The following is a 144,179-nucleotide window of genomic DNA, read 5'->3' as shown; positions in this document are numbered from 1 at the left end:
ACAGAGTTAATGTTTGGACAATCACCTGACTAATGTTACTGTATGGTCTGAGCCTGTATTGCTTCCACACCTGAAATTCCCATTGGGGGTCAGTGGGAGGCAGGATCAAACCCTTAATGAAACACCAAGTTTCTTATTTTCTTGATATTCTTGATGTGCTGAGTGAGGTGCTGGCTTGACAACCCTGGGGTATAGAAGCTTCTCCCACGAAGCCCAGCCAATGTGCCTGAGTCCTGCACCAGAGGGAAGAAGGTATTTCGGAGTCTGATCCCCATATTGAAGTAAATGGAAAAACTCCAGTTTAGCCAGGATTTAGCACTTACTCTTCAAGTCCCGGTCTCCAATTCCATCGCTGTGAAACAAAGATGCTAGTTAGTGTTAATGTGGGTAGTGGCTAAAAGTTATTTTTGTCTTTGAGATCCAGAGAGCTTGAAATGTAATTTACTACCAAGACGCCTTAGGAAAACATACCTGGATATGCTATAATCTGCATTACCATTCAGGGGAAGCAAAACTCAGCTGCATGACTTCAAGTCCTTACAGCTGGGAAGTCGGCACACAACAGTGAAAGCCCTTTATCTACCATCCCCCAGAATGACTGAGCTCATGAAGTGGGAGTTAGTTGTTACTTTAGAGAATTCTTATCATGAAAATTCTAGTCGCATCACGTATCAGTTACTTCCAACAAACAGTGTCATTCACACATGGCAATAATTTGGCTGAAGAATTGCTGACATTTATAAAGATGAGATGTGGGACTCTCCCATCATTAATTCTCTTACTGTGGCATTCCTCCCACCCAATCCCCTTTCTGTGTCATTGCTTCCCCCCAGAATGGTGCCAGTTTCTGCATAGCCATAGAGACTGGGCACCTTTAGCTACCCTAGATGTCCCAGAATCCTTTGCAGCTGCAGCACTGATGATTTAAAGGAACTGCTACAACAGTTAGTGCAAAGGACACTTGGATGCATCTTGTATATAAATAGGTCTACTACCCAAAAATAAGCAGAAAGAGAGAGACCCTTTTTGAGTAAGGAACTAGGTGAGCAGAAAATGCACAACTGATGATGAGTGATTTGGGACTGGAATATTAGTGAATGACCGCAGGGATCCAAGTACCTACCTGGCACATCTTTTGAAGTGATTCCTTAGACAGCTGCCTATCATGACATTTGAATTGCAGCCTGTCTTACACAGGAGGGGTATATTACTGAAGAAAACAACTACAAACCTCAAGCACAAACAGGCTTCCTCATAGCTTGTGTTCCAGCTTTGTCTCCTTTGTTTACCAGGGAACACTACATTGCAAATAGAGACATCTAGTTGCAAAATAATATACAGCCAATAAACATATTATAGTGCCCATTTAATCTTAAGGACAGTTCTGCTATTATGAGCTTTTTAGTACATATTTTAAAAGATTATGTGGAAACTCTGTGATATTTTTAACAGAATTGTTGCAAAATGTAGTATTAAAATGATCCATTTCTAGTTCTCACATACCCTGACACTGGAGATAAAAAAACAACACCACCTACCAATATATCTCCTAGAACTCCTTCAAGTTTGTAGCTGTGTATATTATGCCTGGTTCTGGTTATGCTTTTGGATATGCATGATGCTTCATAGATGCTATTGCTGTTGGGCTGATTGATGGGATGTTGTTATACAGCTCAGCACAGCATTTTTTCCATCTTTTCTTCACATATATGGTTTCTGTTAAGAGCTTTTCAGATTTGGCTTTGATGGCACTGAGTTTTTGTCTGCAAGACTCAAGTTACCTGTTATGCTGAACCTCTTTATGAAGCTTGTTCCATTTATTTCTATTCTTTACTGGATACAAACTAATTACTATTTGGCTTTGGCAGCTATTAAAAAGAATCTTCTTAAGAACTCAACAAAACAACTTCAAATCATAACCTTACCTTGAGCCAAGTTCTAATGCCAATTACACTGGGGTAAATCTGGAATATCTCCATTAGATTCTATGAGGGTGTCCTGGATTTATACCAGTGCTAGTGACAGCAAAATCTGGCCCTGGATGTTTAATGCTGCAAAACTAACAGTGCAACAGTTCATTCCACACCTACCCTCAGTAGAACTTTCCTATTATTACTGACAGGGCCCACCCAGCCAGCCTGGTGCTCGGGCTGTTGAGGGACACTCTGATGGGAGAGGGGGCGTGGCTTTGGGCAGAAGGGGTGGGGCCAGAGTCTAGCCTCCCCAAACAGACGGTTTATGAGCCGCCCATGCTGGAAGCTGAATAAGCTGGTTGATGTGGAATGCAGAAGTCACCTTGGGAGTGAACTTCAAGTGTGGTTTAAGCGTGACCTTGTCAGGGAAGAACACTGTGAAAGAGAGATGAGCCATTAGAATGGCTATTTCCCCTATTCTTCTCACCAAAAGTGATAGTGATGAGAAATGCAGTCTTCATGGAAAGGTGAGTTAATGAGCAAATGGCCATAGGCTCAAATGGCAGTCTACTTAGCCATTTTAATACTAAGTGGCGATTCCACCGAGGAGCGGAAAGAGGTTTGTTATGTCTTTGAGAAACCTCTTTGTAGTTGGATGGGAGAAGACTGAGTAACCTTCTACCTGTTGGTGGAAGGTTGCAATTGCTACTAAGTGAACCTTTAGCGAACTAATATAAAGTCCTGATTTTTTGAGAGCCAACATGTAGTCCAGCACTACTGGTAGTGTGGCTGTATTAGGGGTGATGCCTTTAGGTTGGCACCATATCTGAAAACTCTTCCATTTTTGTAGATGGTAGGAATGGAACTACTTGTCTTACCTATGTAACCACACTTCCTGTACCTCCTCAGAGCAAGACGTCTCTAGATGCTAGAACCACAAACGAGCCAGGCTTTGAGCTGAAGGATCCGTAGGTGGGGATGAAGAGCACATCTCTCGTTCTGCGACAGGAGATGAGGAGTGATTGGAAGAGTCATCAGTGGACATAATGCCTGTTATGACAGGTAAGGGTACCACATCTGTCTGGGTCACGTAGGAGCAATCGGTATAATGTTTGCTTTCTCTTTCTCCTTTCAACAGGACTTTCAGGAATAGAGGGAATGGGGGGAAGGCGTAAAGAAGGACCTTGTCCCATGGAAGGAGGAGAGCGTCTCCCATGAAATGTTGTCCGATCCTCCCTCTGGAACAATATTGTGGACATTTCTGGTCCACAGTGTTCTGGTAAGTAGTGACCAGGTCTATTACTGGTGTCCCCCATTGATGGAGTATGTCATGGAGTTACCATCGTGTTATCTCCCATTCGTGGTTGTGTGGGAATTTGCGGCTGAGACAGTCTGCCATCGGATTGTGTATTCCCAGTAGGTCGGCCACTGATATTAGGATATTATGGGAGAAGCACCAGTTCCATAGCTTTAGAGAATGAGACCTGGTGCCTCCCTGTCAGTTTATGTAATACACGCAGGCCATGTTGTCCATCATGACCCTTGTGTGTCTTTGACCATCGGGAAGAAGTGAGAGCACATGTTTCTGACCATTCTGAGCTTGAGCAGGTTGATTTGGAGGCATGTCTCTGCTGGAGACTGTTTGCCCTGCATTGTGCAACCACTGAGATGCACTCTCCATCCTATGAGGGATGCATCGGTGGTCAGGAATAGAGATGGGGAAGACTGAAAAATGGGATTCCTGTACAGATATTTTACTGGGTCCTTCCACCGGTCTAAGGATTGCTTGATCCTGGTGGGCAATCGATATAAATTGGCTTATGCTGTCTCTGTTTGTCCTGTAAACCAAACCGAACCATACTTGGAGGCATCTCAGGCATAGTCTGGCATGAACAATAACTGATGTGCCTGCAGCCATGTGCCCAGAAGCTGGAGACAATGTCTGGCCCAAATTTGGGGGCTGGATTGTACTGTCTCTATCAATGAGGCGAGACCGTGGAATCTGTCTGTGATGCGGGAGGAGTGCCTTTGCCTGAATGGAGATGAGGTCAGTTCCTATGAATTCTAGCCTCTGTACCAGTGTTAAAGTCGACTTTTGTTCGTTTATCCATAGGCCCAGGTTCAGAAACAGGTCCAATGTGGTCTAAGTGACTCACCGGGCCTCTGTGAAGGACCGTGCTCTGAGAAGATAATTGCCCAGCTAAAGATAAATCGTAAGAGTGTAAGTGGACCACCACTACTGAGTGGACCTTGAAGAATACCCTGGGGGCTGAAGAAAGACTGAAAGGGAGTACTCTGTATTGGTAGTGGTCCTGGCCCAGCATGAATCTGAGGTAATGTCCTTCACTCGGAATGAAGGAAATGTGGAAGTACACAGGTTGAAGATCAAGGGCCGAGAATCAGTCTCCTTTCTCTAATGCTGGAATGATCATTGACAGGGTGACCATCTTGAATTTTTGTGCTTTGACGTATTTGTTGAGTGCTCTGAGTCCAATATGGGTCTCCAACCTCCCTTTTTCTTTGATATCAGGAAGTAGCGAGAGTAGATGCCTTTGCCTCTGAGATGTATGGGCACAGGTTCTATGGCTCCTACACTGAGCAGATAGTTTACCTCTTGGCATTGTAGACTCTCATGAGAAGGGTCTCTGAAGAGAGAATGGGAAGGGTGTTTGGGAGAGAGGACGGAGGAGAAATGGATGGCATATCCATTCTGGATGATCTTCAGCACCCAGTTGTGCTCCCACTTATCCATTCCCAGGTGCTGCGGAATGGGGTAATGTGGTTTCCGAAGGATGAGTGAAGTTTTCCAGCATGAGCTGGTGAGGAGAGCATTCTACAGGTGCCTTGACCAACCCGCCAAAACTGCTGCTTCGTGGTGGAGGGCTGAGATGAACTCGGTTGGGGTCCTGATTGCTCTTGCCTGTGGAATCTCAGCTTCTTCCTCTGTGGCTCATAAGACCTTTACATGATGAGTACTGAGATGTGTATTATGATGATTGGCGCTTGAATGGTTGCTGAGGGCTATACTTTCTTTTAGAGACTGGGAGTATAGATCCCAGCAAGAGATCGAAAAGTCACCTGAGAATCCTTCAATGTGTAAAGAGACATGTCAATCTTCTCTGCGAATAATTTCATTCCCTAGAAAGAGAGCTCCTCCACTGTGGTTTGGAATTCTCTAGGGAAGCTGGCCAAATGAAGTCACAAAACCCATCACATCACAATGGCTGTTGAAATTGATCATGCTGCCGTGTCAGCCGCACCTAGGGTGGACTGGAGGGATGTCTTAGGCACCAGTTGGCCCTCGTTAAGTATGGTTTTGAATTAGTCCCTATGACAGTCCAGGCATTGCTCAATAAAGGAGCCGAGTTTTGTGTAGTTCTAGTAGTCATACTTTGCCAACAAGTCTTGGTAGAGATGCTTTCCTACGAAACTGGTCCAAATATTTCTAGTCCTGATCATAAGGAGTGGAATTAAACTGGCGCTGTCAGCCCTTCGCATTAACCACATCCACAATAATGGAATTGGGGAGGCAGATGAGAAAAAAGAAATGCCATGTCCCTTGCTGGCACATAATGCTTCTTGTCTGCCCTCCTGTATATTGGCGGGACAGATGCCGGGTTCTGCCATATGACTCGGGCAGAGTCTAGTATAGCCTCATTAATTGGGAAGACCACTCTGGAGGAGATGGAAGATTGTAAAATGTCCACCAGCCTGTGGTGGGACTTGGTCACTCCTTGTAATGGTATTTGTAGGGCTTCTGCCACACTCTGTGCCAGGTCCTAATAGCTTGAAGTCATCCGCCATCGAAAGTGCAGGGGGCATCACCGTCTCACCTGGTGATGATGATGAGAGATGGGCTTGGGGAGTGAATTCTTCCTCTACTTCTGCACCTCAATTTCCTCCCCTTTTTCTGGGTGGTTCAGAAGTCCTCAAAGCCACAGTTGAAAGAGAGTGTCTCCTTGCCTGTCTCTGAGCCTTCCAAAGGTCCCAATGGTCATTGTGGTGGGTAGGGGCCTAGTGGTTGGTACTACTGCTAGCCAAACCAGGGAAGCTGAGGATCCAGTGGACGACATGCCTGATGCCCATAGTCAAATTGGGCCCCATCTGGCATGTAAGAAGACCAGTGGTGGGAACCCACAGCCTCCTGTTCATTTTACAACTCTGATGATGAAAACAGTAGTGCGCGGCAAGGAGACAGCGGTGAACCCAGGGCTCTGAGTGAGCTCAGCACCGGGGTTCCAGTACTAAGAGGGAGTCCGGTGCATTGGATACTGAAAGATCCATTGCACACCGAAAACCCAGTGGTGCGGATGGTGTCGGTACTGGCGGTGGTTATCGGTGCCGAGAAACTGTACTGAGGCCCATACCGATAGAGCCTTCCCTGAAGTGGATCTTCTAGGTCTTTCATGCCACCATGGTCCAATGCTTCTTTGCCTGCACCGATTGGGTCTTTGGGCAGTCCAACTTGTTCTGTTGGCTCAGTACCACACGTGCCCTGGGTACCAGTTTTAGGCAGCTTCGGTGCCATCCTTACTGATGATACTGATGGAGCCAGGGATCATTTTTGGCTCAAACAAGGCTCACTACTGGGACTCACTGACCTTCTCCTAGTGGTCTCGGGTGAATGGCTCGTCTACCTCAACTCACCTCCCTTCAATGTAGAAGGTCATGGTGGAAGTTCCCGCTGGGATTTTGCGGGTTGAAGGGCTGACTCCACGAGCTGGAGTTTGAGCCCTAACTCTCTGTCTTTTCTGGACCTGGGCTTCGGTTATTGGTACAAGCCACACTTTTGTGGAATGTGCTTTTCCTCCAGGCAGCAAACACAGGGTGATTCCTGAGATAGATTCTTTGCAGCTGATATACCTTTCGAAGCCCAGGAGGCTGAGCACACCCTTGTCTGGAGGATCCCCACTCACCAAGGTTGGCGGGAGGTAAAACCTTTCTTTTTTGTTTTTCTTTCGTCTTCCTTTCTTTTCCTTTTAGCCATGGCCAAATAAAATGCAAACGAAGTAACAACAACAACAAAAAACTTCAAGGGAAGCTAAAATTAGCAAATCTAAAAGGAGTTAATGATCTGCCAATGGAAAGCTTCAGCTCTGTCACTAGCCAGGGGCAGTTGGGAAGGAACTGAGGAAGGTTCCCCAGGCACTCTGGCTAGCCTCATGGCAGGCACAAAGCAGTGCATGAGCAGGCGGGATGGACTGCTACTAAAGTTCTCCGATCAGCAGCACAGGGATGCAGACATACCTATAGTGGAGCACCCATAGGGACACTACTCGAAGAAGAATGAAATTTATTCATAGATTTTAAGATGGTCAGAAGGGGCCATTATGATAATCTATTCTGACCTCTTGTATGTCACAGGCCATGGAACAGTGGTTCCCAACCTTTTTGGCTTGAGATACCATTTTTACAATCCCGGGCCACAGGTTGGGAACCACTGCCATAGAATTTCACCCACTGATTCCTGCAGCTAGCTCTACAAATCGTGATTGACTGAGAGCACCTCTTTTCAGAAGACATCCAGTCTGGATTTGAAGGTTCCAAGTGATGAATAATCCACTGCACCCCTTGCTGATCTGTTCCAAAGATTAATTACCCTCACTGTTAAAAACGTTCAGCTTGAACTTCACTGACTTCAAACTTCCAGCCACTGGATCATGTTCTACATTTTCTCTGCTACACAGACCTCTAATATCAGGTATCTTCTCCCTGTGTAGGTAATTACACAAGAACAAGGGGACATTCAGTAAAACAAGCTCATTGCTACAGGATATCACTGAGGGCAAGAGCTAAGCAGGAGTCAAAAAAGATTAGATATGTATATGGATAACAAAATTATCCAGAGTTATTACAGTCAATATTAAATTCAGGAAAGGCTATAAATCCTCATGTTGCAAGACATGACCCAACCTATCACTACAGAGGATCAGAATGAAACATTCCATCCAGGCAGGTTATCTCGTACCTGCCTGCTACAGAGTTTTGTGAGGTTTCCTCTGAAGCACCTGGTGCTGTCCACTCTCTAAGGCAGAATACTGGGCACGGGTCTGATCTAGTGTGGTAATTCCTATGTTCTTCTCGTCTTAAATTGGATTGTAAGTGGTTGGTGGACAACTAAGGATATAATCTATTCATGCCTAGAAGAAAGATTATCTGAAGTTTTAAATATCTTGGGTTGAGGAAAATAGTCTAGAAAACTAAACATTTAGCTCACAGTGTGATACCGTATGCAAAAGTTTATATTTCTGTATGTAGCTGCTATGATTGTGTGCACAATTATTGCAAATGTATACACAAAGGGAAGCCAGCTCTTCTATTACTCATTTGTGCATGCAATTGTGCCCCCAAATGCAGACATGCAATTTCATTCTAGTAGACCTCTACCCACTAAAAATTTGTTCCTAAGTAATTTGCCCAAAGTCACATGACTCAATGCTGGAAGTTGGGAAAAGAAGCTAGGAGTGCTTTAAAAACTATTCAACATTATCTCCTTTAAAAAAATAAGTGTCAGTTGTCCAGTAAATTAATTATCTTAGAACCTGAAAATAGATTAGATCCAGGCCTGCTGATTAACAATTTTCCCGTACCTATTTTTGCTTTACAATGTCTTCATCACCCAAGCTTTCAATGACCAGCCTAGACAAGACATGTGACCTACACAGCAAAGCCTGGAATTTTACCAAAATGTACTTAACAGAGTATATTGGATGAAATTATGCTAAGAAATTATCAGGAAAGAACAAATAAATAACAGTACAAAGTGTGTTGCAAAGAATCAGGCTTGGTCTATACTTCTGGTGAAATTTGTCGGCAGTCGACAGGAGATACACAAGCTACATAGAGTAGCTTGCGTATCTCCCATCAACTTCCTAACTTCTACTTACTGCAGCGTCTCCAGTATGTTGCGCCAACAGGAAATGCCCTCCCATCGACGCAGTATTAATCTTTTTTGGAAGGTGGATTAATGCCGTCGATTTCCAGATCGATTGAGCCAACAGCCGACTTAAGGAACGCAGAGTCTACACTGACACTGCGTCAACCTAACTACACCGACATAAGCCGTACACCTCTCTTTCATTGAAGTGGTTTTATTATGTCAGCGTAGCAGGGGAGTTACATCAGTTCGAGGAGCATTTCAGTGTCTACACCTCCACTGTTTTGTTGACAAAAGCTAACTTTTGTTGACAAAACTCTGTGATGTAGACCAGCTCTAACTGACACCAGTCTGGAGAAAACAGGGTAGGTTATACAGTTTCAGGGCTGTTTTTGGATGATATGTGTTAAGGGCCTGATTTAGTGAGACACTGAGCATCCTCAGCACCCAGCAAATGCAATGCTTGTCATTAAAATCATAACTTCAACAGGAGTTGAGCGATCTCAATGCTCCACAGGATCAGGCCCTAAATAAAGGTCTTCTATGGACAGCCCCAGCCACTGTTTCCAGAACCCTCCTCCTCCCTGTTATTTCACATGTGCTTGTGGTGTAGATCCATGAGATGTTGGGAAACACTTGGCCAAAGTGTGGGAGCCTCCCAGGTTTACCAGGTTGGCTTTGAAGCTATTCTATCTTTCAAATGATTAGCATTATTTTTATAATAAAGTATGTCATTCTGAAAACTCAGTCAAGAAGCTAGACAGATGGCCCATTTTTGAGGTTCATCAAGTTCAAGTCCCATCTGGACTACTGTTCTGTAATAAACTCACGGATCCATCTAGGTTTCATGTTTAAAAAACAAAGTCACATGCCAGTAAACCACTCCTAATATATTGATTTTTAGGCCTGGACTTTCACACCTGAGTGCATAAAGTTGTGCATCTTAATCCATAGGCCTTTAAGTGCTCTGATTTTCTCAGCACCTCCAAAAAGCAGGTCACTTATTTAATTGCTTAAATATGAATTTAAGTGCATAACTTTAGGCACATCAATGTGAGGCAGGGTGTTTATCATTATTTTGTTTCTCTTTTTGTTTTTTTTAATTGACCTAAGGCACCTCACTATAAAAACTTCCAGGCACCTCTGGATAAGTGCATTCTTACTTTAGCGATATTTTCAAAAGTGACCAGTGATCTGAGTGCCCTACATTTTTGAGTGTCCAAAGTGAAACACTTCAAAGTTTGATGTTTCAGGAAGATCTAAGCACTCAACTGCTGAAAATCAGACTTCTTTCAGGAATCAAATAGAGCACTCAAAAAATGGAGGACCCATAATCACTAGTCACTTTTGAAAATCTTGGTGTTTAAACTGAGGCAAATTAATCTGTGATCAAAGCTTTGCTTCTTGATTTATGTAAGAGAAAAGAAACCTCATTTCTGTAATGTTTGAGATGAATTATATAAAGGAAAGGAAGAGTAATACATTTAGAGAGGGTTAACAACTTTATAAAGCTGGTTTACAGAGTACTTTCTTTTGTCACATCTGAGGCTGCCAAGCATGACATTACCATTGTCTGTTTTTTATAACTATGTTTCCATTTCTGCATTTATAGAAGCAGCATCGGTGACTTGGAAAGCACGGAACAAGGAAATGTTTTCTCCATGACATACTGTGTGGCTGGCTACACTCAATATTCTGCCTCAGCAGCTGGGGTTGATAAGCACCATCAGCACTCTGGGACTCTTTCTGGGCTGTTGTTGCCAAGGATGAATCTGAAGCAATCAGATAGAGACAAACACTCATATGCCGGAATAATTTCAATCACGCTGAAGAGAATCCTGCACAACTTGGTTGTACATCTACATCCGTTAGAATAGATGTACTAATTCAATTTGAGTTGAGTTGAGTTGTACACGTTTACTTATGTAGCTCCTACTAGGTTTTCCAAGGCCATTATGGTTATTATATTTAAAAATAATATCCATATAACTGTTTATATATATTTCTGTTTAATTATGTATTTGTGCAACAGAGTATTGTGGCCATAAAACTAAGTTGCAATGCAGAAACAGCATTAGATGCTTTGTATAATCATCAGACTGGTTCTCTATCTTCAGCTGCAATTTTTTCAATTCCCCTCTTTGTTGGAGTCGGGCACCTCAATGGCTTATGTTCTCCGATTTAGCAAGGAGGTGTACTATGCCACATTCTCATATCGCTCCCTTCTGGATATTTTCTTTTTTATGCTCTATAATTGGGTTTTGAAGCCTGCATTTCTGCTACGCCAAGACATTTGGAATGAACATTCCCATTAGCGCTCCTTTCAATGCATCCAGGCATTTTAAAATGGTAGTTATGAGTACCTCTGAAAATATCAAGCCTCTCTCAAGATTTCTGCAGCTACGTCCAAAGACCCATGTGAGGGAATACTTGCTCTCAACCTTTTTTACCAAGGCTTTAACAAGCGTTGTTTTGGCAGGTCTGAGGCAGGGTAGAAGTATGTTAGATCAAACTCAGTAAATCTGGCAAGCTATAAAGTGGTTTACTAATCTTTTTATTGTAGAGGACATTTGCTTTCTTACCAAACCACACTTCATCTAGCTGTGATTTGGGAAAGTTTTCACAGAAAAACCATTCCAGGTGTCATAGGTAGACTTACCTGCAGCTTTACCACAATGGATTTTCCACACCTGTGCTAACTTTATAGGCCGCTTGCATGCATGAATTATGGTATATAGAAGGGAAGTTTAATGACCACGGGCCAGACCCTCTGCCAGTGTAAACAGCAGTAGCTCCATTGAATTCAGTGGAACTATGCTTATTTACAGCAGCTGATGATCTAGCCCCATATCTCCTCCCTAGGTTTTTTCATAGAAAGGATAACAGGCAAACATGGGGGGAAGGGGAGCTTTAAAAGGTCCTAATGTCATTATTCTCTTTCCTCTCCTCCCTTCCTTGAATCCTGTGAAGGGCGGCTGACAAAACTACAGAGTTAGAACTCTGAAGTTTTTCGGTGTGAACTAGGTGGAGATCGGCAATAGCTATGACACACAACAACATCTCCTTCCACAGTAGCAAGGCTGGAATTCCCTGTGGCACTTAACATTTTTCCATGGCAATTAGCATTGCAATGAGAAACATTATACTTCTTCATGGACTAGGTGCATTGCCTGCCATCACCTTTGGGAAGGAAAAGGTGGAAGAATGGTGGAAGAGAAGTGGAGGTCTAAGGACCATGCTACCAGGACCAAGGGGATTCAGAGAACTAGAGAATCTTCTGTGGCAGTGCTTAGTAAATAATCAACTAGTTGTTTCCATTTCCATGCCTCCAGTAAGGAAGACTCTGTGTCCCCTTTGGAATAACCCTTAGTTTCTTTCCCTTCCATGTTTCCTGCTCTCTTCCACCTACTCAGACCCCTTTAGCAAACCTCTCTGTACTGAATTAGAACTGATTGTTAGAATCATAGAAATGGAGGGCTGGAAGGGACCTTGAGAGGTCATCTAGTCCAGACCCCTGTACTGAGGCAGGACCAAATAAACTTAGATCATCCCTGACAGATGTTGCTCTAACCTATTCTGAAAAACCTCCAATGATGGGGATTCCACAGCCTCCCCTGGAAGCATATTCTAGTGGTTAACTATGAAAGTTATTCTTAATATCTAACCTAAATCTCCCTTGCTGCAGATTAAGCCCATTACTTCTTGTCCTCCCTTCAGCGGATACATGGAGAACAATTTTACCAGTCTCTTTATAACAGCCTTAACATATTTGAAAACTTAACGGGACACCACTCAGTGTCTTTTTTAAAGGTTAAACATACCCAGTTTTTTAGCCAAACTTGATAGATCAGGTTTTCTAAACCTTTTATCATTTTTGTTGCTCCAGTCTGGACTCTCTCCAATTTGTCATCTTTCTTAAAGCATGGCTCCCAAAACTGGATACAATTCTCCAGCTGAGGCCTCACCGGTGCTGAGTGGAGCAGGGCAATTACCTCCCATACTTACCTCTCACATATGACATTCCTATTAATGCACCCCAAAATATTAGCCTTTTTCACAACTGCATCGCATTATTGGCTCCTCTCCAATTTGTAATCCACTCAAACCCACAGATCCTCTTCAGCAGCACTACTACCTAGCCAGTTATTCCACATTTTGTAGCTGTGCATTTGATGTTTCCTTCCTAAGTGTAGCTTGCACTTTATTGAATTTCATCTGGTTGATTTCAGAACAATTCTCTCATTTGCCAAGGAAGAATTGCTGTCCCCTTTGAAGCTTAGGAGTGTTGCCCCAAGTGCTGGACAGAGATGGGGCTCTCTTGAGAACAACATGAAGCACTTACCAGCCCTCCACTGGCCCAGGTAGTAAGAACCAATTTCTGCAGAGACTCACATCCCAGTAAATGCCTTGTCTACACTACTAATAAAGCTACAGTTTTTACCTGGGGATAAGTAATGTACATGACCTATGTCAAGGTAAAAACATAGTGAAGACAAGGCACTTGAATTTTACTGTGAAGTAAACTCACCAAAGTCAGTCCTAGTCCCCCACCTGGAATTAATCTTGGCAAGTTTACCTCATAAAACTAAAATGCCTTGTCTTCCCAGTGTTTTTATGTCAGGATAGCTCACACATTAGCTATGATTGGGTTCTGGGGCATTAGCTCATACATAACTGGAGATAGTTTATGCATAAAACAACAAAACCACAAGAAAATTAATCCAAAACCAAAAAAGATGTGTGCTTAACATAACGCTGGTCACTTTGCCTTTATGTTGACATATGTCTGTATAGTGCATGGCACATTTTGGACACTGATACAAAGTAAGGGGTAACACCCTTTAAACGTAATTAGTGATTTACTACTCTTGATCATTAGATTTTCTTTTCTAACACACTGAGGCTTTCATTTAAATAGCTGACCAACATCACATTAATTCAGACATGCAGTTAGCTAAATATGAGCTGAATAACATAACTGAAGTGAATTAGTAAATGATAATGAAGTAATCCAACAGATTAACATCAAATTTACATGTTATGAACAACTATAGTGAGCTGCTTTTCAACATTTGTTTGATGGCACCTTGGAAAATAAATTACTGATTGGTTTACAGAAGGCTGAAATTCCTTAATTAGGTCTGCTAAATTGCATTCTCTTCTTCAGATTCTTAAATATAGGATAACCTTACAGTACAGTTCCTCTGGGTTCAACTACAGCATCTGGAGAGTCCGTAACAGAATTAAGTGCACTCAGCAATGCCAGGAAATTTGCGCACACAGATCACCAGAACCTAATCCTCCAATTTATTTCAAGATCTTGCAAGATAAAGCTTCACCTGTGCTGGAAACAGAACTATCCACCTGCATTACATTACTGGTGAGAGGAATGCTGCTGCCACATTTATTTCTATGGGACTGATGCAGGCTCTTCCTCTGTTTAAAAGAAAGAAATTGGAAAGTCCATCATGATCCTTCCCCTGCTCCCCCACAAAGCTCGCTCCCCCACAGTTAAAAGGAACACTAAAAATTTCCTTCCACCTATTCCACCTGAACAACACACATTGTTGTAATCATTGTGTCAAGCAAATAAAAACCCTGGACTCAACAAAACTTACTTATGACACACAAACAACACTCTAATAAGATTTAAAAAAAAAGCTGAAGGAAGATTAGATTTGCTTTGGCATGCTAAGGAAACAGGCTAGATTTTGTTATCTTTGAGCAGCTGAACAATTCCCATGTTCTCTGCCAGAAAGCCTAGAATTGGCTACTCGCTGTTACTATATCACTACTTACGTTATAATAAAAATATCTTTAAAACATTTAGTAAGCTGCTTTTTAATGCTAGTTTCCTCACAGTTCCTTGACACACTGGCATAATCCATGTATCTCCTATGCAAAAGCTCTGAGCATAGCTAGAAAAATCCAAGACACATTTTTATCTGAGCTAAGACAATCCTTAAAAGTAATAAGATATTACCAGTTTGGTTTTAGGAATGTCTGTAAATTAAAATGCTAGTTATGCTTACCTCAGGGAAAATGTCATGATCCTGCAGGAAACACTGATTTGTTGAGAATTATGAAGTGACCATATTAATTTTTGTAACTGGATAAACATAGGAGGATGGGTTTTTGATTTAGTGGTCAAGATGTACCATAATATCCCAAATTAATGTTACCAACTTAAACTGTTTCCCAGCGATCCTGTTCCTGCCTCCTCACAGGCTCATTCATAGCTTTTGACTCACAGGCATCTATATTTTGCTGATGGTATCAAATGACAGCAGTGTCCTGGATGCAGCCAAACTTTCTTAAGAAAGACAGCCCTTCCTGCCTGTATAGCTAACATACCCATTGTGAGCTGCCAGCTTTTCAAATATGGAGATTCTTACTGCCTCTTCCACTCAATCCATTTCCTATTCTTGGTCCATGCTGGTGGCTTCACCATGTCTTGTAGCTGGAAGCCTTGGGACATGCTCAAGGAAAGAAGAAGCTAGTTGCTGATGAGATCGGAATAAATTAGATTGTTCTTCCGTGATTTAGTGGGGATGACCAGACCGAGCAACCAAACCTATGAATGTACTAGTGCAGTGGTTCTCAAAGGGTCCACGAACTAGATCTAAGAGGTTCACGAAAGACTTAGACGGAAAACTAACTGAACAGAATTCAACTATGTATACACAGACAATAGGTTTCCAATAGGTTAGTTAGTTAAACTGAACAGAACCCAGTAGCATCCTGGTGGAACTTTGAAATTACCCTAATAGATCACACCAGCTAAGCCAGTATCCTACATCCAGATGAGACAATACCAGATAATTCATGACATGCTCATAGAAGCGTCTAAATTGTTCGGCTAAAAACAGGAATCAGAGGAAGCACAGCCCAGCAAATCAGTTTCTTTCAGGAGAATTGCAAGGACAAAAATATACTGTTTTGAAAGGTTTGTAAACAGATCAACATCAGTGAAAGGGGACTGGCCAAGGTTAAATTAAAAGCAAGGGATAACAGTGAGGGCCAACTACTACAGAAAATGCCAAGCAAATCTGCCCTGGATCAATTTAGATCACTAGGGAGTACCCAGGAAATGTCATGTATTGTCTGAATTGTTTCAGCTTGAGAAGAGGTTTGGAACATTGGATACTGATGTAGCAGGCGCCATGGGAGTGGAGGGAACAGACTCTGGCATGTGTGGCAACCATACAATATGTCTGATTGTTGGGCTCTCTAACAGAAATCAGCATGCCATGCACAACTAATTTAAATAAGTATTATTTCACTTTTACAGCACCCAGAAGGGGGCCAAACTTTACATAACAAATAGGAAGATCAGGCTGCTGGCCAAAACGGCTTCCAGATATGACACAACGAGTGACAGCAAAAAGCATCTCTCCCCTCCTCCCCATACACACACACACCACAGGAGAGGGGATGGAGTAAAAAGGATGAGGGTTACAGAATGTGATTGTGCAGTTACTCAGCTTTTAGGCATGTGAACCCCTTGAACGTACACTGTTACAATCATCCTGCGAAGAGCAGACCGCCTCTTAATGGCATCAATCTGGACTCCGGTTTTATCAGTATTGGATATTAAATAATTATTGGGGGAAGGGGAACCACAGAAACCTGATATTTAAAACAACTGTATTGTTATAATAATAAGAATGGTCTAGTAGTTAAGGATTGGCCTGGGGCTAGAATTCAGTTCCCTGCTCCATCACAGATTTCCTGGGTCTGGGCAAGTTACTTTAAAGCCAGGTCCTCAAAGGATACTTAGGCTCCTAACTTCCATGGAAACCAGTGGAAGTTAGGCACCTAAATACCTTTGACAACCTGGGCCTTAGTCTCTTTGTGGCCCACTCTCCCATTTGCAACGCGGGGATAATACCACTGCCCTGCACCACAGGGGTGTTGTGAGAATAAATACATCCAAGATTGTGAGGCGCTCAGATACTAGCGTGATGTGGGACATACACAGATGGATACTAGATGACAAGGCTTATAAATGTATGCAGGGGCATAGGAAGTTAAAGAGTGCTGATAAAAATCAGCATTTTAAAAGGGGTGAATAGGAGATGCAGATCTCATTAATGAAGCATAAATTTGCATGTTAAAATACCTGACCAAGCCCCACACCAGTGTAATACTTTTCCCTGAACTCACGCTGCAGTTGATTGCATATATGACCTCAGTGGTTGATATTGTCCCATAATAATAATACCTCATATTGTGCACCACTGTGGAGATACAAAGTAAAAATTTAATTACTTTTCAGCCATTCATGATGGTTTTCCATGAATTTAATGTAAACAATAGGCAAGGCATTGCTATGGAAACAGGCCAGTCCACCAAGGAAAGCAACCTAAGAGGAAGGAAAAGAACTAGATGTTCCAACTTAATCCTAATGGTGTGGGTGCATACACTTGGTGAACAGTGTCCCTTGGGGACACTGCGTAGGATTGTTGAGTATTAGTACATAGCAGCATACTATGGACTGTTTCCCGTACTTGCAGCAGAGGATTTACTTAAAGGGACTATTCAGTGTCAAGTCTGGGACTTTTTTTATGGATTCGAATTTTTGTTCATTATTGCAAACACACTTTTTATCAGGAAAATGCTGATAAGGGGAGTTTTATGTTTTGTTGTGTGGGAGTACCCTCGAACAGAATATGCTTCATTCTGTAAGCATTAAAGTACTCGACAGTGAAAAGTTGCCTCTCCTCTGATGATAGTTCTTGAAGAAACTTTGGACAGTTTAGCCTATGGAGTATTCAATGCTCTTCCAGTTGCAGTTGCTAAAAGGACTGTTACAAAAAACATCCAGCTTAGACAGCAGGGGCAATTTATTTTGTTTTGAAGAGGCGTTAAGTCCGAGGACAAGGGTGAAAGTAAGCCACCATGCGCACCCACTGCAAATTTAAAAAGCAGGGGAAATTAATTCTGAAATGTAACAGTCTCTCCTCTGGGGAGGTTGCAATATTTTACAAAGCAAAGTTGAAAAGGACAAATACTGTGGAGTGAAACCTAGTACCACAAACGTGCATGACACTTGAGAAACAGAAGACATAATTTCCACCCTAAAGAATTCACATTCTATGTTAAGGCTTACGATGAAAAGCAAAGAACTGTTATGGGGAAAGAAACTATGAGGATTACAGTGATATGGTCTTGTTGCTTTCGTTAGCAACGAACACAGCTTGAAGGCCTTGCAGAGGTTTTTTTTTTTTCCTATATGTTATTCTTTGATGGGAGACCTAGGGGTTGTAGGCTTGTATGTCAATCTGTGGGGAGCGAGCTAGGCTAGGCTAGGCTAACGGTGAAGAGGGGCAGAGGCAAAACCAAGCCAAAAGGGATAATTCTAAATGTTTAGAACTTTATAAGGGAAAACCCAGAATTATACCAGGAGCATAAATAACACAGATCATTACTTAAAGACTTACTATTTATAATAAGAAACTATGTGTAGGTTACCAACTCGTTAATCTCTATGACCTTTTACATGCTGGTCAGTTAGTACAAAATGCACTGTTATTAACAAGAACAAAAGAGATTACTCTACAATACACAACGTCACTTCAAAGAACCAACTTTTCCTCTCCTTGGCTGTTAAGTCCAGCTTCACTCTTGCTGTCCTGTTCTTTGCTTCTCTTCAGCTTGAAGTGCTCCTTAGATTCAGTGTTCCTGGGGCTGTACCTCTTTTTCATTGAGATGATTATTTCTTGAGATTATCTATCATCTTCACGTATTGGGCTCTCACTTGTCCTTTGAGCTGTCTTCCATCAATAGATGTTGAGTAATTCTTTCTGTTCACGTACTTTAGGTACTTTGTGGGGAGGGAAAGTTCTCGTTATTGCTTCCAGGATGCTTGCATCTAACACAGCTTTTTGATCAATTATCTTTTCCACCAATTCTGCTTCCTTTCAGTTTTTCCCCCTTGATACTCACTCTCTGGTAAGTCTTAAGATTTTATTTCCCTCTACTTCCCCTCTCTAACAGTGTCTGCTCATGTACCCGGCTCTATTTTTTTCTGCTTATCCTGGCCTGAAACCGTTCCTATTTTCCTTCTTTCCTCCTTCTCACTTCCCAGTCCCCTATTTTTATCCTCCCGTTCTTCTTTTATTTTATCCCCTCACCACCTGTCCCGGCTCCAGTTCATCCGCTAGCTTAGCATCTCAATTCCTCACCGTCTCTAACAGCTTTTACCAGCTGCCCTTTGGGCAGATTCTGTGCCTCTGACCCCAGCTTGAGCTGCCCTCTCATTGGCCATCTCTCTCCCCACAACAGCATTCTGTGCTGCTGCATCCCTGCTGCAGCTAGGTGCGAGCACCAGGAGGTGGGTTACTACACCTCTCTTCCTGTTAGCCACTGACCCCGAGAGTTTTTTTAGGCTTAGGTAGCATCTGGTTTTAGCAGCCAGAAATATAATGACTGTTACCCTAAAAAAATAAAGGCCATCTCTACAGAAAGAATTATAATGGTATTATAGAATTCATGCCCTCGTCTACTTCCCACAGTTGCTCAATAGTGGTCACTGTCACTCAAACAGGTCAATCAAAATAGGAAAGCTTTAATGAAGGCGAACAGGAAGGATTAGAGTATTGTGAGAGAGGGAAGAGAAGGTATGGTTTTATATACAAAGAGATTAAAGGACTATTGGGACTGAGTTTGAGTAGAAAAGAAATTGGAAAGGGAAAAAAGGTATATATAATATTTAATAATATAATGAAACCCAGTTCAATTCTTTTATTCCCTCTGCACCAAGATAAGAATAAGAGAAGATATTTGACATACAAGGTGGCAAGATAAAAAAAAAGGTTTCTACATCAAAATACATGCTATAAACAACCTGTGCAATTCAAATAATACTCGAATATTTAAGCAAAATACAGCCCTGGTCTTGCAAAGATTTACACACGTTTAACTTTATTTACCATAGTAGTCCCATTTGTCAAAGTAAGGTTAGGCATATACATTGACCCTTGCAAGATTGGGTGCTAAAATATTAAACATTTTAAATGAGCAGGGAAAACAAACATTTACAGCAGCGCTAGCTGAATTAACAACTTAGGCCAAGAATTAAGAAAGTGACTAATGATTTCAGGAACTCTGATCTCGGATGGCCAGTTTGACACATATTTAAGGGACCGCGTTTTCAGAGGGAGGGTGCGCAGCACTTTCTGAAAGTCAGGCCCTTTCAAGGAGTCTCAAGTTAGGCACCACAAAATCATTATTAGTCACTGTCCAAACTCTTGACCTTGCAGGACATTACTGTAAGTGTAACATAAGTCAATGAGGGTCAGGAAAATTCCACCCAGCTCTACAAAAAGGGCCAGATACGCTGAGGAAACATGCTACCAAGCGAGGTGGAGCACTGGTCAGTTTTCAGGCACCATATGCCAGCTGAGGATCAACATCCAAACACCCCAACAGAGAGCTGGAGCTGGCTCCACAGGCTTTATTCCTGCTGAGAGTTCCCCACTGCTGGGGGAAACTCAGCCTGCCAGAATCTGGCTTCTTCTTGCTGGTAGGACTGTACTGGAGAATCTGATCCAACAGCTATTTTGTTAGTCTGAGATGTGAAATACTATGGAAAGACTAGAATACATGAAGTAAACCTGTACACATCAAGTACTTTCCAAACCAAGTTTTAACAGTAACAGGAAACGGCACTACCATATGCCAAGATCTGTACCCGGACCACAGATTTCTTAGGGCATGTCTACATTACAAAGTCAAGTTGACTTAATTTAAGTCGACATCCAGCCACCACAGTAATTCAGTCGGTCGGGTGTGTCCACACCACACTCATGTCGGTGGAGTGTGTCCTCCCTAGCTGCGCTTGCATCAATGCTCAGAGCAGTGCACCATGGGTAGCTATCCCACCGTGCAACCAGCCACAGAGGGTTTTGGGAAGGGTTTGCAAAGCCTCATGGGAACATGGCTTTGACCTCCCATGATGCAGTTTCCTCCCTCCCTCCTGATATCAATGGCCAACAACTCTTATTTTTTCACGCCTTTTTTCGAAAGTCTGGCTTAGCTGTGCATACACCATAGCCCGAGAAGCATGGACCCCGCTCAGCTGTGCATTCTTGTTGTGAGCATTACAAATACCTCACGCCTTATCTTGCAGTATTTCCAGAGCCGAGACAGGAGCCACCACATGGAACATTGCAATGTCATTTAAGCAGCCCTGCTGAAAGCCATAGAACGAAACAATTCCCAGTTGCTGCTGGCAGCCACGCAGCACCTGAACATGGCTGAAAACCATTTCTGGTTCCAAGAAACAAGCACTGACCCGTGGGATCACATCATTATGCAGCTATGGGATGATGAGCAGTGGCTGCAGAACTTTCAAATGTGAAGGCCACTTTCCAGGAACTTTGCACAGAGTTTTCCCCAGTCTTGAAGAGCAGCAACACTAAAATGAGACCTGCTTTGACAGAGGAGAAGCGAGTGGTGATTGCTCTGTGGAAGCATGCAATGCCAGACTGCTACCAGTCAGTGGGGAATCAATTTAGAGTTGGTAAATCCAACCCACATGATTGGAATAAAGAAAAAGTATTTCATTTATGAAACAAAGAATTTGAAATAACAGGAAAACAAACACCTTGGGCAAATGGTATGATAAAATTTGGAGGGGAGAAACAAATGCAGCTTGACTGTGAAAGCACAGATGTCTGGCCCCATCAAAAGATCTTTGAATGGCCACATTTTGTTCTCAGTACCCTCCCGTGATGTTGAGTGGAAGGGATACTGCAACTTCCCCCCACCTCCTGGAACGTTTGGGGGAGGAGCACTAGGAACAGGGCGATGCTTGCAGGTCATTTTGCAGGGGCTGCAGAGGGAGTCTAGCCTCATGATGTTTTTCTTGAAGCTCAACATGTCTGGCTGGTCCTTCATAATCCGCAGCATTTCATCATGCTCCTGCGATGATCTACTGCTCTCCCTATCCAGTTTTTCAGACAATGAAACCCTCCAGACACTTAGCTCTGTCTCAGCTGTCCAAGAAGCGTTCATTATCTCGTTGAATACGTCATCACACATTCTCTTTTTCCACCTTCTAATCTGTAAAAGCCTCTCCGCCGGTGTGGAGGATGCACTGAAGGTCAAGCTTTCCACTGTAAGGCATGCAGAGCACAAGGCGACCATTGTCCGCGCATACCCTGGGTCTAGTGCAAGGTTGCTATTTAAAAAAAACCCACTCCTCTTCTTACATTCAAGTGCAAGCCAGAACATAATCAGAATCCCTAGCTATTCAATTAACTGGTTTGCTTTTCCAGTCATGGTGATTACAGCCCAGAGGCATGGGCGAAGGGCCTCGTGCTGCAACTTGTGGGCAACCCGTGTTGGGAGCACAGGTGGACATTACCCCTGCCAGCAATATGGATGTTGTTTTGAGACCAGGAATCACCATTAAGCTTCCCAAATTGCGGTCTTTGTCAGAGGTGGCATCAGAGGGAGAGGGGAAAGGTTTGTGGTCACATGAAAAAACACAAGGAAGCCCGCTCCCACCCACTTCCCTTAAAGCTCTCGTAGTAGTCTCCATGGACTTGCAGATTCTGAGGTCAACATCGATCCCCACCAACCAAGTCACCACATGTTAGGGAAACTGTGGTTGAAGGACCCTGAAATCGCAATGGGTGTGAGAACACATGCTCTAGTGTTTGCGGTACAAGCACTTGTAATGAAAACTTCCACTGTATCCCCTAAATGACCCTATGAGATATTAGTCTCCTGAGGGTAATTGAGGCGGCAAGGGAGCAGCTGCTGCAAGCAACTGGGGACAGACCTGGTCCTTATGCTGCTATGCTGTGTACAAAAATGTACCAGCAGACTTAATACTGGAGTGGCATGGAAGTATCCTACCGAGATGGAAGAAATAAGGCAGCCCTTCCCAGAAACCTTCTGCAAAGGATTGCAGAGTACAATCATGAAAGTTTCCTGAAGATCTCCATGGAGGATTCCTGGGCCATCCCTGTGCATATAAAAACAGTCTTTTCTGGGGAGCACCCTCTCCGTACCTGGAGTGGCCACTGGGAAGCAGATATCCATTGCACCTCACTTTTTCTTCAAATTACACATAAAAGGTAAGAGCATGTAACCTCTACAATTTGACTGGAATTGCATACGCACCAGGAGGGCCTCCCCCGGCATCATGCTCGGCTGCCACGTGACCGGCTGGACTGCTCAGGGTTTAAAAATAACTCCTGACTCGGGAAGAATGGATTTCCCCACTTGCCTGTCCCCCCTTCACCCCCTCATCCACAATATCCTGCTTGTTGTTGCCTTAGGGACTCCTGGGAGGTACCTACGCTGCGTTTGGAGGTAATGGTGGGGTTGCCGCCGAGAATCGCATGCAGCTCTTTGTAGAGGTGGCATGCCTATGGTGCAGAATCAGAATGACTGTTCACCTCGTCTTCTGATAAACCTGCTAAAGTACTTTGATTGTCACATGGCATTGCTGTGTCTCTCTACTGTAGCCCTTCTCCACCATGCCCTGCACAATCTTTTCATAGCCGTCTGTTTCTTTGGCTGGTTCAGAGCTGTGCCGCAGACTCTTCTTCCCACAGACCAATAAGATCCACCACCTCCTGTGTACTCCAGGCTGGAGCCTGTTTAGAGCATTGAGTCACCCTGATCAGCTGCACTGGTGAATTCTGTATGCTGATCAAACAGGACATAGGAAGTCAAAATTTCCCAGGGTTTTAACATCGAAGGGGCTGTTTCCTGTTTACCTGGCTGCTATGAAGCAGAGTTGAAAGCCATCTCCAGAGAGGTCACAATGGAGCACTGTGGGACACCTTCTGGAGGCCAATTCAGTCGATTTATGCAACACTGTTTACACTGCCTCTCTGCCAACCCATCAACATCGATTTAAGTGCTACGCCTCTTGCAGAGGGGGAGTAATTAAGTCAACATTAAAGGCAAGTTAGGTGAGTGGAAGGGACCTGCTTGTATAGACACATACATTATTAGGTCAACGTAAGACGGCTTCCGTTGACCTAACTTTGTAGCGTAGACAAGGCCTATGTAAATACATCTTCTATAAAGCTGATATACTGATGGGATTAAAATTTATAACAGCTAAATGGGAAGAACTCGCTCACCTGCCAAGAAGTAATCCTTTTAAGCTTTCCACCATCATTTCTGACACTGACCAGGGTACCCTGTATTATGTATGACACTGATGTGAGAACTATAGTTTTGCATAATGTACTTGAAGAAAATCTTAAAAGCAATGCTCGACTGCATACTTACACTTAATCTGTCAGTAACATAAAGCTATAACAATCTATTAAATTCCATGTTTTTCTACTCATTTATTTTGCTAGGATTACAATCCTGATCTCAGGGCCTGCATAATGTGCTTTAATGTCTCAGGAACATGCTGTGTATATTCCACATAAACTTACCTCTTTTTAATTAAAGAGTCACTAACCAAAGTTGACATGTGCAAGACAAATATGTAACTTCTTTAAATCTGGTTATTTCAGATCATCTGAATATCTATTTACTGATAGCTCATTTACCAGCACTTATTACGCTGTGAGAGAAATACTTTAGGCTACAACACCTCTTTTCTCAACAAAATTCTTGGCTCTGATGACTTTCTATTAGTTTTATTATAAAATACGGAATTAAAACCTTATCTACTAGAAAGGGAGAAAGTATCTTTAAAACATCCAAAGTTACAAACAATTCCTACAACTCAGCCTACTTTTCCTAAAGGGAAAAATAATATAGGCCAGTCTGTGATACTCTTGCTCACACTGCAGTGTATCTTAGGGTATGTCTACATGGCAATTAAAACCCACGGTCAGCCCCATGCCAGCTGACTCGGGCTAAGAAGCTGTTTTTCTGTATAGAAGTTACAGATCAGGCAGCATCTCGGGCTCTGGGACCCTGCAAGGTGGGAGGGTCCCAGAGGCCGGGCTGCAGCCCAAGCCCAAACAGCTACACTACAATTAAACAGCTCTTTTGCCCAAGCCCTGCAAGTCTGAGTCAGCTGGCATAGGCAGGCACAGGAATCTAACTGTAGTGTAGACATTGCCTGTGTACTAAGGGTATCTCAATGAAGTCAGTGGGACTCATGGTGGGATAAAGTACTTATAATTTAAAGATATCACAACCTGGGCCACAGAATACTGTACCTTGTATAGGCCTCTTACATATCTAAAATTCTTGATAAATGAAAAATTAAGGCCCACATGCTATAAATCGATGTTTGTGTGTAGACATCTAAACCTACACCTGTGTGGGATTCTGTGTGGCTGTAAGGATTTGGCTGGCTGTAAGGATCAGCCTATGATGATCAGTTTGCAGGAACTTATCCTATGTTGTTTGATTTTTTTTGTTTGTTTGTTTTCTAGGAAGATGCTTTTCAGGGTATGGACTGTTCATGTTTGTACAGCTTCTAGCATGATGAGGCCCCACTCATAGCTGGGTGCTACTATAATAAAATTGTATTAATAAATAATATGCTTCATTAAACCACGAATATCTTCAATTGTCAAATCAATGAAAATTCTATTGAGTTGGCCTAAAATGATGTAAATTAGATAAAGGCTATATTAAGTTTGCCACTGTCTAATGTTATATTGAATCCAATGGGAAGTTTTTAAATTTATTAAGAGGGACTAGACAAGATGGTTCCTTTTTCACCCATACTGCTCTATCAATACAGCCATTTGTACAAGTCAGAAGAGGGGCCCATAAAAAACAGAGCTCAGTAAAATGGCATTATTTTACATTTGGAACAAATCCAGTACCAACCATTCTGATGATAGTTATGAAATAACTTCAGACACTTCTGATTGCAGAGTTAATTATGACAACTTCTGTCCCTTGTTCATTTGCCTTAACCCCTGTAGTTAAGGCTGTCTACGAATTTATCTTCTAGCTTCCTGTTCTCAGTCATTTCTAAATTTCTAAAGCTTTTCACCCACTGAGCTAAATTTTTCCAGGCTTGAGCCTCTGCCCCAAGGTGAATTTATATATAAAAATGAGGAGGAGTCTGAGCCATAATTGCTATACCATTTTTGAGTGCTAAGACAGTGCACAGAAGGGGGGAAAAACCCAACTTTTCCCGTTGATTTATTTTAAGGATTAATTTATTGGCCTACCTAGCTAAAATGGCTGGAGTGTGGAAGGTGAAATATAGCATGGGAGAAAATAGCCCTGACCCTTTACTAAGAAGCATTGCCTTTCATTGTTCTAAAAGAAACTGCCTTTAATTTGTCCAATGAATTTGTCTTAAAAAATCTCATACTGACTATAAAGTAGAATTTTTTCCCCCATAGCTCAAAAGTACCCCCAAAAAATTGCATACAACTGCACAGCAAAACGTAACAGGATGAGGCACGGGGCCCAGCGCTCCCTTCTGCTGCTGTGGCTGCTGCTAATACTGGGGACAGAAAAATTAGTCATCTCCAGGGCTTTTCTTCTCCGCAGTCTTACTAGAGGAGTTTTACAATTACCTGCCTCATCCCTTGAATTACATTTTAGGAAAGTTGTGTTGGTGGTTGAAGAAAAAGAAGAGACATGACAGTGACCTTAGAGAAGAGAACTTATCACAAGAGTCTAATTCAAAGATATGCCGGACCCTTATGGCAAGAAAATTAAGTAAAAAACCTAAATATTTCATTATGATTCTCTATCCATAAATATGCATGTATTATACAATTTTTTTAAATTTAATAAAATAATGTAATGTAATTTAAAAGACTGTTGTAATGGATATACACAACAAGACAACATTCAGGTTGCATTTATTGTACTAAATGTTTAACTACGCAATATTTATGGTTTTTTAAATACTGTAATAGAAGCTTTTTAAAAAAGCTGTATCTTATACTTTAAAATAATTTTTAACAATTATAGATACACCTACTACCTCTAATTCTTTCTGATGTGTTGCTACTTTTACAGGGAAAACATATGGAATTATAATGTGTATACTATATTCTGTAAGACCTTTTTTCCTTAGGGAAGGAGGGAGTACTAAAGGTCTGGAAATTATCTAATGTTAAGCCCACTTTGGGATCATGCTCATTGTTAGTAATAGCTTCTTGAAACAGATCCAGTAGAGAGATTTATTTTCATCTCTATTAAAGTAATTTGGCTGTTTCTGGCAACTATGGTCACAGCAACTTCTGAGTGTAATGACAAGGGGACAGCTGCATCCAGAATCATTATGTGGTTCTGGTTCTCTGTTCCTTTGCAGCTGTGCTCTGGCAGCCAAACAAGAAGTGAAAGGTTTTCTACAGTCCATGTCAGAAAGCGTGTTCCAGGAGACAAAAATCTCCATGTTTTTTTTTCAAAGAACCAACAGTGAATTGTAATGGGAGTTCTCTGTTGTGGTGCAGTCTTTGATATGGGTATGGGGAAAACGTAATAAAAGGAGCATATTCTTAAGACTAGCATTATTCTCATAAACAGAAGTCAACCAGCTAGGACTACCCAAGTTAGAGGAAATTCATCCCCTATATTTCAGTGAAAGCAGACTATCAAAGCAATTATATTTAAAGTGGTTTAAATGGGAAGGTCACCGATTATGCAGAAACCCCCCCAAAAAAACTCACATTCAGATTTACTAGGGAAATGCATGCTCCCCTCAAGTAGGAGAAGTCTGAAGAACTGCACACTGCATTGATCCCAACGATTCATGGGAACAGGAGGGCGCAAACCTTCGTCAATTACTTTTCCTTTCTGCTACTATCTGCCTTATGCTGGCAGTAAAGCTCTCTCCTTGAAGCTATATCACTGGTCAATCCCACTGCAGTTGCATCTTACCTCCCTTTCTCCAGAAGCCAGAGAGGGGAGTTGGAAGTTGTTCCAACTTCCATTAAGTCATGATGTAGATTTCCACTCAAGTCTTCCAAGTTAGGAGGCCTACCACAGCCATTTGCCATTCCTTCATTCCTCTACCTCTTGTCTTTTGCCATTACTGTATATAAACCTTTTCCGAGACTCAGAGGGAGCAGGCCACTTATTTCCCCCTTCTGCCCACTAACCCTCAAGTCTCAACTTGCCTGTTAAAATTCTTGTTTTAAGAGGCCTGTGAGTTGATGTCTCCAGCTCACTTTTGGTCATAAATGATATGGTATTGGCAGCCTTCTACTAATATGAATATAATACACCGGTGAATTAAAAATAGTCCATCAAAACAACTTTGTCTGAGGTTGTGCATCAGGGAATTAAATGTCACAAGAACTGCACTTCAGGTTTTTAGATATTTACTTTTCAAGGTCGAAGTTTTTCACTGGATCTTCAATCAAGTCTTTGTTTGGGACATAATAAGCAGCTCATGATTCAAGACTGTGAGTGTTAGCATCCTTTACATTGACCTACAGTGTGGACGCATGGAGCCAGAAAGGTTTTCTGGATTCAAGTTGGGAGAGTGGCAGTGAATTGAAGCCTTGGTGTATCAGCAGATCCAAAGCGGCTAGGATCTTCTTGTACTCCCAGACCACAGCAGCATCTCACCTAAGGTTGGCAGGTGTGATGCTTGCCAAAACTGAGAGCAATGGTAGTGGCATTGATTTGAAAGTGTTAAGATGCCTGTAACAATGATTAAGATGGGAAAATGTGACTTTTTCCACATTTTTTTACCTTGTATGTTTTACAACATGTATGTTGTGTCACACTTTCTCCTGTATAATCAGTTTTCCCTCTTTGCGGGAGTCTTTCCCACTACAAATAGGAAGAGAAACTTTTTTATTTTTTAAAGTCGTAAGTGTGACCATAAGTAAAAAAAAAAATACAAAAACTGGCAAGGGGAACTCAGATGTAGTAACTCAAGTTATATTTCAATCATTTTTTAAAAAGACTACCTGTCCCATTAAAATAAAGTTTTTTTTAATACTGAAGAATGTTACATTTAAATGTATCCTACAATAAATTTATAAAAACTTTTTACATAAAATGTAGTGTACCCGATGACAAAAGGTGATATTACATGCATCATTCCCAAACCAACTAGAGATTGAAATTTACTCCAATCTAACATCTTAATGCAATGCCAATGGCTGGAATTGTATGAACAGCATAAGACAAAAAACTTTTTTTTTTTTTTTTATTAAATAAACTCACTCTCCCCAGGAAGCTTTGCTTTACTAATAAATAAGCACTACTTAAAAAAAGCAAATTCACATTTTATTTTAGATTGAAATAAAACTATACAAAATTGTTTTCTTTGTGCCAAAAATAACAGCAATATTTTCCAAGTCACTTCTCCACAAACAACAAACTTTTTAATTTTTCCAGGGTATGTTTACAATAAAGATGGAGGCAATAGATACGCTATTTTGTGTAACTGTAAGGACAAAAACAAATAGGTTTAGTTGCTTATGTAATAACTTTTACAATCAGTATCTTTCAGGATTTTAATTTTAATATTCAATTCATAACCGTTAAAAGCTTAAAAAGAAAAAATAGTTGTGCGGCTCACACAAAGGAATGTAAACAATACAATCAAGTGATTGAGAAAGGCTAGCTCTTCCACTGAAACCTGAATGTACCTTTACACTCACTAATATTCACTTGATGTGGCGAACACAGTCCACAGTGTTATGACTGTGATAGCTGAATCCACTCTCCGCTAAATTATTCAAATATACCATTTTCATATTTTTAAACAGTTTCCAAATAAACTAGAAACACTTGTAATTGGTCAGAAATGGATTACATTCTACCTTTTAAAAAACTTGTTTTCCTGCACTTTTTATGCATACGTATGAAACAACCCCATAAGATCCACAGTGATCACAAATTATTTTTCCAAAATGACACAACAAAATAAACGAGCACCTAGTCATGTCAATCAGATGAAGAGTTTGAGTATTGTCTTTGTGAAGCACACTAGTTTATTTTCAAAGCTATTTTTGTTCCCATAATAGTACTTCAATGTGGATCAGCAGAACATAACTTGTGTCACTGGCCACTGCTTGTTTAGGCTGAGGCCTAAATTGGCAATATAATTGCAATGATTTAAATGGATTACATACATTTTATAGTTTTTCCTCTTGATGTTAAAGCCTGGATAGAAAAACTGTTTCAACAAACTGATTAGAGATTTTTTTTTCCTAAGCATCTTCAGTTACTTCTGAATTGTTGGAGGGAAGAAAGTCTTCTTGAAATTCTACTTTGTCTGGATACAGTTTGATGTATGTGTCCACCATTAAATCCAAGTCATGTTTTATATCAAAGTTTATGTTAAGCAAAGCTAAGTTGCTTGACCTCTGTTCTGTCAAGGTGTTCTTCAGGTATGCCTTCAAGCGCTTTCGTCCTACTTCATATTTCTCATTCTCCACTTTCATCACTGGAAGGATGCACAGGACTTTCAGCAGTGCATACACATTAGGGAAAAACTTTATGTCAGGCAAATGAAGCGCTTCATAAATGGTAGCTGGAAGCTCTATATCTTTTCCTCTATGCTTCCATTTGATTCGCCAACAATGAAGTTCTGCAGTGAGTGTATCTGGATTAGGCAAGTCATTTTTGTACATATCAGCATGATGTTCCTCAGATGTATTAAATTTTAGTTGTCCCATGACTGAGGGCACTAAAGATAAACATTTAAGAGCTCTTAGATGTTGTTCTGAAAATATATCTTTTAATTCCTGAATAATGTGCTCTACAGTTGGAACACTAAGTGCTTCTTTGTAGTAATTTTCTGATGTTACATCAGAGTCCAAATTACCTTGCTGTGCCCTGCGAAATTTCCCAGGGAGTTTAATTTGTATATCCAGCTTTGTAGCCAAATTTGTTGCTTCTTCAAACCAAAATTCATGATAAACTTCAATATTCTCCATCACTTCATTCAGTGAATGCAACACTGCTGTTAAGCTGCTGGCTGCAAAGAACACATCAGATGTTTGGCCTTGGAGATTTTTTCCAAAGGCTCTTGTAAAAGACAGAATGTTTTTCAGAACTACAACAGTGACGACGAAGTCAAAATCTGTTAACGCACTTGAAAGTACAAATGCTCGACCAACGACAGAGTTACTCCACCTGACAGATGTGTCACTGCTTATAGCATCCAAGCACAGTACCAGTGCTTGCATTAAGTCCACTAAAATCTCAAAAGTATCATGTCTACCTGTCCACTGAGAACGGCAAATCTCCTTCAATTCATTACCCTTTTCCTCATTGTTCTGAAAAAGAACAGAGATTATATTGTCCAGTTCTCCTAGCAACTGTGCTGACTGATTAAAAAACAAACAAACTTCTTCTATCATCCCTAAAGCAATAGAAATGCCAACAACAGGGACTGATTTTGCCAACCACACATTTAGAGCACAAGATGAGCAGAGTGTGTACACAGCTTGTGGATACTTTTCCAAGAGTCTTGTAGCTACAATTTTCATTTTTGAAGCAAATCCACTGGAGACAATATAGGCTTGACCTCGACAGTATTCCATGTTTAGACCCCATTTTTCAGTAATAGTTGTATGGAACTTAACAGCTAACATTTCAGCATCTGCCTCATAAGGCAAAAACCCTACAAATTCTTCTCTCAGATTGTGAGACTCATCAACAAACCTCACCAACACTGGTAAGTGTTCCTCACCTGCTATATCTACTACCTCATCAGTGACAATGGAAAAGAAGTGGGAGTCTCTTACTTCCCTGAGCGTCTCTTCTCTTACACAGCTCTCACAGATCTCAAGCATCTGTTTCTGTTGCGTTTTAGAACAATACTCCAGATTTACTGCAGCCATCTCAAATCGTTTCCTCAGAACCTCATCTCCAGCATTTATTCTACATTCCAACAGAGCTTGAAAGTTATCTGGGGTGAAAATACCTTCTGGAAGTTCATCGGCATTATGCCCATCCAAAGGAATATTTTGTTTGCCCATGAGGATCAAAATTTCAAATAAAGATTTAAGGTAATCTTTGTTTTCCCTCTCTTCCAGCGTTAAAGGAACAACTTCCTCCTCTTGCTCTTCTCCTCCTTCCTCTGAAGCAGTATTCTGAGCACTGCTCTCATTCAGCTCTTGATTTGCCTGTTCCCGTTCAAAAGCTTCATCAACTACAAAACAAAAGACCTGACAAATGTTAAGTCTTCTTCATATAGAAATGTTTGCTGCATTTACTTCCTTCACTCCAACTATATTTAAATAATTGCCATCTGGAAGATCCATAGTGTTTACAATTTAATTAACAGTGTCAGTGCAGGGCACTATTTGTGAGAGTTTGTATGCAATACTTTAATTCTGCCTAATAATGTTATAGCTCTCTTTACTGTACAAATTAACAATAATGTATTTCATATTACCTTATTTGCCTTAGGTATAACTGTACTTAAAAGTCACTAAGAACTCAAACTTAATTATATTGACCACTTACTCTTTTGCTGCTTCAGTGTCCTTATTTCATCTTCACTCTTGGGGAACAAAAAAAAATTATGGTACCAGCTGGCATATAGTCTCAAATTGATGAAGAACATCAAGTCCAGCTTCTAAAATTCTAAATGAAGCAGTTGTCAGAGCCTTAGCACTTATTAGACAGGTGCTACACATTCAGAAGTATCTGAAAATATTGAGATACATCTCAGTGAGGAGACAAAAATGTCAAATCTAACTGAAGATTTGTTGATCTATTACATAGTGGAACAGTATCCCAAAGTCACTGGGAGGGAGCCCTGTCATTAAGAACATTGTCCCATCTTAATTTTGAAAGCACTAGATAATTTTATGGAAGAATTTTGTTCTGGCAGGGAGATGTATAAAGTACTCTAACAGAACTTTTTCAATTCTATTTTCTAGGATTTGTTCATCATTACCTAGGCTTGTCAAAATTATAAAGAAATTTTTAGAAATTAACTGTAATGTTTTGCATATGTCACTACAATTAAGAAATTTTATAGCCCTTAACTTCCGTTACACATAAAAATTTAAGCCATACAAAACCTGTAGACAGGTTCTCTGTGAAACGTACAATGGAGCCAATAACAATCTTCTGTTTCAGCAGAAGCTGCTTACTTCTGGTTTCAAACATTTAAAAAGGTGGTCACTATCTTTCAATAATAAATTAAAAAAAAACCCAACTCTGGAATTCTTTCAAATTCAAAACTTTAGAGAATACACTGGTGATCATGCAAATCCACATTCAGCAAGATTTTCAGCGCAAGATTTATTAAGTGTACCCATAATCTGTATCAAATCTCTATTATATGTGTCATTACAACACTATCTTTGAAGGATTGCTTCAGGTCTGAGCAACACTTCTTTGTTTTATAATTTTCATTTCCTTATGGTTTCCCTAATTCTATAGTAGGCTACATTAGCTTAAGATTTTAGCATTTAAGTTTTCCAGTAATGCCTACTATGATATTTTCTTGGTAATGACACTCAGAAGAAAGGATACACAAGTGCAAGGACTTACTGTCATTTGGGCATCTCTACACAAATTTTATTTGAACTTGCTTGCCTTTACTGTTTTCATACATGAAGTTTAAATTGAAAACATACCAGTTCTTTTATTCTCTTTCTGTGCCTGCTGTGTGGATTGTTCAAGTGACTTGTAAGGTCAAATATAGTTGGCACAGCATTGTCTCGTAAAACTGTTCTGTAAGGACTCTGTAAAGAGAAAGATGTCTAAATCAGAAATTTCTTTTAAAAAGGTTCTTTCTGTGTCTCAGTACAAAAATTATTAAAAACAACAATTTCAAAGATTAGGCTTACTTTTTACCATTTATATTTGGAGGTTTGTTATTTTAAATTTCACTTGAATATTAAAGCTGGGCTAGTTTGTTTCCAGATAGAAACAATCAAAGTAAAACGGACACTGTTGGGGAATATTTTAACAAAAAAAATGGCACGCATAATCACCACTTATTACATAAAGGTCTCAAATCTATTTATTATATCTTCATATCACACTATCTTCCCCCCATAGAATATTTTTACTTTAACTACTGCACATTTAAAAGCAATTATTCTGAATGAAAACCCCCCATGCTTCATTACGAAAACATTTTATGGAGAGGAAATTCTGCTTCTGTCAGGTTTCCTTCTTTACTACTTGTTTTTACTAGGGACAATTAAACAAATATTCTCTCTCCATGTAAAAGATCATCTACTCCTGCATCTCAAGACAGACTCTCCATTTGTGACAATTCATTGCTTTAAAATATCAGATGGATAATTACGATTTTAATTGCAGAATAGGCAGTAGCAGAAGTCTTCTACACAGCATTTTGAAACAAATGTCTCTAATCAGAAGAAAAGCTTTCTGCTCACATTTCCTATATAGAATATATTTCATAGTTTTGCAGGAGGCATCAGATGCTTTTTAAGTATTTTTAAGTATTCTGTATAGTGAAAACATAAGCCAGCAAAACGGATTATATTCTACTAGTAACTGGATTCAGCTGATCATTCTCAGACATATATTATTGCTTAAAAAAAAAATCTTCTCAAGCCAAACAATACTTCATGAAATTCCACTTTTGATTACAAATTAGTCCGTAAAACAGCTTTTTCTCTGACACTGGCTGCTTTGATTCCCAGAGCTCAAACTCCGCCTTGCATATTTTTATATTAAGCAACATTATTTTGTTGAAAGATCATTTAAAACATAGGAGTCATGCACGTAAAAATCAAGAAATAGAATTCTGCCCACAAATTTAAGTTTGCTGCAAAACCCACAATTCTGTTTCCCACTATCATGAGAACAGTTAAGATGTCACTCAGTTAGCTAAAGATACTAAATTAAATTAAGAATGAAACAGTTATCTTCACTTGAAAAATCTCTCTTTGATAAGATATGAATCTTTATTTAACAAAAAAAAAAAAAGGTAGGAAGAGACTCCTTGATCCTAAGGTTAATGTTTTTAAGCAGGAAAATCAACTGAGTTACATTTTATACAATGTGACATAGATATTTAATTGTCTTTACTTACACTTCTACATATCATAGAGGTCTCAAAGTGTTTGGCACATAATCTGTAGTGCTTGTTCAATTGATCTGGGGTTTTATCTTCTAAATCCGCTCTTCGACAGTTCTCCACCCACCTCTGACACCTGCATGTAAAACACAAATTTTAGCTACTTTAATAGTAGTTAAACTTAAACAAAACCTCCACTAAGACCTAGTCAGCATAAACAACTTTTTTTTTGACATTAATGTTTGAAATTAGCCTTTCTATTCATTTTCAGATGCGGTATTGGGGGTTTATAATCATAGTACGGGGGGGGGGAGGGAAGGGCGGCGGTGCAAACTTGTTCCTGTTTGAATCATTTAAAAATTTTGCTTCTCTCTTTTTAACGCCATCTCAGAAGCTTAAATATTTCAATCTTTTCCTTTAAGCAATATTTTTCTAACTACATCGAAGAAGCACAATGGTCTGTGGTGCAGCTGTTCACGAGTGCTGACCTGCTAACATTTTATTCCTGAAGAAAAACTAACCCTCTCCCCAAATTGGCCCATAGACTACATACCTGCCTTACTGAATTTGACAAATTTTAAGAGAGTAGATTTTTTGACACAAAACACAATTTTGAGTATTTTTCTTGTTGGTGATCTCTATGGGCAAAACTATAAATTTACACTGGATCTTTGGACACTATAGTAAAAAAAAGTCAATATGTTTTGTAAAGTAGATGATGAGGAATCAAGAGAATCATCTCAGTCTGAAAAGCTTGTTTAATTGTGTGCCTCATACCACAGGGCTTGGAAAAAATCTTGCTCTTAATAAGACCCCTTTAAAATCTGTAAAAGAGTATTTTCTCTTGTGCACAACATATGTTAAGGAGCAACTAATCAATTTATATCTATTGGCTTTCAATTCACCCCAATGGATATATTTAATCATGTCCTTGCCAAGGATTTTTTAAGCCAGCACATGCACAACACTGACTCTGCAAAATTACTATAATGAAGCTCATCTGCTATTTCATTTCTGCATGTCCATCAGCAAGTTTCTGGCAGTTACTATATCATCTTATTGTTTTCCAAAAAATTTACTCTACCAACAAATAGAATTCTCTGGAAGGAGTACTGTCTATAGCTACATACTTATTGGTATTATGAAGTCTTCACCACATGACACTGCCAATTATCAGTCTTTGAGATACATGCCTAAAAACCCGCAAGACACCCATACAAGAGTAATGACTGGGTCACTATTATAACTATATAATTAGCTGTTCTATATCTATCAGCTCTTCCTTGACCTATGCCCCAACCCTAAACAAAACCTAAGAGGACCAGAGAGGACTATATAAAATAATAGCATTATGACCATGACACTACAGCAATAACCGAGAAGGAACTCTTATTATAAATCCCATTTTCAGTGACATTTTACTGCCTCAACTGATCCAACCTCTATCTATTCCCCAAAATTTTTAAGTTAAGCTGATATTTTTCACACTTAATTTAGAGCTTTTTAAAAGTTATTGCTTGTATTCTGGTAGGGCCCCCAGTGGTCTAGGGACTGTCCCTCCACAAACATAGAAGACATTCCCTTTTCCAAAGTTATGGGAAGGTTGTGGAGAGATTTACAGTAAAAATATACACAATTTTTATCAAATTCAATGCATACTACCTCAGTCTATCCACTACTGAAATCCATTAAGCTATGAAAAATCTTCATTCCACTTTAAAAACAAAACCAAACCGCCTCAGATCCTTGTTTTGCACTTAAAATTGACAATGTCAAAAAATCCAAAGTCTTCATTAAGAAAAGTGGACTTTTTGTTAAATTGGGGGAGAGGAGGGAAAAATATTAACAAAAATGTTGCAAAAAAGTGAAGACTGGCATGCTGCACAAGCTTTTTCTTTACTAGTTAAGCGTTTTTAGTTCAAAGTGCAATGAGAAATATCCATCTCTCTGCTGACTTATCTTCATCCTCAGGACTCTCGCAGATTCAATCAATTCATTCTTCCTCCTTCACCCCACTTTACAAACTAGAGAATGAGAGGCCGAATAAAGTCTGGCTGTTCTTCCTGTACACCCCAAATTTGACATTTTTTTGTGTTACATGCTCCAATATGCAATATGATACATGTGAAATTTGAAGTTTCAGTCACTGACTGAGGGCCCCCACCCAAAAAAAGATTGTTAGTGCAAGCCTAGTTGTCTCTTTTTGGACCAGAATGTTCGCAGTTCCAAGTTTCATACATGCTATAGATGCAATAGACTCTGGTGACATACAAGTGGAAGGTGCAAAGAATGTGAAATGATTGTTCTGTGCAATCTATGGTATTATACACTCACATTAGTTTTAATAAACTGACTTGCAGGGAGATGAGAGGAGGGTGGGGGAAGAGAAGAATTGGCAGATCCTATGGTCACGGCATACTTCCACTTAGGCAATAAAATATATCCTGTCCTATATTCAGTCAGAAGAATGATATAGGTCTGGTGCAGTAACTTTTGGTTCAGATGCAAGAGGTTTAAAACATGCATTGTCTATGCTGTGGAGAGAAAACCTTTTAACTCTCAAGCAGAACAGGCTAACTCTAAGGAACCAAAACAGGAAAAATACAGCAGCAGGATCCTGGAGCTCAACACCCAGTAACCATACAGCACACTTGTGACAGTGTATCTCCAAAGCAGCAATTCATAAAAAGTGTTTATTTTAAAATAATGGAGAAACTTTGCATTGATACCTTCGATAAGTAGCTCATTTATGTAAAACAATGGAAACATGGCAAAACCAAACATTTTAAGTGACGACAGAAAGTGCAAAATTTTCTTTCAAGTTCAGAAGAAAGCAATCAGTCACTTCGTACAGAACTCTGTTAAACCAAGTGGTACCACAGAATGCATACAGCAAATAAATACAGATGATCACTGATATGTCTAATCATGCAGCATTTGTTTTGGCACAGAACAAGAACTGTTTTACTGCAAGAGTTTGCAATGCTGCTTTGATTACCACTCTTTTTAGCTCTATCATTTGAGAGCCTCTTCTTCAGTCATGGACATTTAAAAGGGTTGCTTTTAAATATCTGATGACATCTCATAGAAGAGAGAAATACCATTTTATTTAGGAAATGTTCTATTGACAGATGAGGTATAAGTTACTTCTTTACTGGGTGGATAAAAATCAATGATAAAAACAGATTTAAAACAATTTTCATCTAAAATGGATTTAAAATTAAATTTGAAATTTTAAGAACCTATGTTAGTGACTTAATTTACCACACTCTATTAAAACTATTTAAATTAAATAAAAATAATTTTAAAATATACATTTACTGCCAAAGTTTTAAAGAAAGTCGGGCCACTGAACTGATGTGAATCACAAACTAAGCAACTGGTACCAGAGTTTGTTGAAGCACTAACCCAGGTTTTGACAGTAGCCTCTTCTGCAGGTGCAGAGAGAATATTTTCTTCATTTCAGTTTATCCAACTAATTCAGTTCAATGACTAGGTCATTCAAAGTTAAGAAATGGTGTGGGAATTGAAAGAGCAGGAAAGCTTGTTTTTCCCTCTTCAAATCTTTGAATGAGAACTAGTTGTGAATGGATGCAAGCTCCAGTTCAAAAATCTTGGCAGTTGTGATGACCAGAAACAATCAATTAAAGTCACTACCTTCTTCCTTTGTTTATCAAACCAATCATTTTAAATGCAAAACATGTTTTGATAAACTTAAATAAGAAAAAAGTATCCAGCATACCCAAAGTAGTTTTAGTTAAACAAATTACATTTTCAAATGCTTTTTTTGTGCATTTGCAACTGTATTCCAATTTCCATCCAAATAGAGTTTGACACAAATTATGAGTCAGAACAAAAAATAAGTCAACAGCACTATTGCTCTTTACAGAGCATAATGCATGCACTGATGAATTCTTTGATGGCCGCTGAGTCTGATGTGTGAGTGACAGTCCCGTCCATCCACAAGCAGGGCACACTCATGCACTAGCAAAACTCTGAATTCAAGCAGCAGATTCCTTTCTCTTCTGATGCCGGTCACCACTAGGGATGTAGAAATTAATTTAATTAAAAATATGTTTAAATATTCTAAAAATAGAAAGTTTAAATGATTAAACCTGGGGGGCAGGGAGCTGTGCTGGGCTCAGCTCCTCACTGCCAAGTGAGAGCTGCCTAGCTGTGGCCCCCCCTCCGCTGCGATAGCTGGGCAGCTCTCACTCATGGGGAGCGGAACTGAGCCCAGCTGCGGTTACCCCCCCACGCTGGGCTCAATGCCTCCCCAACAGCAAGAGCTACCCAGCTGCTCTGGCTGGCAGGGAGCCAGTCCAGCTGCCACTCCCCTCACTGCTTCTCCAGTTTAAATGATAATCAGCTGTTTAAAATGTTGAAACAGCTGATTATTGTTTAAACCTTTAACCTTTTACATTCCTAGTCAACAGAAAACTTGATTCAGTCCACTTTGCAACGCCTTGCTCCATCTACAAACTAACTCCACCAACCAGAGCGGTATTCTGCACTCCTTTCCCAATTATCCACAGAGATTCCAAAGGATACTAAGTCATCTTTGCAAGCATCCCAAAATCTGCAGTCGTCTGCCTCTTTCTAGACCAGACCCTTTGTGAGCTCCGGAGTACAGCACACTCTTCGGGATCCTGCAATCTGGCATTCGCTTGACATGTCCAAGCCACCCGAGTCTTTTCTTACTAACCAACTTCCCCATAAATGACATACCAACACGATTTACCACTTCCATATTTGTCACCCTGTCTTGCCATCTTACTCAAAGAATTTTATGCAAGCATGGGATATGAAAGCTGTTTAATCTTTTGGTATGTCTGGCGTAAATCATCCATGTGTCTAAGCCATACAGAAGAGTGGATAAAACACGTCTCAAATATGGATTTTCACTTTAGCGAACAATTTGTTGTTGTTCCAGACTCTGTCTTGCAAAAGACCAAAGTTTCTGGCTGCTTTGCTGATCCTACTAGTAAACTCAGCCTCAAGATCTACATTGCTAGCAACAGTAGAGCCAAGGTAACAAAACTGGTCAACATCCAGACGAATACCATCTTAGGTGATAGCTGGAACTGGTTCTGAAGAGCTTTGGTGCACGATCACAATCTTCAAGCTTATTGCTAGCCCAAAGATTTTACATGAATCAGAGAACTTGGTAATAAGATGATGTACGGCATCAACACTGTGAGCCACAGGGCTGCATCATCTGTGAACAGGTCCCTAATAAAAAGTGTATAATTCACCATTTTTTGAAGAATAAATATGACCACATTTATATTATGATCTATAAATACTTACATGTATAGCTATAGTGCAGTGGTTCTCAAATGGTGTTCCGCTGAGCGGAAGGGTTCTGCGAAGAAGCCGTACCGCGCCGCCGAATGGTAAAAAAATCTGGTGCCACCGAGCAGCTGCTCGCGCGCCGCTGAAAACGGCCCTAAAAGTGCGCCGCCGAATCAAGCAAATACCGCACCGCCGAAAAGAGGAAGATTTTCTTGACTTTTCGGCGGACGGTATGGCATGGGCGGGCAAGGGTTCCGAGGGTGGAAAGAAATTGAGTAACACTGCTATAGTGTATTCACCTTGTTAATAAGCAGTAATACCAAATGTAGTATAAAGGCTATATTTAGCTGCAAGTCAACATGTTGAAACAGTTACCAACCACTAAGACTCAAACTTGCTTTAGGAAAATAACTAAAAAGAGTATAAGTGTAAAACAAGGTTAAAACAGATTATTCAAATCTCTTTGATTTAAATCAATCCACTCTGCTTCTCTTCCCTCATTAGTAGCAACTGCATGAAAATGGATCCTTTGTTTAGGAGTTCTTCTGTTTCTATTGCTCATATCTCACCTAAAGTCATAGCCTGTCTGCTATGAAGAATACTAAGAAGACAGAGATTGTCCCATGAATCACCTCCCATTTCATTTGCAACCACATAAATGTTCTTATTGCAGCAACTACAACCATCGCTTACATGCATGTTAAGCAAGTACATTTGTATTTTAAATATCTTTCATGTAGCAAGTGTCTTTTTTTTTTTTTTTTTAATATAACCATTAAAACAAGTTCATTTATAACAGAATAGCACCTTTACACTAGATTTAGTACATCTTTTTGCAACCTAAGAGGGTACACTATAACGATATACACATATTTAAGAAATAATATAGCTTAATATTTTCAGATTCTTATTACTTGTACATTTTTAGTATGTTACAAAATGGTGAATGATATATTGCTTACTTACTATACTTTTGCTCATAATCTGTATCAAGCTGCATTAGGATGGTAACTGGTATTTAAACGAACACAAAATAGCATACAAAATGTATTTGTATTAAAACACAATAAGCCCTTAATGGAATGCATGACCTATTGTGCCTCATTTATAAAGCTCCAACTCAAAGAAGTTAAATGTTTTCCCCCGGATTCTTTCTTTATACAGAATAGCAGCCATTAACTCAAAAGTTTTTGATAGAGGCTCATGGATTCAGCATATTTATTTTTTTATTTACATTTTTTGAGACAATATAATAAGTCTAGGCCTTAACACATTTTGTGTTAAATTCACATTTCATTTTAAACAAGTTTATTTTTAAAGGAATAAATTATCATTTAAATAATCAAAAAAATCTGATTTAAAAAAAACCCAAACACAAAAACACAGATTTTTATCCATGCTGCCACAGATCAGTAAATCCTCTAAAGACCAAACTGGAAACTTCTGAACAAAGTTATTTTAACAATAAAAAAGTGATAAAATGAAATTAATTAACTCCAATTACTTGATTATAAAAAGGACTTCCAAGGGAGGGATGGACTGGGTATACTGGGTTCTGCATTGATTCTATGACTTGGAAGCACTATATAAATGTTAAATATAATTAAAATGGAAAATGTGATCAAAGCAGAACTGTATAGGTTTCAGAAACTAAAAAATAACTGTTGAGAGCCACCTATAAGTAATACTTTCATGACATGCTACATACCTCCCAGTTTTCTGAGTGGGTCACATTATTGCAGTAAACGTTTCATAAGTGCTAAAGTTTTGAGTGGAAGATGAGGGGAAAATCTGAAGCATGAAACAAATATTTTTTCTTACCAAGTATTAGACTAAAATGCTTTTCCAGTGCTTTTCTTACCAAGTGCTTTTCTTACCAAGTATTAGACTAAAATGCTTTTTCCAGGCTATCACTTTTCAGTTAGAACAACAAGACTCAGCTCAAATAAAAATTGTAATCCTGATGATGCAAAAATATATGTATTTGCTTAATCTCACACAATGCAGGTAGTCTTCCTGACCTCAGTGGGATTACATACAGTATGTTTAGTTAAACACATGCCTGAGTTTTTGCAGATTTGGGGCCTGTAATACTACATTTGTTTCCAAAGATCACAGTTCTCTAAGGAAATGCTTCCCCCCCCCCCCTATCACTGTAATATTTAGCACCTATTCTTACCACTGCACCTAATATGAAGACAGCTGTCCTCATTCTTCTTTCTTCTATATTAAACATTTACACAAATGAACGTTAAGAGACTGAAGACATGGAAAATTGACCAAAAACTGTTTATGCCCAGGCTAGGCATGGCACAATACAACAATCCAAGATGAGCAGACTCAAATAATGATGATCAGCTATTTCAGGATAAACAGATTTGCAATAAAATGTCATCCAGTTCTCAGTTTACACCACGAAAGACAGAATGTGCCAAAACAGATGCAGTTACCATCATATGTATAATGATTACAATGCACCTGAATACAAAAAGGCTGTAAGTGCTTATACCAGCAGCAGCAAAGATACACGTAATAGTGCATTCTACTTAAAAGCAAACTTATGCTCTTAAATTTTTATACAAGTGTCTGCTTTAAACTGGAGCGGATATTGTGACTCATTACAGTTGTGATACAATATTGGTTTTTTTTTCAAAGGGCCTCCAAACAACTGATAACTTTCACGTAAAATGTAAGCTGCAAAAGGTAGTATTATTTTGAAATATATTCAAACACATTAACATACACTGCTTTCTGACAGTCACACTATCCTGGATAAACTGAATGTATTTTTCAAAATTGGCTATACTGCCAACACAGAAACTTCAAATTTCTACACTTCTAACATATCAAATTGTCACTCAAATCTGCAGTCAAAAATGTGTGTGATTTACTGTATTTGGGGAAGAGACTTTATATCTAGTAAGCTGTACTGCACATATGCTTGTTCAACCTGTCATCATCGAGACCTTGCAACAACAGCTCCTGGCAAATTGACAGTGCAGCTCGACAGAGAGCACCAAATCTCTTTCATTTTGCAGAAACTGAAGCCACCTTCTAATTTAGTAGGAAAGTGATGATGGATCTCAGCAGACCCTAGAGATGGTGTGCCCTCAGCAGGTAGTGGACTGTTGACTTGAGGGGCCAACTGTGCCACTACATTAAAGGGCGGATTGGCATGGATTGCATTACATAATTCTGCACGCTGTATGTGGCAAGCGGAATGCACTTTGACCATCCAAGTTTGAGTAGACAGCCTCATATTCAACTGGGCGAGTTTGACAACCTCCCTTACAGCCACGTTTTCAAAGCGGCCACTGCTTTCAGGAACGTCCGTTACGGGGTGCTCAACTTGGGACAGCCTGGGGCCGTTTTTTCAGATGAAGCCAGTGTGAATTATGGGTGTTCGGCACATCTAGAGTCGCCCCTCCTCTGAAAACGAGGCCCGGGCGTTCTCGAGTGAGCAACCAAGAAGAGAGACTACCCGAAGGAGTGAAAAACCTTGGCCAAAGCTAACATTGGCCTTTGACGTGCGCAGCCCACTGGTACCAAGACTCACACACCAGGGAGTTAAATGACGAGAAATCCTTTTGGGAGAAGCCCACGATGTTTCACAAATCTGCGTCTACCTCTTTCACGGGGGAGCTTTTAGGGGGGAAGCTCATGACGGTTACCTTCCCCTCCTCCTCCTGCCATCTCACTCTCATGCCCCCCCCCACCCTTACCCCGGCCTGCCTCATACCCCGCCCCCCAGCCCTGCCTCTATCTGCCTCACTCCCCCCCCCCGCCTCTCTACCCACCTCACACCCCCGCCCCCACCCCGCCCTACCTGGGCCCCCGCCTCTCTACCCACCTCACACCCCCGCCCCCACCCCGCCCTACCTGGGCCCCCGCCTCACCCCGACGCTCCTCTCCCCCGCCCGCCCCGAGTCCTTCGCGGCTCCACTGCGCAGCCGCCTCCCAGCCACCCAGGCCGGAGGTGCCCGGACTCCGCCCCCCGGGAGCCCCAACGCGCGCGCGGCCCGCCGCAGCCGGCCGCCTCCTGAGGCAGCGGCGAGTGGGAGTCAGTCCGAGGGACTGCCTCAGGCCGGAGCCGCCGCTGCGGGCTGGGAGCGGGGGCGGAGGGGAGACACCGGCTCGGCTCCGCCCCGCACAGCCCCCCCCCGGCGGGGAGGGCTCGGCCCGCAGGTGAGGAGCGGTGCCCCCCCCCCCAGCCCCGGCGAAGGGAGGAAGGCAGAGCGGGCGGGGTGCTCCCGGGATCTGCCCGCGGCCGGCGGCCGGCGGCCCTCACCTGACCGGGTCCCGCGGGAAGCGGAAGAAGGCCAGGTCGGACTGGGTGCTCTTGCGGGTGCAGTTGGGAGCGGCGCAGAAGTTCGGCATGGTCCCCGTGCCGGGGTCTCTGCCCCTTTAAATCCGCGCTCCGGGCCGGAGGGTGGGGGGGGGGCAGGGAAGCGGCTCTACACTGCTGTGAGCGGCCGGGAGGATTCACCGCCACCCTCCGCCGGGACAGAGCCGCCTCCTTCCCACGATGCACCGCGCCAGACAGCAGGGGTAGCTAGCGCACATGCGCAGCAAGCCGCACGAGGGAGCCGGACCGATCCGGAGGAGATGGGGGTTGGGGCTGCGCATGCGCCTTCGGAGAACAAGTGTTGCAGAAGTGCGCCTGTGTTCTCGACGCGCCACCGGCAGCGCGCATGCGCCTGGTGCGGCGAACTGAAAGGAGCGCGCATGCGTAGAAGACGCTAGTGGGCTGCAAGCTGCTAGGACCTTGGGCGGAAGACACTTTCCTTCCAAACTTCCCCTGGCGGGGCATGCTGGAGCAGCGCAGCAGCCTCTCGTAGGGCACAGCTGCCGGGCACAGAGCGCCAGGTTTATATAGGCAGGAGATTGGAAAATGAATGCAGCTAACCCTATGGGGGGGGGGCCAAAGCCCATGCTGGAGGCAGAGGAGCTATCACTGCATCTCATCTGGCACAGCTGATGGCCCTCTGTGCCTGCATTGTCTATGTGACCCGCTCACTGGGGTAAATCTCCCTGGACCTACTAGCCCCTGTGATAAGCACTGTTTACCTGTGTGGTTTGGGAACTTAACTTGGACAAGTAACCCACTCAGTTCACATTTGGAGTACTCCCCTGGGTCAGGCAAGCAGACAGTAACCCCCAGCTTTATAAATGTACCACCATAAAATGTAATAGGTCTTGCTTTTTTTTTCCTGTTAAAATTCAAAAAAAGTAAATGAAATGCCCTGAAATTTGACATCTCATTCTGCTGGCTCCTTGAAGGGAGTGAATCCCACAGTAGTGAAAAAACGGCTGCTATTCCTAGAGAGTTCTACTGTCGGACCATTTGCAAGAGTGACCAAAGTGAGTGGGTGAAAAAAGAGAGGGACAATGCAAAGCTAATAGGATTCCAAAGAGTTCAGGTTATTAAAGATCATTACTGTCCCTTTGAACTACCACATACTGAGATTTGAGCCTTGGTGGGTAGTTGCATGTATCAACTGACTACTCCCAAGTGGTCAAGTAACCCTAAACAGTGCATTCTGTATGAGCAGTCAATGCAATGCAGTGTGCAAAAATAGCTGTGTAATATTGGGCTGCATAAACAGAGGCTTCACATCACACAGCAAAGAGGTAAATCCCTCTATACTATTCTTGAGACCACACTTAGAATACAGCTTCTAGTTCTGGGTCTCTCTTCATCAGAAACAAAATGGAGAGAAAAGTAACAAAAAAGACAAAGGGGAAAGTTTGATTATGGGGAAAAATGAGATTAATATGTATATCTCAGCTAAATGATGATCTGAAGTCAATAGACATGGTAACAGAGGTGATTTTAGCTGGGATTCCTGGATGCAACAGTGCCCACAGAAACCCTGCTGTGGTGACTCCTGTTCCACATGGCTGGGCCCAGCTCTGGGGCAAAAAAACACCAGCAGCAGCACCATCTACACCCCAGCCCCTCAACATATCTGACCGGTCCTTCATAATCTGCAACATCTCATCCTGTATGGCACACTCATTCTTCTGGGATGTACAGTTTTTCAGACAGTGAAATCCTCCAGGCTCTTAGCTCTGTCTCAGCTGTCCCAAAGATGTTCATTATCTCACTGAACATGTCATCACACGTTCTCTTTTTCCGCCACCTAATCTGCGGGTAACTTTTAGGCCCTTAGAAAATCACAGGAACAAAACTGTGATGCACAAAGTCTGAGTTAGGTGCCTTGTACAGTGAAGAGGGAAAGACAGGCACCCTACAATGAAATTCATAAAAGCCAGCCTGCTAAGTGGGGAGCTGCCTAAACTAATCAATGGGACATGCCAATGAGAGGGATGTGTGCTAAGCCCCACCCCTCTCATGGAGACAGGCACATAATTCCAGGTTGCAGGGAAGTATCTATATCTGCTTTGTGATTCATGAATGGGAATGTGTCTCTTGAAGTCAGCAGTTTAGGCTTCTAAGTGCCTTTTTGCAGGAATTAGTTAGGTGGCTGCCTTGCTCCACACAAAATGGCTGGGGAAAAGAAGGTGCCAGTGCCACCGTATAACTTTTAGCTCAGTGATTAGAGCACTTGGCTGGGAAGGAGGAAATTGAAGCCTGGTCTACACTACAAACTTAGGTAATGGAAGCCTCCTTAATGGTGACCTAATAATGTATGTGTGTATACTACCATGTCCCTTCCACCGACTAACTCGCCTGTAACGTTGACTTAATTACTCCACCTCTGCAAAAGGCGTAGCGCTTAAATCAATGCTGATGGATTGACAGAGAGGCAGTATTGCATAAGTCGACTAAATTGACCTCCAGGAAGTGTCCCACAATGCTCCACTGTGACCACTCTGGAGATCATTTTCAACTCCACTGCACAGCAGCCATGTACACAGGAAACAACCCTTCCCCTATTAAAGCCCCAGGAAATTTTGACTTCCCATTTCCTGTTTGATCAGTGTGGAGAGCTTGCCAGCGCAGCTGATCATGGCGACTCCACGCTCCAAACACTCTCCAGCCTGGAGTTCACAGGAGGTGGTGGATCTTATCGGTCTGTGTAGAGAAGAGTCTGTTCAGGCACAGCTCTGATCCAGCCGTAGAAACAGACATCTATGAAAACATCATGCGGGGCATGGGGGAGAAGGGCTACACCAGGGATACACGGCAGTGCCACGTAAAAATCAAAGAACTTGACCAGGTGTACCAGAAGACAAGGGAAATAGTCATTCTGGTTCTGCACCACAGAGATGCCGCTTCTACAATGAGCTGCATGCAATACTCAACGGCGACCCCACTACTATCCCCAAATGGTGCGTGGCTACCTCCATAGCGTCTGAGTCCCGAGCCACCTCAAACAAAATGAGGACAACATTCTGGAGGAGAAGGAGGACAATGGGAGACAGGTGAGTGGGAGAGCCGTTCTCTCTGAAAGCCAGGCTATTTTTAACCCCAGAACAGTTAAGCCAGGCTCAGGACAGCATGGTGGCCAAGAGTGATGCCAGGGAGGGCACCTCTGGTGAATATGCAATTCCAGTCAAACTATGGGGTTACATGTTCTTATATTTTATATGTAATATGAAGAAAAAGTGAGGTGCAGTGGGTATCTGCTTCCCAGTGGCTACGCAGAGGGTGCCCCCTGCAAAAGACTTTATGTGCAAAGGGATGGCCCTGGAATCCTCCATGGAAATGTCCAGGAAACTTTCATTGAGGTACTCTGCAATCCTTCGCAGAAGGTTTCAGGGGTGGGCTGCCTTATTTCTTCCACCTCAGTAGGACACTTTCCCACACCACTCCAGTATTAACTCTGCTGGCATCATTGTGATACACAGCATAGCAGCATAAGGACCAGGTCTTGCAGCATCGGCTCCCTTACTGCCTTGGTTACCCTCAGAAGACTAATATCACATAGGGTCAACTAGGAGAGATGCTGGAAGTTTTCATTACAAGTGCTCATACAGCAAACAATAGAGCATGTGTCCCCACACCCATGGTGATTTCCGGGTCCCTCAATCATGGTTTCCCTAACAGGCCAGTGGTTTGTTTGGCAGGGATTGGTGTTGATTTCAGAATCTGCAAGTCCACGGTGACTACTATTAACAGCGTTAAGGGAAGCAGGTGGGGTGGCACTTCCTGTGTTGTCTTGTGGCCAGAAACCCTTCCTCAGCCTCAGAGTGCCGACTCGAACAAAGACCACAATTTGGGAAGCTTAACACTGATCCCTGGACTCAAATCAAAATCCATGTTGCTGAGGGTGGAGGATATTGCAGCACAAGTCCCCTCGCATATGCTGCTGGGCCATACTCACCATAGCTGGAACAGCAAGCCAGTTCATTGAATAGCTAGGGATTCTGATTATGTTCTGGCTTGCACTTGAGTGTAAAAAAGGGAGTGTTTTTTAAATAGCAACCTAGCACTAGACCCAGGGTATGTACTGACAGTGGTTGCCTTCTGCTTTGCACGCCTTACAGTGGAAAGCTTGGCCTTCAGTGCATTCTCCACACCAGCGGAGAGGCTTTCTCAGATTAGGTGGCGGAAAAAGAGAACGTGTGATGAAATGTTCAGTGAGATAATGAACGCCTCTGGGACAGCTGAGACAGAGCTAAGAGCCTGGAGGATTCCATTGTCTGAAAAACCGGACACGAAGAACATTCCAGAGGAATGAGTGTGCCACACAGGATGAGATGTTGCAGATTATGAAGGACCAGTCAGACATGTTGAGGTGTCTGGTTGAACTTCAAGAAAAGCAACTTGAGGCTAGACTACCTTGCAGCCCCTCCAGAAAGGCCTGCAAGCATCGTCTTGTTCCCAATCACCCTCCCCCAATGTTGCAGGAGGTGGTGGTGGGGAGAGGACACTGCAGTATTCCTTCCACTCAATACTGGAAAAGGTGACCATCCAAAGACCTTTGTTGGGCAAAATTGTGCTTTCACAGACAAGCTGCATTTGTTTCTCTCTCACAATTTTATCAACGTTGGGCAAACAGTGTAAGTTATTTTCCTTTTTTTCAGATTCTTTATGTATATGCAATAAAAGTTAATATTTTGCAAATGAAATACTCTTTATTCCAATTGTGGAGATTGTGGGCGGGAAGGGGAGATACAGGGAAACTGCTGCAATGGAAGGGGAAAGTATGGGAAGGCACAATGCAGAATAAGCAGTGCACATTACTGTGGCTCATTACTGAAATGGGTTTTCAAAGTCTTCTGGAGACACATAGCTCCTCTTTGGGCTCTTCTCATTGAGCTCAGAATTATCTGGGCTCAAAATTAGCTGCCAACCTATCTGCCACCACACCCCATCCTTGCAGAAATTTCTCTCCCTTTGCCTCACAGATATTATGGAGCACACAGCATGCAGCAATAACAATGGGGATATTGCTTTCACCGAGGTCTAACCTAGTAGACAAACTGCACCAATGACCTCTTAAACGTCCAAAGGCACATTCCACTGCCATTCTGCACTTGCTCAGCCTACTGTTGAACCGCTCCTTGCTGCTGTCTAGGTGGCCCGTGTATGGCTTTATGAGCCATGGGAGCAAGGGGTAGGCTGGGTCACCCAGGATCACTACTAGCATGTCAACATCATCAGTGGTTATTTTGCGATCTTGGCAGAAAGTCCCTGATTGCAGCTTTCTGACCAGACCTTTGTTCCTAGAGATGCGCACGTCATGCACCTTTCCTGACCATCGCACGCTAAGGTCGGTGAATGCCCCTTGTGATCCACCAGAACATACCACCACCAATGAAAAGTATCCCTTTTGGTTTATGTACTCTTTGGCAGGGTGGTCTGGTGCTAAGATAGGGATATGTGTGCCATCTATCACCCCATTGCAGATAGGGAATCTTACCGTGGCAAAACCATCCACTATGTCTTGCATGTTGCCCAGAATCATTACCCTTCTTAGCAGAAGTCGATTAATGGCCCTGCGTACTTGGATCACCATAGCTGTCATGGTGGATTTACCAACTCTGTATTTATTCCCCACTGATTGGTAGCAGTCTGGCATTGCATGCTTCCACAGAGTGATCACCACTCGCTTCTTCTCTGTCAGAGCAGGACTCATTTTAATGTTGCTGCGCACTTCAGGGCAGGGGAAAGCTCTGCACAAAGTTACTGGAAAATGGCCTTCACATTTGAATGTTCTGCAGTCCTGCTTGTCATTCCATAGCTGCATAACAATGTGATCCCACCATTCAGTGCTTGTTTCCCAGGACCAAAAATGGCGCTCCTCCACATGTTCAGCTACTCCACAACTGCCAGCAGCAACCAGGAATTGTTTCGTTCTATGGCTTGCAGCAGCGCTGCTTGAATGACATTGCAATGTTCCGTGTAGTGGCTCCTGTCTCAGCTCTGGAAATACTGCAAGACAAGACACGAGGTGTTTGTAATGCTCACAACAAGAATGCACAGCTGGGTGGGGTCCATGCTTCTTGGGCTATGGTGTAAACACGGCTAAGCCAGGCTTTTGAAAAAAGGTGTGAAAAAGTATTAGGTTATTTGCTGTTGACGTTATGGGAGGGAGGGAAGGAGGAAACTGCATCATTGGAGGCTAAAGCCATGTTCCCATTCCCTCTGTGACAATGTTTTGGTCCCATGAGGCTTTGCAGGCCCTTTCCAAACCCCCCTGCAGCTAGTTGCACTGTGGGATAGCTACCCATGGTGCACTGCTCTGTGCATTGATAAAGCGCAGTAAGTGAGGACACACTCCACCGACACAATGAGTGGGGTGTGGATACGCCCAACTGATGTAGTTACTGCTGTAGCCAGAGATTTTTGCTTTCCTTGTCTAAATGTCCAAAAAAGTGTTTGAAATAAAGGCCTGCAGAAAAGCCTCAAAAGGGGTTTGAAAAAAAAAAAAATTTTCTGAGATTGGTGGATTGAATATTTGGGTAGTTGAAAAGAGTGGAATCAATGTCAGGACATTTTATAACATTTAGAATAATGATTAGTTTTAGGAATAGGATTCTTAGATAAGGATTAGTAACAAGAAAGGTCCAGCAAGTGACAGTTGAAAAATGGCTGTTGGAAGGGGGATTCCCTCCTCGTCACTCCTAGGCCCTCCCCTATCCATTTTGACATTCTCACTCCTAACATAACCCCCCCACACACACTTTCCCTAGCACATAAATCCCTGCCCCGCCCTTCTCATTATCTTAGAAGGCGAGGCTAATTAGCATAAAAGGCAAGGCTAATTAGCATCGGAGGCCAGGCTCATTAACGTACTAATTAATTAATTGGCTTAGAGTATTTTTACATCAGAACCTAATTAACATGGCAGGCATGGCCTAATTAGCATATTGCGTGGCCTTCAAGCTGATTGGCTGAGCTTGGGTGACCAAACTTTATATAAAGCCAGCAGTCGGCAGGCTAAGCTTTGTAGAGAGCTGAGATCACCTGAAGAGTAGAAGAGCTGAGCTCACGGAGGTGAGCACCTAAAGAAGAGAAGATCAAGAGCTGGAAAGAACTGGTGGTGAAAGAAAGGAGCTTCGTGGCAAGACCTGAACAGTGGTGAGCATCATTGAAGCAAAGGTGTGCCTTAGACTTTGGACAACCAGGCTAACTGAGTCCCTGCTCTGTGTCCAGGCCAAGGCAATCCTTCTATTAGGGAGCCGCACATGTGTCTCTGGGCTTACAGGCAAACCGGCTACCTGAGTCCCCGCTCTGTGTCTGGGCCTAAGGTGATCCTTGTGTTGGAGAGCTGCATAGGTGCTTGTGGGTTTACAGGCAAACGGGCTAACTGAGGCCCTGCTCTGTGTCTGAGCCTAAAATAATCCTGCACAGAGGTCTCTGGGTTTACAGACAAAAAGTTTAACTGAGTCCCTGCTCTGTGTCTGAGCCTGAGGTAACTCTCTGAGCAATTTTTGGACAGAGTAGAAGGATCTTCCCTGACAAACAGAGGGATGTTTTAAAGGTTGTGTAAGTAAAAGGCCATCTGAATCTGCATGTCAATAAAGTTGGGTCCTTGTGTTCTGAGTGAGAGTCTCCCTTTCCACCCATCCAGCAACCGCCTTGGCCTAACGTTTGCTGGATGATAGATTATTAAGGATTTGTAGTAATATATATATAAAGTATTAAGTATTAATGTATACAATATTGTTAAATTAAGTCAAGTATTATAATAAGTTATTATAATGTTAAGTTATAGTAATAGTATTATTTCTTGTACTGTATAGTTTCTAATAGTTTAAGTATTATTCTCTGTAGTGTATATCTTCTAAAAGTTGTATTCTATTCAATATATATATATTGAATATATTGTTATATGGTTACAAGTCATGCTTGATTTTTATCTCTTTCTATTTAATGTAACCATTCACTTCTAAATAAACTTGGTATCTGTTTTCGAAGTATCACAGTTTACGTGTTCTGTCTTGATTGGAGGGCTGTATCTGTGTCCTTTCAAGGGAGAATTGTCCCCCTGGAAATTCCAATAAAGCGAACTACCATACCAGACGTTTTTAGGGGTAATCCTGTATTCTACAGTTCTCTCAGTAATAACAAATTGGCTTCCCTAAAATCTTCAGGTAACACTGCGGCGGCTGGATGTTGACTTAAATTAAGTCGATTTAACTTTGTAATGTAGACATGCCCCCAGGTTCACTTCCACCTATTCTGCCAGAAGGGAAGAAAAGATTTGAACGGGGTCTTTGTTGTATTAATTTAGATGGCGCATATAGGCCCAAAGAGTCAAAGGTGACCCTGTAAACTGTCCACTGTAAACTATATATCAGTAACTGTATAACTGTTCTAGTACACTGTAAACTGTATATCAGGGTTTGATATACAGAGAACTCAGCCTGTTTAGTGCCATAGAAAATACTTCATTAAAATCAGTCTAATCTTTTATAAATGATACAGAGGGTATTAAAAAAAAAAAAAAAAGGAAAAAGTTGCAGCATTTGAAATGTAAAGTATTAAATAAGGCTTTCATTTCAACAATATTCTTTGTTCCCTTTTCCTTTAGCGGCAGGCAGCTTTTAGATAGTCTTTTAGATTGTATTTTTCTAATGTGGCATCTTTATACTGGAGATTTGCAACCATTGTAGCCCATTCAGTACAGTCGTCTGCTAATTTTTTGTGGATATATAGTCTTTTGATCCACCCAGGATACCACATCATCCATCCAAGATCTTGATTTTTTCTGTCTTGTGTTCTTCTGTCATGCATTAATGACATGCATTGCCCACTGAATGTCTTAAAATTAAAAAAAAGCCCAGCAAATCAAAGATATCTCATGAAAAGAAAGATAACTAACATTTGCTGAGTTCCAGTCATTTTTAATACTTTCTCAGTGGGTTATGTAGTCTATCCTTGATATTTTCAGAATTCTTCAATAACACCATAATTCAAAGGTTTTTAGTTTCTTTATTATTGATTGTCTGAATGTCTGTTTCACAGCCATAATTTATCACAGACCGAATATAAGTTTTTAAGAGTCAGAATTTAGTCTTCAGATTTATATCCCTTCTCATCAGCTGTTTATTCTTCCAGAATGTCTCCTTTGTGCTTGCTGTACTGGTGCTGACTTCAATATTCGATCTTTCATCTTCTGTAATGATGCTAAATAGCAATAATTTCTCACTTACTATGTGACTCTGTCATTCATTGGAATCTTGCATGTTTTACCCAGGATTTTTGCATATCACCATAGTTTTTGTCTTCTCCACATTCAGCTTTAGACCATATTCTTTGCCATCTTCATATATAATCTCCACTAGCTTCATCAGACTTCCTTCTGAGTCAACCAACAACATTGTGTCACCTGCATAACAAATGTTGTTCACCTATTTTCTGTTCATCTTAATACCTTCTGTTTCTTTTATCAGATTAATCAAATACTCGCTATAAATGTTGGATAAAGTCAGTGACCTTAAACAATGTTGTCTCACTCACTCTTGATCTCCATTAGATTTTCATTTTCATCTCCCATTATAATCGCCTTCTGATTCCAGAATAATTGTTTTATTAGTCAGGGTTCATATCCATCAATCCCTACAGGTCTTAATATATTGAGCAATTTGTAGTGGTAGAGTCTGTCAAATGCTTTTTGGTAGGCAATAAAACAATTATACTGTTTTCCTCATTTCAGTTGATCTTTGTAACATACGCTTCAAATTCATAATTGTGTTTATCGTGCCCTTTCCAGGTTTGATGTCATACTGTTGCTCCCTTATTTACTTACGAATCTTTCCTTGTATTCAGTTTTGAACAACTTGCAAAAGTATTATAGAAGTATGTGATACAAGGCAGATTGCTCAATTGTCTTTTCAATAACATCCTTAGATGGAATTAAAGATGGTAATAACTTTTTTTTTTTGGGAAAACAGAAGAAGTTAATAGTGATGGACTGGAGTTGTTGTTAGAGTCCAATCCTGTTTCCTAAAAGACAAAACACAAACACACCAGGAGAAAGAAAAGAATAGCAAAAATAGAATATGCAACTTCTGTCTCTGGTGTTAACTCTCACTTGCAACTTCGCTGCTGGAAAAAAACAGGCACAGCATAGACTCCAAGACCTGGCAAACTTGTACTATTATCAGGTTGTTTAGGGCATCACATTTAGCTTCCTGTCTGGTCACAGGCTTTCTGGACTGTTGCAAAATATGCAGTCTTGGCTGGTTAAGTCAAACTTTTATTAGACAGAAGGAAAAAAAAAATGGAAAAAAAAAAGAGAAATAAGGGGGTAGGGAGAGACAAAGTCTCACATCCCAGGTGGCATTCAGGATTTAACCAGAGCTAGTGTAATCTGGGTTTCTCTCACTCTGGCCTGGTCTGGACAGGAATCTCTCACTTTTATGATGAAGAAGGCACAACAGTGTCACACTGTATCCTGGAATCCCAGGAGATAATGGGGGTTGCAGACCTGATGGTGAATGTTGCTCCTTCCCCTTGTCTTGTCTTTCACTCAGCCAGTGTTTTCGCATCTCCTCATTTCAGTCAACCAGCATCATGATAGCTATCTTTCTACTCAAGTTTCTTTTAAAGGACCCCAAAAGGGAGTGATGGGCAGAATAACCCATCCCCTAATTATTTTATCTACCATTTTGGACTAATTTGTGGCGCACCAATTTTGATTAGTAGATTCTGGTCCCACACTTTTCTTGTTTACCACACATGATTTTAACACAGGCCTTGAATTATCCAATAGCCTTTTTCTTCAGACAATTCAGTCTATCTTCCTCCCTTTTGCATCTTTTACCATCAACATTTATTGTGACACTTTATGAACTTTCACATGCTTTTCACAGCTGAGCTCACAATTAGGGTAAATTGTAGACCTAATTATCACAACATCTCCTACCTCTCAGGAGTGTTTGAATCTCTGAGCTATGGGTTATTCTGATGTGGGGCTCCCTTATTCCCTCCTCTTGAAGTTGTTCCACTGTGCATAAATAATGAAAGTTATTAGTAACTGGAACCAGGGTCTACCATCTCATGGATAGATGCCCTGCTCGTGGAACTATACAGTCACTCTCTCTCTCTCTCTCTGGCTCAATGACTGTTTTACTATGGATAAATACTTATATAGACATTGGACCAGTGAGAGACAGAAAAAAATGACACAGCAGACCCTTGTTTAGGGCACCTACTTGGGAGGTGGGAGAACCTGGGTCCAGTCCCCCTGCTCCAGTAATTCTTTCATTATTTATCCACAGTGGAACAGCTTCAACGGGAAAGACAGAGAACCCCACGTCAGAATAGCCTAAAGTTCAGTTTTTAGAGCACTCTCCTGAGATGTGAGAGAACCTGGTTCAAATCTCTTTTTCTCCATCAGATAGAAAAGGGGGGAACTGAACCTGGGTCTCCCTGGGGGTGAATAGTGAGGTGACAAAACTTCCAGATGATACATTACTCATAAAAGTTAAGTTCAAAGCTGACTGCAAAGAGTTACCAAGGGATCTCACTAAACTGAGTGACTGAGCAACAAAATGGCAGATGAAATTCAGTGTTGATAAGTGGCAAAGTAATGCACATCAGAAAAATAGTCTCAACTATATATACAAAATGATGGTGTCCAAATTAGCTGTTACCACTCAAGAAAGAGAGTCATCGGGGATAGTTTTCTGAAAACATCTGCTCAATGTGCAGCAGCATTCAAAAAAGTTACATAGGAACCATTAGGAAAGGGATAGATAATAAAATAGAAAATATAATGCCACTATATAAATCTATGGTATGCCCACACCTTGAATACTGTGTGTGTAAGGGGCTGGGGCTTAGGCATTCTAGTTAGCAATCACTGCTGGGCTGGGATCCACATGTTATGGATCGGTGAGCCAGGGTCAGAGGAATCACTAGAGCCAGATTCAATAAGCAAGAGTCAGAGACTGGAGGTGAGGGGAGGTGAGGTCTGGAGCCACAGCAGGCCTGAAGTCTGTGTAGTTCCCCAGACAACTTCCTGGGGCAACCATCCAGGGTTAAATAGGGCGCTTGGCCAATCAGAGGGCTGCAGGGCATGGTCACCCTGGTTCTCTTGGGCGATACTTCCTGTGGTGCCTACTCTCCACAGTGCTCCCTGGCTGTGGCTCTGCAAAGCCTTCCAGTGGCACTGTGGGAACATCAGTTGTCCCAGGCTCTGCAGACCTGGGGTCTAGTCTCTGGATCTTTACAGCATGCAGTTTAGGTTGCCCCATCTGAAAAAAAGATAGAATCAACAAAGGTACAGAAAAGGATTAGGGGTATGGAACAGCTTCTATATGAGGCAAGATTAAAAAGATGGACTGTTCTACTTAGAAAAAAGACAACTTGTGGAGGACTTAGCAGAGATCTATAAAATCATGAATAATATGGAGAAAGTGAATCAGGAAGTGTTATTTATCCTTCACATAACACAAGAACTTGGGCCACCCAATTAAATTAATAGGCAGCAGTTTTAAAACAACCATAAGGAATTACTTCTTCACACAACACCCAGTCAACCAGTGGAACTTGTTTCCTGAGCACACTGTGAAGGCCATTAGTATAACTGGGTTAAAAAAAGAACAAGATAAGTTCATGGAGGATAGGTCCATCAATGGCTATCAGTCAGGGACATAACCTATGCTCTGGGTGTCCCGAAACCTTCAGCTGGATTACAGGGGGATGGATCACTCAAAGTTGCCCTGTTCTGTTCATTTCCTCTGAGCATCTGGCACTGGCTGCTATTGGAAGACAGGATACTGGGCTAGACGGACCGTTGGTCTGACCCAAGATGGCTGTTTTTATTCCAGGTGAATGCGCTAACAACTGGGCTCAAAGTTATAAGGTGGGCACTAACATCCTCCTCCTCCTCCTCTGCCTCCAGCTGGATTTTCAATGGGTCCCGATCCAGCAGTCTGAGCATGCCTACCAAATTAGACCCTACCCACTAGATAGTTATTCACTGCTTATCTTCCCGTGGTTCATGGATCATTCTGGGGCTCAGGTGGGGAGATAAGCATCCAAACACCTAGAATGATGTAGCAGTGCAAATGGCCAAAGGCAGAAACTTAGGCGCCTAGGGAACGTCTACCCTGAAAACATAGACTCTGAGTGAGTTTAGGCACCTACAGCAGGAGTTTTGTGGATCGCAATAGAGGCTAAAACTGGGATTTTAGACACCTAACCCCAAGACTTGGGCCCATAAGTCAGGGCTTTAGGCACCGATACTTTTGTGGATCAGGACCAAAGTAACTAACTATAGTGTTTATTTTTCAGGCTACATCTATGCTATGTGCGACTTTTGGCAGTACATAGGGTATGTTGCAGTGAGACGCAAGTTGCATCCACACTGCATGGACTGCTACTGTGTAGCTGCATGTGTCAGTGAAAGGCTCTGAGGGGGGAGGCAGTGGGGAAAGGTTTCAGCTGCTCCCCACTGCCACAGCCTTTCACAGCAATGAGGAAAGGTTCTGGCGTGAGGGTGGGGGGAGAAGGCTGAGACTTTCCCAGCTGCCGTGTCTCAGCCCTTCCCCGTTGCCTCATTCCTTACCTTTCCCTGCTGCAGCAAAAGGCTTCAGCAGTTGGGAGACAGCAGAACACTCCACAGCTAAAAATAGCACTGTAGACAGGAAGGCATCGCTTGGTTTAAATTCTTACAGAGTATTTCCTGGACAGCCTTCCTTCCACCCCCTCCTACCCAACATGCTATAAAAACTCCAGGGGGGTTGAAAATGTTTACTGGAGCTCTGCTCCAGACAGCTCCAGATGAATTTAAGCCATGTGTGTAGGGTATATGCTTGCGTACATACCCACACCCATCAGGTATGTCTGTACTAAAAAACACCCTGCTGAGTAACGTAAGTTTTGCCGGAATAAGCGCTAGTGTAGACAGTGCTATGTTGGTGGGAGAGATCCCTGCCAACATAGCTACCATCCCTCGTTTAGGTGGTTTTATTTTGTCGGCAGGAGAGCTCTCTCCCACCGACAACACGGCTACACTAGTGCTTATGCCGGCAAAATTTATGTTGCTCAGTGCATGTTTTTTTCACACCCCTGAGCGACAAAAGTTTTGCCAGCATAAGCGCCAGTGTAGACGAGTCCATGCCTCACCATCTACACTTAAACCCATGCTGGGGGACTACCCAAGTACATATCCCACTAAGAGACACATACAGTGTAGACATAGGCTAAGGGTCTGATCCTGCAACCATTCTAGTCAAGACAAAGCTCCCATTGATTTTAGTGATACAGGATCAGACCTTAAGTGAACATTAAGGCTCTGATCATGCCAACACTTTTTATGCACAGGCTTAACTTTAGGTATGAGTAGTCCCATTGAAATCAATGGAACTATTCATGTGCATAAAGTTAAACACATGCTTATTTGCAGGATTGGGACACGTACCAAGATGTAGTTACTTTAATGCATCCCTTTCTATTCAGCGGAAAGGTAGATCAATTTTTAAAGTCCTGATTGTTTTCCAAATCTGTCAAGATGATCAGAAACATTTCTTTTTTCCCCAGCTTGAAAAAAAATATAAAAATAGCTTTTGTAACAGGCCTGGGCCAAATTCTATCCTATTTATTAGTATGATGGCTTTCAGATGTGAATTTCTTTGAAGAGAGGAAGATTGCAGAATGCACATAGCCCATTAAAGATGTTTGTTTCTAGTAATGAGGCTTTTAAAGTATATGTATGTTATACACTACATGAGGGGAAAAAAACTTCATAAACCCTCTAAATACCTCTAGCATGATTATTCTATTTTAACAATTAACATTTTAAGATTTATTTAAAATAAAATATTGTTCAAAAAGGCTTTTCCAGATGTGTCCACATTCCATTTATATTTAGTAGGGACTGTTTCACTCATGTCACTGTACATATGTCACTGATATGTATTTATTAAAAAAAAAAAACTTTTATTAATGAAATCGTGTGTGTGTGTAGTTCTTAATTATGTTATCATTCTTGAGTTTCTCTAACATATCTACGGTCAGCATTATTTCACTTTCAGGATCTCTACCACTTAATAATGGTTGCAAGATAATACCTTAACTGTACTTTATAGGAAATGATCTGGCTGTCCTTTATATCTTTGAGTGAAATCTAGCCTGGTTTTGATTTTTTAAAAATTATTCTGTTTAAGTACAATAAATTATGCAGGTTTCCTGCTATTAAAATGCAAAGAGTATTTGTAAGAGGAAATTGGAAATCATAAGAAAGCTTTTAGTGGCTTTATTGCTAATCATTATTTCTCTCTTTACAAGTAAAAGGGAGAAATTCTCATCATTGTGCAAGGACAATAAGGGGAGCAAGATATCCTGCAAAGAGTGTACCTCCAGAACTGTATCCCTTTTGAGATGTGCTCAAATGTGTGGTGGCAAACAAAATCAGCAGACCCTGATATCTGTTGGCTGTCCATGATTCTGGGGGCACCATGAAAGCAAAGGGATATGGCAGATATAAATGTGGGAGTGTTAAACTCCCAGACCAGTTGCATAGATAGAAATGTAAAGCTAAAAGGGACCTCAAGAGGTTATAAAGTCTTGCCCTCTGCACTGAGGCAAGACCAGGTAAACCTTGAGCATCCCTGACAGGTGTTTGTCCAACCTGTTCTTAAAAACCTCCACTGATCAAGATTCTACACCCTCCCGTGGAAGACTATTCCAGAACTTAACTACCCTTATAGTTAGAAAGCTTTTCTTAATATCTAACCTAGATCTTCATGCTGTAGATTAAACCCATTACTTCTTGTTCTACCTTCCACAGACAGAGAGAATTGATCACCATCCTCTTTATAACAGCGGTTAGCATATTTGAAGACTTATCAGGTCCTCCCTTCAGTCTCCTTTTCTTAAGATTAAACATGCCCAGTTTTTTGTAGCCTTTCCTCGTAGGTCAAGTTTTCTAAATCTTTTATCATGTTGTTGTCATCTGGACTTTCTCCAGTTTGTCTACATCTTTCCTAAAGTGTGATATCCAGAATTGGACACAGTGCTCCAGTGGAGGTCTCACTAATGCTGAGTAGAGCGGGATAATTACTTCCTGTATCTTACACACAACACTCCTGTTAACATACCCCCACAATGATATTATCCCTTTTTGCAGCTGCATCACGTTCTTGGACATCATCTTACATCATCAGCGGAAACACAGCAGCTGCAGCTTCAGACAGTCCATATTTCAGTCTCTTTCTTTTTTTATAAAACAAATTTTGGAGAGAAATTGCCAAATACATTTTTTTTTACATTAATGCATAATAGAAAATCCCTGCTGTCATTAAATAAACCATAAAAGGATTGTCCTCCACCAGACATTTCAGAGGAGCTTTTGGCTTGATCTTGCCAACACTTAACAAATTGTCTGACATCACAAATGAGTGTTGGCAGCATCTGGCCCAAAGTTTGCTATAAGTTTGCCAGGGGAGGGTAATGTTGGCACACAGAAGGGCAATTTATACCTCCGTGCACTAGCTTTGATGAATCTAACTGAATTTGTGCAACATTTAGGGCCAAATTCTTCTTTCAGATAATAATGTGCACAGGTGGCTATACTTGCTTCACTTTGACTCTTGAGAAAAAGTCATTAACAAGAAACAGACAGGCAAAGTTTTCTGTGAGACCTACAAGATTTTGTTGTCCAAAATAATTGTTTTTTAGAATCCAAGAGGTTCATAAACCTGCAAAGAACAATATGCAATTGCAGGGGAGGAACTGGTAATCAATTCTGGCCTCCGTAGGTAAGATCTAAGTATGTCTGCTACCAAGAGGTGAAAATAGCAGCACTAACTGAACTGGAAATAGACATTGCAAATCTAAGCACATTCTCCACCTCAGTGAATTTCCAGCTGTTTCTTACGTTCTGGAAGCCAAATATGAAATGGGATTTTTGACTTTCTTGCTATAAAATTCAAACTCAAACAGGGCTTACAATCAATCCTTCTGGAGATTTTTTCTTTTCTAATAAGATTTGCTTCTTTTTTCTCTGTGTCTATAACATTTTTCTGTAGCTAATGTTTATCTTCTGGCCATTCCACTTGAGTATCTTTCCTTGCAGTATTGTGAAGCATATTAAGTGACCCTGCAGCTGCTCCTCCACTTGGCCAGCCTGTAGGAAGTTACAAAGTCAAGAAAAAGATATTTTAAAAATAAGCGTAGTAACCCTGGCCTTGGCATTTGCACCTGTTGCAGCTGTGGTACAGCAACCTAGAATGCTGTCTTTGAGAAAGACAGCCAAGAAGAGGGAGCTCAGAATCTCCCTAAAGGGAGCAGTTTGAAACTGGTTAGAGAAGAAGGTGAAAAGAAACTGTGCTGGGGTGAAAAGGGATTTGGCCAGAGGAAGTTGTGTTAGAGGAAGCTGGACCATGAAGGGCAACGGGCAAGGAGCCTGGCTGGGAGGGGCACAAAGCCTATTACCAGTGAGGTTGACATTGGGACGCTGACAGAGAGAATACAGTTTGGGCCCTTGGGGAACAGGTGTGGGCCTCCAGGTGAGGAGCTGTAGTTCACAGATGGATCCATTGGTCATTGCAGGGACAAAGCAAAGGAGCATCACAAGCCAGAGAGAGGTAGAAGCGGGATAGGAGGGATGAAGCTGGACTTTACAGCCAGGGACAGGAGGAGCTGATTCCCTTGGGATGACACAGCATGTTGTAGAAAAATCTTTTCATCGTGATGGTAATTTACCATCTTACACTTATAAAAAGCAAGTATTTGATTGGATATTATTTATATTATTGTTCCTGTCTAAATTCTGGGTTTTTCCTTTATAAACTTTAAAACCTGAGGTTATATCTATTAGAGTCAAAGAATATTAGGGTTGGAAGGGACCTCAGGAGGTCATCTAGTACAACCTCCTGTTCAAAGTAGGACCAACCCCAACTGAATCATCCCAGCCAGGGCTTTGTCAAGCTGCACCTTAAAAACCTCTAAGGATGGAGATTCCACCACCTCCCTAAGTAACCCATTCCAGTGCTTCACCAGCCTCCTCATGAAAATTTTTTCCTTAATATTCAACCCAGACCTCCCCCACTGCATTGCTCCTTGTTGTCATCTGCCACCATTGAAAGCAGCATAGCTCCATGCTCCCTAGAAACCCTCTTCAGGTAGTTGAAGGCCGCTATCAAATCTCCCCTCACTCTGCTCTTCTGCAGACTAAACCAGCCTCTCCTCATATGTGCTTCAGTTCCCTAATCATTTTCATTGCCCTCCACTGGACTCTCTCCAATTTGTCCACATCCTTCCTGTAACCGGGGTGGGGGGAGGGGAGAAGGAGAAGAAGGGAATGTACACGACAATTCTCCAAATGTGGCCTCACCAATGCTGAATAGAGGGGAATAAACACTTCCCTTGATCTGCTGGCAATGCTCCTACTAATGCGGCCCAATATGCTGTTAGCCTTCCTGGCAATAAGGGCACACTGTTGACTCATATCCAGCTGAGGCCTGCGTCACTGCATAAGTACTAGTGACAAGGGTCTGAAAACCACATTCCTGGCTTTTGGGAAGACATGGTCACTGTACTCTCTGAAAGGCACACAGGGACCCCTGAATCTGTTTTGTTTTTGGGAGTGGGGGGCAGGAAATTGTATTATTTTATTGTTTGCACAGGAGAGAGGTGTGCAGACTCTTTGCCCATTTCACTTACACAACTGAGGGTGATTCAACATTCACATCCCACACACACATTTTATAATAAATATTGTACATTTAGGAGAAGTACCCAAAACGTCCCATGAGCCTAAAAACCTATGAGCAGAAAAATAAAAGAACATCACATGACCGCAGCAGTATTGCAAGCCCAAATTAACAAAAACCACGACTCAGACCCACCCATAATCATGAGATTGGCTTAAAAATCTCGAGATTTAAACAATAAATTAAGAGTTCTTTTTATTGGCCTGCTGCTCGTGGAGTTTTTCCTTTGTAAGAATGAGGCTTTTGGGTTTTTTTTGTTAAATGAAAGCTGAGACTCTCATCATGACTCCAGGGCATCGCTGGGCCTTTAAGTAAAACAAAGATCACACAACTGTGAGTTGGCAACACTGCAATGCACTTATTCCCTGCAGACACTACGGTAGTTTTTCAATCTCATGGTATTTCCAAGTGGTCCCGTTAACAGCGCCAGGGTGCAGCCCCATATTCTTTGGCAAGACCTGGGTGCTCTTTGCACCTAGGTATTAAGTGAAGGAGGCTGATGGCAATGGCCCTGGGTGCACAAAACACGCACAGGCAGGGCCGACCCAGGCCAGCCTAGAGCAACTTGCTTTGCTACCTCACTCAGCCAGCCACCTCCCTGCCCTATCGCCTCCTGCCTGAGAACCAGCCAGCCAAAAAACGCGAACACAGGATGTCTGTCCCCTCTCGCTCTCCGTACGTCCAAGTCAGTGGCGGGGCGTGAGGCCCGTCCCCTTCCTGCGTTGTCAAACCCGAGGCGGCTCCAACGCCCAGGTGGGTGTACCTCGCGCCCTCCGCCACCGTCTGCGAAACGTTCCGTTCATTCGATTTCGTCACCGCCCCCACCCCCTTTACCTCGCGCAGCGGCCGGGGCTACGTCGTGACGTCAGAAGCGGGCCGTGGACAGGACGTGCGGGCGGCGGGACTACAATTCCCGCGCGGCCCCGCGCGGCGCGCGCATGCGCGCTGCAGTGTTGCTGCCATCTTGGCAGGACGGAGCTAGCCGCCGCCGCCGCCGCTAAACAAACCCGAAGCAGCTGTCCGGGCTCTGCCGCTGAGGAGCCTTTAGATGTTCCCGGAACGGCCGGGCAGGTGAGTCCCCTCCCCCCACGGGAGCCTGGGCGGGCGACTCCCTCCGCCCAGGGCTTGCTTGGTGCTGGGTCCACGTCAGTCAAAGGCGGAGGAGTGGGCAGCCCCCCGCCCCCCATCCCCGCCGGCCGGCCGGGCGGGCGACGCATCTCACCTGGCTGAGCCCTTTCACGGGCTGAGCGAGCCGAGAGGGTCCGGCTGAGGGAGGAGGAAGCTGCGTGTCTTCCCCCCTCCCCCCGCACAGAGCCCCCCCGGCTGAGGGAGGAGGGAGCAGCGCCCTTCCCCCCCCCCCCCCCCGAGTATCCCCATCCCCCACACATAGCCCCCCCTGGCTGCGGGACGAGAGACAGCGCCGCCTCGAGCATCCCCATCCCCCACCCCACTGAACTCCCCCCCGGCTGAGGGAGGAGGGAGCAGCCCCCCACACACACACACACACAGGGAGGAGGGAGCCGTGCACTCAGCCTGCACAGCTAGTGCCCCCCTGGCTGAGGGAAATGTGAGCCGAGCCCCTCCCCCTATAGCTAAGGGAAGAGGGAGCTGTATCCCCCCCCCGGAGTAGCCACCCCGCCCTCACTTAGCCTGCTCCTCCTGGGCTGAGGAAGGAGGGCATAGCGGTGTCAGCGGGGGGTGGAAGGAGCTGTTTCTGACCTTTCCCCCTGGTATATAGAGGTCGGAGGGGGCATTTCACTTCCTCCATCTTGAGGGTCGTACTGGGGGGTAACAGCCTTGCTGGTCATGTCTTGCTGTTTGTGTATGGGGTTTCAGGAAGCCCTGGTCAATTGTAGGATTGTGATAATAGGCCCAATGAATTTGGGAGTAGGAGATGGTGTATCCCGGTCCTGCTGTCACAGCTTTCTGTGGGTGCTCTGGGAGATCATCCTGTGCAGTGTTTACATTGTGCTGTGTGGGGTGTCCCATGCTTTGCTTTCGTTCATGTTGCTGAACAGAGAACCATAATCGCTACTCGGTAGAGCTTCAGTCTAAAGGCCCAAGGGCAGTACAAGTATTGCCATGGTCTTGCACAAGTCTATTAACTTGTCTGCCTCTGGCAAGTAATTTTTTTAATGGGTGGATAAAGTCATTCTAATTAGTATGGTTTTCATAGTTGTCAAGATGTGGTTGGGCAAGTTAGACATTGTGCCTGGACAAGCAATTCTTCATGATGATGTTAACAAGATAACCGACGCGTGCCAAATGCAGTCCCATTGCTCATATAGTCGTAACTGGAGCGCTTTCTATTATAGGTGCTCCGTGCATAAGGAGGAGGGGATTTGTATATCATTTTAGATCTTGTTCCAGATGTAAGAGTGAGCATAGCATGAAAGAAGATCTGAGAAAGATATAGGCAACTCTTGAGAGATAGGCTAGGATGACCCTCAGATGTGTCTACATTACAGAGACTCTACCAGTATAGCTATTCTGGCAGAGTTATGCTGAACTAGCCCCATGGCGTAGATGCAGCCTATACCATCAAAAGAGGTTTTTCTGGCAGTGTAGGAACATCATTTCCCTGAACTTTAGCTGTGTCAGTGGAAGCACTGTTTTGTCAAGATAGCTGTGTCTGCACTGGGGTTAATGTTGACATAGCTACATTGGTCAGTAGTGTGGTTTATTCATGCCCTTGACTGACATAGCTATGCCAATTTAACTTTCAAATGTAGACCACACCTGAGGAAATGGCTATAGGACGTCAATGGCTGGTGTGAGGTTGCAGAATTCCTTTATAATGAAATGGCAAGGCCATTGCAGGGATTCAGGCAAGGGAATACATGGATGGAAAGGAAGATGACCTTGGTGAAGTTCTGAGCAGGTTGAAGGAGGGGAGAGGTTGCACTAATTAAGTTGCTAGATGTAGAGCATGGACTGGTACTTACAGTATTTGTTTTCTTTTTCAGGGAGGTTGAGCTCTGTGGGAGCACAAAGACAGAGGAAGAATGCCTGTTGTGTGGCCAACCCTTCTGGATCTCAGCAGGGATGAATGCAAAAGGATTCTTCGCAAACTGGGTACAGTGGGATGCAATTTGTGGGTCTCTGCTTCCTCCTGGCTACTTGTTGCTGCAACTTTGTGTATCTATCTCTGTTTAAAGAATTGACAGCCTATTGTTTCCATTAAACACTTTCATATGTCTGCAATCAAAACAAACAGAAAGTGATCAGTAGGTGTCAGTGTTTTCAGAGCTCTTGCTTTGATAGAATTGTGGATGCTCTTTATGGATTCAATAAATAGAGCTGGTTACAAACCTAATTTCATAGAATTATTTTGGTCGGATGGTACCTCTGGTGGCTGCAGTAGTCTATCTCTCTGCCCCCACGTACCTACATTGCATATGATATTTTCATGCACATTAGTGGGTAATAGGACACACAGCATCTCAGTCAAAAGTGATTAGTTTTTCCGTTTGCACGGTCTCCACATGTCTGATTAATTTCCTACCTGCTTTTTTGGTTTTATGTATGAAAACAGATGAAGATAAACATATCTCTTGCAGTGATATCCATGTTTAGTTGTCACTGTGGTTTGAGTTCCAGCAGTAAAATTACTGAGGTACAGATTCTCAATGAAAGAAAAAGTCCCACAATACAATGTCATTTCCGGTCTTCAAATATAGGAGGACAGGAACTGGCTGGGAGATATGAAAACTATCTCCTCAATTGGCTTAACGGTCATAACAATAGGAGCCTATTGAACTGCTATAGCTATGCTTTGAACTCTGGATGCTCTGCCCAAATGAAAAGGGTTATCTGTAAGAAGGTTTCTAGGTGCTACATCTGTAATAACATACATATGCAGTAAGTAAGGCAACTATACTTACTAGTTTTTAATAGCGTTTTAATATTGGAAGAAGAAAAATCTTTAGTTTTCTTTTCAGACTTTCTTTAAAAAACATAGTCTAGTGGTTGAACACAGTAGAGGGAGTCAAGAGATTAGATATTTGAGACTTTGCCACTTACTTCCTATGTGACCATAAGCAAATCACTTAACCTCTCTGTGCTTTATTTTACCCATCTATAAAAAAAGGTGCAGTCCTGTGCTACTTACATTGCAGAGGCATGACGGTTAATGTTTGTAAAGTGCTTTGAGGTCCTCAGGTGATGCTATAACATTATTATTAGTTGAGAGAAAGGGGTGAAACTATTTTCTCTCATCTCGCCCTGCTGTGCTTGGTTATCTTGGTGGATTTCTGTTTTTAAGAGACAGGACATTGAGTATAGAATCTGAACCATTATTTTTATTACTTAAAAATGTATTACTTGTATTAAGGTAGCATCTAGAGGCCCTAACTGAGTTTGCAAGCTAGGCTTAGAGTTGTGAAGTGACTTGCCCTAGAGCAAGGTCACAAAGCAGGTCAGTGGCAGAGCAAGGCACATAGCCCATGTTTCCTGACTTCCAGTCAAGTGCCTTATCCATTAGACCACTCTGCAAGGCTCAGATACTCCATAGTAAATTAAATGTCGTAGCAGATTTTAGAAAGATGTCGATGCTTAAATCACATCTAAGACTAAGTGTGATATCAAGCAATGCCCTGACACCTTTGTAGTACATAGAACAGGGGTGGCCAACCCGCAGCTTTTTGCTCATACAAATGTGGCTCTTTGCAGCTCTTTGCTCTGCGTATTGTATGGGGCGCCAAAGTGAAATTGACAAGCTGCCTCCGAAATGGACAGAGGGATTTTTTGGGGGAAGGTAAGAGACACTGAAAAGTGAAATTGAGAAGCTGCCGCCAAAATTGATGGGTCAGCGCGAATTGGCTCTTTGCGGTATCTATAGCTATTTTTTGGCTCTTCGTCTCTGACTGGTTGGCCACCCCTGACATAGAAGAAGCATGAAACGTGGGATGAAGTGGCAGCCTTAAAGCTGAATTTGCTCGTTTTCATTTGTTTAAGTTAAACCTAATTTTATACCTTTTTTGGGCCATTTAACTGGGTTTCCCTTGACATGGAACAGAGACTGCACCAGTTACAATTTGTCTGTGCTACTTAGGGATGGGGTGAGGAAGGGCTTACATCTGTCCTGTGATTGTCACTGTCTGCCAAGATGCTAAAATACAAATTTCAAGGTCTTGGTATAGTGGCTTTTCATAAAAAGAAAAATCAAGCTTTACCCAGTAATCACACAATGGTGTCTTAGATAAGTAACTTTATAGTCTAAGCACAGAAAAATACCGTAGTATTTCTCAAAATGCTGTGTAGTATTTGAGCAAATGTTGACTTTAATGGCAGCCATTGGATTGATATATAAAATGCTTTGTCATCTAACCCTTAAATACTTCAGCAATTACTGTCTTCCCAGTGTTCTGGCTTGGGAGTTCTGTCTGACCAAAGTGGGTCTTCTCTGTTTTCCCCTAGATTCAGTCAGGACTGGGCTGGGTAGAGGACTTGTTTTGGACATTGTTTCCTGTTTGTGTAAATTGGGTCCACTGGACGGACTTACTGGCAGTTTTTGAGAACAATGCAACTCGTGCTTTTTTTGGCACCTAATTTCTGACTGCTTTTTGTGCTCTTGTCTGTCTTTTTTGTTATTGTTTCTGTCCCTTTTAATATTTATTTTTGGTGTTAAGTGGGAATTGATTTTGTTGTTCTGTATAGCTAGGAAAGAGGCACCTTACAGGTGTGTTTAAAAAAAAATTCAAAGGATTTAGATTGCTAATTTAAAACACGGCTTTCAATAACACTTTTTTTGTGAAATGTTCAATAACTAGAACAATAAGTCACTTACTGATAAATTGGGCTGACAATTTATATGGCAAGTTCCATACCAGTTCATATTAAAATAGCAGATTTAACAATTTATGGGGTAAAAGCAGGGTTTTATAATGTGAATGCCAACTGGCTCTCAGCTATAATATTCTGAATGTAATAATGGTACACCAATTATATGAAAGATGGGCCCCATGGTATTAGATTATATATTTTGACAGAGTGATATTTCCGTGTTCTGCTCTTCAGAGTTTTCTGTAAGCTAAAGAAAAATGTTCAACCTTTTTCCAGTGTTCAATCAGTTCATTGTCTTTGATGTACTGGTTACACATTAATAAGCTAAGTGTATCTTGTTACTTGAATGTGTTAGCACTTTTCTGCTTTAAACAGTTACATATATTATAGAAATTATGTAAAATACATTCACTACAAAATTCATATGACAGGCTAAAAAGCTGTCATCCTCTCATTAAAGAGCAGTGTTAGAGGGAAGGTCAGTTTTTCCTTGGATAGAAGTAACTTTTTCTTGTCTCAAGCTTTCCTATGGAGTTTTTTTTAAAAAGCTGATCGTTAAAGATCTTATAAATATTTCATTTACTCCTGGAGAATTCCATAGTGCTTTACAAATATAAGACTTGATCTTTCAATTCCCTCTGCATGTGGAACTCCCACTCTCTGTGCAGAAGGCTTGCGGGGTTGCAGGGCTTATAAACTGCTTTCTGGAGAATCTGATGTGAAATCACAACAAAATATGCTGTGTATAACTGCTGTACATGGCAGAATAATTAACTGAAATAGTTCTAAATCATCAGTCTCTCATAGAGAACACTGAATTTTTGAAGGAGTAATATACTCCTTTTTTTATAAGATGTGAATACATTAATAGAAAATCTTCTGTATTTAAAACCATGGTTTTATTTCTCCCTTTTTGCGGTTAATGTTTAAGAGCAAATCATATTTCTATCTTTCCTTAGAATTGGAGGCATATGCTGGAGTTATCAGTGCCTTGCGTGCACAGGGGGACCTTACCAAGGAAAAGAAAGACCTTCTTGGAGAACTTTCCAAAGTGCTTAGGTAAACCTCACATTACTTATGGTAAATGTGGTGAATGTGTAATTGGTTTACAGCCTGTTTTCTTTTAAAAGCATTACACACACTTCCTATGAGTGACATCTTCTGCTCTTAAATGAATTTATAATCAGAAAAGTGACTCCAGAAACCGTATAGTGGGGATTCCATATTTATTTTCTTTCAAAGATTCCTGGTCACATTTGCTCATCTTGCAAATGAAAAGGTTTTTTCCTCACTTCCATTCTTGTAAGATTGCAACCTAGAATTGGAAATCCAGCCATGCAGCCACTAATGTAATCTCTAGTAACTATTGTGAAATTCTTTCTATTCTCTACTAGATAATTATTTTCTTTACCTTCTGAATAATAAAAAACTTGATTTTCACTGTCATGGGGGAAAGAAGCAAGTGGCAATTTCTAAAATATAAATACTGACCTCTCCATCCACTAGAGTGGAGCTATTTATAACATTTTTCATTTTAGGTAACAGGATCAGATAAATATATTTGTCTCACCATGTCTAAAATATACTGGCTGCTTTCTTTTTTGACAGCATTTCAACTGAGCGCCATCGTGCTGAAGTTCGGAGAGCCGTAAATGATGAACGGCTAACAACTATTGCGCATAAGTAAGCTATTAGTCATATTGTACATGACTTCCCGAAGGTAGCAGATAGTCTTCCCATTGGGTAGTCCTTTATCATTTAAACCAAATACTTGAGATTTTAAACCACTAGCAACCTTGAAGGAATAACACAATTGACAATTGAAGCAGTACATGTAACTACATCCTTAACTGATGACAGATCTGTACAGGAAAATTTGTGGAGGCTGCTGAAATCTGGGATTAAGCTGATGTTATCATATTAATTTGGGCAGTGCTTATGAGTCAGCTGAAAGGGGGCCACATTGTGTTGCGCATAAATATAGCATGAGAGAGAAGAGCTTATAATCAAAATAGATAAGACAGACAGAAGGTAGGGAAACAGATATAATGTATATGGAGAGTGAACAATGTGATGGCTGCAAACTTCATGTTTGTGCCAGGATTTTAATTTTGTTTAAATCCTTTTGGTGGGGTTATGTTAGCAGCGGAATAGCTAGATGGAAGGACAACGGACCTTGAGGAGGGAGGGGGTCAGAGAGGGTGGAGCAAACAGCCAGGCAGCACTGGGGAAAATGTATGGAGTGAAAAGTGCAGAAAGCAGCCTGATGTCATTACTGTCCATTGCTTCCTACTTGAGCTGCTCTGTGCCGCTGCTGTGGCAGCTTCAGTCTCTGACTGGCTCCTCTCTGCGTTTTCTTTCCCAAAGCCCACAATTGCTATGGGGAACAGATGGCCCATGAGTCATAGAGCCCTGGATGGGGGATGGTCTCAGTTCTGGGTTCAAGAGGTTCTGCAGGCAAAAGCAGCTTTGTCTGGGCCATATTTACCCCTCAGTGCAGCAGTACATGGGTTGAACTGCTTTCTGCAGCTCTCTAGTTGTCTCCCTATGGTTTCTTTCTCAAAGACCACCTGATTGTGGGAGAAAACTGGTGCTCACTTATTTAAAGTGAGATGCTTAGTACTCTTAGAATCTAAAAGTAGTTTTTCAGAATGAAATAATCAAATGGCTTGAGATTTTTTTTTATTTTAAGGGAGAAAGAAATACCTTTAAATTATTTAATGTTCAGCTAGAGCAGAGGTTCCCAACCTGTGGCCCGGGGGGCCAAAAGTGGCCCACGGCTCCCCTCCTGCTGCTGCAGAAGGGAGCCACTGCCTAAGGACCATGGGGGAGTGTGTTTCTGTGGGCCTAAAAGACTGGTGCAGACTCCTTTATGCCACCAAGGGGATGGGAGATCAACACTCCCCTCCCCTTGGCTGTGGCAGGGAGCACGGCAAAAACGCTCCACCTAGGTCCATAGGTGCTGGGGTCCCTGCTGGAGCCAGAGGGAGGGGAGATCAGTGCTTCCCTCCCCTGGCTCTAGCAGAGAGCAAAGCGCTCTGCCTGTGTCCCTAGGCGCCGGGGTCCCTGCTGGAGCCAGAGGGAGGGGAGCCCTGATCTTCCGTCCCCCTGGCTGTGGAAGGGAGCCACTGCCTAGGGAACCAGGTGGAGCGCACAGGGCTACAGGAGGCATGTGGCTTCCCTGCTGCAGCCAGGGAGACGGGAGACCAGCAAGAAGGCAGCCTCCTCGCTGAACTCCTTCCATCTTGTTGCATTTGGGGGGAGGGGAAGAAGAGGCCTGCTGGCAGAGACTGGTGGCCCTTCAGGGTTGTAAAAATGATATATATGGCCCTCGAGTCAAAAAGGTTGGGAACCACTGTGTTAGAGTATAAGAATTTCTCTTTATTTTTGTAAGTTAGCATCATAAAACAGCAATAGATTTTAATTGTGATTCTTACAATTCTTAAGTTGTAGGGGGAAAAAGGCAATACAACAATCATGTATAAGTAGCCTATCATATCAATTAGCAGTATTTTGAACTGAAACTCACCAAAGTGGCATATACTTAAGTTAACTATCATTCTAATGTTCCAGGTTTAAAGGTTTGGAAATAGTCGGTCCTGTTAAACAACTACATAGCATAACTTTTTAGATTTTTTTCTTTTAAAAAAAAAGAATATTGAATAAGGAATAATTTATGTATTAAAACAATCAGGATTGATTTCTTAAACTGAATTTCCTGTTAACACACACGCAGTTTTTGCCTCGAGGGACTTAAATCTAGAACACATGGTAGGAAACACAAAGGAGGTGCTAGTTTATAGAATGCCACATCTTTCTTAGTCTCTTTCCTGTCTTTCATTCTACCTAAGAAATAATGCAGCAAAGAGCTCATTTGACTGTTGTGGATTAATTCCTAGCATCATTAGGAAAATGCAATATTACCATTAGATATATTGGAGGTAGCACTCTGAATATAAACTCGTGTTTTCAGTTATTTTTAATAAAAGTAAAAGTTTACCTCAACTGATGCTAATCTGCAAGTACTGTAGGAAAATTCGTGGAAGATGCTGAAACAAATCTGGGTTTAACTGGGAAATAGATGGACTAATTAGTGCTAATCTTTTTACTAGTTACTTAGTACTGTTAGCCAGAGTTAAAAATAGTTCTTCAGTATATGGTAATGAATCAAATGGCTCGATATCTTTAAATGAAAGTAAAACTCTCATTGAAAACTATAGTCTGCAATTCTGGCTTCACTGATTCAGTGAAACAGTAATATAAACAGAAGCATTTCTACATAGCAGAAAAATGGGATAACATGCTTCTTTAGGCTGTTTTGTCTTCAAATAGTGAGTTTAATTAGATGTTAAAACCAGGTGGTTGGCCCTGGTTAAGGGAAATACACGGGTTGGGTCATCTGACATGTTGCCATCTTGATAGGGCTATTGTGAAGGGGACTTCGAATATTTTTAATTAAGTAGAACGAGATCTGTCTTAGAAACAATTATTTCTATAGCACGCTTACATTTGACGGCTGTTTAATGAACATTATTGTGTTTCTGGTATTTTTAGTTAATTTGAGGAGTATAATATGCATTAATTTGCAAGACTTGCTTTTTTAAATGTGATTTACTCTACATATTCTAGTCTGTCACTAGTAAAAGAAACCCTGTTTAATATCTAATAGCTTTTCTCCATTGGAATTTTTTTGAACAACAGAATACTTTCACATAATATGTATTTCTCTTTAGTATGTCTGGACCGAACAGTTCCTCAGAATGGTCTATAGAAGGTCGTCGACTGGTGCCGCTGATGCCTCGGCTGGTTCCACAAACAGCCTTTACTGTAACAGCTAATGCTGTTGCCAATGCAGCTATTCAGCACAACGCAGCTCTTCCAGTTCCTGCAGAAACTGGGAACAAAGAAGGTGAGGGAATCCTAGTATCTTACTGCAAGTGGTGAGGATGTGAGAAGAATAATTTCACCTTTTAAAGGGACACCGTCAGCTAGCTTAGTTCTAAAGTGTGTGGGTTATATTTAATAAAACAAAACTGTTCCACTGTTCCTTCATTTTCCTACAATATTAATCGAAATATTTTCATGAAATTTGATGGGATTTGAAGTCCCTTCTGGAGTTTTTGCAACCTAAATGTTGTATTGTGCTAGTGCATTAGGAACTGGAATATGAAATTGACCAAAAGCACAAGGGAATTTGACTGGTTCGCTGTTGATGCGAAGGAAAAGGCAAAAATGTGAACCAGCATAAGTTTCAAATGTTTGAAGACGTGAAGTGTGGCAGTTGTTATTAATGGTGCAAAGTTAGATTACTAAAAATGAAAGAATTAAGAAAAGTTGTTGTTACAGGTCCCTTTAAAGTACAGTGATATTCATAAAGGTGACTGCAAAAATTACGTGGATATCTGTTCTAATTTTGTCACTCCAGATCAAATGTACTAAATTAATAAGTCAAAAGATGCCTCCCCATCCTCCACTCACCTCCTACAAATTCCATCTAAACTGTAGAGTTTTACTTTACTCTGTTTTAGGAGTTTAGTTACAGTATATTTGCACAGAAAACCTAACACTTCTCAAATTCGTTTTTTTCTGACAGAATTGGGAAATGTTATACCACGTGCTTTCTCTTACTACTATTTGTAAACATCAATGTTGTAGCAATTAAACAAGGAAAACCATTTTAAAAGACATTAATCTGTCTTAATTTAAATAGGGTTTTCAGATTGATTCTGGGACTAACATGCCACTGAACACAATGCAATAACAGTTTTATATTTATATCATTGATCTACGCTAGAGTCTTATGGTCCTGTACATTAAAACAAAGTTAATTAAAATACTAAACATGTACAAGATAAACTATAAAATAAATCACACGATCAGCAGAGAACAAAATAAAATTAATGCTATCTCAAAGGTCTTCTGAAATAAAAATGTTTTAAAATCTGCTTTGAAAGAAGCTAATTCCATGGTTGTGCTTGGGTCAAAGTGGAGAGCACTCCACAGTAGCAAAGATGTGGATAGTGGCCCAATAAGCCTTAGGCTTTCATTTAACTTTAAAACTGTCAAAATAGTGCTAGGATAATGGAATTCTTTAGTTAAGTGGAAGGTGTTTTCTCTCCTTTTTAGTGGTGGTTTGCTATTCCTACACAAGTACCACTTCAACCCCAACATCTACCCCTGTTCCAAGTGGCAGTGTAGCAACAGTGAAGTCCCCCAGACCTGCCAGTCCAGCCTCCAATGTAGTCGTCCTGCCAAGTGGAAGTACTGTTTACGTCAAAAGTAAGTGATACTAATAACTGTGATTAACAAAACAGAAAGGAAGGGGATGGTCTTGTGGTTAAAACACAAGACGCTGAGTCAGGTAATCTGGGTTCCAGACCCATCTCTGCCTCAAATTTACTGTGTGACTTTGGGCAAGTCACTTGAACATCTTTGTGCCTTAGTGTTTTTATTGGTAAAATGGGATTAATATTCCCCTTCCTCATGAGGGTATGTTGAGGCTAAATTTGTTGAAAAATACTCTGCGATATTTGGTGTTCTGGATAACAGAAGTGCAAAGTATGAAAAATAAAACCTAGGAATTGCCACGCAGTTGTGGATCATTTTTCCATCTAGTTTGGAATTTTGCCTCTGGTGTGGTCAGATCTGATGCTTCAGAGGAAGGTTTCCCTTCCACCTCTTCCCCAAGGTATGCACCTGGCCCACAGTGCAGTTATTTATCATTTGAGGGAGTGGGAAGGAGAACAAACCCATTTTCGCTTTTCAGATGAGCAAGAGAATTTATCTGAATATCATTTTCCTACAAGCATTCAAATGCCCTAAAATAGGGAGTCATATGGCGTGTCAAAATAAAGGGTCAAAACCTTACCTGATATAAATTGGCCTTATATTAGCTAAGGATTTGGTCCTTTATGGATATTACCAAAATAATATAAATTTAAAAGAATATAGTAGTTTTCCTGCTGTATTCTGAGCAATAGCTGAATTTTTAAACAAGCTACACAACTAACCTCACTCAGAGAGTCTCTTATAATTTGCTTGCACAGTGCTGTGACTTGCTTACTGCTGCAGTTTAGCAGTGTGTTGGGAAGTGCAGGCTTAGCTACCAACTAGATCATTTTACTATTCCTATTATAGGGGTGGATAAAAATTGATGACTTTAAAAAATCAGATTTTTAATTTCTTAGATTTTTCTTTACATTTTTCTTTAAAAATAAACCTGTCTAAAAATTAAATTTGAAATTGATAGCCTTTGCTAAGGCCTAAATGTGCTATAATCTACAGAAATAATTAAAATAAAAATAAGCTGCATCAATGAGCCTCCTCAAATTTTAATGTTAAAGTGCTTCTTTTTAATTACATACAGAATCAGAGAAAATAACTATTGATAAAGCTTGAGTTGACTCAAAGTTACAATGTCATGTACTGAATTAAGTAATTATTTTCTATTTTTATAATGGAGTGAATGCTTTGTTATACATTTTCCAGAAAAAGCTTTTGCCTTAACTAAACTGAAACCAAAAGTAATTAGCGGGTGCAGAGAGAATGTTTTCTTCATTTTGACTAGTTCAGTCAAAGTTGAGAAACTGATTGGGAGTTGAAAAAATAGGAAAGCTTGTTTATGAATAAAAGCCACATGGGAGATGATGAGGTTTACAAATTCTAAATACTTGAGGGAAATGAGGTCAGTTTTTCAAAGGTATTTAGGCACCTGAAGATGCAGGTAAGTGTTTGCTGGGATATTCAAAAACATCTAAACAGTGTCGTGGAAAAGAATCACACTGCTACATTTTAGAGTTGGATCGGGTGCAGCTTTAATTGACACACACAATCACATAACCATAGCTATGGGGAATACTATAGCCAGAGGGAAAACCCAGGTGGCTATAGGGAAGTCAAGCAGCATGTCTGGATGCTGAGCAAATGTACTTCACCTGGCTACCAGATACAAAAGACTTATATAGGGGTTGCTTAGGTTCATTTACACATAGATCGTATAGTGGAATTTGATTAACAGTTTATACTTAACAGGAAAGACAGTCACAGTGCACAGTGGGGCACACCAGGTGCCCTCACAGGAACGCCCAATGAGTCACTTGATTATACAATCAGGTTTTCAGGGACCCTGGTTAACTCCCGAAGATGGGTGGTGACACAATACTTGTTCAAATGCTAATTTGTATGGAGTGAGTTTCTATGGGGCCGGTAAGACAAAGGGGGCAGGTACTGGTACTTATCAAAACAGGTGAAGTCTGTTCAGACTTCAATTAAGGCTCATAACAGAGACTTGCCTCTCGGGTGTGGTTCAGAGACCTCTTGTGTGACTTTAACATCTTTATCCTAATTTCAGTTGAGGCATTCTGTTAATGGTTTAGCCTGGGCCTTTTATTTCAGTTTCAGGCTACAACTTCAGGCCAGGCCTTCCATGACCAGTTTCAGGCCAAGCATTCTATTAATAAATGTAATGCTTATTTCTTTGATTCCACAACAGCTTAGGCAACTAACTTCTATTGAAATCACCCCAGAAAGGCATCTACACATCTTTGCAAAATTTGGCCCATGGTGACCAGAAACAATTTGTCCATTCACTAACTACAGATAATACTTTCTTTGCTTAATAAATCAATTTTAAATGGAAAACATGTTTTGGTAAACTGTTTTCTTATGTATCCAGCATATTTAAGGTAATTTTAACTAAAAACAAATTTTAAAAATCCTGTTTTTGTAGGTTTTAATTGATTCCAAATTCCATTCAAGTGCAGTTTGACATAAAACCCAGGTAAAAAAATTACCCTCTAGTAAATAAGAAATGCATCAATTCACCATTTTCTGACGTTTAAAATGAAAGAATTTCAAGAAATGTCTGTTAAGCTATATGGTTGCTTAAATAAATATATAGATACAGGGTATCCTCCTGATTAGCAAAGAGAAGTACCAAATTTAGTCTAGAGGTTTTATTTGGTGGCAAATCAACATATTTTAATGGTTACATCAACCAGTGAGAATAAACCTTTCTTTAGGAAAATAATTAAGTACAAATGTAAATGGAGATTAAAATTGATCGTTTAAATCAAGATTTCCTGCTTGCAATTGTAAATCATTTGGATTTAAATCAATCTGCCCTACCTACTTTATGAAGTTACATTGTTTCAAATATAAGATCTAGAAAAATTGAAGATCTTAGTTTTTTTGTTGTTGGTTTGGTTTTTTTTAAGATTTAGAGTTCAATTGTTTTATCTAGTAATGAGTGTAAGACTGGTCTGGTTTCAAAAAAGTGATACAGGGATGAAAAAATTTCATCAATCCCTTAAATCATCCAATCCCTCAATTCTTTTGCATTTAAATTTTATACGCTTACTCTTTACTTGATTATATAATTATTTATTAAATTATTACATCTTCCAAGAGTAATTGTTGTGACACACAGCATTCAAGTAATACTAATTTACATAAAGGAAATGTTATCTTTGAGTCAAAACCAAAAGGCTGGAACTCAGAGCTGAGTTAGAATCCTGGCATTGGCACTATCTTATTGTGTGACGTTGGGCAAGTCACTGTCTGATTGGGTTTTATATGCCTCCCCTTTCTTGCTTTAAAATGTGGGTTATACTCAGCTTTGAGGGTTGATACCCAACTAAAATGCTCATTGATTTTTATATGAAAAGCTCTGTAGAAGTGCAAATAATAATAAAATCAAAGACTGCAAGAATATAGTTTTTACAGAGCCCATAAACAAACAAACAAAAATTTCAAGTAAGTACCGTTATTGTCAACGTATTAGTTACTTCATAGTAAATTTCCCTGGTAGAAATAGAAAATATACAAAGAAACTGTGACCAATCCTCTACATTTTATGGTTCCCACCAAAGTAATAGTATGTACGTTAGCTCCCAAACTATGTACAAACTTCAGTTTTGGTGGATGTTTCCTCAAATGACCAGTATTAATTATCTCTGTACTTTTTAATTATAGGTTAGCAATCTCATGGATATGAGTTTATTTAGTATACTCACAAAATACACTGTAATGCCTTATTCACTGTACATTTCAAAGCCCTTTACAGAGCCATGTAATCTGTGTCTCCATTTTATAGATGGGAAAACAGACACAGAGATTGACTTGCTCAAGGACACAGTGAATTGTTGGTAGAATTAGAATTAAAATTCAGATCTTCTGACTCCTAGGCCCATACCCAAGCCACTAGAACACAGTGCCAATGAATCCATAATAAATATACCACTAATAAATTGCACAAATTCAGGTATATTAAAAATAAAAGTTTGTTAATAATAAAAGTTCCTCCAAAATTTCAAAAAGAGAAAATATTTTAGTTCACTAGCAGCCTTTGCTTCCACTCCAAGCTCATTTTCAACAGCAGTTTTCTCTGTCTTTGCCTGTATATGACTGCCTTCTGCGTGGCCCTGAAACTTACCTGTAGATGGTCTGGATACATAGTTGGAGCTAGTCCAATCTTTTAGCTACTCATAGAATTGTTCCTCTTTAAAAATAATGCTGCATAGTCCATGTAAATTCCTATTTCTTCAGCTTTGGAACACCCAAATATTGTGTCCCTTATTAGAGATTTACAGATAATCAAGTTTATTCTGGCTTGCCTGAAAGCTTGCAGTTTACCACATGAGATTGTTGCCGAAAGCAGATTTAATTCTTTTGCAAGATGAGGGCCTGAGAAATGAGCATCTCATACAAAGCTGATCTGCATGCACTTAGCATGTTTTTCAACTCATCACCTTTGTTGACTGATTTGGTTGCCCATCGTGGCTGTATGAGGTATTGTCAAAGATAGTTACCATGCACATCCATACATATAATGTCTGACATTCTGTGTGACTCTTTTGGCCAGTTGCAGTAAGAGAATCTTGGACAAGGTATGGTGTTTTATGAAAGTAGTGCCAACCTGCTTATCAAGACCAACAAAGCATGTTCTAGAAAGCTCGTGTCAGTGGCTCAGCAGAGTCTGTTACAGCAGATATGTTTTCTACAACTGGGTGGGTGGATGTGGGGGTGAAGGAACTTTTTTGAGGCAAAAAGTTTCTTTTGCAGGATTGCACATTTTTAGAAGTTTTGCTTTTTGATATGCAGCGAATAAAAGGTGCCAAAAGAGTCACTGCTAAAGGCACAAGTTGGCAAAGTTGGATGAGATCTTGGCAGCAGGAATGTGTCATATGATAAGTAGATCTTCAGAAGATATTTGAAGGAGGAAGGGAGACTGTTCAAAGTGTACTGGGTGCATGAAAGAAGGCACAATGTTCATGAGGGGCATGGTGTGAGTGAAGCAAAGGGGAAAATGTAGTTACATGTGTCTAATTGCCATAGATGAAAACAGCCAAAAAAAGCTAAGTGGAATTCTGAACTGGAATACATGTGAAAAATGTCTTCCTAACTCACGTGCAGTCTCCTTAGCATCACTTCTGCCATTTTTACACAGAAGAGCAAAACCCTCACACTGGCTGTTACATTCTTTTAATCTCTTAACCAGAATTAATCTGCAAAACGATTCGGTACTCTTGGATTTTTTTAAAAGAAAAATTCAGTATTATGAGAACAATGTGATCTATGACAGGGAATTGGAACACCTGGATTCTGTTCTCAGATCTGTTGTGGACTTGCTGTGACCTTTGGAAGGTTTTATCCCCTCTCTGCTTTGTGTTTTCCCATTTGAAAATGGATGTAGGACTTAACAAGCTTAAAGTTATTAGGAAGCAGTGAGAGATGGTCAGACAAAAAGCACTATATAATTGAAAAGTTCTGTTCTTCCAGGTGTCAGCTGCTCAGATGATGATGAAAAGCCCCGTAAAAGACGAAGAACTAACTCTTCTAGTTCCTCCCCTGTTCTTCTGAAAGAAGTCCCGAAAGCTATCACTCCTGTCACTAAAACTATTACAGTGCCTGTAAGTGGCAGCCCCAAGATGAGTAATATCATGCAGAGCATTGCCAACTCCTTACCGCCACACATGTCTCCTGTGAAAATAACGTTCACTAAACCCTCAACACAGACGACAAACACAACAACACAGAAGGTATGTGGGGGAAGCTGTCAAGCATTACATAACTCTATTTCTATCACTGAATAAGAGGTAATATTTAAGTTTTCCTCTCTGTGAAGTGTCAAGCTATGTTTTAAGGACTGTGCTTTGGATAAGGTAATCCCTGTTTTAAAAACCAAAATCTTGTGTGAATTTAGTGCACTTTTGTGTGAAAGGAGCTGGATTGACAGCCCTGGAGACTGAAGCCCTCTTTTTATCCACAGAACAGGTACAGCACAGGCAGTGGGCGTTCAAGCTTCCCCCATACTGCCCCACCAATGTGCATCAACCCTGACCTGAAGGGACCACTTCTAGGGATGAGAGGGAATTTAGTCTCCATGCTCATTCAATTATTGGCCTCTCTGGTGAGACTGCCAACAAGGTTGCCAGTTAGTACCTTTTGTGGTGTTGGGTTTTGTGATATGGACACTAGTCCACTGAGAACTGGATCACGTAGGCCAATGAACAGCCATCAGATGGTAACAACTTTTGGTCCAAGGTAATCTTTCTTATTTCTCTTTTCCTTAATTAAAATTATTCTATTTTTGCGGTAGTTAGGAGCCCAGGAAACCGGCCTTGGTCTTTCCATGGCCCACCCTAGAGCTGAAAAGAGATTGTGTGGATGTCCTTTGCCTCTTCGTTCTAGCATGCTGTTTCTCACTCCCTTTATGTAGTGTTGTGGGAGTCCAGATCAACTGAGGTATTCAAAATAACAGTGCCCAAGTTTGACCATGATGGGTCTGGAGGGAAGTAGTCCTCAGCTGTAGAATGTTTTTTAATTGGATCCTGTATCTGTTGATTTCCAGATCATGCTGCAAGACCTACTTGTTCTCCCAGGCTTTTGGGGAGGGTTTTAAATTTTGGCACTGGTCTTAATGTCATTTTGATTTTGTGGGTTCAGAGTATTGGATGTGTGTATTTTAATAAACTAAAATACATAAATCTTGTTTAAATTTAGATACAATAATGACCATGGAAATGACACAAACCAAATTCATTCTGGGCATATCTATTGATTTCAGTCGACTCACATGAGAGGTTAATTTGACCTTGACACAGAGAGGGTTGATTTAGATTGGCCATTAGAAAGCTTTTTTCAAACAGTGATAGGTTCTTGACTTCAGCCCAAGCTCCCCACCATAATCTTTGTGTCAGACTCATAGATTTACTTTCTAATTTTATGTGGATTAGCAAAATTCCCATGTCCTGATTTTGGGAGCTTAATTCAGTGGAGTGACTTCTTATATTTTAGTATGAAAAAAGTGGCTTTATTCTTGGCCTTTCATGATGTCTGTTCAGTTGGGTAAAGTTGCAGTTGCTTTCATTTAGTTCCCTGAGGTCCAGCAGTATCACTGCTCAAACAGATGTCAGCTGGAAAAGCATTCTGTTAATGGTATGCAGATGAGCATGAGCCCATCAAATATAAGGACTTGCTTTCAGTGCAGCAAATATTATTAGGACTGGAGTCTGGTTTAACCTATGACAGAACACTTGTCTGGATGAACACAAGTTTTGTGTTGGAGTAATGTATTGTCTTTACTAAATATAACTAGCTTGAAGAAAGGTGGGAGGCTTGGTGTACATATCATGGTCTACATATCATGATCCATGCTGCCTTTATTATCTATGCTACTTATACAGCTAGTTTCTTTTTCAGAGCAGGTGCACTTTGAACTCTGGGAATAAATGAAGTTTTAGCCTGTGCTTTAGTATCTTCTATATTCAAAATAAAATTGAAAAGCATAGATTATAAAGGAGGACATAGTACTTAAAGATGAAGTAGAGCTGCAAAGGCAAGGTACAGACCCAAGGTAGGACATTAAACCATTTCAATCTGATGATGCACTTGCTTGCCTTTAACCAAAAGACACATTCTGAATGGAACAATAGATGTCATCTCTTTGAAAATGGAAGCACTGTTAATTTTGTCTTCTTTCAGTCAGGCCTTTACAGAAATGTGCAAACAGAAAGGTATTTGTTACTTGTTCTCAAAAACCTTCAAACAGAGAAATTTTCTCATTTTGCTCTACAAGTGATATCTTACTCAGGTTAATTTGCAATGACAAGATCTAAAGTTGTTCTAATAGGAAATGTAGTAGTGTCTGCATATTTCATACATTTGTTGTCATGATACCCTTTTACGTTGTTTGTATACCATACTTTCCAACCAAATCTATAATGAATCTTTAGTAATTTTAAAGGATTATTGAGGTTTGGGATTAGGTTTGAATTTGATATGCAGCTCTTTAAACAAGAAGTGATGTTGAATGTGGTTCTTGAATTCTGCATACCGGTTTTCAGGATTGTGGTTATATTTCAGTAAGGTTGGAGGAAAATTCATAGATCCCACTGAAAAATGTCAGTGCTTTTCCATTTTGTATTTCATAAAGCTTTATACAAAGGTGGACAATCTAGTAACTGCTACTAGTCAAGTCCAGTGGCAACTGGTACCCTCACATCTATTTTTCAGTACCACTTCTCATTGTGATTCAAGGACCGAATTTTTGGCATTTCTCAAAATAAAACTGTCAAGGCTCGCTTCAATATATATTCAGTAATTAAGTCTTTAACGAAATACATAGATGTTCCTCTTAGAAAACTAAATAACTTACTATTAGTCAGCTAATCAAGTAACCTTTTACCAGTGGAAGGAAGCTATCAGTTTCAGTATTCCTCACCAGATTCATTTGATCATTTTTACATATGTGAGAAAATAGTATCTCAAACGTATAATAGTTTGGACTCTCACTCCTTAAGAGTTCTTTAGAGAAATAGTCTGCTTTCTAGGTGTACCACTGTATAAGAGATCAGTATTCCTTAGGTTTTATGTGGCTTATACAATATGTATGTATACTCAATTTATAATGGATCTTGATATCTTTTCTATGTTTCTATGTTAACTTGTGTACATATGTAATATACATGTAGTGTAATATACATGTGGTGTATTGTGCATGCATGTATACAGTAAGATCAAAACAAAATGTTTATATATAAATTATATCTGGATCCAGATCATAAAACAATTAGTTTCTCAAATCAGACAGTTGCATAAGAGTAAAATCTTCTTCTTGAAAGATCAGAATGAATTCTAGGCATTTCAGCGATCAGTCAGGTTGCAGTGCACTAGGTTTAGCATTTTTTATCTGCAGACAAGTGGTGCCCAGAGAGGAAGGAATTTCCTATCTATCTTGAAAACATCCATAGAGGTGCAGATGTATTGCACTGATAGGAAATGTAATAATCATTTGAAAAATAGTTTTTGATCCATATAGCTAAATGATTAACTGTTGACAAATAGTTAAATAGGTTACTAAAGGTAGAATGTATCCCTTTCGTTGCCAGGTCTTGGGATATGTGCTTTCAGAGAGTGATGGTTAAAGCCCTCCTGAAATTCCAGATACGTAGCAGTTGAGAGTGATGTTGACAGTCAGGCTTCAGACTTTTTGCCCCAGCGAGATGAACTGAGGCAGTTTACACCTGTCTTGTTTCAATTTGAGGGCAACATCAGCTAACACTACAGTTACATACAGACTGTTTTTTTTGTAACCAGTGAACAAAAGCTTATCTGTTTTAAATGAAAATATAGTCCCATCAGAAACAGATGGATTAGCTGCTCCACCCCCCAATTAAGGGAAATCTTATTTGCTATTGGCAAGTGTATTAAGGTCTGCAAATGAGCTCTACACTAAGATCACTAAAACTAGATATTACTGCGTGTGTGTGGTATATTACAAAAATGCTGTAAAACTTTTAAACAAATGTAACTAATGAATGAATTTTTGTTGTTTCAGGTGATCATAGTAACCACCTCTCCAAGTTCAACATTTGTACCCAACATTCTCTCCAAGTCTCACAACTACGCAGCAGTCACTAAACTTGTCCCAACTTCTGTGATTGCCTCAACTACTCAGAAGCAACCAGTGGTTATAACAGCTTCTCAGTCCTCTTTGGTCAGTAGCAGCAGTAGCGGTGGCAACTGTTCCACTCCCTCTTCCACTCCAAATACCATTGCTGTGACTGCTGTGGTGTCATCGACACCATCAGTGGTTATGTCAACGGTAGCACAAGGTATGACAGTTATGTATATTTATCAAAACTTTGACTGTTACAGTAGCTCTTGTTTTGATAGTGTAGCTGTGACATACCAGGATACTATTCAGAGTAATGAGGAGCTGTGTCTCTTGTGCCCTCTAACCTGGCGTGCTTTTACATTGCTTTGCTTGTGAGCACTCCATCCTGGACTGCTCACAAACAGCCTCCAGCAGGCAAGCCACTCCCAGCTATGTTTGTGTGTGCTGCAGCTCGCCAGCCACACTGTGGTGTTTACCAGCCTTGGTTATACTGCAGGGTGACCCCACCACACTCCCAGTCTTAGTTGTTTCCCCAGAAATGTATGTCCTGTACTGCCCAGCCCTCTCCTGGACAAATACAAGTTTATATGAAGTCCATTATTTCTTAAATAGAAATAATATGCACACAACTTGCCACCCCAAATAAAGTTTCCCAGATACTTCAGTTTAAACACACTGGATTAGATAAAACAATAAAACAAGTTTATTAACTACAACGAGATTTTAATTTGAGTATAAGTAATGAAGCATAAAAGTTCACAGTGGTTACAGAAAAATAAAGATAAAACACAACTAGTGCCTAACTTAACAAACTGTTACATTCAAAGCAGTTTTCTCCCTACATGCTTGAAGCAGTGTAACTGATCAAATTTCTTAGGTCAGGACCCGTTCTTCCACGATCCAAGAATGCTGTTACCCTAAACTTTGGACCCAAGTGATCCCATAGTGGCTTAGGTATACTAATGAACCAATCCCAAACCTTAATTCTAAAAGCAGGTAATGGGTGGTCCACCCTATGAGATTTACAAGAGTTTACCAGGGGTTTCCATTTAAATCATTGGAAACTCCATAGACCTGCCTGCCTTGGTTTACCCTTGGGAGGACATGGATACAACCTTGTGCTATAAAGGTTGACACTCAGACAGTAATTTCTTTGAAAAGAAAATGTTTCTTTATTAAATGAAAATTTTAATACAATTGTATTTTAAATAAAAAATTAACACAATGTAACAAATGAAATGAGCCACTTAAGACTATACAAGACACCATAAACGTATGTAATCCAATACGGTGCACTATCAAATATAACAAATTCTAAAATTGCAATGAAATACTCGTAACACAATATAACCTTTCCTTAGCATATATTATAATGTTATGAATATTTAATTGCGATGCGGTATGGTAGACATATTTATGACACATGATATAACTTAAAGGGAGAAAGAAATCCTGCGTACATATTTATAAAGTTTTGATACAATGTTGTATTAGAATACCAAACTTGTTACACTATAACATAAAATTCCTGTATACAATGTATACAGTGACATTACAATAACATAGGTAATATTGCTACAAACTAACATTCTGAGAGTGGTGATCGGGCAATCACAGAATGGGTGGGGTAGGAGGTCATTCAAATGCAAGCAGCCAGCTTTAGTTACAGTCATACCCGTACAACCCTTATTTTTAGAAGAGTCATACTTCTCCTCCTTGGTTAAATCACTCTGTTTTGTCTTGGGTCCTTCTCTGTGAAGCTGCTGCTGCTGCATTTTGCAGTCACTGCTGCTGATCCTCCGATCACCCACACTGAAGCCTGTCAGCTCTCTGCCTTATATACGATTTTCTGCCCTTTTCTGATTGGTTGCTTTCTTAATGTCAATCAACAGCATCTTCCCCTCCCATATCATTTTGGACCAATCAGTTGTCCTATGTGCTAATTAGTTCCACTAGCTTACTCAGATTTAGACTTCCATGAGATCCTCCTTCCTACCTAACACACCCCTCCCTGCAGGTATGAGGAGTGACCTTTATTTCACCTCAGTCTACCTTTCTGCTCTTGGTCAGTTTCTTAACACCATATTTTGTTTCTTTCTCTTAGCATGACATCATCGTGGCCACCATTTTAGATTCAGACTTGCTCTAATCTATCATTATTTACTACTTATCAAAAGCCTTAAACTTAAAACTAACTATATTTCTATTCATGCCTAATCATTATGATAATCATACTGTCACCATCTTTGTTATATAAATTAGAACAGATAAAATCCACCATGTTTTCTCCCCCTCTCTGCTTGCTTTTCAGCTGTTGGCTAAATGCTGTCTCCTGTGCTGCTCTCCTGACATGGATTAGAGCAGTTAAAAAATCTCTTGTATCATTTCCTTTGTTGCTTTGGATGCCATAAATGTGATGGATATGGATAGAGAAAGGGGTGCTTTGGAGTGTTTGTCCCTTCTTTTTATAGTTTTGCCATCGTCTTGGAAAAACATTTCCAGCTGGGTTCCAGGGAACAAAAAGGTCTATAGCAAAGGATGTTCTCTGCTGCTTTTTCCTCACCTCTTTCAGCTTCCTTTGTTTCTCTTCCTGCTTGATGATTCTGTTTAATTCCTAAATGTTAATTGAGCAGAGCATATATTCCTTTGATAGACCTGTTTGTTAACCTAATTTTGGAACATATGTTAATGCCACCATACAGTAGAATCTTATAATTTCACATTATGTTGCCACACTTATTTTATCAGGATGATATTGATCAGCAAATCAAATGATACCTTAGAAGGCATACTTTGTACAAAGATTATTACAATAGTGTGTAGGGTGTGAATACAGAGGTACATCTGTCACAGTGGCATAGAGAGAGATGTTTTATATTTACATATACTTTGTAAAGGGCATGGAACATGGAAAATCATATATATGCATTTAATTCTCAGTGCAGCCAATCCACTGTATTCCATAACCACATCCTTAATCCATCTTTCTTCTCATCCCCCTCAACAATTAATATACACAAATCCATTTTCAAAGAGAATCTTGCCAGAAAATGTTATATATCTTCCCACTCTGAATGTGACTTAACTGCAGTATTAAAAACTTGTAACCTCAAACTGACTTGTATTAGCTTTTAAAACACTTTCCTTACCCATCCCAGGTATGAAACATAACTAAGTTTCCTGGGATAATCTTTTGAGGAAATTTATGTTTGTTTAGACAGGTTCACAAAATGAAACTCAAAAATAGATCAATCATAATACTTGGCATATTTAATCTTCAAATCACTTTGAGTGTTAACCAATTAAGTCTTACAACGTTTCTGTGAGGCAGGAAAATATTTGAAATGTTTATCCCCATTATACATGTAGGGACACTGAGGTTCCAGTGGAGAATGTGAGCTACCAAGGTCAAAGGGAATTTGTCAGAGCTGGGATTAGAACGAAGGAGTTGGTGTCTTTTAGTCCCAGCTAAATATACTAGATCACACTAGCTGTCATAAAGTACTTCTTCAAGGCTCAGATTCTTCATCCCTTCCCTGTTCTCTCCTAAGAGTGTTCACAGCCCCTTTTAGAATCCAAAGAATTGCCCTGCTCTTTCCTTGTATTTCCTACCCTGTCTTACTGTATTGCCACAAACTTTTCTTTTGGTATAGGATGATTTGATATAGCTTCATCTGTAGTTTGTCTATATTTTCAATTTTGGTCAGTGGGCTTTAGAAGATACTGATGTGAGGCATTTTTTCTCCTTACATTTCTGAGGAAAGGCTTGCATTATTATTTTAACTACTTAAAACAGGAAGATAATTTACACATTCCACTTCCTGCATGGCACAGTAAAAACTGTCTGATGACTTTACAAAAGGCTGGCAAAAATGCATTGCCTAGTGAAGGTGGTCTTTAGAATTACAGGTTGAGCCAAAATCTACTGGAAACTTATGGAAGGAAGGAACAGAAATATTTTGAAGTGGTTGCTTAAAATGGGAAGGTAGGGTTTTCTAATTGCAGGCTTTGTTTTAATCCTTACTATTACTGCACGGGATTTTTACACCTTGATAAATAGACTTGGATTTGCCTACCTCGTTCAAGACTGTTCCTGATTTCCAAGTTATGTATTGCACATATACTGTGAAATAGAGGATATTATCTAGTTAGCCTTCCTAGGAATTACCCCACTTATTGTCAAACATTATTAGTGTTAATGCTCTTGATGTCCGCATATTTTCTTTCATCCTCTTGCAGTTTTTATTGCACTGTAAATTTTTTAATTTCTTGCAATTTAAAAAAAGGTGAAACTTGAAAGGGCTAGTTATGTTAATTGTACTAAAAAAGCACAGAGTAGACTGCAAACTGTTTGGAGCATGATCTCTACGTTAGCTATCTTCCGCTGTTTTGTTGACACATTGAAAACCTATGTAAAGTTTTCTTTGTCTCTAAATTAGGACACTTTGGAATTGAGAGATGGCATTGTATCTTGTCAGATCCTATGCACATTTACATGTGCTTTTCACAGTAATAAAGGCAATGTAAAAGTGACTGTGTGTTGCATTTAAAGAATAGAAATTTGTTCACGTGTGTTTCATTGTTAAATACACATTTGTTTGCTCTTTCACAGGTGTGTCCACATCGGCGATTAAAGTTGCATCCACCAGACTACCTTCCCCAAAAAGCTTGGTGGGGACCCCAACACAGATTCTAACCCAGTTTCCCAAACAACATCAGCAGACCCCAAAACAGCAGCTGCATCAGATACAACAGGCCCATCAGCAAGTGTCACAGTCGTCTTCTGTAGCACATCAGCAGCAACCACAACAGTGTCAGTTGCCACCTGGCATCAAGCCCACCATTCAGATCAAACAAGAATCAGGTAGCTGAAATTAATCTTGGGTGATATTAGTAATGAATGAAGTCTGACTACCATAAAAGAACTAAGGGCTAAATTCTGCCCTGAAATGTGCATAGGTAGCTCTCACTGACTTCAGTAGGAGCCACCTGAGTGCACTATTTGGCTCTGAAACTAGAAAAGGAGGTTAACAGAGGATGTGTAGGTAATAATTTCACTTTACCTTTATGGAAAAGTGCTGTTGTGTTTTTCTGTTCTCTTGGTAGAAAAGAGAATGAGCCTCTTATTAAGTTGGACGTTTTCTTCCTACCTTTAGAGATTGCAAAAGTATGTACATGCCCTTGTAAGCTATAGTTTGGCTGCTAGCCTGGAAGATGCTAGTTTGCTAAATTGTTTTAATCTTCAGAAATCAAACAGCAGTTGAGCTGTATCACTTAAACTAAAGGTAACTCATCCACCCATCTCTTACTGCTACTATTGGGTTCAAAAACCAAAAAGTTATATTGACTTTTGTCATAGCAAATGCAGTAGTTAGAACTGACAACTGAAAGTTGAACTGGATTCTGTTTCTAACACTGATTCCTTTGACACATTCAGTTCTGTTTCTACACTAGTTAACGCAGTTGACTTTGGGCGAGTCACTTAGTCTCTCTGTATCAGTTTGTATCAGTATCTGTTTATAAAATAGTTTACTAATACCTACCTCATGGGGCGTTGAGAAGTAATGTTTGTAAAGATCTTAGAAATTTTGAGGAAAAAGTGCTATAAAAGTGCAAAGTATTATTCTGTCCTCATATGTTTTATATTAATGCATGTGAAATCAGCATTTTAATAAAGGAACAGGTACTTTTTTCAGTTCTAGACATTTTAGATCAGAGTAACTAAGAGATAGGACTGCAGGGTGGGGGTGGGAATCCATGATAAAATGTCCTGTGGATTCTGAGACCATCAGTTAGATAAAAAGTCCATAAATGAACATCATAAAATGCCTCCACTCTATGGTCATTGCACACCACTTAATCAGTAACCATCATTTTTGAGTCTGCTCCATACAAAGAATTGTTACAGAAGGAGGGGCAAGTACAAAAGAAGTTCAAATTTAAAATAACTGCATTTTCTTTTGCTTAATTTTTTGCCTTGGACTATGCTTTTAAATTCAAATTGGTCATCACCTTGTAAAATCACTCAGTCACCTTCTGCCTACCTTCTAATACTTATTTGCTCTGGAAAGCCAAGGTCAGATAGTTTTCACTGAGATTTTGCTTTTTATCTAGTTTTCTCTGGATTGACACAAGAAGGATTAAATAACTCCGCTGACAACACAGTGCAGCATCTACTTAACACAGAGTTAGAACTCAGGACCCACTTGGCATCGATACATTCTTGCTCTGACTACTAGATCAGGGGTACTTGAAACCTTTGGTTGCAACCCAAAAGTGAATCCCAAAGAAGTGTCTTCTGGGTCGTGCCCCACAGGTTAGGAGTGGGGAAAAGAAGACAACCCCTCCCCTCAACACACTGGGGCCTATTAGAAGGAAAGAGAAGCACTGACTTCGCTTGCTTGCTCCCTTGGTTTTTATGTCTCTGATCAGCCCCGTCCCATCCCAATTTCACTACAGCTCCAAGGCAGCACCAGCTCAAGAAATGAGTTGAGAAGGGGAGGGAGAAGATCCTCATGCCTGGCTCCCATATCTAGTGTCACCATCACCGCCTCACTCTGACCAGCATTCTTATTTTTACATATTTTTGATTGCTATCAAAATTAATTTAACAGTTCTTAATAAACTATATATGATAATGAAGAGACTTAATTGACAAATGTATGGATGTATTTTTTAGATATTTCATTGGTTTTGGACCAACTTGATATTGATTAACATAGTGGGTCCTGAGGAGATATATTTGGTCATGGATCAGAGAAGGTTAAAAACTTCTGCACTAGATCACATGACTTAATGGTGTCACAAGCACCAGGGATGATGGGAGTAGTTAGGAAGTGGCAGCATGCACATGAAAGGTGAAGGTGGTGGTTGTCTTGGTACTAGCAAAAAATCTAAATATTATTTTCAGGATTAGGAATATATTGGCTCAAAAATAAAAGCTTTGTACAACTATTTGCCCATTAGGGTTTGGTCCGGGGAAAAATTTTAGCAAGTAACTTTTTTTGCCTGTATGTTAACAGTGACCTTTCTCCTTTCCTAGGTGTTAAAATAATCACTCAACAGGTGCAGCCCAGTAAAATCCTACCCAAACCAGTTACAGCGACTTTGCCCAGCAGTAGCAATTCACCTATTATGGTGGTTAGCAGTAATGGGACTATCATGACAACTAAACTGGTCACTACTCCCACTGGTAAGTTACTGTTCTTGGAAGGGAAGGGAAGGGAGGGTAAACTCAGCAATACTGATGATAAACCCTATTTAGCAGAGTTAAATAGCATTTTGTTCATTGTTTATTTAAAAAAAAAAAAAAGTATAACAGCAAATTCGTAAACCTTTTTGATAGTCACGTACTAGGTTAGGACTTTTATACTTGTCATACTCTAAAATGCTGTATTATAAACGCTCAAGTTTACCATTGAGTGGTCTTTTATCTCTCTTGTACTCTTTGACTTGGCACACATAAATATAATCATTCCTTTCCCACTGGGTTGAGAGAGAAATGCCACTGAAACCGATGATGTTACTTTGCACTTCTGTAGCACCTTGTGTTAGAGGATGTCAAACAAATGAATTAACTCTCTCAACATCCCTTGAAGGGTAGGTGAATATCATTGTTCCTGTCTTATGAGGGATTTGAGAGACAGTTGACTTTCTCAGGGTCTCTCAGTAAGTTCATAGAGGAGCCAGGAATAGAACCCAGATCCCCCAACTCTATCCTGTGTGTTCTCTGGTAGACACCCTTCCTTTCCATACCTCTCAGTGATGTTACAGACTGATGGATTATACGGCAGCGTTGGATGTATGAAGAAGATTGGGGGGGAAGGCAGAATTTCTTTAAAGTTTGGTTAAAACTCATTTCTTTTGCTAAGTGCATCACACGTTGGGAGAATTGGTGTAAATCTGTTCTTAAATCAATTTTTAGTCTAGCTTTTCAGTTCACCTTTAAATTCTTTGCCCAAACAAAATATCCTGATAGTTTTAAACAAGTGAAAGTGAGTATTTGGAATATACATTTTTATGAGGTTTTTTTCCATGTTTAATTGATAAACCTTGAATAGGCCATTTGCTTTCTCTCTCCAGACCAGTTTTAAACATTAGACTTTCCAATTACATCTAGCTGTTTTGTATAATAGTCTTTAGCAATAAGAGGTTAGCAATGCTTAGTATACAGTATGTGCAGAAGTGCAACTAGAGTTGAAAGTTATCTTTCCTTAACTAATACCTGTTAATCGTAGTGTTTGTGAGGACTGAGCATGAGACTGGAGTCAGGAATGGTGTTCCTATTCTGTTGCTGCCACTGATTCACTCTGACTTTGGGCGAGTTCCTTAAACTCCGTGGGCCTGGTATTCCTCCCATTGAAGTTAATAGGAGAAATATAAGCCTACTGTCTGTTTCTTACCTGCTGGGTATAGAGAAGATTAGTTTGAATTTATAAATACTTCTAAAATGTAAAGTAGTATTTACTATTGTAGTTATTATTGTTTTATTATAAAGAGTGACGGTATAATTTTCACCGAGAAATTTAGGCTGAATATCAGAAGTTCCATTAAGCCACTTCTGTTGGTATATGTGCTCTCCCTCCAATCTTCTTAAAGTGGAAGAGATCAATCCTAGCAAATTCCATCCAATAAATCATACTTTGGCCTCTAATAAAATAAAGGACAAGTATTGAGGGAGAATCTAAACACCTAATAAACAACAGAGCCATGAACATAAAGGATATCTGTTTATGAAAAGCAAATCCATTACCAACTGAAATGGTTTTAATCTGAAATGTGGTAGATAAAAGATTTGAGACAGTGCCTCGTGAAATCTTAAATTTAATTTAATTTAAATTGGCATGTATATGAACATTGCCATGCAGACTGAAAACTAGCTGGAGGATCTTAAAGGATAATGATATATAGCACTGTATCCAATGTAAGGCTGAATCGGGATATGGCTGCTCTTTATGAATACATGAGACAAGAAAAAGCTATTGAAGCTAAGGGACAACATTGGCACAAGAATAAATGGGTATAAACTGGCCATGAATAAATTTAGACTGGAAATTAGAAGATGATTTCTAGCCCTCAGTAGAGTGAGGTTCTGGAACAGCCTCCCCATAGGAATATTGAGGGTGAACAACCTACCTAACTAGTTTTTAAATGAAGTTTAATAAATTTATGAATAGGATTGTTTGGTGGGGTTTGCTTGTTATAGTAGTGGATTGGACTCAAGTGACCCGGGAGAGGTCCTTTCCTATCCTGTGTTCCTATGTTCAATCTCTTGTAATGAAACTGAATACTTCTCTTTGATCTAAACTTTCTTTCACAATTTGCAGTACTCATAGTGTTTCATATTTTAATTGCCTGTTTTTATTGTTTTACTTTGAAATAGGGACACAAGCAACATATACTCGACCAACGGTAAGCCCCTCTATAGGGGCTCGAATGGCTGGAACTCCAGGCGCTGCCACTTATGTGAAAACAACCAGCGGCAGCATCATTACAGTAGTGCCAAAATCGCTGGCTACACTGGGAGGCAAGATTATAAGCAGTAATATTGTTTCTGGTAGGTGTATTGATATAAAGCCTTATCTGAGATACAGTGTATTGATATAAAGCCTTATCTGAGATACAAAAATTCTAGAGACACTTGAATGCTTTAGGCCTCACATTTGATTTATCTCTATGGGTACACAGACAGATAGTTTGTTTGAAAATATTTTTTGCCTTTAGGACCAATTATTGGAAAAGAAATATTCTCCTTTGTATATGTCAGAAATGGTTGATTGATAAGAGAGGAATGAGAAAAGGGGTGGGGGTGGGGAAGGTGTTAAAGAAGGAAGGAGATATTGTCATGGGTTAGGAAAAGCCTTGATTTAGGAAGGAAGCAAATTCTTAGCATCTTAATGTAAGAGGAGCCTGGGAAGCAAGAAGAAAGCTGGATTAGTGGAAAAACTATTCGTGATATGGTGGTAGAAGGCAGGGAGCATTGTTTCAGCTCCTTTGGAAACGAGGGTGGAATAAAAAAATTAGTTATTTTTTTAGCTGAAGATTGCATCTCTGCAGAGTTATTGATGCGATTTCTAGATCTAGTAGAGGATTCATAGAATAGCAAATGCACCACTGTCCTTTGACACCAACCTGTGCACTTGAGATCAGTAATTGGCCTTTATTTCAAGGTAGCATGGTACATGAGGTGCTGAAAATAATGCAGGTTTTGAGCAGGGCATCTAAATAATCTTTCCATTCAGTGGAGTATTCATTAGGGGGTTTAACAGGTTCATAACAGGCTGGAATTGAGAGAAACCCTACTTTCACCATCTTAGAATTATTTCCCTTTCTCAAAATTGGTACAAATTAAATGTATTTTTAAATCTGAAATGTGTTATGAAGTAGCTACTGGGCATTAGTGATGACAGAAAAGTAATTATTGAAATAGGCAGATTGATACCAGTGGTGACTTATATAAATGTATGTTCTGTTAGCCATTGAGAGGAGCTGTTCAGAAAGGGTCATTGCAAATAAACAAAAAGCCACGAAAGGCAAGTTATTAGATGGTGGGAGGCCAGAAATAAAACAGCAAGTTCATCGGTAGAAAAATATCTTCTGATCTCTGGGATTTAAAAAGAAAGAGTTTGAGTTTTGTTTTGTTTTTTTAAATGATGCTGTGAAGGAAACCAAAAGATTGTTTTATAATCCAAGTAACAGAATTCTGTATTCTCATACATCAGCTACCATAAAAACCTGGCATCCCTCTATGGAAAAGAGAGAAAATAGTGTTAATGTGTTATCAGTATATGAACAGCTTTCTACTGAATGGGAAATCTCCCTTTTATAAGATGTAAACGCTCAGATTTTTCCCATGCAAAATATGTTACAGATAGAATTGCTCATTCTACAATTTTCAATCTTTATTTCTATTTGAAGTAACTTCTTTGATAGACAGCTTCCTTTTTGTACAGTGATGCCCAAAATTTGCAACTTGGAGAGTCAGCTAATGTGTATATTTACACAAAATATTTGTACGTGTACCTTCCATGATAGTTGTTCAGAAATTGTTCTTTGGTTTGTACCAACCATAAAACTGTTCAGCTCTGCGCTCCCCAAACAGGAACTGCAAGGCCAGTTGTTGTGTACCCTTAACATGATTGCCTCAAGCCACACATTAAATGTCATCTCTTCAGCAGTTTAACTTTTTCAGTTGCATTTAAACCTGTCATGGATGGTAGGATTATCTTTAGGGCTTCTGTTTTTCAGGGTTTATGTTTAGCAATTTTCGAGGTTTATATAGCTGTCCAAAAATCAGTGGGGTTCAGGACTTTCTCTTTGTACATATTGTAATGAATAATGAATCTCTTTGTAATGTTGCCTAGTGTGCTTTAACATAGTAACACTATATTAAAGCACACTAGGGAACCTTTAATGCACACCAGCAGGATCTACATGGACCACTTAATGCACAACATATTAATGTGCTTTAGAAGTCACATCTCCATAGTTTGTATTACTGCTTCATTTAGATAAGCCCTTACATAAAGTAACCATTTATGGTGTTTTTCCAGCGTTTATTGGATAAACGCAGATTTCATTTTTATTTTTAATCTGGGGAGTTTTATCAGAAGTTCTAATTATTTTCCTTATGCTGCCCCCAAAGCGTGTTTATAAAGATTCTAGAATTATATGAAAGGTATACATAAAAATAATAGAGCATCATCACTTTTAACTGAGTCCTCTCTTTCTCCCACTTCCTTTCAGGAACTACAACCAAAATTACCACAATCCCAATGACATCCAAGCCCAATGTGATTGTTGTGCAAAAAACTACTGGAAAAGGAACAACAATTCAAGGACTTCCAGGCAAAAATGTTGTTACAACATTGTTAAATGCTGGGGTAAGCAAGAGTTTTAAGTCTCAAATCCATAGACCAAACGAGAGTGTGTGTTGTCTTCTGCCTTTCTCAGCTTTTGATAAACGTAGTTTCATGTAGTGGTCCTGACTAGCAGAACTCTCAGGAGCTGTCCAGCAGATGCAACGTGGGCCTAGGTCAGTGATAATTGAGAGGCTAGTATGCCCTTTGGAACTCAATCAGTTAACAAAAGCGGGGGCTCAGTAGGGGCTGCTAAAGTTGGTTTAAAGCCTCATATTTTCTCCTTCTTTATATTCCCAGTCCAGCAGTCTCTGGGTTACTGATGCTGTGCATTCCAAAAAAGGTGGAACTATACAAAATAACTGGATTCTTGAACCAGTTCTTCTTTTAATGTGAGAATGGGATCCTCTGATCCAATATGTGAAGGGAGGATCCTTCAGATATTCTGCATATTTAACATAGTTTGTAAAATTATATATCTGACTGTATATCTGTTAGTTATAGCCACCCTTTATTTCTAAGCTTTTCAGGGAAGTCCTGAATTGGGATGAAAACTCAGATTTTCACTGACCTGAAATCCTGCAATATTTTGGACACACCAGAATATGTTGTTCCAAAACAAAATATGCTCCACAGCATCCTGCAGCAGAGCCAGGGACCTTGGAAGCTGCTGAATGAAATTGACATGATTCCTCTGAGTATTACTGCTGCCAACCACTAAATAGCAGCAATGAAACTGAGTAGAGTTTTGTTATCAGGTTTACAAGAGTCTGGTCTTCCTGGGGTCTGTTGCAAGTTCACTGAAATAGAACTGTTCCTGTGAAAAGGTTCGATGACAAATGGGCATTTTCCGATAAAAAACATTTTGTTGGAAAATTCCTGACCATCTCTACTGTTTACCCCAGTGATAGGCATAATAACATCAAGTAAATTAAAAGAACAAAGTATGTCTGGAAAGGAGTTGTGGAGGAATCTATTTTCTGTTATGTGAATTCTTTGAAGCAGAGACTGTCTTCATAGCTGTGTCTCATAAAGCACCTGTCTATGCTTAACAAATTAAAAGTGGACTGCACTGCAGCAATCCACGCTTTTCTTTCACCACACCCCCAAGAAAACCACACGAGAACTAGAAATAAAACTGGCCAAACTAACGACATCAGCCACGCCATCAGGAGCTCATTCACCTGCACATCTACTAATGTAATGTATGCCATCATGTGCCAGCAATGCCCCTCTGCCATGTACATTGGCCAAACTGGACTGTCATTACGCAAAAGAATAAATGGACACAAATCAGACATAAATAATGTCCATAATATCCATGAGCCAGTAGGAGAGCATTTTAATCTCCCAGGACACTCTGTAGCTGACTTGAAAGTTGCCATACTTCTACAAAAAAACTTCAAAAACAGACCAGCTAGAAACTGCAGAACTGGAACTCATATGCAAACTTGGCACAAACAGACTGGGTCTGAATAGGCACTTGGAATGGTTATCTCATTACAAGAAGTAATTGTCACTGTTCACACATTCTCTCTCACCTTCTAATCAACGGTTGTGAATAGGCCTCATCTACCCTACCTGACCTGACTTTGTTAGCACTTGCCCTCCCCATTGTTATGTTTCTTATATATATACACCTCTTATCTGATTTCCACTTCATGCATCTGACGAAGTGGATTGCAGCCCATGAAAGCTTATGCCCGCAGAAATTTGTTAGTCTTTAAGGTGCTACAGGACTCTCGTTGTTTTGGCCAAACTAGTTTCATTGTGGAAACCAAAATAAATTCAGAACAGCATGAATTATGAAAGGTGAATAAAATATTTAAAGTATTCTCAGTTTTAATAATCCAAGATGTTCATACTGGCAAAGAGCAACTCCTAAAAGTTTTGAGTATACCTTTAAACAGCTTGTACAATTCTACTTTCCCAGAGAGAGAATTTTTTCTTAAGGCCACATAAACTCTTACTAGACTTTTCATCATCAACCTCCTCATTATAGTAAGGTTAAATGAGTAGATATTTTTGTGCTTGGGTTTTGAATTTACTTCCTATTAAATGCATCTACTCTTTGAAATCAACCTGATAATAAAAGAAAGTGGTTGACATATTACATGGCAGCCACTGTATTGCCTCAAACATAACTTACGTATGTTTACATAAGAGGGTGTTCTATATCACTGACGAAATTGCATTGCGAATTAACGTGTAAATTTTGCCTTTACTTCAGGGGGAGAAAACTATTCAAGCAGTGCCAGCAGGAGCAAAACCTGCCATCATTACTGCAACCAGACCCATCACAAAAATGATTGTCACACAGCCGAAAGGAATAGGCTCCAGTGTCCAGCCAACCACCAAAATCATCCCAACCAAAATTGTTTATGGGCAGCAAGGGAAAACACAGGTACAGTGAGGACTCATTCTGTCTCATGAAACACATTTAGATTTATGTAAAAAGAGAGACAATCCTTTATGGTGTTGATAGTCCTTTGCATTTCAGAGCCTTTGGTGTGGGGTGAAGTTGATCTGTTTATAGTAACGTGTATCATATGCACTTCATGAAGTAGGTCTCTCCCTGAAGCCTAACAATGATGGGCAGTTTGGTGCTCTGTCCCTTCCATTAGCACTCTAGATGGATATTCAAGCACATTACTTTCCTGGAGAAAAGCCCCATTCTTACCTCTGAGGCCAGAGCCTGTATTTGTAGAATTAAAGCAGAATATTTTAAGATTGAATCATGCAAAAAGATTTATAAAGTTCTGTGCAACAGTTTTCTCAAAAAGCATGTTAGGGCATGAAGCTATAATGAAGAGAGAGGATTACAGGTATGGAGGGGAAGGTTATGCTATGTGTGGAGTGATTGAAAGGTCTGAGATATAGTTATACGGTAGAAGTATATAGAGAAGGCCAGTCACACTATTCATTGGTCTATTTCATGATAGAGGTAATACATGATAAAATTAAAAGTCAATACATTTTAAACATTAAGGGAAATACTTCTTAAGCAATGTGTATAACTAGCTTGTGGAATTCACTGCTGCAGAGTAGTAAGGCAAATCATATATTTATATTTATAAAAACGTATTTTGCATGAAATAAAAACCAGCTCATTCTTCAGGGCTGCGTGTGTTCCTAAAGGGAAGCTACTGCTTTCAACTGTGATCTAAGAAAATAAGTAGCAGAGGTTGGGGCCATGAAAGAGGGAAGGAATTTCCCCATAATCTGTCAACCTGAGGGACTGGGAAGAAGCAGCTTCATATGCTCACACTCGGGGGTCAGACCTGCCCTTTGGAGTGACTTTGAAGCATCTGGCCTCAACAAGATATCAGAGTAGTTAGACTGTTAGTCTGATCAGACATGGAAATTCCTGTCCTCCTTTTTTCTGCTAGAACCCGTTCAAAACAATCTGATATGGTGGTTAGATGTAGGAATTTAGATACTGTGAATATAGGTGCCATAACATTGTTTGATACTTTTTTTGTTGTGTGTGAATTTAGTGCTCCTAAAATTGATGGCTTACTAGCAGTGGTTTGAGCCAAGTACAAAGTAGGCAAGGTCCTTGCAAGCTTCGGTTCATCTAATGAACCTTAGTCCTGACTCCAGTTATTCTGGTCCTTATGCCACTGAATACAGATTGACAATTTTAATACACAAGCATGTAATATGGTCACTAAACTCCTCAACTTTAAGTGTATGCTCTAACTTTAGGCGTAAACTCTACCTAGCATAATCTGGGCACTCTAAACTTGAACTCATTTTAGAGTTATGATCTTATATAGATAAATGAAAGAAAGTTACATTCATATACAGATTTTCAGAATTTTCTGAATCTATCTGAATTGTTCAGGACTAGAAAAGCCTATTGGGTGTCTGTCTAAATTTGTGTCCAATCCCATAAATCATTTGAGTGTTAAGCATATGATTAAGTACTTTACTGAATTATTATTATGCTTTATAGCTTAATAATCAGTAGCCTGTGACCTTAAGTAGATGATCTGTATCAGCAATTCTCAATCAGCACCAGCTGTTTTCTGGGATCTGTGAACCCTTGGCACCCCACAGGGCAGAAGCCCTGAGCTATAATTTTTGGTTGTGTTCCCCTTCCCTCCCCAACCGAAACAGGCTGGGTGTCCTGCCGAGGTGAGTCAGGGGGTGGAGGTGGTGCTCCCTCCCTTGGTCCTGCCATGTGGAGCTGGCCTGAGCCCTTCTGGGCCCTGCCCAGTGCCCCATGGCGCAGAAGCCCTGGGCCCTGGTGTCCTGCAAGGCTAAAGCCCCGAGCTCCCCCACTCAGCAGCTGAAGCCCAGAGCCCTGAGGCTACCCCCTCTCCCAGCTGGGGGCCCTCAGGAAAAAAAAGGGTTCAGAACCTCTGATCTGTATAGTTCCCACAGATGCTAATTGGTTGTGTAGGAATCTGCCATGCTTCTGTATGGACAAGAACATAAAAAAAGTGGATTATGTAGGGCTTGTATATACCATCTTGATTATATATCAGGGAACAGAGTGCAACTGAAGCTCAAGAAACTCTTTTTGGAAAGTGTTTGGTCCTTTCTTGACTGCTCTTACTGTAAATAGCTAAGCTGTTTTTTCTATTAGGTTCTCATAAAACCAAAGCCAGTGACATTTCAAGCTACAGTTGTGAGTGAGCAGACAAGACAGTTGGTAACTGAAACATTGCAGCAGGCATCCAGGGTGGCAGAGGCAGGAAACTCCTCTCTTCCAGAAGTGAAGGAAGAACCCCATAGCTACACTGATAGCAGCTCCTCTTCTACCGAGTCCTCCCAGAGCTCCCAAGGTAAATATGATCACTTTGTTTGCTAAGGAATAAGGTTTGATTCCCTTTCCCAAAGATGTAAACTAGTTTTGTATAATTTGTCTCTCTTTTATGTTTGAAATGCATGGTCATCTGGTCTGGTTAAGTGACTGGACATGAGGACTCAGAAGAACCGTTTTCAAATACTGACTCTTTGTGAGTCCTTTAACCCCATGTCTCAGTTCCCCATCTGAAAAATGAGAATATTACCTACTAGCAGGGATATTGGGGATTAATTTTTGAAAGCAGTTTGAGATTTGTTGATATATTCTAGAGAAGTATATAGTATTAATTCTAAAATATGTTTCACTTTTCACTGAAAATCATTAGTTCCCGAAGTATGAAATAATTTACTTAAAAAAACCCCCAAAACTGTTCAGGTCTTCCTTTAATCCTCAAATAATCTGGGCAATGACATCCATTGTAACACTGGGAGATTTGTGCACACATTAACAGAATACATACACAAGTATTTTTAAATATTTCCTTTAGACAAAGGCAAAGTGGCTCAGTTTTTCTCTGCAAACACCATTTATCTTTTTCATATACATAATCCTCCTCCTCCACGCATCCCTCCAATGTAACTTTGTAAAGCGTGTTCTTCTTTGGGTCGTATCCCTGTGGCTGTGCCACTCAGGTGCGCCTGTGCTTTAAATTGGAGATATTTGGTGGGAGTGCTCGTTTGCACTCCACACATTTCTGTGCCGTGCACCGAGGCTATAAGAGACTGCACAGGCAGAACGCCCCCAGTGCTTTCATTAGTTATGTAGTTAGTGACCTCTTAGTGTTTTTAGTTGCTGGAACAGCTGTTCCGCCTTATTATTTCTTTTTCCTTTCACTAAAAATGCACGCACACATAATTATTCATAGATATAGTTAGATAGTGATTAAGATTTTTCCCCTTTATAGGGGTCAGTTTTTGTGTGTTCACTTGGGAATGCCAGGCTCTCTGGGATTCAAAAGGTGCCTCTCTTGTCATGAGGCTACTCCAGTCAGTGATGGGCATTTTCAGTGCCTCTGCTGGTTAGGTGATACTCAGATCCCCAGTAAGTGCAATATCTGCACTTCCTTCAAGGGTCGTTCCCAAAAAAATAGAGATCAACTTTAAACTACTGATTACAGAGCAAGCTTTGACCAACTTTGGATCCAGGGGTGGAGGAACATCTTGTATATACCTCTCAGTACTGCTGGTGCCCCGGTCACATCAAATTCTCCATCACCGGAGACCGGCCTCAATATCTGCCTCTAAGCAGAAGGAGGTAAGGAGTAAATCTCCAAGATAATCTGTTACCAACATACAAGATGAGTACAGAGACATCAGGTCCCAACGGAATTCCATGCAGACTCCAAAGGATATCAGTACCACAAAGGTGAAGAGGAATCAATCATCTGAACCGAGTCAGTACTGAGATCCCAGAGTGATAGAGATGCAGTTGAGAAAAGGTCTAAGTCTGTCCCCAAATAACACTAGGTACCAGTAACTAGAAAGTTAGTGGCACCAAAGACTCCAGTTTACTGATTGAGCCTACTCAAACCCACACCAAGCACTTGGCACCAACTACATTAGAAGCAAAGCCGTCCTCCACAGATTCTTATTTGACCCAATCTTTGACACCTTTGGTATTGCAAACTTTTAAGTACCCTAAAGATCTGATAGCATCTTTGGAACCAGAGTCTCCTTTGTTATTGAGTCCTGGGGGGTTTATCAGCTTCAAGACTCTCTTGGTCACCGACCCTTCTATCTCCTGGAGTACCGTACTCACCCTTGTCTACTTTGCAGGTGGAACTGCTATTCCTCTCTCCACTTCCTCTTGGAGTATGTGGAAGAGCACTCCTCGGACTCTCAAATCAGTCCACGGTTCCTCTGTGTATTCTAGGTTACATCGCTCTCCTTCTTACACTAACATATTATAGGATGATAGACCTCAAATGATACCCCCATGGTAGGAACACAGATGGATGCCTCTACCTATGCCATTTAGCCCCTCTCAGTGGCCTTGCTGGGACCCATAGGCATTGTATTGTTGACAGTTTGCAATTGTCTTCATAATACTGGAGGGAGCAGAGAAGGGCCCACTCTCCTCAACCCCTTCTATCACCACCTATGTGAAAGGAAGGGACCTTTGAGGAGCAAGAAACAAAGGTGGATCAAGAGGGTGACATCCCCTTACAAATATTTCTTCCTCATCACCTAATGAAACTGTGATGCTTCCACCCCCCCTCTATGGCCGATGACATCAGGCAGTTTCAAGAACTGATGAAGCGAATTGCTGACACACCACAGATTCTCTTAGGAAACGTTCAGGAGTCTCACCATAAATTCCTAGATGTTTTACACATCTCCACAACTGTGAAGGTTGCCATTCTGGTCAATGAAGCTCTTACGGATCCTGCTAAGACAGTTTGGCAAACCCCAGCTACCATATCACCCATCTGCAAAAGGGTGGATAAAAAGTATTAAGTCTCTGCTAGAAAATCAGAGTTTCTATTTTCTCACTCATCTCCACGTGCCCTGATAGTGAAGTCCATTAATGCGTGAGGCAGATAGCATAGCTCAAAGTCCACCCCATATAGTAAGGACCACAGGAGGCTCATTCTTTTTGATCACAAATCTTACTCTTCATCTACACTTCAGTTCAGAATAGTGAACCATCAGTGCTTGTGGCCAAATACGAATGTCAACAAATTGAATTCCTTTGAGCACCTGCTAGAGGAACATTGTGATCAATTTAAAGTAATTATACAGGAGGGTCAGCTCCTGGCAAAGATCTCATTCCAGGCCTCCTTGGATGCTGCCAGTACAGCAGCATGATCTATATCCACTGCAGTGGTCATGAGAAGAGAGTCTTTAATGTAGTTGTTGGACCTCTCAAGAGAAGTTCAGTGCACTATCAAAGACTTCCCTTTTGATGATCGTAAGCTCTTTGCAGACTTGACGGATACATCTCTCCACACTTTAAAGGACACAAGAGTCAAGCTGCGATCTGTAAGGATTTATGCTCCTATAAATAAGAGGAGATATAGTAGGTCTCAGAGGGTAAAAAGAGCACTCCTAGTCCTGTATTCAACTTATTGTAGCCATCTGAGCCACCATCCAAGAGGCCAAGATACTCTAAAAAGAGACTTCCTTCAGCTACAGCTACATCTTCTCAACCATCTGCAACCTCCAAGCGACAGTTTTGATGGATTGGTTGAGAATCTCAACCATCCAATCAGCAAGGTTTTATAGCTGCAATATTCTCTCTCCTTTTGAATGCCATCTTTTCTATTTTCAAGCTGCATGGGAGAGCATAACATTGAACAAATGGGTTTTGGAAGCCATAACATCTGCTTACACTATCCATTTCAAATCTAACCCTTCCCTTCCCTCATCAGGGACCCTTCTCATGATCAATTGCTGGTACAAGAGGTTTCCTCACTTCTGTGTTTAGGAGCAATAGAACCAGTTCCTGTACAGCATAGGGGAACGAGATTCTATTCAAAGTACTAACTGATCCCCCTCAAAATTGAGGTCTAAAATTGGTTTCCAACCTTCAGTCTTTAAATAGATATGTAGAACAGCAGAGATTCAAGATGGTGGGTGATCCTTCCAGCAATAATTTCCTTGTTAGAGGTAGGAGTTTGGTTTGTGATTATCAGTCTGCAAAACTCATATTTTTATGTTAATATTCACCCTTCATACAAAAGGTTTATTCGTTTTCTAATCCACAATGAGCACTACCAATACAGGCTGCTCCTTTTTGGCCTATCTTCTTGCACCAAGGTATTCTCAAAGATTCTGGCATTAGTTGCTGCCCACCTATTTCATTTGGGTATAATAGTTTTCCAGTATCTGGATGATTGGTTGATCAGGGATAGATTGTATCAGAAAGTATTGATGGCAGTCAAGATGATGTGTTCTCTGTTTCACAGCCTGGGCCTTCAAATCAATCTCTCAGTCCATTTTGACTCCATCTGGACATCATAGACGCTTCCCTGGATGCACTGACAGGCAAAGCGTACCTCCTTTTCGTCAGATTTCTCACATTATTTAATCCCATCTCAGAGATTCAGTGCAGTTCTCAAATAACACTAAGAGATTATCTTCAACTGCTTGGGCATGTCAGCTTGTGTCTTTGTAGTGCAGCATGCCAGGTGACATCTCCGAAACCTACAGGGATGTCTTCAAACAGTTTAAAAACCAAGAAAGCACAACCAAGACAGATTGCTGTCTGTTCCGCAATGGGTTCCACAGTCACTCAACTGATGGAAGGACCTGACCAAAATCTGTATAGGTGTGCTGTTCTTCCAGAATCCCCTACCAGAGTGATAACATAAGACCCTTCACTTTTGGGTTAGGGGCACATCTGGGACTGTACAAAGTTCAGGGCAAATGGTTGCTGCCAGAGCAGCTTCATGTCAATCTTTTGGAATTGAGACCAGTAAGAGATGCTTTCTATCTCTACTCACATCCAAGTCAATAAAGATAATGACATACAACATGTCATGCATTTATTATATTAACCCCCAAGGAGGAGGAGAGTGCATTCCCCATCTTTCTGTGCTGAAGTGATAAAGCTCTGAAATTGGTGCATAGTCAAACTGATAGTCATCTTAGCTTTGTACCTGCCAGATTTTAAAACACTGTGATGGACAATCTCATCAGCAATTTCTCTCTAAATTATGAGTGGGAACAGAAATTTTGAGTTTTCTACAAGAAATTCTTAGCTTGGGGGTTCCTGGAGGTTGATCTGTTTGCCATGGCAGCCAACACAAAATATATCAGGTATTGGTCCAGATGTGATCTTGATCCCTAATTTCTAGAAGATGATTTTCTGATGCATATCCACCAACACCGTTACTACTAAAAGGTCTCAAGATCAGACAAGATCAGGTCAAGGTCATATTCATTACACCAACGTGGCTGTGACATTGACTGTAGCGGAGTCATGCTGAGATAAATTAAACAGGGCAAAACTGCAAAGAATAGAGCAGGCAGACCCCCAAATATTGATGATTATTCTTCCATAAGATATACCAAGGAAGCAACAAACAGCTTCTGATCACCTCTGCAGCTTTTATTACTGGCAAGCGGCAAGCTACCAGGCTCAACACACATGAGCTTAGAGATCATTTTCTCCTTGTCACAAGTTTCTACATTGGCAGTAGGTAACACAATCAATTATATTTATGCTTTCTTTGTGCCTTGGTCACAATATTAACCTGTTTAGACAAAGTTGTTATATTCTTACCTAGAAACACATCAGCAAGAGACAAACTAGAAGCATCACAATCATCTGGATCCTGGGGTCTGGTTATGACATTAACCTGATTAAACCTAGTCAAACTGTCATTACCATAAACAGATATAGGCTTAGGAACACTTCCTTCTGGGCTTTAGTTGAATCCAGTAGCACCCTTGGTACAACTAAAAATTCCTCAAACAACATAGACTGAGAGACATTCCCTGTTTGTTTACAAAATTCCTTCCTGTCAACAGTTAGGCAGTAATTTTTAACAGATAATTGGGAGTCCTTGTTTAGAGCTTCTTTGTTAGAAATACATTCCAGATAAATGAAGACTAAATAGTCCATGTACAAAGTTTGTTCAGATTCTCACATGAGACTTAGCAGGGTGATACTGGGATCCCAATCGTGTGATCCAGACCTTCCCTGCCAAGCTTGGACAGATTTGAGGTTAAAAGGATCAGGCCTGAAGCTTCCTTTATAGTTGAAACAAGAAGAGTACTTGCAGGTAATTCCATCACGTGAGCTTTGAAGAAAGTGAGCTTGACAGTTTAATTTTTACTCAATGGGTTCTTTCTCAGACAATACAGTCAATAATAGCCGTTTAAACCCTCAAGACAGATTACAGATATTTCCTTGAGTAGAGAATAGTAATGCATATTGTCCTTTGAAGTTAAACCTTCATTTCCTAGGCACACAGCAGTAATTAGCTACATTAGCACAGTTAATACAATTTACTTAAACCTCAAAGAGTAATACAGGTAAATGATGTTATTACACCAAAGGTTAGATGTTAATTATTCCCTTTTGATCTCTTAATCACAGTAACAGACAGGAAAGCAGTTTATCTACATTAACATCTAACAAGATGTATGTAAATAACATCCAGTGACTACCAACAATACACTTGTATATTAATGCTAGTCTGCTTACAAGGAATGGTCCTCATTACCATTTGTATTTTCCTTTAATATGTCTTTAAAGATCAGATTTGGGCCATGCAGCTTGCAAAGTTGCTTAGTCCTTTCTGGCCCAGTGTCAGAGTGGCCAAGACCAGTTTGGTTTACCTATCTAATCAGATTAACATCTCACCCTCCATGGCAGCTTCTGATCATTCCTCACCTACTGACTCAGGATGTTGGTTGTACACTTCACCCCAACCTGTAAATTCTGAGTCTCCAAGCATGCTTTCTCAGTAGTTCTCAGGAACAGAGGGATCTTGTTCATCAGAGCTACATCTTAGAAAAGAACGCACAATTAATACTTGCCCCAGAAATGGATCCAATTGTCACGCTGCCTGGAAGTGCTCACAAATGTGATTGCCAATCTCAGGTCAAACTGTCAGAAGACAAGGCAGACGCTCCAAACTGGTGGTATATTGTTCCTTTAGGTTTCACCAAGCCTGTAACAAATGTGAACTCCTGGATCACTATATTGGTCTTGCCATGGAGTCACAGACCCCTTAGGTGCTCCAACCCCTCTTGCCTTCCATACAAACTGGACTTTGTAATAGTGGTCACATAACCCAAAAATCACACCACTTGAAGTTACTCTCAACCCCAAAGAGTCAGTCACTTAATCCTAGGTCAATCAGTACACCAAAAACAATGCTGGTAGCCAATTCTCTAGTAAAGTAACTAAAGATTTATTAGCTAAGAAAAAGAAATGAGTATTATTGAAAGGCTAAAGCAGGTAAAATACATTAACAGGTGAGTCAAAGTTTTTAAGTCCAAATGATTGCCGAGATGTAGTAATCTGCCAGTCTCCAAAAGTCTTTACAGGGAACCTAGATGATTATGGGGATCTCCACTTTGCATTTTGTGTCTTCCCTGTAAATGTCCAGATAGTCAGAGATAAAGAATCTTTCCTTGAATCCATTTTTTCTCTCTCTTTTTACACACAAAGCTAGCTGACCATTTCTGTACCCACGGAGGCTTCCTTTGTTGACTGAGAGTAAAAAATGCAGATTGAGTGTGTGAATTTCCATTGTCGTGCGCAGTGGCTCTTGCTTTCAAGTTAGCATTATTCTTTGAGTAATTTAGTTAGGGATATACATAATGCAAATGCTTGCCATTACATAGAGATAGACAACTGAGAACAATACAAGTAACATTCCATTAGTTTTCAAGAAGTTTTAACACCTGAGTGTATCCTTCATTAACACATCTTTGACCTAGGGTTGTTTAATTACAGGGTATACGTAATGTAGAACAAATGTAATAGCAAACTACAAGATATAGACAGACGAAAACAATACAATCAACATCTCTTTTGATCTGTTAGCATTCGAGTGAATTAGTTTGAACGCATACTAACACTTAACACCTGTTTGATATTCACATAGAAGTGAATTATCCTGAGATTCTGGCATACACTGACACCTGGCCTGTCAGTGTCACAACGATATTGTTTTTGGTGTCACAGTCACCAGATTTTGCCTACTCGATCTCCTCTTCTCAGGGTATTGGATTACCTGTTGGAACTGAAAACATCGGGTCTTTCTGTGAACTCCATTAGGATATACTTAGCGGCAATAAAAAAACAGCTTTTCACACACCCATAGAGAGTTTTTTGCTTTTTGCTCACCCAGCCACACGATAAGATTCCAAAGGGATTTTTCAAATTTCTCCCCAAAATAAGAGATCCTATGCCTAGCTGGGTCCTAAACATAGCCCTTAATTGCCTTACATAGCCTCTTTTTGAGCCACTGCTATGTGTTCTTTGTTAGATTTATCAATGAAAACAGCCTCCTGGTAGCTTTCACTTCTGCCGAAAGGGTTGGAGAATTGGGGGCTTTAATGGCAGATCATGTATTTATGGTATTCACCAGAGAGAAAGTATCCCTATGGGCCCATCCAAGATTTTTACCTAAAGTGTCCTCAGAATTTCATATTAACCAAACGATTCATCTCCTGTTTTTTTTTTTTGTCCCAAAACCACACCAGACTAATAAATAAGCCATATTCCGTACCCTAGATGACAGGAGTGCATTAGCTTTTTACCTAGATAGAATCAAACCTTTTAGAAGATGTCCTAAACTATTTGTATCCATTGCAGACAGAAACAAGGGCTTAGGTTATCAAATTGGGTCTCTGGAAGTATTAAGATCTGTTATGACTGAACTCATGTTCAGCCCCCTATGAGACTGATAGTGCTTCTGTGGAATTTGCTATCTGCATCTATAGCCCAACTTAAGGATGTACCAATTTAGACATCTGTAGAGTGGCAAGTTGGTCCTTTGTTCATACTTCTAATTGTTATGCCTTGGTGCCTGCTGCAAAATCCAATGCTGCTGTAGGCAATTCAATTCTCCTCTGTGCCAAACCTCACACCTCCTTAGGGGGTACAGCTCAGGAGTCACCTGAAATCAAGCATCCACAGGAACACTACTCGAAGAATGAGAGGTTACTCACATTGTGCAGTAACTGGAGTTCTTTGAGATGTGTGTCCCTGTGGGTACTCCACTACCTGCCATCCTCCTTTTCCTGCTTTGGAATCTCCTTTGGGGGACTTTGCGGTGGAAAAGGAAATGAGGGTGGTTTGCCCATTCAGCTCCATATAGCCTCAACGCAGAGCATGAAGATATGTGGGGTACATACTCAGGTCATATGGGCATTGCTTCCAAAAATCTCTGATTAAAGATGCAGGGAGCACAGGCACCAGCAGTGGAGCACTCATACAGGGATACATCTCCAAGAACTCCAGTTACCACACAAGGTAAGTAACCTCTCCTTCCACATTGAGATTCTCTTTTGGGAACTCCTGGTTTTCAAGGAACTTAATGTGATTAAATTTAAAGGAATTAAGGCTTGTTTTGTGCAGTATTTGAATATTGAACAACTTGAATATCTGAACAGCTAAAACTTTTCAAAATAAAGTCAGCCTGAGGCAGATGCTCAGAAAAACTTCAGTTTGAATGGTTAAACATTTGGCAAAGTTTTACAAGCAACTGAAAACAATATTTTATAATGGAAAGTATTAGACATCCTTAACAATAGGGGCTGCTACAAGTTCTTCCTTTTATGAACACTGACTAAAAATGTACTCCTTCGAGTGCTTGCTCATGTTGATTCCAAGTAGGTGTGTGAGTGCTGCGTGCATAGTTGTCGGAAGGCTTTTCCCCTAGCGGGACCTATCGGGTCAGTGCAGGGTCTACTGGAGTGGTGCCTCTATGGTGTTGTATATAGGGCTCTGCTGACCACCACCTCCTCAGCTCTTTCTTACTGCCTGTGACAGTCATTGGAGCTTCATTCGTCTCTTGCTTCAGCAAGCGTTATCCCCATAGTCTTTGACTGAGGTTCCTGTAAATAGTTAGAACAGGTTTAGTTAGTAGTAAATAGTAATTAGTGTTTATACCAAGTTTTAGTTGGGGCGTTTCTCTCCATTGTTTCTCCCCACCCGGGGCATGCATCGGTTCAAGGCTTCAAGCCCTGTGGATCCTGCCGTGAGCCAATGCCAAAAGGCAATCCCTATGACACCTGTTTGAAGTGCCTGAGGGAGTCGCACGAGACCCTGTGACAAATGCCATCCTCTATCCCCCCTACAGCCAAGGGGATGGAGAGAAACTACTTTTTGCTTTCCAAGGGCCATGACTACCTGTTCACCCATCTGCAACAGGATTCACTGGTGGTAGTCACAGCAAACAAGAAAAAGAGACAAAGGCAACGAGGCCCAACACCTAAATCCAAAGACTCCAAAAATCTGGATCTCTTCAAGAGGAAGCTGTACTCCACTAGGGGGGCCCCAGCTTCGTATCACCAACCAACAGGTGATACTGAGTAGATACAACTTCCACTCATGGGAAACCATGTCGAAGTTCAGGGCGCTGCTCCCGGCCAACTCCAGAGCGGAATTTGGAGCAGTCGTGGAAGAGGGCAAAGGGGTGGCAAGGACATCATTTCAGGCCACATTGGACATGGCAGACTCAGCTACAAGAACCATGTCATCAGCAGTTGCCATGAGAAGGAGTTCCTGGCTTAAGGTTTCAACCCCCCAAAATCCAATAAACGATACAGGACTTGCCGTTTGAGGGCGTAGGGTTATTTTTGGAGCAAATGGGATCCAAACTCCACAGCCTGAAGGATTCTAGGGCAACCTTGAAATCCTTAGGGCTCCATACACCTTCCAATCAAAGAAAGCACTTTAAGCCCCAGCCTAACCAGAGGTTCTACCCAGTGCAACCCAGGGAGGACTACTTTAGGATGAGGGGTAGAATTAATAGGCACAGGACAACCCAATCTCTGCCTAATCAAGGTTGGGGCTCAGTGAAGCAGTCCTCCGGCCCCAAACAAGTTTTTTGATGGTGCACCTGAGGACGGCACACCAGTCCAGATATCGGATCCTTCCCCCATTTCCTTAACCATCTATCCCATTTTCAGTGTGCCTGGACTCAGATAACTTCAGACGGATGAGTACTTTGCATGGTAGAAGTGGGATATTCTCTTCAATTTTGTTCTCCCCCCTCCCTCATCCCACTTCCCCATCCTTCTTCAGGGACCCCTCTCACAAGCAACTTCTTATACAAGAGGTGCAGGAACTGCTAAGAGCCAGCGTAGTAGAGGAGGTCCCTCAGGAACTAAGGGGAAAGTGGTTTTACTCCAGATATTTCCTAATCCAAAAGTCCAAAGGAGGTCTCATACCCATCCTCGACCTACCAAACCTCAACAAATTCATGAAGAAACTAAAGTTCCGCATGGTCTCCCTGGCTGCTCTAATCCCTTTCTTAGATCTGGGGGACTGGTATGCCACCCTCAACCTGAAAGATGCCTATTATCATGTGTCAATAGTGCCATCCCACAGAAAATTCCTCAGATTTGTGGTAGGCCACACTCATTACGAGTTTATAGTCCTTCCCTTTGGCCCTCAGCGGCTGTGAGTGTGTTCACCAAATCTATGGCGATCGTCACCACTTTTCTAAGAAGTGTTTCCATATCTGGACACCTGGCTGGTCAAGGGCCACTCCAAGGAGCAGGTAGAAGCACATTCAATCTGATATGTTTGACCTTTTGACAAACTGGGTCTTCAGCTAAATGTGCCCAAGTCAACCTTATCCCCTACACAGAGCATAGAGTTCATAGGAGCAATCTTAGACTCGGTCAAAGCCAGAGCACTGCTACCGGAGCCTCACTTCCAAACCATGTGCTACATCATAAGGGACTTAAACTGCTTTCCCACCATGACTGTGCAAAATTGTTTGAAACTCCTAGGCCACATAGCCTCCTGCACATACATTGTCCAACACATGAGACTGCAACTCAGACCTCTCCAGTCCTGGCTAGCATTGACCTATCAGCTGAATAGAGACAAGCTAGACAAGGTGAACTCACTTCCTTTTTGGTCATAGAATCCCTTCGGTGGTGGTACAACCCTCAACTAGTATGCGCAAGGGTTGTCTTTGTCAGACCACAGCCTTCATTTTCCCTGGTTACAGGTGCATCCATGCTGGGGTGGCGAGCTCATTTAGGGTCGCTCAGGACTCGAGGCCTATGATCCCCAGAATAGCTGTTGCTCCACATCAATGTCAGAGAGCTGAGAGCGGTTCATTTAGTATGCCAAGCATTTCAGCCTCACCTAGAGGGCAGGTGCGTATCAGTCATGATGGACAATAAGACAGCGATGTTTTATATAAACAGACAGAGTGGAACACGCTTCTCTCTCCTGTGCCAAGAAGCCCTCAAATGGTGGGACTTCTGCATCGTTCACTCCATACACCTGGAGGCATCTTCTACCCTGGAACCCAGAACGGCCCCGGCAGGACTGATATACGATGCTGCTGAACTCTCCATGGCGACCCCGATGGCCCTGCTGCTGGTACCAGACCTCATCACACAGGACTTTGGACACACATGTTTCCTGTAGCATCCCACCTAGAATCTCTTCACTTCATGGTGCATGGTTGAATCCTATGGAGTCTGCATGCTCTGAGCAGGTCAGGGAAGTTCTCCTAGGCAGTAAGAAGCCATCCACCAGAGCTCCATATTTGGCCAAGTGGAAGAGAATCTCCATTTGGGTAACTCAAAAATGTACCTTTCCATTGCAAGCCTCGTTGCCTCTCATTTTGGACTAGCTACTGCACTTAAAACATCTAGGGCTGGCTGGATCATCCATAAAGGTTCACCAGCAGTGATCTCTGCATTCTACCCAGGAGCGAACGGTAGATCAGTCTTTGCTAATCCAATGGTGACCTGCTTTCTTAAAGTTCTGGACAGGCTCTATCTTCAGGTTCACCACCCGATACCAGCTTGGAACCTTAACCTGGTGCTCACCAGATAAATGGGCCCTCCCTTTGAGCCCTTAGCAGCCTTTTCTCTCCTCTACCTTTCATGGAAGGTGGCATTCCTGGTCACAATTACCTCAACCAGGAGACTGTCTGAGCTCAAGACTTTGACTTCTGATCCTCTGTGCACAGTGTTCCACAAGGATAATGTGCAGTTATGACCCCACGTGGCTTTCCTCCCTAAGATGGTATTCCAGCTTCATACAAACCAGGAAATCTTCCTTCTGCTGTTCGTCCCAAAACAGCATGCCAACAACAGGGAATGTAGCGTCCACTCTAGATGTCAGGCAGGCACTAGCTTTCTATATAGAATGGACTAGACCTTTTTGTAAATCAAATCAGCTCTTAATTGCTATAGTGGAAAGGATGAAGGGCCTTATCGTCACAGAGGATCTCATCATGGATCATCTCCTAAAACCTTGATTTACTATGACCTGGCCAAGGTGCCAGCCCCGGCACTGACAGTGCACTCCACAGGGGCTCAAGCTTCCTCGGTAGCTTTCTTGGCATAAGTCTCTACGCAGGAGATTTGCAGGGCCGCAACCTGGTCGTTGATCCACACATTCACTTCACATTGTCATTTCTCAGCAAGCCAGAGATGATGCAACATTCGGCAGAGCAGTGCTCCAATCAGAGATTCCGTGAGCTCCGACCCCTCCTCTTTGGGTCTGTTTGGAAGTGACCTACTAGTAATCAACATGAGCAAGCACTCGAAGAAAAAACGGCTATCTACTGTGACATTGGCCTCCAGGGGAACCACGCTGAGATTGTTTAAATAGGGCAAACTGCAAAGAATGGGGCAGGCAAAGCCTTAAATACTGGTGGATTTTCTTCCTTAAGGTATACCAAGCCAGCAACAAACAGCTTCTGATTACCTCACTGGTCATTCAGAAGACAAAACACAGTTTCCTTAAAAACTATCAAGCCCTTTGGCTAGTACCCAGACAGCCAAAACAGATATGATGGGGATTACTGAAAATCTTTATCCATCATATGTAGAAAAGTTCTACCAATCTGAAAGGATCGAACACATTACCAAACAGGTCAATGAATAGTTCAGATCTTACCCAAATACAAGCTGAAAGCCAATGCTTATTAACTAAACTAATACTTATTTTTTAAAAAAAGGAAAGAGAGTAATGCTTAAAAACTCAGTATACATACACAGAGGAAAATAAAGTTAAAAGTCAATTTCAAAGTAGAGATGATAACTTGAGTTGCAAAGAACTTAAATTGCAAAGTCTCTGAAATTACCCAAACAATGTGAGGGTCATCATCATCAGTCCTTGTTATTGCTGCTTTGTTAGAAATCCAGTCGAGAGAAATGAAGACTAAATAGTCCATATACAGAGTTAGTTCAAATTCTCCCATGAGAATTAGCAGGGTGATTCCAGACTGCACTGACCCAACAGGTACTGCTAGTGGAAAAACCTTCCAGCGACTGTGCATGTGGTGCGCATACACCTACTTGGAATGGACAAGAGCAACACATCTCGAAGAACAACAATTACGAAAGGTAGGTAACTTTGCAGTTTGATTTGATTTGTCCTCATTCTTTTGTATAACAGATTCCCAGCCTGTCGTTCACGTGATTGCGTCTAGAAGTCAGGATTGGTCAGAACATGAAATTGCTGTTGACACCAGCCCTACAATAATTTACCAAGATGTATCCAGTGAATCGCAGTCGGCTACTTCTACAATAAAAGCACTGCTGGAACTCCAGCAGACAACAGGTGTGTGTTTGGGATCACTTTGAATCATGTTAGTCAATTGCATTGTTTGTTAAAATAACTATATTTTACATTTTTTTTTAGATGTAAATTCTGTATTTTTGCTCTTGCAAGTGTTCAGTTTGGAAGTACAGTATATCTTGTTTATGTCCTACTTTCTTGGGACTGTTTCTGCATTTATAGCAAATTAATTCTCTTACCTTTTTATGTATTTAACTTCAATTGGAGTCTATTTTATGAAAAGGTGCACTTCTTCTCCTTCCCCCTCCCCCACCCTCCCCAATATCTTAAAGCAGTGAAGGAGAAGTTAGAATCAAAACCGAGACAACCTACTATTGACCTGAGCCAAATGGCAGTTCCTATTCAGATGACTCAGGAAAAGAGGCATTCTCCAGAAAGCCCTTCCATTGCTGTGGTAGAATCAGAACTAGTTGCTGAATATATTACAACTGGTAAGTGGCTACAAAAACATACTATGGATATTAGGTTGTTTTTTGTTGTACTAGGCCCTTTTTGTTGTGTTTTTGTTGTTGCATGGGGGGGGGAAGGGTCAATATTTTTTGTCTTCCTTTCCTCATAGTATTTCTGTAGAGGAAAATCATGCTAGTCTTCTTCCCCTACTTTGAGGCCATATCAAGGGGTAGGGGCTGCTTCTGCTGTTTCCTGGTAGATGCACATTCTCTGATCTATCTATCTATTTTTGGTGTAAAATGAAACAAAAGGTCATTGTTTTGAGGAAAATCATTTAAACATATTCCACTCTGATCTGGTGGTGAAAGGGCAAAGTGCTCCTGATGATGTTTTGGGAAAGAAAAGTAGAACATGAAGCTCAGGATTCATTATATGATGTTGTATATGTTGTGAGAAGGATAAAAAATTTCTTGCTGGAGTAGTGCACCCAGCTTTGCAGAATTCAACTCACCAGTACAGAGCAATAGCCCTTTTTTGGCCCAGTGGGCATTTTCCATTATAATTGCCAGTCTTATGACACTATGGGCAAGTACATTTGAAGTGTGGGCTGGTAAACTTCCATATCCATTTTGAAGTGCTTCAAACTGGCATATCACACTTATTATTGGGATTCATCTTTCACTAACCTTAACTGACCTACTCTCATCTGTCTAAAACATCTTTCTAATCCTCATGCTGCCTCAATCCTCCAATGTTTTTCTCTGGACAGCTGTCTAATTAAACAATAACTCCCACAAACGAACACTCTCCTCTGTCCCCAGACACTTGCTCTGAGCCACCATCCCGTAAGGGTTAGCTATATTTAGCTTCTTAAATTCAGCACTTGAATGAGCACTCTACATGCTTGCAGTTTGCATTTCCCAATTAAGTTATATCTGTGGTGAAAATGTCAGTTTGAAAACAGGATAATGCTTGTTTATATTAAAATGTATTTGAAATATGGTTTCAGTGTTTTTAGTATTTGTTAAAATCTAATGTGGTATTTCCATTATTTTTCATTTTCCCCTCCACTTCTCCCCCCTCCACTTTTGTCCCCTTATCTCCAGATTTAAGTTGTATGGGACTTTTATTTTTTTATACTACTTACTGTATCTGGCTTCAATTCTGATTGTGAGAGTCACAGCTCCAATGGATCCCTGGTGGAAAAACATTGACTTAATATTAAAATATTATTTTAATAACAAGAAGTACAATAAGTATTTAATTACAAGTAAGCTTACATTATAACATTACTAAACTAAACTCTAGATAATTGAAGATCAGTCATATTCCCTGACATTACCATACACTGTGCGTTGTGCCTTATATTTAAGTCTCCAGTTTCATATTTCTCCAGGATCTACTGGAAAAGTCAAGTTGAACTGCACATACATTTTAAATCAGTGCTTTAAAAAATTCAATATTCAACATTTGATATTCCTGTAGCTTGAAGTCTTCTTTATCCATAGATCCAGGATAACCAACAACTGCAATGAAAGCTTCCCTGAACTTACAATAATCAGTAACTGAAAATAGTGGGGTGGCGTGTTTAAAACAAAGCTCAGTGATTTACAGAATTACAGGGAATGTGCATAGTAGGGGTCCATAAACTTTTCCCACCAATTAAATGTAGCCAACCGTGGATTGGAAAGCAGCAGCCTTTGTAACAGCATACAGCTGCAGTTACTTCACCAGTATCTTCCCACCTGAGTTTAAGGAGCACAGGTCATTGAATTTGTATTTGAAACAAAAAAGTATGTCAGTAATCCCAGAATAGGAGGATTTTCTGCTACAATGATAAGCAATGAAATAATATACTATACTGACATTTATATGTTGTGAATTTTTATACATGCACCTAGACCAGTGGTTCTTAACCTTTCCAAACTACTGTACCCCTGAAGCCTGAGTCCCACCCCCACGGGGCTGAGGCATGTAACTTAGTTTCATGGCGCCCCTGTGGCTCCAGGCAATTGCCTTTCTTGCCACCCCCAATACCAGCTCTGCACTTGCGACCCCTCTAAAACCCCAGGTTAAGAAACACTGACCTAGACGATTAGGTACATTTAAAAAAAAAATCTAAATAGTGGTTAGGCTTGAGCGATAACACTCATTGAGTTGGATGGGACAGTTCACACCTCTTAGTATTATCATGTTTTGTCTGTCTGCAGACTCAGGAAGACAACTCTGTATTGGTTCACATTCGGAAGAATATCTACACAACCATATAGGTTAGAAACTTTATTTTTAAATTAAGTTTTAAGTTCTGTAGAAACTGTTGGGGAGATCCAGTAAGAGCTGATACAACATGCAAGCCAATGCAGACTTTATCCAACCTCTCTCTAGGAGTTGCAAGTTAAGTTTCCATGTTCATCCAAACTTTGGCCTCTATTCTAACTACTAGCAAAGGTAGACTTCTGATCATTGTCAGTTAAGTCTGGTTATAAGCTGGTCTTTACCATATTCCTCTGAGCCATCTATAACATACCATATTTTCCAGTGTCTGAAATATTTAGGAATAAGTTAAAGCACATAACTACATAAGGCTATGAGTAGGTATAAACTGATTTGGGTTCTCCATTGATGCTGCTGTCTTATGCTGTGGACTGCTTTTTTAGATAATAGAATAAATCATTATCTGAATTTAGGACTCTTTCATCTGCCTACCTATCTGGTCAGTATGGAGCCAAAACTAGAGCTCCAAAGTTAGTGTGATGCTAGTCTGATAAGTGACTCTAAAAACAGGTATGATGGGTTCATGTGTATTGTCTAAGTGACTTCTGAGCAAATTTGCTCAACATCTTTACAAGTAAACATTTTCTAATTTCCAGCCCTGTACATTTAATGTAGGGTCTGAGAGTCCTAAAGTTCTCCTCTTCTAACATATAATCATTAGTAATTTTCTGTAATCACATTTTGCTGTTTTCACTTAAGTCTGCGCAACCACACTGCCTTCAATGGAGTTGCAAAAATGTAACAGCATAATTTGGACTCCACAATGTTTCCTACTGGTGATGTGTGAAAAAACTCAGCTTGAGACTCTGAGCACAAGTTCAATTTGCAGAGCTAGCAGTTGCAGAGGGGGGATATTTTTAAACTGAGCATGCTCTTGCTCAGAAATCACTGAGATGAACACCAGACCCTATGATGCCATTTTAAAGGTGCTTCTCAGAGTAGATCTACACTTTGAGATTGAAGCTAGCATACAGTAAAGGACTTATTTTGTATTCAGATTTTTATTTCATCTATATTTGCTTTCACTTGAAGGTAAATCTAACAAAGCAAGTAGTTTCAGCTACTACAGTTAATTCTGGGGAAGTGCCATTGACCTTTTTACTTTCAGTCAGTCATCGGTCACAGCCACACCAGCAGTCCACCCAGCCCCAGAGGACTCTGCTGCAGCATGTGGCTCAATCGCAAACAGCGACACAGACTTCTGTTGTGGTGAAATCTATCCCTGCATCTTCCACAGGCACAATTACCCATATCATGCAGCAGGTTGTACCTTTTCTTTTCCAAACAGCCTACTTATGTTTACAGACTATGTGAATTATATATGGTTAGGTTTTGATTTGAATGCAAACCTTATGTTGGTTGGTGTCAGTGGAAACCCAAGTATGAGGATAGAATTTGGCCCATTGTGAGTTGGTCTTCCTCAAGTAGGGGACTAAAAAAAAGACTGAGAATATTTTCCATAGTTGGTTGCAGTGTTGCTGTAGCCATGTTGGTTCTAGGATATGGGGCAAAGTAGGTGAAGTGATATCTTTTATCTTGGAAGCTTGTACCTTTTACCAACAGAAGTTGATCCAATAAGATATTACCTCATCTACCCTGGCTATCAGAACAATAAGTGGAGGAGTTGTTTTATATATGCTATACGTTTGCTATTGGCCATTTTGAAAAGCTGTTGCTGCCTCTGAGCCCTCTGTGTTTGTGTGGAGTACACCTGACAGCAGAGTAGGACTTGTCTGTCTCTGTATACAGTCAGAAAAGGGGGAAATGCTCTACAGGACTATGTTAGTCTTGAAGCAGGGGAAGGAAATGGAGGAGAATTGGAGACAACATAGAAGAGACAAGTTGTCTTTGGTTTGGAGCTTGGCCAGGTGCCAAACTGCAGAGGCCAGTGACAAAATTCTTAACTTGCCAAGTTACAACTGTGAGACTGCTTTAAAAAGTGTGGTGGAACACCTCAAATGAAAGTGACAATCCTTTAAAAAGCAAAGGTAGAAGCTTGTGGTGTGTTAACTTCTTTTTTAAATAGTTTAATTTTCATCTCTCATTCAAGAGTCAGCATTCTGTCTGCCAGCAGTAACAAAAATAAGGTTACTCCAGGTTTGTGAGGTCCCCTGGGTAGATTTACAGTACTCACTTTTTATGTAGAATAGTTCCAGAGGGGTAGCCGTGTTAGTCTGTATACAGCAAAAACAACGCGAGTTCTGTGGCACTTTAAAGACTAACAAATTTAATATTTGCAAGCATAAGCTTTCAAGAGACTTCAGCTCTCTTCTTCAGATGTAGTAATACAGAAAATAGGTAACACAGAGGCATCTTATAGATATCCAGGTGCATTGAGAACAATGGGGGAGGTGGAGTCCGGTACTTAAGACCTAATGACAACCATTGAGTAGGAGGTGAGAATGGGTGAGCAAAGTAATTTACCTTCGGTAGTGAGGTAGCCACTCCAGGTCTCTGTTTAAACCCAGTTTGAATGTGTCAAGTTTGCAGATCATTTCTAACTCAGCAGTTTCTCTTTGAAGTCTTTGGAGTTTTTTTGAAGAAGTATGGCAACTTTCAGGTCAGACACAGAATGCCCTGGGGAATTAAAGTGTTCTCCCACTGGTTTATGGATGTTGTTATTTTTATGTCTGATTTGTGTCCATTTATCCTTGTGCGTAGTGGTAGTCCAGTTTGGCCAATGTACATGGCAGAGGGGCATTCTGTAAAGCCTCTGCAGAGAGCATCTGTAGAAGTAGAATTTTGACTGAATGAGGCTACTTAGTTATTATTTAGGGTTGTTGATATGCATGGTGCTGTACAAAACATGTAATAAGACAGTGTTCTTGGCCCCCAAGGAATTAAATCTAATTCAAACTGGACGGTAGTTTTGATGGTATGAAGATACAGACATGGCAGTGGTGAGGAAATTAAAGCAGGAAGAACTGGGTCTGAGAAAGGAGATTGTGCTTTAGTGCATGGGAAATGGGGCAGGTTCCAAGTAGAAATAGTAGAGGAAGTCACAAAGAAGAGTCAAAGGAAACAAAGAGTTAGAAAACAGGATCAGAATCTCTTAAAATAGCAATTCTTGGCTTTAACAAGAACCTGACAAGTCACCAACCTAAGATCTCCATTGTTCCAGCCAATCCCTTCCATTTCCCCTTCAGCCATCATGGAGTTTGAGGTGACCCAAATATAAGTCCTCCAAATGTAAGAATAACCTAAGTTCCATAGAGAGTAAGACATCTACAATTAAGAGGCAAGTAGTGGGTGGCACACCAGGACCTACCTTATTATGATATGGAAATAGCAATTGAGTGCTATGGCTTTGGGAACTCACGATTGTAAGATATTTCTGTTTTTATATATGAGTTGGACACTTGAAATCCTATGATGTATTCTGCTTTTAAAACAGTCCAGTTTAAATATTCAGTAATGTCACTAGATTTGTGTATTCTGCAGTAATTTAGATGATGTCTCATTACTTATTCATTTGTAACTTTTTTATTAAGGCTTTAAGCAGCCACACTGCATTTACCAAACACAGTGAACAACTTGGAACTGAGGAAGGAGAAGTGGAAGAGATGGATACCCTAGATCCTCAGACTGGTCTGTTTTACAGATCTGCCCTGACGCAGTCACAGACACAAAAACAGCAGAAACTGAGTCAACCACAGCTGGAACAGACTCAACTGCAAGTGAAAACTCTGCAGTGCTTTCAGACTAAACAAAAGCAGACCATCCACCTGCAGGCTGATCAGCTCCAGCACAAACTCCCACAAATGCCCCAGCTTTCTATTCGGCATCAAAAGCTAACCCCACTTCAGCAAGAGCAAGCACAGACCAAACCAGATGCACAGCACACCTCACACCACGTGATGGCCAAAGAAAGGCAACTCCCTACCTTAGTGGCGCAGCCACAGCAAACTGTAGTACAGGTGCTTGCAGTAAAAACTACTCAGCAGCTGCCCAAACTGCAACAGGCACCAACGGCACAAAAAATCTACGTGCAGCCCCAACCCCCCCAGAGTCAAATGCAGCTACCTGCCTCTTCAGAGAAACAGCCAGCAAGCCAGGTAACGGAATATTGATAGCATGCAAAATAAAACGTCGCTGTCCGAGGAAAAATCCAAACTCCAACCCAGTTGCTGTAGCCGTGTTTTCTCCTGGCAAGAGAGAACTCCTCATTACGCTGGTATTAATTTCCCCATCAGAAGGTTGACACTAGGAAAGAGAAGCACATGTTATAATATAGGGGAAAAAATCCATAGAGCTCACAAATCAGTTTTGTTGGACAGTTTTTTGTGAATTTCTGCAACCAACAGTGCATGGAATTTGCCCCAATTTCTTTTATTTTTTTAGGTATAACACATCATTGATTTCCGTTCCCGTAACATTTTTTAAAATTTCTGTGGAAGTAAAGACGAATACATGGCAGTCTCCCAAGGATCTCCATTGTACGTCTTCCTTTGTTGTTTACATCACAATCACCCTTCAGTTAAATAATAAATACATTTTACCTAGAGGAGCAATTTTACTTTCCTTGGGAGGGGAAGATGTGTAGACTAAGGAAAATAAAATACTAGCTATGTATTTTAACTAACTCCAAAAACCTACAACTCCCCAACCCCTTGAAGCATATATAAAATAATAAGAGGGGATTAACATACATCATATGGGGATGTAAATCCCAAAGGAAAATGGAGCTGCTGTGATATTCTGCTAGAAACCTTGTCTAGCAGTCCAAAAGCTACCTTCCCCAGGCTTCAGTTAAATGTTATCGTATCACTGCTGATTCCTTTGTTAAAACACTGAGCTTCAACTGTCTTCTTAATAGCAAGTTTGTTGTTTGTGCCGTATTGTCCAGATAAATATTGATTAGGTTTAAATAAAAAAATAGCTGTAACATGCACAACAAAAATTTGATTTTCAGGTGCAGCAGCCAATTATAACTCAAGGATCCACTGTTACAAAGATAACTTTTGAGGGGCGTCAGCCTCCTACTGTTTCAAAGGTAGCAGGTGGCAATTCTGTGCCCAAACTGGCATCGCCAGTTTCAAGCCTATTTCCCATGCAGGCATCCGTGAAGACAGCAGTAGCAGACATTTTGAAAATGTCTATGATGGAAGCTCAGATTGACACAAACATAGAACATATGATAGTGGATCCCCCAAACAAGGCCATGTCTACTAGTAAACTTGCTAGCGAAGCAGAATCATCACCTTGTACCCACGTGCCGAGGGTGACTGCAGTAGGGATGACGGCAACTTCTATCTCCCAGCATCTGAAATGTAAAGAATCCTGTTCGAGTCCTCCTGCTGTTGGTCCTGCTTTAACAGAGAGGAAAATGGATGCACAAGGAGTGCCTTCAACAAACCAGTTTATACACATTCAGAATATATCCCAAAAGAAAGCTGAAGAGATTTCCTCTGAAATTATTATCCAGGTAAGAGAAGAGCAGAGCAAATAAAGATAAAAAATAAAGCAGATACTTCTAGGTTTATCTGTCTAACACGTTAATAGCAACTGAACAATGTTCAAGTATTTTTTCCTTTCTTATTTTAGTTCTCCTCTACTCCTCAATCAGTAAGTGATTTAAGAGTATAAAAACGTTTAGCGCTTGTTTATGCGCTTGTTTTGTTTTAGTGCTTGTTTTGGTAATAAGTTGTTAAATACAATTTCTCAAACATGTTGGTCACTATATTCCTACTGTTTATCTTCTGAGCATTTTAAGTGTTGTTCTTTGCTTTCCTATTAAAGAAACAAACCAAACTTGCTAGACATTCTAAATCATCTTCTAACTGAAATGCTTGAACATGCAACTTTTGCTGTTACCATGGAGGTGTGATTTGTGCCAGGACTTTTTACAGTGTCTAACAGTCTTACCTCTCTTTTTAATGTAAAATTTTCTTCAGCATAAATGAGATACAGTAGAATCTCACTAATTCCAACTGATGGAGATCTTTTGCAAATTAGTAAATAAGGGTCATTCTTCAAAGCACTTTAAGTACATTTTTAAGTTTATGCATATGAGTAAGTCTCATTGATTTGCAGTCAACAGGACTATGCACATCCTTAAATTAAGCAGATGCATAAGTGCTTTGCTGAATCAGGACCTAAGTGAACAAATGTGAAAACGTTCATTTATTCTAATTTAGTTTTAATTTGGTACTTCATAATTTATTAGTGTATTCCATAGTACAGATTGTCAAAGCATTGAAATCTAAGTCATCTGAGATCTTACAGCACCCTGATACTGAATCATTGCAGAGAAGGGGACAGAGTGCCAGTGTGTTTTTATTCAAATGGTAGTGTTTAGATTAGAGAGGTTTTATTGCGTATTATATGTGCACTTGTTATGGTGAAAAATGTGTAATTTTGATGGAAACAAATACTCTAACTTTGATTTTTGTATAAAGTTTACATGTGTTGAATTATTTTTGTAATATTTTCCCTGCAACTAGGAATTCTAGGAATTTATTCTAGGAATACTTAGGATTTTGTAACTTTTGAAGAGTAAAGGCTTAAAAGATTATTTTACTCTAATATATCTGTATATATTAGATATTTATATGATACTAATCACCATAACATTAGGTCTGGTTATGATGTGTGGGCTATTTCAAAATCAAAATACTCATCTGATTATCAGTTTTAATAATTAAAATACTGTCCATAGGATCTAGAAATTAAAAACAAAAAACGATTTGGTCATCTATTGTATTCCTTGGTCACTGCAGGACGTTTACCAGTCTGAATATATTATTCTTTCTTTGTATTAATCCAGCCAAGATCAGGGATCTATTGTGCAATATGTTGTACCTACAACAGTAAGAGAAGTCTCAGTCCCAAAATACTTAGTCTAAATAGACAAAACACACAAAAGGTGGGAGTGTGTTATCCCTATTTTAGAGAATGGGCAGGTAGCAAAAAGATTAAGTGACTTGCCAAAGGTTACACAGGAAGTCTGGCAGAGTTGGCAATTGAATTCAGATCTTTTGAATCACAGCCAATTGTCTTAACCAGACTTAACAAGACTATCCTTTCTTTAATCATTTCAATTTATCCTTCAGTTAATAAATCCTACAAAAATGATCCTTTCATGCTAGAGTTAACGTAGCAATATTGTATCAATGGGATGAAAACAAATTTATTGGCCTTGGGAAAGTGTTTAATAGACATGAGTTAACTCATGAGTTTAAGGCACTTTCATTAACAGACACACAAATCTTTGACTCGCCTGTCAAAACTGCATATTAAAAATTTATTTTTTTTCCCTTTCCTTTAGACTATCCCTCAATACTCCATCCCTTGTCACTCCAGCTCCAATGTGGTAGTGGAACCCAGTGGGCTCCTGGAGCTCAATAACTTTACTAGTCAACGTCTTGATGATGAGGAGACAGCAATGGAACAAGATGTGGACAGTAGTACTGAGGAAGGCACTGAACCCAGCCCCTCTCAAAGTTCTGCTGAGCAATCCTAATGAATTGGGATACTGGAGTGCACTTTATAGTTAATTTGGCAATTGAGTGTCCAAGATACCCTTGTATTGTGATGTATTAGAGCACTTTGCCTATTAGAGTTGTTCATTGGACCCTTGAAGCATCTGTGTGTTTTAACAAGACAGTATTGCAGAAACCACATCTTAAAATTGTTTCCAAAAAGTTATAGTTACCAAGATATAGTAAACCTGTGACAGTGGAATGTATGTCTTTTTTTTTTTTTTTTTTTTTTTTTTTTTTTTTAAGGCAAATCTACAACGAATTCAGAAGATGAGTAGAAGTTCTTGCTATGAAGCTTTTGACCAGATACTGAAATTTTTCAGTAAAAAGGGACCTTTTAATTTACCGTGTCTTTCTTTTTGTAGCTATTGAGCAAAACATCACAAAGAGAGAATGTTTAATAGATATTTGTATTTTTAAATAGCATGTGAGATAAAAGGTATCTCTGGCAGTGCTGGAAAAGCCCCAGGAATTTCTGAATTGGTTAGCTTTCTTGCACTTGAGCTCAATTAATGTTCAGATTTTTAATAAGCCTAAAAATATAGTTTATTTTTTTAATTACTTGTTGGTGAATGTTTGGAAATAAGCAATATCACTAACAGGTAAGATGGGTTTTGTTTTCATATATTTCAAGAAATATGCTAATTTAATGTACAAAACATTTCTTTTTTGTGCCACAAGCACATGACATGCCCTTTTAGTCGAATTAGTTAACCTCTGATTATTTATTTAAATGTAACAATTTAAAACCAGGCTAAGTTGCTTAACTAGTTCCTGTTAAACAGGCAAACGTTTTCATTCTAATGTTGTGGGATGGGAGAAATGTATTCTGGTTTAAAACAAATTTTCAGAATTGGGGAATATTTGATTGTTTCATAACTTCAGCCTGTTGTATTCAGATGCAAGCTGAGGCTTTTAAAAATCTATATTTTACTCTTACATGCTGTTTTTAAAATGACCATTTTGGGAGTCCAAAAGCTTAAATCGATTAGTTGTATGTTTCAGAGGTAATCCTCAGCCTTACGACTTGGCTTGTTCAAGCAATATGTTGGGTTTTTTGTGATTGTTACAAGCCACAGAGAGAGAGATGGGTGCAGGTGGGATGACAGGAGAGCCAGTTTTAATACGTTCTGGTAATGAAGACAATGCCTTTTCTTTTTTAAAAAGTTGTACATAGAAGTTTTTAACCGTTTTGTATAGATTTCATTATAAATAACTAAGCATTTTAAGATTTTGACATATCACTCAATTGTACATACATCTATCAGCCTAACTGCCCATGTGTTGGTGCTGAAGTGCTACTGTAAGTAGAATTCATCCAAAGTATAATACAGGGTTTGCGTCAGTCTTTTTTAAGATGTGATTTTACTGTTGATATTGTAGTTTAAGATTAAATTTCAGCTGAAGAAACATTCATCAGACCAAAATACAAAATCTAAAAAGACGAACATATTTGTCCTGAGCATCCATGTATGTAGCAACATTGCAGTATCCTGTAGATGGTGCTGTTGGTTCTCTTTTTAGCCTCTGTTAGCAGTTACTTCATTTATAAAGTCCTTGTGACTTTTGTTTTTATGTTCTGTTTTGTCTGTTAATTATAAGCCTAAATGGCAAAGTTTTATCTTTTATGATGGCAAAGAGAAGTGTTCAGCCTTAATATTATGGAAAAGCTGTACATAGTTGGGTAAGAGTTATCTTCTCTTCATCACCTATGTGTTACAACGTTGAATACTGTGACAAGCACTTACTCCACCGTTTTATTTTACATAACATTAGAAGCACTCAGGATGGAGAGAAGAGAGAATATATGAAATAGAAAATACCTTACGCCTTTTTTCTAGTTAAAAATTAATACAGCAATATTGTTAGTCATTATAGGTGGTATTTTAGTTTTACTAGCTGTGCTTATTTTTCAAGAACAGGGTATCTAAAGTATGGCCACAGCCCCCAAAGACAGTTGCTCCTTCCCTGTAACTACAAGATGACAATAAAGCTTATCAGCTGCAGATTTTATTGCTAGTGGGTTCAGGCAAGCTGTCTTTTTCTAGTCATTTGTCATTGAAGAGGTTAGTATAAAAATGGATATAAAATTCTGGGCAGATGAAATGAAACGCTGTGGCTTGTGCCAAGCTGTTGTCACTGGTGGTCTTGCAGTAATGTCCCTGTCATAGGCCAAGCTAAAGGGAGGAGAGAAGAAAGCCACTGTCAGTATTTCCACTGCTACACTATTTGAGAAATTTACATCTTTGCCATTAAAGTATGGCTGTATGCTTAAATTTGTTATCTCTATGTGACTTTATGTGGCTGCTCTCTCTCCTACGAACAGATTTAAAAAAAAATCAAATGAAGTGTTAAGATAAATTTAACACTAATGACATATAACAGAATTTAATTTCTGTCCCAATTTTGGTTCTTGACAGAAAAGTTTACGGTGTAATGTTCTTGTTTTAAGATAGTTGTAAAGAAGTTTTTAGAAAGGCCCATGAAACTAAGAGAGTTGTTTTCTATTGTGAAATTATATTTTGCACTTACATAGTGTTCCGTTCCTTTCCTTTACTTTCCTAGAATCTTTACAAACATGAAGGCTCACAAAACCTCTATTATGAAAGGTAGGTATTTTACAGACTGGAAAACTGAAGCACATGTTAAATACCTTGTTCACAGATATACATGAAGTCTGTTGGGTAGACAGGAAAAGAATGCTGATATCCTAATGCTCACCTCTGTGCATTAACCTTAAGTTCAGACTTCCTTCTTTCCTAAGCCTTTCCCAAACCAATTGTGAATTGAGGTCCTAAATTGCTTGGTTTATGCTCTTTGGTGAATATGCTGAAATTGGTCATTAGTTTCGCTATAGAGAAATGTACAAAATAACAGGCTTTGATTCTGCACCTAAAGTCCAGCCTGTGTTCTGTGATTCAACTACAGTAGCTGAAAGTAATATGTGTCATCCATTAAATTTCCTTTGCTTTCATGGTTACTCTTCACATCTACTAAAATAACACATACTCTTTAAGTTGCCATGTCCAACAAAAATCTGTCACTACCTGCCAAAGATACGTGCTTGAAATTGTTGGCAGTTCATATTGCCAGATAAGTTGCATCTTCCTTAAATAGAGGAGATTTGACTTCCTGTCCTTCTTTTGCAATGGAATAGATAAAAAATCATCTCTGTAGAATTGTTTTTTATGTATATTAATAATTGGTGTATTGTAAGCAGAGGAATGGAAAATTTCATACCAAATAATTGCCTTTCTGCTAGCAGCATCTCCCACAATTCTGCTACACATGGGCTGTTCCCCTCCTGTCTGCAGTTCCCAGAGGTGATTCAAAGTTGCAGCACAGTGTGTGCTGGCCATACTCCCTTCTCCTGCTTGATACCGGATTAGTCATTCCAAAACTGTGTAAAACTCATAGAAGAATATTAGTAATAATAACATCAGTGTCAGCTCATTAACTATGTATAGTAGGTGAGTGCCTACATGGTGGTAATCCAAATAAAATGCTGACCCAGGTGGGTAGAATTGTGGGAGACACTGTTAATAGAAAGGAAATTATCGAGCAAGAAATTTTCTATTCTGCAGCGCAGTGTAGCCCACAATTCTGCAATGCATGGGAAGTAGTGAGCAGTGAACAGGAGTGGGGAGGGATAAAGATAAATTGAAACAGAATGAGAGAAAAAAGACACTCCTCCTTTCCCCTCCCCTGTAAAGATTGCTCAAAAGGCATTACTGGACCACCACCTGGAGCACATTTTGGCCAAAGCAGGCTTCTGCAGAAAACATGAAGTCCACTTTATATAGTGTCTTATAAAGGTGTTTGTTGATGACTAAGTGGCTGCTCTGCATATCTCTGAAGCGAAAGCACGTGCTCATCAAACTACGTTACCATGGGTCTTGTGGAGTGTGGCTTGATTCCTTCTGGAGCAGAAACACCTGACGCCTTGTAGGCCTCAACAGTGCACAGTCTGATCCATGTAGTGAGGGATAGCTTAGAGGCTCTGGCTCCTTGACACTTTGGATGGAAAGAGACATACAGGTGCATGATCTCCTTGTGGATTCTGTACACTCAGTGTAAATCTTCAGTGCCCTGTCTCAAGTGTGCCACAGCTTGTTAGTCAGCTGCCATGATGTTGAGCAGAATGAAGGATAACCTCCTGTGAGGTATGGAAAATAGAGTTCATTTTTGGGGAAAAAGATTCTAGAGTTCTCAGCATCACTTGATCATTGTGAAACACTTAGTAATGTGCCTGCACAGGTAAGTCTGTCAGCTCTGAAACTTGTCTAGCAAACGTAATGGCAACCAGAAAACTGGCTTTGATGGAGAGAAAAATGCTGATATTGAAGTCAAAGGATTGAATGATCAGAACTTTTAACACCTACAATAGATCCCAATTAGGGAAGATTGGTCTGATGTCTGTTCTGGCCAGTCTGACTGATGAATCTGGGTACCTGTGGGTTTGCTGCCAAGGAACCTGAGGATCCTGTGAATAGAATGCTAGTAACAACTGATACCTGGTGTGCTGTAGTGCTGGGTTGAAGATATTCATCCACATCTTCTTGGAGAAAGTCCAGGATATCTGGAATTCCTGGGTGTCTTGGGTTTGTGCACCTGTGGCGTCAGACATTGAACTTGGTCCAGGTGGAGGAGTGGGTCTTTAAGATGGAGATTCCTGGATGAGACCAAAGTCCCAAACATTTTGGAAGACAGACCAAGTACTACTAATGCTTTCCTTTCAAAAGCCAGTCTGTTAGATGAAGACAGTCTGGGTGAGGAAATGGACCTCAGAAAAGCAAGTCTGGTATTGCTGGTAGCCATGACAGTGGTTTCAGTTCTGTCAGATCGGCAAACCAGGATCTCCTTATCCAGCACAAAGCTAGCACTATCATTTTTGCTTGTTTCTGCTTTATATTTTGGATCATTTGCTTTGTGAATAGAAGGATGGGAATGAATACAGCAGGCATCTGTTCCCTCCTAAGAACTTAGGGTATGCTTCCTTGGTGAAGTACTTCAGACATTTTGCATTAGGGTGATAGGAGAACAAATGTCTGCAAGATCAGGTTGAAGACTTCCTGGTTCAGATACCGTTCTGAGTTAGTGACTTTGCATCTGCTGAGCCAGTCTGCCTTTTGGTTCAGCTCCACTTTTATGTGAATTGCTTTTAGGGAAGGGAGAGGCTTTTCTGCCCATTTCATTATTTTCATTACTTCTGCATGTAGTGCTGGGCTCCTTGTCCTTAAACTTATTTGGCTGTTTATGTATGCAACCGGAGTTGTGTTCTCTGATTGGACAAGAATGTGATTTTCTATTAGATGATTCTGGCACCTTCATAGAGCCAGTCTGAAGGCTCACAGCTCTAGGAGATTGATCCTGTGGTCCCTTTCCCTGGGGGCTCCAGATGCCTTGAGTGGTTCTGGGTCCCAGATGTGTTCCCCAGCCTTACAAGCTGGCATCAGTTGTGTGAATCAGAGGGTCTGGAAGGTATATGGGAAGGCGATTGTATGTTCCTTGGGACTGCCCACCATTTTAGGGAGTTGAGTACCTGCTTTGGGACCAGCATGTGATCCTTCATGCATTCCAAGGAGTGGTCCCATACTTTCAGTAATATATCAGACACCTGATGTGCAATCACACCCTTGGGGTCATCCTTATGCCTGCTACCAGGAGACCCACTAACTGAAGACATTTAAGCGTTAGTTGACCTCATGCACTTGTGCAGTATAGATATGAGATCCTGGTCCAGTGATGGGGAGACTTTCGCCACCAAGGTGTCTATGTACACTTGCACGTGAGTTAGCCTTGTCAAGGGAATCGGAACTTTTTTTGATATTTATTACAAAGCCATGCACTTACAGGAGATTGAGTCCCAAATCATGGTGGTGTGCCCCACAGCCTGGGTCGTAGCCCTGATTAGAATGCTGTCCGAAAGGGGGTAATGCAACCTGAGTCTGGGTATGATCACCACCAGCTTCTTTGTAAAGACCCTCAGGGCCAACGTCAGACTGAAAGGGAATGGTCAGTACTGGCAGTGATCTGTGCCATAACCAATCTCAGTAGCTTGTGGTGCGTGGATGTATGGGAACATGGAGATATGCATCTGCCAGATCCACAGAGGTTAGGAGGTCCCCTTAAATTAGGGATGAGACTATGGGCTAGGGTCTCCATATGTAATTTTGTTTTCTTCCACTTGCTGAATCTCTTGAAGCCTGACTCCCGGCCTGGCACACTTACGAACAATAAAGAAGATGAATTAGAACCCCGAGAACCTTTCTTCTGTGGAAACTCCTGATATTGCTGCTATGTCTAAGAGATCTCATTCTGGAGCAGTTTGCGCTTGGCAGAGTCACTGGAGGTGGGAGACTGGATAAAGAGCCCATAGCTCAAGGGAGTAGCCCTGATTCACTCTCTTATCCACTTGTCTATGGGCAATGCTTTCCTTTCCTCTGGAAAGTGGGAAATTCTGCCTCCTAGATTCATGTTTGGGTGGAGGCATATTTGCTTGTTGTCATGCTGGGTTCTTGGGCATTACAGAACTAACTGTGGGTTTCTGCTCAAGCCTGGGTTCCGAGACTTGACCTTGATATAGCTGCTATTTTTCCTCCGGTACTCCTGTGAGGAGGATGGGCAAAAAGAAGTGTCTCTGCCTAAAAGCAGTTTTGTACTCTCTTTTTAGACACTCAGCAGAGAGGGGAGCGCCTACCCTAGATTTAGCAACATTTTCTGCCACTCTGTAATCTAATTTTTCTCCAAAGAGGAGAGATCTTGTGAACCGAGAGGAACATAGGACTTGCTTGGAGTGAGCATCTACCTTCCAGGTTTGGAGCCACGTGTTGCCTGACTGCTAAGCAGAATGTCATGGCCATGGCTGACAATCTCATTGCATCCATTGAGGTGTCAGCCATGAATACTGTTGCTTGGGAAGTTTTCTTAAGAATGCAACTGAAGTCAGGGTGGTTTCTGTCCTCTAGGCCCCAGCCCGCAATAGTATGGAAACTTAATATAATAAGGACTCCTGAGGATGTTGCAGGAAATTGCTGTTTCTGTCACAGCTATGACCTAGGCAAAGAAGGCTTGAATTAAAAATAACACTCATTTCTGCCTGAAAACAGCTAAAAATAACAAATAGAAAAGGCGCAAAGCAAGCTGCCACTTGGTTGCTGCTGTAGAGTCAGAAGATCTGGTGGCAAATGGGAAAGGGGATGTGACCATTTTTGAACTGACTCTAGGAACTGCATAGAGGAACGGTCCATGTGTAGCATATTTGTGGGAGATGCTGGGCTGCAGAAACTCATTCAACAGGAACTAATAATGCTGAGTTGGAATTATAGTGAAGCTTAGCGTTAGTAATCATGGGGTCCTTGGATTCAGCGTCCTATGGGGAGTTGGATCACAGAATGTAATAGTTACTGGGGTATTTTTAGGGAAATCTGGTGAAACGCAGTGGGAGAAAGTATTAAATTGCATAAATGTGGCAGAGGTCTTGAGAATTTAAAGACAACATGTTCAAGCCACAAGAGCCTGCCCTTCCTCTGAACTTTTTTTTTAAAAAAGTAGCAAACATGGCTGAATCAGGCTCAATATGGATTGCAATTGGGGAAGAAAGTAGAAAGGAACCAAACAAAATAGTTAAGGGTTCTACGAAAAAGAAAAGGGCTGAAAAAGTTAATTACCTGAATGGGGAAAAGATTTCCACAAATCTATCAGGAGAAAGAAAAAGTAGGCTTATTAGTGAATAAGGGTGGGGAAATGAAATAAATGATGATGAAATATAGTGGGATACTGAACCGATTTTTTTTTTAATTGTAAACAAGTTTACACAGGACCTTGTTTTAAAAAAAAAGATCATGGAATACTAGGAAAACTTAACATATGCCTTCTGGTTCTGTTTATTTGTTTAGGGGTATAAATAGAAGTACTTAAGTGCCAAATGCATGCTTACCACATTGTGCAAATGAAGTCTCTCTGTCCTGATGAACATACATCATAAATACGGACAGTACCAGTTGGGCATGGTGTACTGGACAATGCACAGGATAGCTAAAGCTGCAGATGGTCAGCTACCAGAAAAGTCATGTTATTGAATAAGTACTGAGTGCATTGATGAAAGAACGTTTAGAGGTTAGTGTTATTTGGCCACTATAAAATTAAAAAATGGTTGAATAGCAGTATGCAGTGTAGTATTCAACCATCTTTAGTTCGATCTTGAATTTTACTTTTAGTGGGCAGATTATCACATTTTTTTCTAATGTGCTGGGGGGCTTTGAAGAAGGAATCAATGTTCTTAATGATTTATTTTAAATCATAGAGAAAGGAGGAAGTATCTAATTCAAAAAATCCGATGTGTACTGATCTGTCAGTTATTGCTAAATCCAGCTTCGGTCCTTAAAATTGAAAATATGCCTCACAATGTGACTTATGGAGCTAGATATGTTTAGTGTACTAAAAGAGAGTGTTTAGAAAGAGGTAATACGATCATGGTCTGCAAGTATCAACAAGGAGAAGATAACTGGTATTAAGGACCCTTTACTCTAGCAGATGGGCATAACAAGATTCAAAGGCTGGAAACTGAAATTAGAAAAATTTAAATTGGAAATAAGGTTGAGAGTATCTTTTTAGAATAGGTTACCAAGGAAAGTGTCTTTAAATTGCTTGGAGTTCTAAATGAAGATTGGGTATCTTTCTAAAAGATATGCTAAGTACATGAATTATTGGATGAAATTCAGTGACTTGTGTCATACTGAAGGTCAGACTAGATGATCATAATGACACCTTCTAGCCTTAAATCTATGGGAAAATATTGGAACCAATATGAGGAGAAATATATAAGCATCTATAGTTGACACAGTGAAGGAAACAGTAGATGTAATATATTAGTAAAAACATTTGGCGCACTCATAATTTTACTTGTAGAATTCAAATGGAGCTGAAAAGTTGCTGAAAGCTTGTAAATAAGGGATAATAATGAAATGACAAATATATCACATTGAGGTCAGTTTGGATGCCCAAGGATTTTTTGGGTCTTAATTAACAAATGGTTTCTAGGGAAATTAATATCTGGGAATCATTAGATGGGTTTCGGGGATGAGGGGGTGGTAAGTGATAGCTGAGAGTTTTTTTAAATGTTGTTAGAAATGGTATCAGTTTGGCTTTGAATCCTTGTTAAAGCTTAAAAGGCATAATACCGAGTGGTCCAGCATTGTCCTCATTTCTCAGTGGGAGGCTAACTGCTTTAGGTAGGGTTTGTTTTCTGTTTGTTCAAAACTTTTCATTTGAAATCTTTTTGGATAAAACATGGCCATTTTTTGGAAAATGGAAAGTTTTGTGAAAATGACTTGATTTTTCTCAGTTTTCCCTTCAATACAATCTTTTTTTGTTTTTCACTTATAGGTCCTTTTCCATGGCCAGTTTTAATAGGTTTTACTAAGTCACATGGTGTAATATTTTTCTAAAATGTTTAAAAATCATGGTAATGTAAGAACACTTCTATCTTCGAGTGATTGCTCATATGCATTCCAATTTAGGTGTGTGCGCGCCCCGTGCACAGATTCCCGGAACTTTTTTCCCTAGCAAGCCCCGCAGGGCCAGCTCAGGCGCCCCCTGGAGTGCCATGCTCATGTCACGGTATAAAGGGCGCTGCTGGCCCCACGGGTCCCCAGTTCCTTCTTTCCCCCTGTGACGGTTGCTGGAACTACTGCCTCTTGCTGTCTGCAAGTAGCATTCGTACCCTAGCTTGTTGTTGAACTGGTTTTTGAAGTTTTAGTGTTAAGTAGCTGTTAATAGTAGTTAAGTTATTAGAGTAAGTACCCCTCACGGGGTTCCTATTCTAGGAGCCATGCCGGGCTCTACAGGCTTTAAGAACTGTGATCTCTGCGCTAAAGCCTTTCCAGTCAGTGATCCACACGACCGCTGCCTCGGATGCCTCAGAGAGCAGCACAGACGAGACAAGTGCCGGATTTAAGGCCTTCAAGCCCCGGACACAAAAGGAGAGAGACGCCAGGCTGAAGGCTATATTGATGGAGACCGCGCTCCGGCCAGCATCCAAACCATTGCGGTCTCCAACGGCATTGAGTGTGTTGTCGGTACAGAGCGCCCCTCCGGTACCGGCACCGAAGACGAAGGTGCCGAAGAAGAAGGTACGGCCCCAGGACACCAGGACAGCAGGGAGTGAGCAAGGAGACACCCCAGCCACGTGCCATGGAGATTACTCTGGCACTGGTGTCTCCATGCAGGGAGCCTCCCCCGACTCCTGGGAGTGGGGGAGTGCACCTGCAAGGGCCGTCGACACCGGAGGTGTTTACCACGGCACACGCCCTCATGGCCATGCCTACGCCTCCGTCCCCCCCTCGGCCGAGGGCTAGGGGACCTGCGTCTCAGGGCAAACCCGTGCTGGGTGGCCCTGGTGGGTGGAGACATCCTCAATCTTAAGTCTCCATCCAGGCGGTCGCGGAGGGTGGAGAGCGTCCGCTCCCCTCCGAGCTCCAACTCTAGGTCGTCAAGCGCCGCAGCGCTGTGGGCGGTCCCGAGGCAGCCGTCGGGGTCGTCAAAGATCCAGCTCCGACCCCGGCAAGGGCTGCAGTTCGGGCTCGCAGACTCTGGTGCGGAGCCCATTCCGGCACCGATCCAGATCCCTATCCTGCAGCCGCAGTCGATCAAGGGGCAGCAGCCTGCGATCATCGGCACCGAGGGCACCGGTGACCCGGGAACTGCCCTCCACGCCAGTCCCAGAAACTACGGCACCGGTACCGTTCGCGATCCCACTGCCTCTCCCAGCACCGGTGGGCCCGGCACCGATGGCAGTGTGGTCCAGATCTGCTCCACGCAGCCATCACCAACGCCGCTCCCGCTCTCGAGGGGGTAAGTGGCATTGCAAGTCGTCTCGACGCAGGAGCAGGTCCACGTCTTCATCGTCCTCTTCTCCGGCCTCGTCCTCCCGCCGGCACTGGAGACGTCGGTGCCGGTTGACATCCTCGTCGCGCAGCCGCTCTCCATACCAGGGTGGCAAGTGACACTCTGGGGGTTCAGGTGGCCGGCATGCTACGGTGCATCAGCCACTACCTATACAGGCACCGGGATGGGGCCAAAGCTCGTGGCAATGGCCATATTGGGGACCATGGAATGCTCCAGTGGCCTAAGGCTCGGCGTCTCTACATTCTGCGGTGGCCCCACCAGCATCCCTGTTACCTAAAATAACACAGGGGCATGACTCAGTGGGTGATTCTGATCCGGAGGAAGGACCCTCTACGGGACCCATGCCTCCATCCTCCTCCTCGTCTCCGGACGATGTTGTGGTCAGGGATCACAGGGCCCCCCCCTGTTCAATTTCTGCACCCATCAGGACCTCCTGAAGAGGGCCGCTGAGAACTTGGGCATGGAGTTGAAACTTGTGTCCTAGGAGGAGGACCCCCTCTTTGGGCCCTCAGGGTCTGCGGGCCCTTCACGAGCGACCCTCCCAGTACATGACAGGGTCATGAAGATCGCCAGGAACCACTGGCAGACCCCTTCCTCAGTACATCCTACGTCTAAAGGGGTAGAAAGGAAGTACTATGTACCCAAAGAACCCTTTGAGTTCCTTTACAACCACCCTACGCCAGGCTCTTTGATGGTTGATGCAGCCAATCAAAGAGACCGCCAGGGGAACCAGGGGAATACTCCCAGGGATAAGGATGGAAGGAAGCTAGACTTATGCGGGAGGAAAATCTACTCTACTTCAGCCTTGCAGTTTAGAGTAGCTAACCACCAGGCCTTATTAGGAAAATATAATCTACCTCTGGGCCTTGATGCAGAGGTTTGCGTCAACCTTACCGCCTGACCAAGCGGCAGATTTTGCCACAATGACACAGGAGGGGGAGGCTGTGGCGACTGCAGCCTTGCAGTCTGCCAGTGACGTGGCGGACACAGCTATTAGGGCTATGGCTTCAGCTGTCGTCATGCGCCGCTGCTCCTGGCTTCAAGCGTCAGGCCTGTCCCAAGAGGTCGAACAGGCCATACAGGACCTCCCCTTTGACGGCTCCGGGCTATTCTCGGAAAAGACGGACGAGAAACTGCATGCCCTAAAGGATTCGCGGGCTACTCTGAAATCCCTGGGGCTATATACCCCCCAGGCCTCGAGACGGCAGTCCCGGCCTCAAGCCCAGAGGCAGCCGCCACCCGCACCGAGACCGGCTCCCTGACCCGCCCAACCAAGGAGAGGTCGGGAGCGCTACTGTGGGCCCAACAGAGGAGGCCAGCAAGGGTCCTCTTCTGGGGGCCATCAGGGGCCTTCCAAAGGGGGTAATTCGAATAAACGTTTTTGATGTTGTGCACGAGGGTAGCACTCTTCCTTTTCCCCTGGATCTTAACCGACCGTTTGCAGAAAGGCTCCGACCTTTCTATGTAGAATGGGAAGCCATTACTACGGACCGGTGGGTCCTGGAGGTGATCGCCAAGGGTTATACCCTCCAACTTACAGCCTTCCCCCCCTAGGATATTCCCCCTCGGGGACCCTGCCCACGAACAGCTCCTGGTACAGGAGGTTGATTCCCTCCTGGAGCTTGGGGCAGTGGAAGAAGTCCCAGTGACTGAGGAGGGGAGGGGATTCTATTCCAGGTATTTTCTGATCCCCAAGGCAAAGGGGGGGCTCAGACCCATTCTAGACCTACGCCGTCTAAATAAGTATATAAGACGCATCCGGTTCTGCATGGTCTCCCTCGCCACCATCATTCTGGTCCTAGATCCAGGGGACTGGTACACTGCCCTTGATCTTAAAGACGTGTACTTCCACATCTCCATATTACCTGCCCATAGGAGGTTCCTACGATTCATGGTAGCGGGGCGCCACTACCAGTTTCGAGCCCTGCCCTTTGGTCTTTCTTCAGCACCAAGAGTTTTTACAAAATGCATGGCGGTGGTTGTAGCCCACCTGCGTCGCAGTGGGATACAGGTTTTCCCCTACCTAGATGACTGGTTGATCCGGGGAAAGTCCAGGGCCCATGTGAGAAACAGTCTACGGCTCACCTGCGCAACATGCACCAGACTGGGGCTGCTTATTAATGAGCAGAAATCCACACTCACCCCGGTGCAGCGTATAGATTTTATTGGGCCACATTGGATGCTGTACAGGCCAGGGCCTTCCTCCCACAGACTCGGTTTGAGGCAATGGCGGCCATTATATCCGATCTCCACAGGTCCCCCACGACGATGGCCAGACACTGTCTGCAGCTGTTAGGACATATGGCAGCCTCCACGTATGTGGTGAGGCTGGCTCGCCTCAGGCTTAGACCTCTACAGGCGTGGTTGTCTTCGGTATATGCGCCAAACAGACATTCTCTGACTAGAGTGGTTATGGTTCCCCTACAGGTGCTGTCATCACTCAATTGGTGGAGGGACCCAAGGGAAGTGATGAAGGGAGTCCCGTTCAGAGACTTGGCCCCGTCAGTGACTCCATCACAATGTGGGATGGGGAGCCCACATCAGTCGCAACCAGGGCACTCAAGGGCTATGGTCACCTGAGGAGAGAGCTCTGCACATCAATGTATGCGAGCTCAGAGCAGTCCGGTTGGCCTGCAAGGCTTTCCTCAGTTTCCTGAAGGGCAGGGTGGTCCAGGTCCTCACAGACAATACGGTGGCCATGTTTTACGTGAACAGACAAGGGGGAGCGCGCTCCTCGGCCCTTTGCCAGGAAGCTATTCGCCTCTGGGACTTTGCTGTGAGGCACGATTTTCATTTGTCGGCCTCTCACCTCCCCGGGGTCAGGAACGACGAGGACAACTGCCTCAGCAGGTCGTTTTCACCCTGACACGACTGGTCACTACACCAGGACATAGTGACTTCAATTTTCCAAGAGCGGGGTGTTCCCCAACTAGACCTGTTCGCGTCAGCCTGGAACAGGAAGTGCCCGAGGTTTTGCTCGCTCAGGGGTCGCGAGCCGGGCTCCCTGTCCGACGCGTTTCTTATAAGCTGGGTGGGGGGTCTGATGTATGCATTTCCCCCATCCCACTCCTGTCCCAAGTCCTCCTCAAAATCAAGAGGGACAGAGCGAACATCATTCTGATTGCCCCAGCGTGGCCGAGGCAGCATTGGTACAGCATGCTGCTAGACCTCTCTATCTCCGAGCCGATTCCGCTACCCAGGCGATACAACTTGATCTCCCAGGACCAGGGGCGCCTGCTGCACCCGGACCTGGACTCCCTCCACCTGACGGCATGGAGGCTCTGTGGCTGAAGGACAGAGAAAGAGCCTGCTCCTTGCAAGTCCAACAGGTTCTGCTGTGTAGCAGGAAACCGTCCACACAAATTACGTACAGGGCCAAGTGGAGGCGGTTCTCCTGTTGGGCGGAGTCTAGGGGTATACCGCCAAGTTTTTCACCAATACAGGCGATCTTGGAATACCTGTTGCACCTTAAGCTTCAGGGCCTAGCTCTGGCTTCCCTGAAGGTACACTTGGCAGCCATTTTCAGCCTTCCACCAGCCGATGGAAGGGCGGTCCCTATTTTCCCACCCTATGTCAGTTAGGTTCCTTAAGGGGGTGGAGAGGACCTTCCCTCAGGTCCGGGACCTGGTACCCCCTGGGATCTCAACTTGGTGCTTACCATGTTGATGAGACACCCCTTCGAACCCATGGCCACATGCTCCCTACTCCTCCTGTCTTGGAAGGTAGCCTTCCTGGTGGCCATTACATCGGCTAGGAGGGTCTCCGAGATAAGGGCTTTGACCTCGGAGCCCCCCTACACGATGTTTTATAAAGATAAGGTTCAGCTGAGACCCCACCCGGCTTTCTTGCCTAAGGTGGTGTCTCAGTTCCACTGTAACCAAGATATCTTCCTTCCCGTGTTCTTCCCTAAACCACACGGTTCCGAGGAGGAGAGGAGGGGGCATTCGCTGGATGTCAGACGAGCCTTGGCGTACTACATTGAGCGGACCAAACCCTTCCGGAAATCATCACAACTGTTTGTGGCAGTGGCAGACCGGATGAAAGGCTCACCGGTCTCCACCCAGCGAATCTCCAATTGGATTACCGCTTGCATCAAAGCCTGTTACGAGCAGGCAGGGGCGCCCCTTCCAGGTGCAGTGAGAGCACACTCAACTAGAGCCCAGACCTTGTCCACGGCTTTCCTGGAGCGGGTGCCCCTGCAGGACGTCTGCAGAGCAGCGACCTGGTCGTCGGTTCATACGTTCACCTCGCACTACGCCATCGTGGAGCAGGCGAGGGAAGATGTGAGTTTCGGCAGAGCCATGCTGTCAAGAGCAGGTTACCGATAACTCCTACCCACCTCTAAGGTATGGCTAATTAATCACCTAAATTGGAATGCATGTGAGCAATCACTCGAAGATAGAAAATAAGGTTCCTTATCAGTAACTGTTGTTCTTCGAGATGTGTTGCTCAGATCCATTCCAAACCCACCCCCCGTCCCCACTGTCGGAGTAGGCAGAAAGAAGGGACTGGGGACTCGCGGGGCCAGCAGCGCCCTTTATACCGCAGCATGAGTGCGGCACTCCAGGGAGCGCCTGAGCTGGCCCTGCGGGGCTTGCTAGGGAAAAAAGTTCCGGGAATCTGTGTACGGGGCGCGCACACACCTAAATTGGAATGGGTATGAGCAACACATCTCGAAGAACAACAGTTACTGGTAAGTAACCTTGTTTTCTCTGATATTTTGCTCCCTCCAGCAAAAATGTCTTAGTAATGATAAAAGATAAATACAACCAATCTTATCTTGGCCCTTCATGGCAGTGCACCAGAGATGTGCCTTGAGCCTAGTACCTGGGTTGCGTCTTCTCATCAGTCGTTCTATCAGAGAGCAGGTAGGTATTGGTCTGTAAATTTCCCTGCCCAGGATTCGATCCGGTAATGAGTGGTCTTGTTGGGGACCTTTGCATTTTCATCATCATATCCATATGTAGCAGCTGCCTTATACTGACTTACAGGCTGCTTTCCCTAGAGGCAGTGATTAGGCTACAGTCCACACACCTCACAGTCCTCACTGTGTGGCCCATCCTGTTTTGGGTGAGTATAGCTTCCCCTTTGCTTTGTGCCAGACACCTGCTTAGATCAGACTCCTACCCCACACTAATTTATTGTGTCTGAACACTTTGGCTGCACAATCTTTATTAGACGTTACAGCCCCTTGGCTGTGCGTGTTTCAGGCCCCTTTCTAGTTCGCTCTGGCTTTCATGTCCTTTGTCCCCAGTCAGCTCTTCACCGGTTCAGTGTAGACTTGCAATGGAGTGTATCCGCTTCTGCTACTAATGGCCCGCTCCCCTGCTGGGTTTTCCTCACCAAGCTTCTCACCCCACAGGCTGCCTCTAACTGTTGCAGAGTCCCCAGAGAGTTCCCGCCTAGGAGAGTTCCCACCTAGGAACCAGACGCTTCTAAAGGGTTTCTGACTTCCTTTCTGCAAGGATGTGGGACGTGATCAGCTTTTCCACTTTCTTTGCTGAACCTTGACCTTCCAAGAGAGGAAAGGAATAGTGAATCTGTTGTTCATCAGAGTCACCACAGCACTTAGTAATGCATAGTCATCCCTCCCTCTGCATCCTCTGGCCTCTCTATACCAAGTCCATCCTGTATGCTAAAGGCTCTCTGTAAATGTCCTGCATGTTCTGGATACTCTCCCTATACAATATAAACCATGTCAAGAACTTTCTTACGAAAGACTAAGGGAAAACTAGCTCCTCCTTTGAGATTTTAATAACATAGCCTGAAGCATGAAACTTACCTCAGAACACTTGGCCTTAGACTAGATCCCTGTTTGTGTAAGTTTTTACAGGGCATGTGATCTAAAAACTGCTTCTTTCAGGGTTCTGAGGAATAGCTACTGCTGTAATAGATACAACTGCTGTACAGGCAACAGTGATGTTAACCTCCGGATATAAGAAGCATGGAAATGATGTAAAAAAACAGGTAAGAACAGCAGAAGTGCTGATAGAAGCTGAAGTTAGATTTTCCTGTTCTGGGCCCAGTGGACAAAACCAAACATCTCCTATGTTTTTACATTGTTGTTACCATAATAGAGAGGATGGAAAAGGAAACTTGTTCTAGCCTGCAAGCTCGTTATAGTCCAGCAGTGATATTCTTTTCTCATCTATCCCTTTGTCCTAGCTTAAGAGGTAGAGAAGCAAGTCCAAGCCCACTTTGTCATATCAGAATGTTACTTTGTGGGAGTCAAATTAGTCACTGGTGAATCTCTGCTGACTTCAGTCCAGGCTAGTAACATCCATAAATGTATACCTGGGATCTCCAGAATGGGTAGCAAAGGGCTAAAGAGTAGAGCGGTCTTGTTTAAGCAGGAATTATGAAAAGTTTTTAAATTAGAAGATTTTAATAAGCAAGAAGAAGCCTGTACTACAAACAACTATGTGGGGATCCTGCAATAGGAGGGTGGGAATGAGTGTGCCTCCAAGGCTCTAGTTCTGTTCTGGGGCACCCTTCATATGGATAAAGCCTGGCCTCCAGCAATGTGTGCTCAGCCCAGTGTAGGAGGTGCTGGTCCCAAGTTGAAACTGGGATTTCTAAACACCTTCCCCACCTCCATCACCCAGTGGCCACTGATGAGTTCCTCCTCTCCTCCTCCCCACCACCGCTGGAGCTGTGCAGACAGCCTCACGTGGTTGTGAGCACCCTATGTTTTCAACCCTCCCTCTCCACCCCATACTTTTCCCAATGGTGGTGGGAAACGGAGAGCCAGTGTTTGTGTGCCCTTCCTGAGTGGAGGCTGAAGGAGGTTCATTGTGAAGAGAAGTCATACAAGATCACGTCTGGCACGGCTGGGAATAGAGATTAAGTCTCTCAAATGGCAAACCGGTAGCTCTCATTCACTCAGCCACACTACCTTTTAGACTGAATGTGTCAAAGGTATGTGCTTGGCTATGTTCTCTGTAACAAATTCAGTAATTACTACTGTAAGCCATATTCCCCCCCAATGCCAGGAACTGAGCCAAGGAATCCTGATTCCCATTCTGCTGCTGTCTAGCAAATATTTATGTAACCCACAGGCAATGTGTGTCATGTGTCTTCTAGTGACCATGGGCCATGTAGGGTCAGATACTCCTTTTGCTTAGGGATAGAGGCCTATAGCAGGCCTAATTTGCAGGTCCAATATGCAAATCTTGATGACTCGTAGAGATTCTCCTGGTTGGAAGAAATGGAACTTCTGTTATTTTTTCCCCTAGTACTTTGTGTAAAAACTGTTTTGTTTAATTCCCACCATGAGGAAAACACCCTTTAAAACAGATTCTCGAGGTTTTTTTTGTCTTGCCAGATTGGGATATCTACTCTCCAGCCATAAGCACTCTTCAGTGCCATTTCCCCTCAGAGATAATAGAATCATAGAAGATTAGGGTTGGCAGGGACCTCAGACGGTCATCTAGTCCAACCCCCTGTTCAAAACAGGACC

At 41.4% G+C, this 144,179-nt stretch overlaps 2 protein-coding genes across 7 annotated transcripts; one reads left to right on the top strand and one right to left on the bottom strand.

Moving 5' to 3' along the window:
* Nucleotides 1-28,925: 28,925 nt before the first annotated feature.
* Nucleotides 28,926-44,601, bottom strand: THAP12 (THAP domain containing 12). Of its 2 annotated transcripts, none has more exons than XM_067533246.1 (5): nt 44,268-44,601; nt 34,700-34,820; nt 33,267-33,374; nt 32,143-32,179; nt 28,926-31,825 (listed from the first exon to the last, which is right to left on the bottom strand). In XM_067533246.1, exons 1-5 carry the CDS (start codon nt 44,354-44,356, stop codon nt 29,877-29,879), a joined length of 2,304 nt encoding a protein of 767 aa, XP_067389347.1. In that variant the 5' UTR covers nt 44,357-44,601; the 3' UTR covers nt 28,926-29,876. The 2 variants fall into 2 exon arrangements, with proteins under 2 accessions (XP_067389347.1, XP_067389348.1); XM_067533247.1 differs by lacking the exon at nt 44,268-44,601 and adding an exon at nt 43,540-43,651.
* A 19,447-nt stretch (nt 44,602-64,048) lies between these two features.
* Nucleotides 64,049-127,160, top strand: EMSY (EMSY transcriptional repressor, BRCA2 interacting). 5 transcript variants are annotated; one of them, XM_067533218.1, is made up of 21 exons: nt 64,049-64,135; nt 66,031-66,139; nt 69,808-69,907; nt 70,457-70,531; nt 73,582-73,757; nt 74,975-75,127; nt 80,627-80,886; nt 84,687-84,963; nt 89,359-89,610; nt 91,789-91,938; nt 94,129-94,302; nt 96,492-96,628; nt 98,835-99,008; nt 101,199-101,397; nt 115,485-115,649; nt 115,943-116,098; nt 118,268-118,327; nt 119,440-119,594; nt 121,823-122,386; nt 123,244-123,756; nt 125,599-127,160. In XM_067533218.1, exons 2-21 carry the CDS (start codon nt 66,070-66,072, stop codon nt 125,791-125,793), a joined length of 4,005 nt encoding a protein of 1,334 aa, XP_067389319.1. In that variant the 5' UTR covers nt 64,049-64,135; nt 66,031-66,069; the 3' UTR covers nt 125,794-127,160. The 5 variants fall into 5 exon arrangements, with proteins under 5 accessions (XP_067389319.1, XP_067389317.1, XP_067389321.1 ...); XM_067533216.1 differs by having other exon boundaries at nt 115,940-116,098; XM_067533220.1 differs by lacking the exon at nt 118,268-118,327.
* The last annotated feature ends 17,019 nt before the right edge of the window (nt 127,161-144,179 follow it).

The sequence above is a fragment of the Emydura macquarii genome, unplaced genomic scaffold, assembly GCF_026122565.2.
Source record: "Emydura macquarii macquarii isolate MOO-44397 ecotype Brisbane River unplaced genomic scaffold, CSIRO-AGI_Emac_v2 contig_3328, whole genome shotgun sequence".
Lineage (NCBI taxonomy): Eukaryota > Metazoa > Chordata > Testudines > Chelidae > Emydura > Emydura macquarii.
Note: the sequence above shows the minus strand (reverse complement) of the source record. Positions and strands in the feature narration are given on the sequence as shown.

Bases quoted from the DNA above. Each gene is read 5' to 3' on its own strand.
- EMSY (XM_067533216.1), top strand. From the start codon at position 66,070: ATGCCTGTTGTGTGGCCAACCCTTCTGGATCTCAGCAGGGATGAATGC. The intron at 80,887-84,686 runs GTATGTGGGGGA...TTGTTGTTTCAG, and splicing joins CAAACACAACAACACAGAAG to GTGATCATAGTAACCACCTC. The intron at 123,757-125,598 runs GTAAGAGAAGAG...CCTTTCCTTTAG, and splicing joins CCTCTGAAATTATTATCCAG to ACTATCCCTCAATACTCCAT.
- THAP12 (XM_067533246.1), bottom strand. From the start codon at position 44,356: ATGCCGAACTTCTGCGCCGCTCCCAACTGCACCCGCAAGAGCACCCAG. The intron at 34,821-44,267 runs GTGAGGGCCGCC...TTTTACATGCAG, and splicing joins TTCCCGCGGGACCCGGTCAG to GTGTCAGAGGTGGGTGGAGA. The intron at 31,826-32,142 runs GTAAGTGGTCAA...TTTGTTTTGTAG, and splicing joins GACACTGAAGCAGCAAAAGA to TTGATGAAGCTTTTGAACGG.